The 144,179-nt window shown below is 28.8% G+C and overlaps 10 protein-coding genes and 1 long non-coding RNA gene across 19 annotated transcripts in view; 6 read left to right on the top strand and 5 right to left on the bottom strand.

The window, feature by feature from the left end:
* LOC111036355 (calmodulin-binding transcription activator 1) overlaps positions 1 to 10,801 on the top strand; it is a 114,435-nt gene extending 103,634 nt beyond the window's left edge. For 2 of the 6 annotated variants that reach the window (XM_022318353.1, XM_022318352.1), the window contains exons 24-32: positions 47 to 193; positions 2,434 to 2,501; positions 2,873 to 3,024; positions 6,996 to 7,180; positions 7,259 to 7,392; positions 7,542 to 7,669; positions 7,928 to 8,002; positions 8,190 to 8,208; positions 8,586 to 10,801. In XM_022318353.1, the coding sequence (XP_022174045.1) occupies positions 47 to 193; positions 2,434 to 2,501; positions 2,873 to 3,024; positions 6,996 to 7,180; positions 7,259 to 7,392; positions 7,542 to 7,669; positions 7,928 to 8,002; positions 8,190 to 8,208; positions 8,586 to 8,693 (1,016 nt within the window). In that variant the 3' untranslated portion in view covers positions 8,694 to 10,801. Of the gene's footprint in view, positions 1 to 46; positions 194 to 2,433; positions 2,502 to 2,872; positions 3,025 to 6,995; positions 7,181 to 7,258; positions 7,393 to 7,541; positions 7,674 to 7,927; positions 8,003 to 8,189; positions 8,251 to 8,585 lie in introns of those variants that run through there. The other 4 variants (XM_022318356.1, XM_022318357.1, XM_022318354.1 and 1 more) reach the window with 4 other exon arrangements.
* Positions 6,249 to 8,888, bottom strand: LOC111036357. Its single transcript, XR_002604760.1, has 2 exons — positions 8,777 to 8,888; positions 6,249 to 6,297 (listed from the first exon to the last, which is right to left on the bottom strand). It is a non-coding gene; the product is annotated as an uncharacterized LOC111036357 (long non-coding RNA).
* Positions 10,802 to 15,324: 4,523 nt separating the features above from the next.
* Positions 15,325 to 19,031, top strand: LOC111036349 (sodium-dependent noradrenaline transporter-like). The gene is made up of 4 exons (XM_022318346.1): positions 15,325 to 15,459; positions 16,297 to 16,423; positions 18,543 to 18,674; positions 18,880 to 19,031. The coding sequence occupies exons 1-4, from the start codon at positions 15,325 to 15,327 to the stop codon at positions 19,029 to 19,031; spliced, it is 546 nt and encodes a 181-aa protein (XP_022174038.1).
* Positions 19,032 to 19,795: 764 nt separating this feature from the next.
* Positions 19,796 to 28,049, top strand: LOC111036348 (sodium-dependent proline transporter-like). Its single transcript, XM_022318345.1, has 5 exons — positions 19,796 to 19,918; positions 22,712 to 22,940; positions 24,377 to 24,489; positions 25,485 to 25,616; positions 27,843 to 28,049. Exons 1-5 carry the CDS (start codon positions 19,796 to 19,798, stop codon positions 28,047 to 28,049), a joined length of 804 nt encoding a protein of 267 aa, XP_022174037.1.
* A 6,039-nt stretch (positions 28,050 to 34,088) lies between these two features.
* Positions 34,089 to 41,146, top strand: LOC111036374 (28S ribosomal protein S7, mitochondrial). The gene is made up of 6 exons (XM_022318381.1): positions 34,089 to 34,248; positions 35,201 to 35,392; positions 35,856 to 35,919; positions 39,831 to 40,001; positions 40,706 to 40,843; positions 40,995 to 41,146. The coding sequence occupies exons 1-6, from the start codon at positions 34,199 to 34,201 to the stop codon at positions 41,073 to 41,075; spliced, it is 696 nt and encodes a 231-aa protein (XP_022174073.1). The 5' UTR covers positions 34,089 to 34,198; the 3' UTR covers positions 41,076 to 41,146.
* A 2,267-nt stretch (positions 41,147 to 43,413) lies between these two features.
* On the bottom strand, positions 43,414 to 45,642 carry LOC111036342 (keratin, type I microfibrillar 48 kDa, component 8C-1-like). The gene is made up of 2 exons (XM_022318338.1): positions 45,232 to 45,642; positions 43,414 to 44,454 (listed from the first exon to the last, which is right to left on the bottom strand). The coding sequence occupies exons 1-2, from the start codon at positions 45,640 to 45,642 to the stop codon at positions 43,414 to 43,416; spliced, it is 1,452 nt and encodes a 483-aa protein (XP_022174030.1).
* Positions 45,643 to 51,668: 6,026 nt separating this feature from the next.
* LOC111036382 lies at positions 51,669 to 54,909 on the bottom strand. The gene is made up of 2 exons (XM_022318395.1): positions 54,634 to 54,909; positions 51,669 to 52,439 (listed from the first exon to the last, which is right to left on the bottom strand). Exons 1-2 carry the CDS (start codon positions 54,797 to 54,799, stop codon positions 51,790 to 51,792), a joined length of 816 nt encoding a protein of 271 aa, XP_022174087.1. The 5' UTR covers positions 54,800 to 54,909; the 3' UTR covers positions 51,669 to 51,789.
* A 15,729-nt stretch (positions 54,910 to 70,638) lies between these two features.
* On the top strand, positions 70,639 to 117,240 carry LOC111036379 (papilin). Of its 3 annotated transcripts, XM_022318389.1 has the most exons (41): positions 70,639 to 70,936; positions 86,938 to 86,998; positions 95,007 to 95,209; positions 96,716 to 96,776; positions 97,124 to 97,206; positions 97,273 to 97,423; positions 98,060 to 98,183; positions 98,440 to 98,520; positions 98,603 to 98,775; positions 99,189 to 99,324; positions 100,237 to 100,430; positions 100,762 to 100,908; positions 101,610 to 101,789; positions 101,855 to 102,025; positions 102,119 to 102,301; positions 102,382 to 102,523; positions 102,609 to 102,724; positions 102,838 to 103,711; positions 103,796 to 103,930; positions 104,022 to 104,265; positions 104,383 to 104,558; positions 105,898 to 106,071; positions 106,275 to 106,427; positions 106,655 to 106,879; positions 106,947 to 107,123; positions 107,190 to 107,366; positions 107,442 to 107,618; positions 107,686 to 107,865; positions 108,525 to 108,701; positions 108,783 to 108,995; positions 109,064 to 109,234; positions 109,355 to 109,614; positions 109,690 to 109,825; positions 109,892 to 110,185; positions 110,483 to 110,677; positions 111,043 to 111,170; positions 111,598 to 111,748; positions 112,717 to 113,196; positions 115,029 to 115,184; positions 115,327 to 115,437; positions 116,097 to 117,240. In XM_022318389.1, the coding sequence occupies exons 1-41, from the start codon at positions 70,914 to 70,916 to the stop codon at positions 116,330 to 116,332; spliced, it is 7,629 nt and encodes a 2,542-aa protein (XP_022174081.1). In that variant the 5' UTR covers positions 70,639 to 70,913; the 3' UTR covers positions 116,333 to 117,240. The 3 variants fall into 3 exon arrangements, with proteins under 3 accessions (XP_022174081.1, XP_022174082.1, XP_022174083.1); XM_022318390.1 differs by lacking the exon at positions 108,525 to 108,701; XM_022318391.1 differs by lacking the exon at positions 112,717 to 113,196.
* A 1,098-nt stretch (positions 117,241 to 118,338) lies between these two features.
* LOC111036377 (ethylmalonyl-CoA decarboxylase-like) lies at positions 118,339 to 124,167 on the bottom strand. 2 transcript variants are annotated; one of them, XM_022318386.1, is made up of 4 exons: positions 124,020 to 124,167; positions 120,951 to 121,187; positions 119,398 to 119,631; positions 118,339 to 119,047 (listed from the first exon to the last, which is right to left on the bottom strand). In XM_022318386.1, exons 2-4 carry the CDS (start codon positions 121,150 to 121,152, stop codon positions 118,593 to 118,595), a joined length of 891 nt encoding a protein of 296 aa, XP_022174078.1. In that variant the 5' UTR covers positions 121,153 to 121,187; positions 124,020 to 124,167; the 3' UTR covers positions 118,339 to 118,592. The 2 variants fall into 2 exon arrangements, with proteins under 2 accessions (XP_022174078.1, XP_022174079.1); XM_022318387.1 differs by lacking the exon at positions 124,020 to 124,167 and adding an exon at positions 123,861 to 124,013.
* Positions 124,168 to 128,387: 4,220 nt separating this feature from the next.
* Positions 128,388 to 129,342, top strand: LOC111036378. The gene is made up of 2 exons (XM_022318388.1): positions 128,388 to 128,799; positions 128,972 to 129,342. The coding sequence occupies exons 1-2, from the start codon at positions 128,561 to 128,563 to the stop codon at positions 129,309 to 129,311; spliced, it is 579 nt and encodes a 192-aa protein (XP_022174080.1). The 5' UTR covers positions 128,388 to 128,560; the 3' UTR covers positions 129,312 to 129,342.
* Positions 129,343 to 131,944: 2,602 nt separating this feature from the next.
* Positions 131,945 to 139,923, bottom strand: LOC111036369 (probable Dol-P-Man:Man(7)GlcNAc(2)-PP-Dol alpha-1,6-mannosyltransferase). Its single transcript, XM_022318376.1, has 8 exons — positions 139,605 to 139,923; positions 138,688 to 138,820; positions 138,442 to 138,615; positions 137,420 to 137,573; positions 137,182 to 137,326; positions 133,542 to 133,768; positions 133,218 to 133,475; positions 131,945 to 132,946 (listed from the first exon to the last, which is right to left on the bottom strand). The coding sequence occupies exons 1-8, from the start codon at positions 139,728 to 139,730 to the stop codon at positions 132,580 to 132,582; spliced, it is 1,584 nt and encodes a 527-aa protein (XP_022174068.1). The 5' UTR covers positions 139,731 to 139,923; the 3' UTR covers positions 131,945 to 132,579.
* Between the last annotated feature and the right edge of the window lie 4,256 nt (positions 139,924 to 144,179).

Below are 144,179 nucleotides of genomic sequence, written 5' to 3'. Positions count from 1 at the left end.
ATTTTTATTAGCTTGTTACGGTAGAATTTGATTGGCTGACCGTTAGGCATGGTAACCGCGCTGGCCGATGGACCGGCGGACGGAGCCGTGGGTAGTGAGAACGATGGCAATGGTAACACGCGATCCGACGAACGTCAGAACGATGAACGAATCGAAGACGCTGTTCAAACGCCCAAAGATCCCGCTGAACACGGTATGAACACTATACACTACAGTACATTTTAACACTGTGTTATTACGATTTTAAAATAGATGGTTGTGCACACATTATTATGTAATATGCGTACATATTATCTATGTGTTACGGGTAGATCGCGATGTGCACGTGTGACTTTCCGACAAATTCCAAAGTCATTTCGATTAGGTCAAGTCTTAACCTGTTTTGGTACATGGACCTCTTTAAATACAAACCATGGTCAGACCCCACCAAAAAAATAAATAAATAAATAACAATATGAACTAGACAATTTGGACTAGCAGAGAAATTATGTTTATTGGCGATTGTAACATTAAAAATGTCATCGCCCTACATAAAGATTGCTGATGTCAATTGGACTGCATTTTTAGTTGAAATTCTCGATGTGCCATTTCGTTTGATCTAAAATCAATACTTATAATACCTATATAACCAACAATAGTGTTGAAATCCACAATAAAAGGATAATAATATGCGTATCCAAGTGTCTGTTACTGAATATAGGTAAATTTGTAATATCTAAAAGAAAAAATATTTATTGCCTACTTATTAGGAATAAGTAAAAGAAAAAAAGGATATAATAATTAATAAAAAATTATATGAAATTAAATTGTAATCACAACAATTAAAACTAAGTAGTGGTGAGTCATCGAATAGTATGAACTATTTCAAAAAACTGTTTTTAGGTGATTCAAAAAAATCCCAAAACCTGTGGACCTTCGAGTAGCCCCTTCAGACTCCTAGCGTCCGGACCACCAGTTAAGAAACTCCGGATTAGGTAGTGCGATCTATTGTAAATTTTTGTTGAATTATAGAATTATAGTATAACGATGTGTATATTATGGAAAATAAAATAAATAATGACTTGTTTATACGGAACACTTAAAAAAGATTTTTTAAAAATATTGAAATTCACATTGTCATCAAACATAGATCAGAGTTGGGGGTGGTTAGGTCATTTAAAATGGAAGTAAATAAGAATAATAATATAAATTTAATGCAGCTATCGGTACAAAAAAACCTCGTCGTTGATAAGTATAACTTCGACAACGATAAGAGCGAGGGATAGAGGAACCTTAAGGCTAAAATCCATGATAATTGTAATCCCTATTTATGATCCTTTGCATGTCGAACAAATCTTTGTGACTAGTCACGGTGTTGAATGAAATCTTAGGACATTATCCGGAATCTGTTATCAGATTTACGAAGAACTGTTTTTAAGATAAGTATTAAGTGTGTTATAACTACTTATAACACAGATTTACCGTAATTGAAAATTCCATAAAATCATAATAACTCTTAAAATAATTCTCATTATATAATACCTTATTCTTAACTGTATCCGACATTTTGTTACTTGCCGTGTATGATTCGATCCTTCATTCTGTGACCACAACGTTCAGTGGTTGAAACTAAAATGTCACCAAATATGATGCTTTTTAGACATATTGTTGAAATACAATATAATATGTTCTAAAAATTATAAACTTCTGGGTTTAGTTACCACATTTTACCTCAGTGACGGGTAGAATTACTTGTAAAATAAACCCAACTATTTCGATAGACACATTGATAGGTACTTTAAAGCATTTAAAATAAATTAATTTGCATTTAATTTTAACCAGAATCGATAATAAAAATAAAAACATTAGTAGATTTCTCCAATTAAAATCAATGAGCGTAACCTATCACCGAGTCTGGGCATCGCATGATCTGCCTGTAACATGTAAATAATATCATATTATATGAATGTGTAAAACGTCATAATGAAATATAATTACAACATATGTGCGTATGAAACAAACTTCCACAGCAGTATTTTTACACCGTTCTTTGTAGGCATTAGGCACTAGGCATTATTTTTCGATTTTTTTGGTAGAACGTTTTATTGGAATGCACCATAATATTAGGCTATATTGATACGATTTTATTTCTCGTTGATATAATAATATTATTTTAATATAGCGCTGAAGGTCGTCATGATTTATCATGTTGTATGTGTGTAGACTATAATAATTACTGTTTGTATTGTAATAAAAATATTAATTGCGATTAATTATTATTCTACGATGTACGTGTAAGTATAACAATGTCTCAGTGACCAGGTAAGCATATCAACTACATAATACTATTGAATTATACCTACATCGAAAGCACAACAACATCGATACGTTTTGTTTTATTTCGTATTATTTCAAATATAATGAATCGTTTGTTTTGTTATTTTTTTTTTACAGGGGAACACGATGTTCGTGTTTTGACATTAGCTGAACAATTCATAGCGGCTATGCCCGATCATATTAAGGTAAGTACTTAAACTTAAGACAATATTTACAACACCGTTGTTTTTAATTTAACTTAGGTACCTGATACAATTATTCTTACAAGGCATTATAAAAACTTTAACACAAATATAATATTTACATATATTGTTTTGTGAATAGACTATGTCATTTTTTTAAAAATTTAGAAAAACGACAGAAATAATATTTTATATGTATTATAAGTGCATAGATGATGTATCTAATAGGTACAATACAATGAATTATAAAATATTATAAAAGTCATTTTAATATCTGTACTTTATTTGGAATATGACAATCAATCGAATTAAACTGAATACACATTATCAACAATATTATAATATCCTAAATTAATTACTGTGTTAACGAATAGAATGAAAACGGATCATACGGTAAAATTGTAGAATCATCAATAATTACAATGGAAGTGCTTGACGATCCTCCATCATCTGTGTCGTCGTGCTGTTTTGATACCAACTCTGAAATGAACACGGAATTCAACGAACATATTGTTTATCATTATCGGTAATGTATCATTGAATACATAAATCTTCTTCTTACATAATAAAACGCTGATATCTATATCAACCAACTTAAGTATTGAGTATTAGTTTAGTCTACCAAGTACCCTTACACTTTTACAACGATTTGTACTTTTGTTGGTACCCACGTCTCACTTTAAAACATCATAGGTGTAATATTAAGAGGCTTTGTCTCATCGGTGTTTTAATCAGTATTTTGATTAAAAATATAAAATATCAGGATTTGTGCTGTTGATATAATTCTAGGTGTCGCAACAGTCTGCATAGGATTTGAAATCGCATCGCGTTTATAAATTCCACTGAAAAATAAAATCCGAACAACTTTTACACCAGATAAACACTCCAACACACACACTTTAATAGATATATAGTGCTTTAGCAATAATCTTTCCAATAACTATACACCCCGAGATTGACTGTAATAACTAATACTATAAATATCCAAAATTAGCAAATGATAATACAATATTATTTCAATTTGCAAGTAAATACACGTTTGCTAAACGACTTTGCAACATAATGTATAAGCATACTATAGGCACACCTAACTGGAAATTAGCAATAAAACAATTACCGTAATTAGGTGCACCTAGTCTGATGAATAAAACATGTTTCAATTTAATTATGTTATCCAGGCAAAAAGATCGAGAAATAGAAACTCCCACGTCCAGCACCAGTTTANCTCAATGTAATTTTAAGCCGCGAAGACTATGGGCCCTTTACATACGTGGGCCCCGGGGACGTGGCCCCCCTTGGCCCCCCCCTTAATCCGGGCTTGATTGTAACATTAAAAATGTCATCGCTCTACATAAAGATTGCTGATGTCAATTGGACTGCATTTTTAGTTGAAATTCTCGATGTGCCATTTCGTTTGATCTAAAATCAATACTTATAATACCTATATAACCAACAATAGTGTTGAAATCCACAATAAAAGGATAATAATATGCGTATCCAAGTTTCTGTTACTGAATATAGGTAAATTTGTAATATCTAAAAGAAAAAATATTTATTGCCTACTTATTAGGAATAAGTAAAAGAAAAAAAGGATATAATAATTAATAAAAAATTATATGAAATTAAATTGTAATCACAACAATTAAAACTAAGTAGTGGTGAGTCATCGAATAGTATGAACTATTTCAAAAAACTGTTTTTAGGTGATTCAAAAAAATCCCAAAACCTGTGGACCTTCGAGTAGCCCCTTCAGACTCCTAGCGTCCGGACCACCAGTTAAGAAACTCCGGATTAGGTAGTGCGATCTATTGTAAATTTTTGTTGAATTATAGAATTATAGTATAACGATGTGTATATTATGGAAAATAAAATAAATAATGACTTGTTTATACGGAACACTTAAAAAAGATTTTTTAAAAATATTGAAATTCACATTGTCATCAAACATAGATCAGAGTTGGGGGTGGTTAGGTCATTTAAAATGGAAGTAAATAAGAATAATAATATAAATTTAATGCAGCTATCGGTACAAAAAAACCTCGTCGTTGATAAGTATAACTTCGACAACGATAAGAGCGAGGGATAGAGGAACCTTAAGGCTAAAATCCATGATAATTGTAATCCCTATTTATGATCCTTTGCATGTCGAACAAATCTTTGTGACTAGTCACGGTGTTGAATGAAATCTTAGGACATTATCCGGAATCTGTTATCAGATTTACGAAGAACTGTTTTTAAGATAAGTATTAAGTGTGTTATAACTACTTATAACACAGATTTACCGTAATTGAAAATTCCATAAAATCATAATAACTCTTAAAATAATTCTCATTATATAATACCTTATTCTTAACTGTATCCGACATTTTGTTACTTGCCGTGTATGATTCGATCCTTCATTCTGTGACCACAACGTTCAGTGGTTGAAACTAAAATGTCACCAAATATGATGCTTTTTAGACATATTGTTGAAATACAATATAATATGTTCTAAAAATTATAAACTTCTGGGTTTAGTTACCACATTTTACCTCAGTGACGGGTAGAATTACTTGTAAAATAAACCCAACTATTTCGATAGACACATTGATAGGTACTTTAAAGCATTTAAAATAAATTAATTTGCATTTAATTTTAACCAGAATCGATAATAAAAATAAAAACATTAGTAGATTTCTCCAATTAAAATCAATGAGCGTAACCTATCACCGAGTCTGGGCATCGCATGATCTGCCTGTAACATGTAAATAATATCATATTATATGAATGTGTAAAACGTCATAATGAAATATAATTACAACATATGTGCGTATGAAACAAACTTCCACAGCAGTATTTTTACACCGTTCTTTGTAGGCATTAGGCACTAGGCATTATTTTTCGATTTTTTTGGTAGAACGTTTTATTGGAATGCACCATAATATTAGGCTATATTGATACGATTTTATTTCTCGTTGATATAATAATATTATTTTAATATAGCGCTGAAGGTCGTCATGATTTATCATGTTGTATGTGTGTAGACTATAATAATTACTGTTTGTATTGTAATAAAAATATTAATTGCGATTAATTATTATTCTACGATGTACGTGTAAGTATAACAATGTCTCAGTGACCAGGTAAGCATATCAACTACATAATACTATTGAATTATACCTACATCGAAAGCACAACAACATCGATACGTTTTGTTTTATTTCGTATTATTTCAAATATAATGAATCGTTTGTTTTGTTATTTTTTTTTTACAGGGGAACACGATGTTCGTGTTTTGACATTAGCTGAACAATTCATAGCGGCTATGCCCGATCATATTAAGGTAAGTACTTAAACTTAAGACAATATTTACAACACCGTTGTTTTTAATTTAACTTAGGTACCTGATACAATTATTCTTACAAGGCATTATAAAAACTTTAACACAAATATAATATTTTCATATATTGTTTTGTGAATAGACTATGTCATTTTTTTAAAAATTTAGAAAAACGACAGAAATAATATTTTATATGTATTATAAGTGCATAGATGATGTATCTAATAGGTACAATACAATGAATTATAAAATATTTTAAAAGTCATTTTAATATCTGTACTTTATTTGGAATATGACAATCAATCGAATTAAACTGAATACACATTATCAACAATATTATAATATCCTAAATTAATTACTGTGTTAACGAATAGAATGAAAACGGATCATACGGTAAAATTGTAGAATCATCAATAATTACAATGGAAGTGCTTGACGATCCTCCATCATCTGTGTCGTCGTGCTGTTTTGATACCAACTCTGAAATGAACACGGAATTCAACGAACATATTGTTTATCATTATCGGTAATGTATCATTGAATACATAAATCTTCTTCTTACATAATAAAACGCTGATATCTATATCAACCAACTTAAGTATTGAGTATTAGTTTAGTCTACCAAGTACCCTTACACTTTTACAACGATTTGTACTTTTGTTGGTACCCACGTCTCACTTTAAAACATCATAGGTGTAATATTAAGAGGCTTTGTCTCATCGGTGTTTTAATCAGTATTTTGATTAAAAATATAAAATATCAGGATTTGTGCTGTTGATATAATTCTAGGTGTCGCAACAGTCTGCATAGGATTTGAAATCGCATCGCGTTTATAAATTCCACTGAAAAATAAAATCCGAACAACTTTTACACCAGATAAACACTCCAACACACACACTTTAATAGATATATAGTGCTTTAGCAATAATCTTTCCAATAACTATACACCCCGAGATTGACTGTAATAACTAATACTATAAATATCCAAAATTAGCAAATGATAATACAATATTATTTCAATTTGCAAGTAAATACACGTTTGCTAAACGACTTTGCAACATAATGTATAAGCATACTATAGGCACACCTAACTGGAAATTAGCAATAAAACAATTACCGTAATTAGGTGCACCTAGTCTGATGAATAAAACATGTTTCAATTTAATTATGTTATCCAGGCAAAAAGATCGAGAAATAGAAACTCCCACGTCCAGCACCAGTTTAACCTTAAGTCCAGTGTCGAGTGCATCACAATGTTCGCCAGCATCACCGCCACCGACTGCTGCAGATCTATGCGAATTCCTCCATGCTTCATCAAACAGTCAATATTTCGAAAAGAATTTTTCTAATCTTACACTGTCCGGTAAGGGTTGTTTTAGGATTAAAAATTCAACGAATAAACAAAATCTATTTTTCCTAAAATATTATCCAATACGTATAGATTACGAACAACGGGAGTTATATGAGGCGGCCAAAACTATTCAGAAGGCGTACAGGACGTACAAAAAAAGAGAAGAAGACAAAGAAATTTCAGCTGCTTCGGTCATTCAAAATTATTATCGCCGCTACAAACAGGTTAGTTGATTGATAAAAACAGACTAAATTCAAATATAATCTCTTTCTAGAAGTGTGATATTTTTTAAGTTAAACTAGATTAATTTTTGTACCTAATATTAATGGTTTATTAATTGTTTAGTAATTAAATCGTATGTTTTTCTCACCAGTATGCGTACTACAAGCAGATGACAAAAGCTGCGATTTTAATTCAAAATCAGTATCGTACATACAGAAGACATAAACGGTTTAAGAAAGAAGCTCCTCGTTACACCAATAACACGTTCACTGTCATTAAGTAAGTACGAGTGTATACTTCAATAATTTCAAAAATATAATGCAATGTATTATATGATATTAGTACATTTATGTAATATTCATTATTCATATACTCATCCGACCCATATACTTCCATAATTACTATTGTAACCATCATACAAAATAATTTTATTTCTTTAAGCTGTATTTGAATTAAACAAATTTTTAGAACGAATTAGCTGTATATTAATTATGTTAAATATTTCGTTAACATTTTTTGTTCCACTTTTAATTTTAGAAAAAATCAAAATCAGAAACGCCAAAATCAAGCAGCTCGAAAAATTCAACAATTTATGAGACAATCCAAGAATGGGTAGGTGTTGAATAATTTTTGTTCGTTCAAACTGCTGCTGTATAACAATAGTTGTGTCAAGTGTTAAATTACTTAAATTACCATGAACACAATATTGTTATGATGTAAAGGAAACAATACTTATTTAACTCCTTACCACCAGCATAATTGTTCAATTGAACTAAATGTTTAAATTATTTATTTACAGTACGTCTCCTCCTGCCACTGTAAGTCGAATTATCTAATGCGTTTCGTAATAAACCTACATGGTACATGTATACAACCTAGCATCATGGTGTCCGTGGTGGACTTTGGGTGTAGATAAATTAACTATAGTATTTGTTAGACTTGATGGTTTAATTTTTACTTTGAATTTAAAAAAAACACGATTCTCGTCAGCATTTTATACTCGTATTTTTGTTTTTTTATCATTATTCTTGGAAGTAAAATTAGGTACTTGCAAGTCCACCGGGACATCATGATCCATTTCAAATAATTACCTTCTGGCATTACTTTACAGCGCTTTTCGCGTTTTACATGCCATTATAATTTATGTCGCTTTCAACTCTATTTAATCGCCTATTGTTTTAATGACACGTTTCAGATCAACGAACGCACTTTTGGATCTCGTAAGCGAGAAGCTAACGGCAATCACAATATGAAATATCCGCCGACAAAAGTGGCCCAATACTCGACACTCAATCACAACTGATGTCTGACATTGAGCCACCATATTATATTATTATTATTATTATCTAATTTAATGTTATTGCGTAATTGTAAAATATGATTTACCGTAGAGTCTTAGACTACATCAGCTGTAGTAGTTAGTTTCTTAATGTCAGCGTTTAGATTGTTTAGTACCGACGTAGGTATAACAGATATCTTCCAGACAGTTGTCGTGAAGACAACGCGAGTGACGGGACTCGTCGACGTGTTAAGACTTGTTTAAGCTGAAACAAACACGTACCAATTTACTATTATTTTAGGTATTGGTGTATAGGTACCATACTGAATAGGCACATTAAAGTTATTAAAAATGTACATTATGTTAAAGACGTCCGCGGTCGTTCGTTTTGGAACCAGTGTGGTTCGACCCCCGTAATACGCATACCTAGGTATATAATGTTATACCGCAGTCGTATTTTCGGTACCCATATAATATTATAATACTATACATGCACATAATATTATTCTGTTTGCGTACACCGCCTTATTCGATGTACTTTATCTTACCGTTTGTAATATTATTGTGTTGTCAAATATTATCAACCCGATTTTATTTTAATTGTTCGACATTTACGTCATCATAATATTGTAATATTTATATATTATTATGTAGTTATTTTTATACACACACACACTGATATTTTATGAACATTTAACGAACTCGCGACGGATACAAAATATAGACGTTTCACCGGGGGCATAGATGATTATTGTTATTATTATTATTGTATATTATGATATTATATTATGTATTACTTACACAAATGTACGTACATTTGTCCATAATGTTGTCAATCACTATCATGTATACGAAAATACAGGCTCAAAAATACATCAAACCGTAGCGAATAGGCGTACGGGAACGGTACACATTATATAGAATTATTGTAATATTATTATTGTTTGGTGTCCAACAACCAACTGCAGTGTATGTACATAGCGACGGACGGATTTTTCCGTGTCAGCCAACGCCCAATGACGATAATTATCATATTGAGGTACATTATAGAGGTAGGGGGACCACGTGGTGCACGTACAGATTTGGCTTTCGTTTTGAGATATTAAAAACCATTAAGTTTTAGAGCGATATTGTGTTCGTCTTTTGTGGAAATACAAAATATTGCCTACACTCTCGGCAACAACAACAAAATCCAAAGGGTGTTTAAGTTTTTACTCGGATGTTTACAACTTACAGTGATCAACATGTAGTTTTTCTCTTCATAATTTCTCTGTGTATATTGTGTTATAGTACATCGTATGCGTATTTCTTGTGTACTTTTTTTCGTTTATGACTTATCATATTATTAAATAATTGTTAGCGCGTTCGCTACGATAATAAATTTAAAAATACTATGATACGATGCAATCATAATTCTTCCTAAACATTTATGAACACTATTTTTCTTCAAATTTGGTCAACACGCTGGATTCGTTTGTTTATTCAAAACAATAATATTAATGTCTTATAGAACCGTTGTATGTGCTGATGAATATTGTTAGAGAAAATTGTATCGAAATGAATTGTCACTTTTTCAGTCTCGGACAAGAAACCGACAGTCTAATTCGAGCATAAGTTTTAGCATAAATACTATTTTAACCGGAACGTAATCGAAACTACTCAATCACAACAATCGAACTATTGAATGCCGTTCATAACCACTATATTAATATTATACTTACAATATTTCAGTCGTGATTCCGTAAAAAATTTTCTCTTTCACACTAAAAACTGTTCAGTGCCACCGAATTTTATCCTCGAGACTGTATAGCAGGTGCCGTTAAGAAACCAGATGAATAATAATCGGCCCAAATTGTTGATGTACGTGTGAAATATAACGCTGCGTGACATTTTATAATACGACATTTGCGTTATCTGGTGATAAAATGTCTATTTTTGTTTTTTATAACGAAATTGTTTCTATTAACATCCTGGGAATTGTGGATTCAATTGTTTGACGTGCAACGACGAAAAGCTATAAATGATAACAATAATATCGATTACGTGATTGGTCTACTGGTGGAAGGGTTACATTCCTATTGAGAAAAGTGCACCTTCTTTAAAACCCGATTGAATGCAGATCCCATAAAAAATACAACACGATTGAGCACAAAAATAAGTACCCATAAATTAATATTTTATACGAAATTCTGGCGAATTTATAATTACATTTTTCATTTAACAATTTAAATAGTTTCCAATTTGAAAACTGCATACTAAAATTAAAAATCAAAACTATATCTAGTTTACAATAATTGTATCTAATAATGAAAATAGTGTAAAAATACTTAAAAAGTTAAAAATCCAAATGTTGATTTGGTAATACAAATTTTCTAAGGTAGCAAATTGTTGACAATTTAAATATTTTCTTCTAAATTCTAAATATTTACTGCCCAAAGTGCCAAATATAAATAATTAATTTAGTGCCTATAATAAAACTTTTTTTCAGTATAACTAATTTATTTGAAAATATCTAATGATACAATTGACCATAGATATATTGATCATCGTATTTGCCGGAATTTCTCATAAAACCATTATAATTACCACATTACTTACAACATTTAAAATTGTATAATATAATTCCTATATTTATTGTTTATTATTCCCGTGAATATGGAAGTGTATGCTTGTGAAAATGTGTACCGCGTTCTCCAATGCACTTCTGTAATTAAAAGTCTAAAAAGATTCACCTTGCATGTATATACAGAGAGTCAATTTGGCAACGTTGCTTAAAATAATAAATATAAATACTTGTGCTCCAATCGGGTTGTCGAAAAGGTCACTAAAAAACGATAGTGCTCAATCTGGTATCATACCGCGATGTACATCCTAACGACTGTAACGCGTACAGTATTGACAATTCCGGGGTTTAACATTGATTTAACAACTAACACGTGTTGATAAACGACCTAGAGCAACGGTTAGATAGGTACTGTATCTAAAAAAAAAAGTTTTTTTTCATGATTTAACTTATTAACATAGGAAAGTGTATAATAGTCTTCCTCTTTTTTCTAACTAATCATTGAATCTTCTATCCGTATTATTTTTCTTACTATACTATAAACCACATTGATTCGAATTTAAAAATAATTATATTTTTTCGAAGCACTTACCTACATAATATTAATAGTCTTTATAAATTAAAATTTCAATATTTTATATTAACTCTTACAATTTTAAAGAATATATTATTATTGCCATATTATATGTTTTTGTTCTTTCCTGAACCATATTTCGCTATTTTGTGTTTAATAGACATCATTGGGTAAACTTATTTTTCTATAGTTATATGATTAATGTAACTTAATACGTCCGATAATAATTATTTACGTATTTATACGATTTTTTAGTGCTGCTCAATTTTAATAAAAATAAGATTTTTTTATTATATTCGTGTTTAATATTGTTAAAAATGATTTAATATATTATTATGATAAAGTATTATGATTATTAAAATTATTAATATTACTATAGGTACCTATTATTATTTTATTTTAGCATTAAAAACTTGAATTTAAGCATTTATTTGAAAACTTTTAGAGTTTAATTATATTGGTTCATAAACTATACTACTGTTTTATTTGATTGTGTCTTAATGTTATAAACTTTTTCTCTTGTGTCCAAAATTGTAGTGTTTCAGTATGTTTTATGGCATTTTTTGGTTTAATAAATATTTAAGTTAAAAATTAAATGTGTTGTATATTGGTCCATGAACGAAGAATCCATTGGCTTATAAATTATCATGCGTCTATCATCATTACCTTATATTTTTCAGCTAGTGCAAGTGTTCCTGGACCCAATAAATTGTATTATTTCAAAACAAAAATAATACTAAGATTATTTTATGCACTCAGCAAATATCAACTAGAGATTAAAATAAGAGTGTAGTATATATTACAGCAAAGTGTAAGGTTATTTTCAGTGTGGAGTGCAAAAATAAAGTAATTTTTCACAGTTATAATCAGTGTTAAAATTGTTATAGACAAAAATGAAATGTGCACACATTTTATCACACAGCATTTGTCTAAAATCTTTTGTTGAGTATTTTAATTATTTAACATTTCATGCATAATGCAGGTGATTTGAAATGTAATACTATCATTTTTGTATTACCTACTTAACTTTAAATACGTGTAAATATTTTTTTTCTCTGTTATCGTTTTTAAAATAGTGTGTCCTTCACTCCTTTAAGTTTAAACATTCAACAATATTATATTATAACTGTAAGTACCTATTTCAAATTCATGATGATTTTCATTAAATGATGAATTTAATTGATCAAAATTTAGTTTTCAGTTTTAGATTCTGTGATGAATGCATTGATTTTACAATGATGTGTGTTTTTTTTAAATTCAAAAAATTTATGAACTCAGTTTTTCGTATAGGTATTTTAAGTTCTAGTTTGGACGGAATTACATACTTAAACCAAGAATAACGATTTTAGTTATTTTGTTGTAATTTAAAAATATTATTCGTGGGTACTTGAAACTTTTATAGTAAGTATATTATTATATTTTATACACACACTGACATTTTCAAATGCAATATTTTCGACTGAAATTAATTTAACCTACTGTGGTATTAATGGCTAATAGTAGAATAAATTATTCTAATCACAATCCTCCATATATATGTTACGGGCAAAGTGGAAAATTCGGGCAATGTATGCAATGCCCGGGCATTGTACAAAGGGACCGGGCATTGTATACAATGTCCGAGGTATATTGGGCAATGTAAATTGTGAAGTATTTATACAAATAATCTGCATAATATTATTTTACCTAATCAAGGTTATATTATATATAACCTAATATATATTAGGTATATATATATTATATATATTATATATATTATATACTAATAATTATTATACTCGTTTATATGGTTATTTATATACGAGTATTAGAATTGTTTTTTAATTAATTAAATTTTAAATGTATTTAAAGGAGGTAATGCAATAAAATATTATGTGCATACCTAATGTTCAGTTATATGATATTATACATGAAGTTCATTTGTCAATTGGACATGGAGGTAGAAATAGAATGGTACTTGAGATTAATAAAAAGTACAAAAATATAACTAGAGATGTAATAATGTTATACTTAAATAATTGCGAATCGTGTAAAAAGAAGGGAAGTACAGCTAAAAAAGGGTTGGTTGTAAAACCAATCATATCTTCTGAAATGAATTCTCGCTGTCAAATTGACTTGATCGACATGCAAGCACAATCAGATGTCGATTATAAATTCATATTAGTTTATCATTATCATCTAACAAAATATATTATGCAGATTATTTGTATAAATACTTCACAATTTACATTGCCCAATATACCTCGGACATTGTATACAATGCCCGGTCACTGTGTTCAATGCCCTGGCATTGTATACATTGCCCGAATTTTCCACTTTGCCCGTAACATATATATAAAGGCGAGAGTGTCTTTCTGATTCATAATCATCGCAGAGCTGAACCTATAAGAGTTAACGACTTGACATTTTGAGGATAGTTTAATATTATAATTTCACCGTGCACTAAGAAAGGATATTTTAAAATTATGATCTTAAGTGGTTGTAATCGGCAAGTATACATTTTTTACTTGTAAATTTTATATCGATATACACATTGTACGACGGCACTGCCCGCGGGGTTCCCATGACTACGTGTAACCTGACCTTTTAGGCCGTTTAAATGTCTAACTATGTGTTTGATTGGTGTGTGGAATGAATTTTTCCGAGAAGTAAAATTATGAAATTAATTCATGTTTATCTATATGTATAAAAATGAATCCCTATTTCCCTTGGTCACGGCATCGCGCTTGTCACTTATCACTTATCGTTTAAAACAAATCAATCTATGATATTGATTTTAAATGGTTAATTATTATCACTCCTTAGTGTACAATTTTACGGTCGATACAATCGGAAAATGTATGAAAAAATTTACGGTGAGTTTTTTGATAAGCGTTTGTTCATCAAGGTTAGTTCAAAGCAATTACGCTGAGTATTTTAAATAAACTTAAGTCTCAGAACTCGCAATGCTACATGTCAAAGATATACAAGAGCAAGTCAAACACATTATTTGACGGACAATAAGGTCAAATTGTAGGGAGCTGTAAATCCAAGGTCCGACGTGCCGTACAATATGTGCATAGGTATACAATTTGAATGTTTATTTTAATTTTTCCGCTCTTAATTTTCTTAATTTTTTAGTTGAAATTAGTATTTTTTAATTTTTTGGTTGCCATTGGTTAATCAATCAGATCATGTTAAAGCATACATGAAATGTAATTTTTGCACAATACCTACTAATTTTGACAAAAATTGTAAAACTCACGAAAATTTGCAAATTATCTTAAATTAGAAATTCATAAATATTTTCTTTTTAAATCTAAGATCCTTTTCGTTATTGGAATAATAACTTTTATATTATTATTATTAAAATACTTTTCTCTAGCATATGGCTTATTTTCCTTAGAAACAACTTCTTTAAATTAATGTTATTCTTATATTTTGACAACACCACACGCACATATTCTTATAATATGTTATAACTATTTTCCTCAATTTTACTTTTTGATTTACTTCGAAGTGTTACTGTTCAGAATATAATGGATGCTCATCATGAAAACTATTTACCTAACCATCCTAGATTGTACATGTGGCGACTACAAGACAATATTAATGACTTTGATAAGGGAGGATTTGTGAAATTCAAACTTTACAGAAATTCGAAATCACGACCGGTGGGTATATAGAAATTAATTTAAATCAAAATAAAATAGAATTTCTTCAGAAAAAAAAATCAAATACATTTTTAACGTGCTCAATAATATATGTGAATAAATTATCATGGTATATTATAATATTGTTTATCAATAAAGTTATATGGAGTCGATGTTTATCAAAAAAAAATATTTATTTATTTTATTTATTAATATGTTAAGTTTTTTTATAGAATTATTATCATGTTGCACAGACTAACTTTCTATTAATCTCTTGATCCAAACCAATGTATCCAGGTGCGTTTTTTATTCATACGCTAAAATCCCCAATATTAATGCAAATTAATTCGCTTAAAAACAATTTCAATCTTTTTTAATATTGTGTTCAGTTAAAGATCACTTATCTCTTGTTATTTAACCTACTCGATTAAGAGTATTTTTTCTATATGCAAGTGTCTAGTTTCAAACCATTTTAACCGATGGTACACTACTATAGGTTTGGCTAACTTTACCATTAAACACAACAAAAAATAATACCGACTATATTACGTGCTCTAAGTGCTTAGCACTTAAGTGACAATACAAATATCGAGAAAAATAAAAAAACAATAAAAAGGAAATATTACACATTTCTATTTTGTAAAAAAATATTAACTTGTCCATTTATTGTGAGCTATCGTAAGCAATAATATCCAATTTGCGTAATACTACAGACGTAAATATTTTCAAATCATCTATTTAAAATAATATAAGAAAAATTTCTGTTTTTATTTTATATTTTGTTTTAAAAATGTAACAAATTAGATAATTATTAGAATATTTTTCACAGAATAAATTTAATTTGATTTCCTTCCTTAGCTACCAGAAGAGAAATTACGCAGCAATGTTGATGGCTATGTGGACTATTTACTTTACTGCTTCAGTCTGACTGGAAGTCTCGCCAACTTAACAAGATTCCCGTACTTAGCATACTCAAACAATGGATGTAAGACATTCATAATTTGACGAGTTTATTTGACACGTGTAATAGGGTCAAGGGGACAGCGCATGACAGACTATAATGTCTCTAATAAACATTATTTTATTACAAATAAATAGATAGGTACCTATTTTTCTGATATTTTTGCTTTTAGAATGTGCCTATTTTGTGTACATGACTTTGTCAACTTTCAAGTAACGAATTCTTTTTCGTCACTTAATACACTCTATGTAGGTATACGAAGTACGTTGGTACTCAAATGTAGGTATATTAAACACTACAATGATTTTATAGTAAAAAAATGTAATTATTATAAAAACAATATTATACATTAAAGAGATTGTTGAACTGTTTGATATTATTGCACTTATTAGCTAAATAGAAGTGATTAAATTTCATTCGGGTAAAAAAATTAGAATCATAGTCAATACAATAATTCACGGTCATTGAAAATTCGATTTTTTAAATTTTAAACCTATACCTATGATATAATAATATAAACAATGATTTTCTCATGAAAAATATAGATACCTAATAATGGCATTTAACTAGTTACTAATTGTACAAATTAATAATCGGTATAAATATTAAAAGGTAAAACCATAATAATGATGTCTTGAAAGCTATGAATATAAAATTCATTCACACTCCCATATTATTCCTTGGCTGACACTAATAATCGAATGTAACAAATAAACTTAGGTACACATTATATTATGTACAAAATATTAATGGTCAAATTATTTTGTCATGTTAAGGGGTGAGGCTGATTTTTTAATATAGATAGCTTCGATTATTAAATACATGATTTAAGAATTATAGATTAAATTATTTTATATTTATATTAAAAATATACACTAAAATGTTATTTGATAAGTAACAATATAGTACCTACCTAAATAAGTAAATCTATTTTTGTCAGTTTATCTAACACATCACTATTTACTTGTTGTTTTATATTTTACACACCCGAAATGAACGACATCTGTAGCCATTGAGACGACTTTAGAATAACGCGATAGTTACAGAATTTATAAATAATACAATTTTAAATGGACGTTTTTGATTCAACCATTAAATAAATTAGAAAAACCCTAAAAAATAAACCTAGCTTATACTTTACGATATAAGTGCTATATAATTTTAACTATTAATTCAATACTCATTTTATTTATACAAATCGTTATAAGTAGGTACACTATTGAAAATAGTATTTACCATAATAGATTTATCTTCATTTCTTCATAGTAAAAAAACAATTTGACATCAAAAATTCTGAATAGATATAATATAGATATCTAAAATGATATTCATATTTCAACAGATAGTAAAAAAAAAAATTATTATTCTCATTATTTTTTTTATAAAAATATAAATAGTATACCATATTATTATTATAAATATTGAAAATATGCCATGGGGAATACCAATATCCTTATTGAATCACACCTAAATGTACCTATAACCATTTTCTTTTAATTTACTTGTAACCGTTGAGCTGTAATAATTTTATATTGATAGCTTTATTAAAAAAAAAAAAAATCATTTTCTTAAACTAAATACAACCGTACACTAAACATTGTGTTAAAATTGGACATTGATGTGTAACTTTCAGCTTTTGACCATCAAAGGTGCAATGATGCATTGATATTCATGAAATAAAATAATATGATGAATCTTGATGGGTACCTTCTACCTACCAATAAATAATAATTAAGCATAGTAGGTACAGCCATTATGGACATAGTTCTGTGTAAAATCAGTCTCGGGGTCCCTTTGGCTTATTTTTGTCATACTCAATATATAATAGAACAATGAATGAGTATACAACGTGGTCTGAGAATAGTCCAAAATTCATATCCCCCTTTCAAAAAAGCTGAGAACGCAACAGAGTCCTGTTGAGATACAGTTTATTAGATATTTAATTGATGATACAGATTATAGGTGATAATAGTATTTTTATACAACGAATTGCTATTCGTAAAATTGTATTATTGTTATTATTAGAATAACCCCAAACGAACACGTTCAGTGGGGCCCATTAAATTCTTGATAAATGAATAAAAATAAAAAATAAATAAATATAATCTTTGGTGTATAATAATGTTTATTGAATTCTCCGCAGGCTCGTTTTTGGTCAAATTCTTGATACTGGTCGTGCTGATCGGCATCCCTTGGTGTTTCATGGAAATCGCCGTGGGACAGTATTCTGGCAGAGGTCCGACAGCTATAGGCGACATGGTGCCCATCGGCAAAGGTGCGGAAAGTCCGGCAGTCGGACTTAGTCCGATTTTTCTTTCTTCTCGATTGTTTTTTTTTTTTTTTATGTTTTATCGTTACCTCTTCGCAACAATACGCTGCTGTTTCCATCTCATCGTGTTCACGTTTCTGTCCGTTTCGTTTTATTCAGGCGTAGCGGTGGCCATGGGTTACATCTGTTTTTTAAACGTTATCTGTTATAGCCCCATACAGTCTAGATGTCTATTTTACATGTATTGGTCACTGCCGAAATCCGATCAGCTACCATGGAAGAAGTGCATTTCCGCCAACGACACGTTGTGCTTACAAGACGACAGGAAACTGGGATGCTGCAAGACTGTCGGCATCGATTTAAGCGTGCCCGCCGAGAATTTCTATCTGTGAGTCGCAATAGTATCATATTATGTCGTATAAAATATTATTACATAAGCCTGATAGTGCAATACAATACGATTAGTGTGGTGTGACTTCAGATTTTTGTTCAACTCGTAATCAAAAATATATTAAAATAATAAAATATATAATACATTTATGGATAATTTAATTGCATTAAATTAATGTATAATAGACCTATTGCCACAGTAATTATATCAACTATGCCAATTATGCAAATTAGTTTAAAGTAAGTTCTCCTCTACAAATGTTATGCCTGTATAATATAATCGAATTTACATTATATGAAAGACATTTAAGATGTAGTCGTAAATACATTTTTAATTTTTAATAATAATACTTAATATTTAATTAACTATTGTTATTGATGCACGTTTAAAACTGTTTAAGTAATAGATACTATAATAATTAGCATTTAGTAAATTTAAAAACAAAAACTTAAATCATTAAGAGTAATATTGTTTATAATATTGTATAATGTAATAACTAATAAGGTACATCGGGTATTCCTTAATTTCAACAATGTAATCAAAATCAGTGTTAAGTTACTTATTGATGTAAGATGGAGAAAAAATATATGTCCGACTATTAAACGCGTAAAAAATAATTATGTGTGTACGAAATTCTAATTATTATGTATTAGACTACTTGTGTACTGTGTATCAATGTTTAAGATTTTGTATCGCTAACTGCTGTATTATTTTTACAAGGAATGAAATTGTAAAGATGGACAGAGGCAATCTCTACAATGGAATCGGTAATTTCAACTTGCCATTAGTATATTGTCTTGTAATTTCGTGGACTATCAACTACCTATTACTCATTGCATCCAACGACTTCATGAAATACGTAAGCGAATTTACGTATAATATTTACTATAATAATTTGGAGTGGTTTCATCATGTTTAAAATTGTACATAATATTATAGACTTTGCTTTTGAGACATATTTTTCTTGCACTTATATTTTATAATCATAATATTAAGCATTTAAAAAAATTAAACCTAACACACGGCTGCATGATAATGGAGTAATTTTTATTGGAGTAATTCAATACAGATTATAATATTGTCGAATATGAATAAAACATTTGTTGTTAAATTATAATTGGAAGAGAACTGTATTGTTGCATTGTACTTCTTATAACATTCTTTACACTTTACACCATTTACACATTATATATAGATTATACACTGAACACACACTATATGGGATTAAACAATACAAAGAATACACTCTCAGTACTTCTCGACCTATCCAAATTATTATTATTATTATTAAAGTGACTCCTTAGATCATACACGGTGGACGGAGACACAGCTCAATATTTCGATGTACGTGTTAGTGACAAGTTACCTGCAGTTATGTAGCCTTATTTGAGCAAGCTACTAAAGTCGCATATTTAGATGAAAAAATAAAAATAAATATGCCACTATAAGTATTCTATAAGCCATGGCTCTATCCGTTGTATATGATCTAAAAATTACACACAGCAATTAGTTCGTTAGTAACCATCAACACGAGGGGATTCACCTATACACTTGTTAACAGCCATCTTCCAACAGAGTAAATTACTATTTTTCGAAGTACAATCACCGCAGCGACCGGTCTACGCTTTTACCAACCTCCACCACGAGTTACGACAACGCGATACTGTCGACCCTCCCTCCCCACCGCAAACGCACCAGGAGGGGGGGGGGGAAAGATAAGTCACGCAGGACAAGTACCTTCCACCTATTATACCAAGCAAGCCATCACCCCGCCAACGTGGTCTTTTATTATTTTTTTTGAAACTATTCGTTACCACAATAAAACTAACAAAATCTACCACCATTATATATTTTGTTCGAGTTTCCTTTCTAGTCACCTACCATCACCTCAAATCCGACAGTGACCGGTTCACAGCGACAATCGAAAACCGCCGTAGCCGCGTCAATTTTAAATAAAATAATTACAAACTAAAGAATTTATGTATACCGATGTTCATTTCTCAGATAAGAGGGCCATGCGAAGACTTAAAATATTGTCAAATTTAGAATCGCGTTAGAATTTATACACAGTGGGTAACAATAATATATAAATTATAAATTATCATAAAAATGTGTAGAGTTATACTTAGGTACCTACAATTCCGTTGTATGTTCGATCGCAATAAATTTGAACTACAAACATCGATAATAATAATACAATTATACAATACTTTTGAAGTATACCTACATAATATTATTGAAAAACAATCCCACCAGAGTAAATTTTGTATTATTATAGGTTCAGATATTCGGCTCAATTGCGCCGTTTTCTTTGCTGGCGTTCGTTTTGCTCTTCACAATTACGAAAAATGACGCATGGTGTGGTTTTCATTTGCTGTTTGACACGAGGAAGATCGACTTGCTAAATCTTCAGGTACCTACCCCCAAACCAATGTATTATGTGTGACCTGCCCTTAAGCCCGGGTTAAGATCATTTTGGGCCCGAGCCCAAATAATAATAATTTATCAAATCTTCATTCATATAATAGGAAACGTACGTACTATTCACCGGGAGCCCACAATTGCACGATATCCGTTGTAACTTTTAGGCCAGAGTTCATTCCCCTCTGCACACCCTCTTAATTCAGGCTCGCTTGCCACATAACGTGCATGTTGTTATATGGGTTGTTATATTTTATTATTTATAAATTATATTTTTACCTGCAAATTGCGAGAACGGCTGAGAACACTCACTTGGTTACATCATATTTTTAAAACAATAAAACGTTCGGGTACCAACATTTAGGTACACATTTCTTCTCAGTCTTACATTTTAGTGCCTTCCTAGCATTACCTCGGAGATACCACGAAAAGATTAGTTCTTAATTGCCTTCCATACATTTTTTTTCTAACTAATTTAAAAATATATATCATATACGAGTATACTATTAATACATAAAAAATATAAAATAAATTGTTGTATTGTTAAACAAAACTTTTACAATTTATGTATTTGCACAACACCGTTTTTCCTATGAAATTTCTAACTTTTCATGAAAGCAAAAATTTAAGTTCAATATTATTTATATTGGTTCATGTTGTTCACTGAATATTTAAAATACTTTATAAGATGAACAACTAAAAAAGCACTGGCACCAATACAGGTATAATAAAAGGAAACGCCACACTCTACAATACTATAGATTTTAGTTCAATAAATAGGTAGGTACGTTGTACAAGTGACTTCTCTCATTGATAATAATTTTATCATTTTGTATTGATTATTTAAAATTGAACATTCATATTTTATTTTTATTTTAAATTCAATATTATTAAAATCATTCGTACTATGTAAGCCTTTTGAATTAATATTGACCACACCACTATTAATTAATAAATCGTCAGGCAAAGCGAGACCTACACGGTTTTTTCTTATAGACTGCATAGGCGATACCATTTTAATGGGGAATTTTAAATTCCTACAAAAGTAGTACAATAAATGCTGTACATGGCTACATAGATATAATGGTCGAGCCCACACGAGGTAGCTTAACTCCTATTCAATCTTTCATTAAAAAGTTCGATGAAAAATAATTTCTATAAGACAGTCTGATTATTTTTATAAAAAAATCAGTTCTTTCGTAATTGTGATACATTATTACATATTATTCAGTCATGGCGGAGAGCGGCGGAACAAGTGCTGTACTCGTTGGACGTTGGCACGGGACATTTGATAATTTACGGGGCAAATCGCAGTTTTGGCAACAACATATTAGGTGGAGTGCTGCTGGTAGCTTTTCTGGATATTGTTATTGCCGTGGCCGCCACCATAGTTGTATTTGCTACTGCCAACATCGAAGCTACTAAGTTTCACATCGATTTCAATTTGGTGTTTAAATCCGGTAAGCCCGCTTGATTCGTTCGTTAATACTTAAGTATTTTAACCTACCTCTACCAATGTCTAAGAAATCAATGGTCACCGTTCAATTTATTTTAAAATCGAGTAACAAGTCCATTTGAATAAATCGTTCCACAAAATAATATGAGTCCATAGTAAGCAAAAACTCTGTTTCCTACTTTTTTTTCGAATTGATTCTTTGTCTATATTTGTATCTAGATAGAAGGCGTGTACTTTTTGTGTACAAATATAAAAATCTGTCTGCTAGTGGCTACCATTTTGTTAGTATAAACTCAGCCCCACAATAGCAATCAGTACCTAATACATGTGTTCATGTGTCAATAGTAAATCATTACATACGAAAATCGGTTCTGAAACAGAGACCAATTGTGTATCAGTTTCAATTTATGTAAATATTTTATAATTTATTTTAGATACACATATATTGTACCTTTTCCATGCTTTTAGAGGATTTTTAAATGCTCTGAAAATATTATAAATATAGTTCATTTGAAAAAGTAATGAGAATTTTTTGACCAACCCTAAAAGTTCCAACTAGTTCTAATTTTCTATCAAAGACCATCCTCAAAGTTTAGAATTGAAGCTTTTTTAGTGATCCTAAAGTTGACGTCGGACACACAAAAAAAACACACAGCAGAATGTTAGGATCATCATTCCTTGATCAGAATCTAAAATATGAATAATAAACTAAACTAATTGAATCAGGATCTAGTTTACATATCAAATGTATGATACCCTATCAAAGAAGGCTAAACTTTCAATAACCCAATATAACGTCATGTTATCGAAAATAAGATGGAATTTAAAAAAATATTTATCTAGGCATAAATATAATTCAAACACTTATACAAAATCCTAAACTTGTGATATTTATCAAAAATAAATCGACCTATTTTGGATTTCATATGTTTGAGAAATTTAATATTATTATATTGTTCTATTATCTAATGACAATACTACAAAATACATTTGATGTAAGGCCGGACATGTTGTTATTATATTAGTCTGCAAATTACAATTGCCAATATTATATTTATTGTTTAATGAAACATTATAGACATTTTTATTAACAATTACAGTTTTATGTATTAATATTTAAATAAAAATACAATAACAAACAACAGGTTGCAGCGACTTTTAATATGTGTATCTAAACCTTTGAAGTCAAATGTCAATGACCAAAAAAAGAAACTCCAAAGGTATCTAAATCTAAGGTATGGTTAAATGGTTTATAATAAAATTAGTTGAGATAACAAAAACAGAAATCGTAAAAAATTCAAAACAACTATTTTTGTGTACAATGTTACATTCATGACTTACAACTTTTCACTTTTAGCTTCTTTTAGTCATTGACGTAGGCTGTTGAAGGAATACAATATTATAATATAAATAATTCTATAACTACGTTATATATTACAGGTCCTGGTATGTTTTTCATCGCTATCTCACGTGTCCTCGCCGATCTACCCTTTTCGAGGTTTTTGAGTTTCGTGTCGTTTTTCATTTTGTTCGTCGTCTGCATACTTACTCAGGTTAGTATTAGTTGGCTCAGCGTATCAAACGCTTTACTGCACTTTAATATCATGCATTGCTCCGGAATATGTGTTCGTAAATAGCCGATATAGGTGCCTACAGATTATTACAGTCGAAGAACTTTCATTATTATTGAAGTGAAACTTCTTTACATAAGGGCACATGATTGTTAAATTGTAAAGCAGTGCTTTTCAAACTTTTTTTATGTAGACACCAAAATGGTGACACACTTAAAATAGTAAACGGATTTTTGAAAGAGTGACAATTATAAACGTATATGTAAATTGAAAATGATACTTTTTTCATAGTTGCTTTTCTTATCTGTAGTTTTTACCTCCATGTCATAACTCGATGTTAATTTCATACATATTTTATACTTTGAACACGTACAATATAAAAAAACATTTTTTTTTCATACCGGTTGAGAACCACTGCTATACGGTAACACCTTCATAGTTCATATTAATACTAATTTATAACATTATATAGTACAAACATATCTCCTAATAATAAAACGTATTAGTACATAAATATATATGTTATATTCAAATTTAAAATGTATTATGCCATTGAGGCCAACATTATAAAAAAAAAATAACCAAAATGTCAAACTTAAAACTCTATTTATTGTTATTGATTGTATTTAGAAATTCAGCCCATATAGTGTATTTAGTGTTTACGGTTTTAATTAAAAATAATATAATTAAATAAATTTTAAAATATTCGTACGATTATATTATTATGAAAAAAAAAATTTTTTAAACAAAAGTGTTTTTACGAGGCAAAAGCTATAAAGTTTTAGTAAGTGTGATTAGTCTACCTATAGCATTTACTATAATTATTTAACTACTATCTGCAACATTTACCCAATATTAATATTTTGTATTTGTACATTCAACGAACGTTTTAATTCCTTTAAAATTCCCAATAACGTACGCTTTCTCTTTATTTAAGTGTATAATTTTCTACTAACTATTTCCATGTTTTTCCTCAGTTGTCCTTCTTAAGACCTGTGATTTATTTGTGGAACGCTTATTTTCCAAATCACAGCCAAGAAGAACCCCACCGTCGAGCTCTTATATTGTGTGGCACGATGTTTGTACTGTCGTTAGTAACAGTGACTAAGGTAATTATTATATTATTATATTATATATTAATAATTATTTTATTACATAAACAGTTTATTAGAAAAAAATGTATATGAAATATGGTGAGGGCGGTCGGTGGAGGTAATTCAAATAACTAATAACTAATAACTAATAACTATACCTTTTAAATTTGTAATGCATTTATAACAAAATGCTATACATGAGAGGATCAAAATCAATGTTGGATAGTATAATAATTATCATTTATGACCAATGACTAGGCGTGACAAACACGCGGCCTCGTTTCATTTTTTATGGCCCGTAAATAATATTAATGTACCTACAATAAATTGTAAAAAAAAAAATTATGCAATTTGTATTTTGTGTGTCACAACTATGTTTGTGAGAGGCATAATTATGTTACTTTTCTGTTTTTTTTTTCTGATAAATGTAAATTGTAATTGAATACGTATCGTATAGTATTGAAAGTATTATATAAATATAAAATGTTGTATAAAATGTTTTTTTTGATACATTTTTACGTGTGGCTCGCTTAGTTAATTATTCAATATAATTGGTACAATTAATACTTCGAGTTTGGCATACTTGATTTACGTCATTGACCTCTAAATATAACACCTAATCTCTAAATGTAAACAGTACTCAGAATCGAATAATATGTCATATTATTTTTTTAGAAACTACACGTCATATTCATTAAACGAAATAAAAATATGTACAGTGATTAAAAACCATTTTTAATACTATGATTTTTCTACCATTTAAGAAATAAGAAGTCGTGTCCTGTACAAACTTCTTTTTTAAAATGAAAACCATCTTTTTCAGTGGTCGGCAATCGGCGGACGGTGGAACGTATCAGGCACAAGTGACTATTCCATACGGCCATTATTTTTTTTTTAATAAGACTAAACGATTTAATTATTTATGTCCGACATCGCCTGCGAAACTTTTTACATTATTAAAGGTGCTCCAAAGTCCAAAAATGTTGCTGACCACTGGTCTATTCTTATTGTAATTGTTAAGATGATTTTTTTAAAAATTTTGACAAAAATACAAATGAGAAGTTTCTGATATATTGAAATGTATTACAAAACTATACGAGGGATGTGGCTTATAGACAGACAGTTATAGGAATAATGAAGAGCAAAAGAATTGGATGGGTAGGACATGTCAGGCTTGCAGATAGTAAAATGATTAAATAAAATAACTTCATTGGTACTGGATAAGAAGAGACCCTTGGGACGACCGGGACAACGATGGGTTGATCATGCAAGGCAGGATTTGAGTTTGATAGGAGTAGAGAATCTAGAAGAGATGACTGAGAACGATGGAAAGAAGTGGTAGTTGCGGCAAGGGGCTTAAATGGCTTGTGATAAGCCAAAAAATAAAAAAAATATAAATGTAATACTTGATTTAGTACTTCTATCATATACTTATAAAACTTCACAAGATATGAAATTAGCTAATATCGATCGATATAATTTTAAAACCATTATTAAGGACTCCCTTTCAAACCTTTACTATAGCGTGTCTATTATTCTTGGTAGAATATATACACTCTTAAAACTTTTATTGTTCTAACTTCGACTGGGATAGGTAGATTGATCCTCAATTGAAAAGAGACGTTGATATCACCACACTCTCAAATATTATAAAAAAAATCCAAGTATTTTAAATAAAGTCATACAACATTAATGGAGTAATTATTCGAATATATTCATTATTAAACCAAAAATGGCTGTAAACATCCTTGGTAAATTAACCTGTACACCAATTTAAATTTATATTTTACACTCGAATTTATGCTACCTACTATACGATTTTTTAATCATTTTTGTTCTGGCGATCCGATTGAATGAAATTAATTAATTGGCTGCCACACTATCACATTTTCAAAAAAAACTGATTTACATAATACTCGTGTAAAAGTGTTATGACTGTTTAAGTTTTAATAATTAAAATATGCACGTTCCTGGTATCTCTACTGAAAATATTTAGGTACTATAAGTAATAATGTACTAGAATGACAATATGATTCCTTTATGGGTAAATGATATAACCTATATTATATCACTAAACATAAAATTATAACGATGCATTGAGACCTATCTGTAATTATGCACGTACCTACTTGTCTTGTGCATTGTTTACATTTTGTTTGGTAAAAATATATTATTATTATTATTTACATTATTGTTGTTGTTGTCGCGTAAACTTATTATTCTTACATACACCTATCATAGAGCGGTGAAATGATTATAGCAATATTGGACGATATTGGATCCGCCATGGGAATACTCATGATTACAACTTTCGAATCTATATTGATATTTGGCATTTATGGTGTAAGCGAATTTTGCGTCGATCTAGCGTTCATGTCGAAAAAACCACCTTCTATCATACTGAAGTTACTGTTTATCGGAAGCTCAGTTGTTACGATGGTAAGATGAATCTTAAGACGATTTTAAAATAATATTACGTGGTTAAGGTTTAATTACCTACGCATATTTAAATCAATGCCTAATAACTATTGTTGTCTTGCTTATAGTATTGCTTATATAACTACAAAAAGGTTGAAAAAATTTCAAACGTTTTCTTTTTCTTTTTGATTTAATATGCTACAAAGAATATAATGCTCGCAAGTAGTTTCTCATGGATCTCGCCGAGTTTTCAATATGTAAACTATCCACACACAATGCTTATAATAGCATGGACAGCGGCAATGATTACTCTACTGATTATGATGACCGTAGGTGTATATACAACTATTGAATTCGCAAAAAAAAAGGTAATAAATATTATAAAATATGTTAAACATACAACTATTAATTTAAAAAGGTGTGTAAGTGCTTTGTTGTAAAATGAGTGTCTAGAAGGGCCACTGTAATGAATGTAATAACTTTAATTCAACGATATAAAATCATTGTATTCTTAGCGTAGACTAATAGCGCAGCCTATATTACTAAGTATATTTATTATTTTATGATGTACAATTTATGAAATTCAAATTACTTTTAGACATTAGTACCTAATATGTACAGTATAATACAGGTTGAATAATTTTTTTCCAAAAAAAATACAATTGAAAAATATGTAGTACCTATGTATAATATTTTGAAACTACAACAAAATAGCTTAAACCGTTATTCTTCGATTAAAATTTAAATATCTCATTTCATCCTAATTGGATCTTTGCATCCAAAAAAACTATGATTAAATATTTTTTTGATTTTTTGGTTACATGCAGTATGAATTACTTATGAGAAACATTGTTTTACATGTTCAAACCTTATCCATAAAAATTGTAAAGATTTTGATAAATTTGGTCAAAATTTGAATTTTAAATGCCTAGGTACTTATAAGAATTAACCATTGATGTTTATGCAATAATATTTTTTAACTCCAATTATAACAACTTATGAGTAACTTTGTATTACATTTTTAAGTTTTTTAACCTAACAACATTGTTGGTATCCACAATAATGTTTTTTTTAAAGTTCATCAAATGGGTAACACTCTGCAGCACGGTAGTTGTCGAGAAGGTATTGAGGATACTTGAGGATTCATTTTAATTATTGCATTTTGTTAAGTAGATGACTTTTTGAACATTGTGTTGTACCTTTCTACCTATCCCAGTGTAAGTTAGAACGATTTAAATTTTAGAGTTTAAATATTCTAAAAGAAAATAGACTCATGATAATTTAGGTTTGAAAAGGGGGCTATAATGGTTTCAAAATGACCGTGATTAATATTAACTAATTTATGAATATTTTATATTCCATTTATATATAACTTTCCGAATGTACTAACTAAATTCACTTGAATATTTAAGAATTGTTAATACCTTAAATGTTGATGAAAGACATAAAAAAATATACATCATTGTAAAACCAATACTTTCATTGCTACTCTCAGAATATGAAAATAAATAAAAATTGAAATTATTTTATGCCTTAATTGTTTTCTAATTGCAAAATATTTTTTAAATTGTGTAGCATAGCTATAGACAATTTTAATATAAACATATTTTAAAAATCCATGTATATTGAGTTATATTTTTTTTTGTAGAGTTACACTAAAAAAAGTAAAAACCAAAATTGATTTTTCTCAAAACCTAATTATGCTTAAGAATTCTTCTTTTTCCGGCGTTTTTTAAAACTACTAAAAATCAACTTTAATCTCTGAAATGCACTTATGCACCAACTAGATTTTCTTTTAAACCAGATTTAATTTGACTTCTTGTCGTATACACAGGAACAAAAAAAATCACACACCAATGTAATATCAATGCATATTATTATTATACACTTAAGTACCTAAAAACATTTTAAAAACTTTAAGCTCGGTAGCTAGTTATTCTGCTTACCTATGACATCTTATGCATAATGTATGTCCCGAAAACCAATTGTCTCTGAGGGAAATCAGTCCATGTTCTTTATCATAGTATCATACCATGTTGGTACATAATTTAGATAAATAAAAAAAATTAACATATTCATTTAACAGAATTTTTATGGATCATTTGAACCCACTGATCGATGGGTACCTGATATCAGCTATTTATTGAGGAATAATGAACTGAACGCAATTACGTATGGAGGAGAAAAAATGACTCATGACAGTTTAAACCACTTAGCATTTAGGATTGGAAAACCTAAAATATGTATAAAAATAGATAATGCTACACAAACAGATGAAACAAATACTGAACAGTCAGGTAACTCTTTTAATTTTAATTTATATTTCCAAACAGTTGTGAAAATGCTTAGCATATTATATAGTAAATTCTTTAGATAAAAAATCAATATAATCCGACAGTTAATAAAAATAGTTTAAGTACTCATGTTTTTTATATTTTTTTATTATATACAATTTTACTGAAATACGCCATCTAAACTCATTGTTGACAATTACATTTTGTTTTAACTTATGAAAATAGATAACAATTTGTAATTAGTAAAAATATTAGTAATTAAAGGTGCTAGCAGCTAAAAAAATTAAAATTAAGAGTTTTGGGACTCCGGTTGGAGAAAAAGGTACTCATGTAGATACTATTATTTATTGTATTTATATTTTTAAGAAATACCTTGTTTTTAATGTTCAATATTTAGAGATAAAAACTAAACATTTTATAAGTTTAAAACTACAAAATAATTTCCAAAATGTGGAGATTCTGTTAAAAATTTTGAACTTTATAGGCTTATAAAAAAAAATGGGCTAATGATGTATTTTAAATGATTTTAAATTGTTATTATAACAACTAAGTATAAATGTATTTATCGTCTATAGTAGGTAAAAAAATTAATATTTGGTCAAAATTTCAAGTAACAAAGACTTACGAAGAATCTTCTACTAAATTTTCAATTATTTTGACCGAGCGAAACTTTTTTTTCGACAATAGTTAAATAAAAACTAAAATGTTCTTAGGTCTATAAATAGCACAAAAAGAATCAAAATATTTTGAAAATTTGGCGGTGTATAAAAATGGTAGTAACAATTGAGCCGGTGAACATTTAAAATGTCTAGACGGTTATTATCAAGGCTGTGAATTTACTAGTGTAATAACTTATTACATTTATTAGTTTTTTAATCAAACCAAGTAAACTAAATCGATTTTGTCAAAAACTTGTTTTACCTTAATATGTTTTCCCTACGCTTTTGAAAAATTCTGGAAATTTTCCATTGAAACTTCTCTAAAATACATACTAGATGAATTTTCACATAAAAAAAAACTAATATTGAAAATCAAAACATTAATTCGACTATTGTGTACCTACACATGCACAAAAAAATCTAACATCATATTGAACATTATATTTAAATAGGTACCCACTACCCTAATGCTAAAGTGCATATTCTTATTGTCAGTAAACGTTGCAAATTTAAAAATGTTTTCCTGTGTTTCATAAATAAAACAAATTTATAGTAAAAATGAAAATGTCTACATTTATTTTTTTTAATTTATATAACAGAACATATTGTAATATCAAATCAACGATTACAACATGTATACTTAGAAGTGTTGAAAGTCACTGATTCACCGTTTGAGATTGAAAGAAGGCATAATGAAACCGAAGTTATTGCTTGGAACAACACAAGGTTCCAGGAACATTTAATCGACTCAGGACTATTGGAAAAATATTCTCAAACTGACTAGATACCTATATCTATAATAACTATAATTTATTGTTCAAATACTGTATGTAATATATTCCGTATTTAATATACACATTTGTTTGATTACCTCATTTTTATTATATTAAATACACAAATGAAATTCCGCAGGTCCATATTATTTGTCCAATTCTAGCTTGGTACATATTTGTACAAACTTTAAATTGACAAATAAAAACTTAGCTGGTAGATATGAGTACGTACTTTTTAAAGCGTTAGTAGCTACTTATTTAAAAGTCGTGACTGTTGTCGTTTGTCTTTAGTTACTAACCCATTGTCACTTTATGTAGTCATTTTAACGGCAAATACGTAATATAGGTTTGTAGGTGATAATGTTCTTAATGATTTTCAAAGATTGAAACCGGTTCATGGTTCACGTGTTATAAAGTTAATTTTTTTTTTTGTTTTCAAACTTCTTAATTAGTTTGTTCATTTTTAAATTAACTGTTCTAGTCCAAGTATTCATTTTAATACCTTACATTGGAAAAAAAATGTTTTTATATATCTATAGGTAACATAATATTAGTTAATCAATTATTGTTTTTTTTTATTATAGGTACTGTAAAAATGATTTATAACATTAATAAATATAAATTTCTTGATTTATTTTCTAATTAAGTTGACAGAAAAGTAAAAATGTAACAGAGTGTTACGGTACTACGTATAGTGTGCAATAACAATGAAAAGTTGATGGCCAAGTGATACCTATAATTAAAAGAAATTAACAAACAATTTAACTTATTTTTAACTGAGTTAAGTTAATATTTTTTTGCACATCATACTTAAACTTGAGTAGTTTAATATATTGTTTGTTAATTAAGTACCTACCCATTGTGAAGTACCAACTAGATTCATTTTTTTTATCAGAAAAAAAAACGTTTACAGGCAGAAATAAAAATTAAAAAAGCGGGTAAGTGGATTTCTCTCTGCTGTATAATAATTAATAGGTTACAAGTGGGACACTGTAATGAATAGGGTTAAATTTGAATTTAATGATATAGAATTATTGTTGACGAAAAACGATTCTGAGCGAAGACGGTCTGACAGTCAAAAAGTTACCAACCAGATTACTTTCCTACCAGAAAAGATGCTGCTGACGACAATCGAAGAACTTTTACCATCCCAAAACGTGATTACAGACACAAAAAAAAAATTAAAAAACACACATCATTGTAAAATCAATACATTTTTCGTCTCACTCGGAAATCGAAATATCTACAGTATTAAAACATGAGTATTTAATATAGACTCATAATAACCAATATTTAAAAAAACATAGGTACCACTATGGACCTCATTGATACAATATAAAAGTTACCAAATAATTATTTTTAAATTGTTTAATATTATGTAATTATAGTGTATTGCGCTACATCGAATACGTTTAAAAACAAGGAATTTAGCACACTCGCAGAGTGAGCTTTACTAAATCGTTAATAATGGATAAACATACCTAATAAGTATAATACGTAGGGCTGTGAATTTGATGCAATATAAAGAACCTTAAAAATGCATTAAAAATGTCAAAAAATGCAATAAAATATGCACTTGAAATGCAAAAAATTATAGTATAAAATTAATTTAAAATGGTTTTTTATTTAATTTGTATATTTATATTAATATTAGGTACAGGATATTATACATTAGTACATGACATGCATAAAAAAGTGTTTATTTAATAAGAAAAATAATAATAAAAATGTTGATTGAATTTGGATTGTCTATACTTAATGCTATTCACTTGAAACATTTTTTTAAAAACTATTAAAATAAATAACTTACAAAAAACTTATGTAGTTATCTAGCCATCGCCTTATTTTATCGAAGTATATACTGCCTGTGTACAAAAACAAATTTTTTTTCAAACATTTTACAGTCAATTGGCGGAATTTGATTAAAAATACTGGAAAATGAACTAGGAAAATATGACCTAAAAATGACTTAAAATATTAAAAATGTCAAAAAATCCAAAAAAAAATGCAAAATAAAAGTTGCTAAAATGAATTCGTAATGACAGTCATAATTAAAATTACGTACTAAGTACTTACAAAGCTAAGTTTCACAATCATCAAAAAAAAATTCACTTTCAAACTACAAAATCACAGCCCTAGTCATAAGCAATAATTAAGAAGTCAGATTGAATTTACGTGTCTGATGTTAGCGTTTCGTCGTCGTTTCCTACAGAAAAATAATATATTCATACGGTCGACGGCCACGGGAATATTTTAACCCGGACAGCCCCATCTAGCGGACAAAAAGCACCCACATGTGCCGTTCACATTATCGTCGTGATAACTGATAACGTCGGCGGTCGATAACACTATCGGTACCGACGATTTTGCATTCGGCTTTGGCTAATATTCCTTGCAGCTCCGGAATTCTTCAAATCCTTAAAGTTCTTGGTGCCGCGTACAAAATATTCACCATGGCGTTGTTCGCTAAATACTTGAGGATCGGCAGTACTGTGAAGCACGGGTAAGTGTTCGTTTTTGATTCAACAATATTATATGAAATAATCGACTCGTTTTGGTACCGTTGTTACATATCATAATATTATTCTCGACCGTCGTGTCTGTTGACTGGAGCTGTGAGTGAAATGTATTTGCTCGTTTCACATTGGGTACATTCAATACGCTCATTACGACTTGTATCATAGTACATTCGATTTCCGTTAATAGTTACGGTTTCTCTGCAGTGGCTAGATGTGGTGTGCTGTGAAATAGCATGGCTGCGTCACTACCCGTCTTGATGCCGTGTTCTGAATCAGCAGTTGACGCTAGTTGCCGCTTCATGACTCTGCTGGGAAACCATACTTTTACAAGTCTTTTAATTGTCTTTTGAATTCCAACATTCTCATAATTCCATCTCTTATTGTCATAAAGCTATCTCCACTACCTTTTCCTTAGAATATCAACATGACAACATCTTACTGTGAATAATATTAGATAATCCTTAGAATAAAACTACATAATACATATAATGACTTTTCACGTTCACTGGTTGTGCTTAGGCGTATTTAATTTTGATACTTATGAAACATCAGTATTAGGTTAGAATTTATTAGATGTATAAAATATATTTTTGTACATCATTCATGATGTTCAATCTATATTATTAAATTTTAACATGTTATATATATATTATCATCTTTGATAAACATGATCTATTTAGTATGAATTTTATTTACTTAAATTTGATGTTGGAGATTACACAATAAATATAATATTTAATCTACTTAAAACATGAACTTGATATTCCAACATAAGCTATTTGATGCCGAAAAATTACAATTGAATTTGTTGTGTGAACCAAAGCATGTTATGTTTTATTTTATATTGTGGTGGGCCAATAACAGACCAGATACAATATTTTATTAATATTTACAATTTTTTTCCTGCCTAATTACCATTGTTTTTTTTTTTTTAAGGTTTAAAGTATTTCCACAATTAACAACTGCTAAATATAGTGTATATCCACCTCATTTTGCTGAACCAGTCTACAAAAAACAAGAATTAGATAAACTTTATGAATCTGGAGAGATTGAGAATTACAAACTGATTCCATTTAAAGCTGCTAGAAGTAACGAAACTTGTTCTATATTTCATGATCCTACAGTTACGTGAGTATTAAGTGATAATTGTAGTATATAAAAGACAAGGAACTCTATATAGCTCTATATTCATTCTATAGTTTCTTGCATACAAAAAAGTCAAGGTACAAATTTACCTAAGACTACTTACACTTCTATAATTGTGTTTCAATAATTTTAGTGCTTGAGCACTGCCCTGCAATAGTCAGAATATAAAATAAAATTTGAATCAAAGTTAAAAACTGTTGTCAAATCAATTAAAACCCATGCAGGTACAAAAAATCATGAAAAAGTGTATTAATTTTAAAAATTGAAATTATTAGTGAACAATAATAATTATTAATGCTATATTATCTTCATAATAAATATAAATTTATTTTGAGTTATTTTATTTAACTTATCCAATTACTTACTCTATTAAAGTTGCTCAAAAAATTGTACCAAAAATGTTTATTTATCAATACTTTTTTTAATTGTGTCATTTTTTTTTCAGAAAATTTGTAAACTATATGCTTCTAAAAGGACAAAAAAAATTGGCCCGAGGAGTCTTAGAAAAAGTATGTAATGATTTTGTATTATTTATAAATTATGATAATATAACTAAATAAAACTATTTAATAATTGTGACATCAATTTTAAATGTATCTTTGATAATATAGAGAATAGAAATTAATGGAACCAGATGAATGGTTAATTAAAACTAAGTACACTCTATCTATTTTAATTGTTCAGTGGGCAGTGTCCATTAATTTGTTAGTGTATATGAAAGATGACCAAAACATTCCAAACAGGAATCACTGTCAAATTCTAATAGCCCCTAAGCCTTTGAAGTTAAGTTTAAAAACTAGTCATCAATACTGTCAATATTTCAACTTCAGTTACATATATATATTTTAATGTAATTTAACCTAACCTAACCTAACCATTTTATAATATTTATTAAATATTTAAATAACATTTAACTAAATTTGGGTCTACTGTAATAAAAGACAAGAGTAATACAATTGTAATGATACCCTCTCTTTAATCATATTTCTCCGTTAAAATTATTAAGTATACTTTGGTTTGCGCTGTACGAATTAAAAAATTTTTCAACTGCATTTATTGGATTATTTATCCATCTTTAGAGTGAAAAAGTCTAAAAAAGTAGAGGTTAAGACTCAAAATGTATTGTAGCTAGTTTTTCTGTAGGGCTATATAGTGTGATTCATTTAACATAAAACATTAATTAATGTCTTGCTTTAAATTAATCACCTGTACTTAATAATTACGATAATAATTTAAAAAATACTTTGGACATTTTTTCTGCAGCTAAACCCTTTCATCTTTTTTTGTGGCATACCAACCCACTCAGCTTAATAAGGAACCATGTTTGAATGTCTCATCATTTTTATATCTTAAATTATGTTTTTTTTTTTTAAATTTTTATTATATTATACATACAATTGAATAAAAAAATTATATATCTTCGGTAAGCATAGCTTGTGTTGAAGGTATAAACTATTTTTATATGATATGTAAATTTACAATTTGATTTTAGGTAATTACATACTTATTATGAACAATACAACACAGTAAATTATTTCTTATAGATTAGGTTTTTAAGAGAAAAAAAAACAAAAAAAGAAAACAGATAACAGAGTTTTCATTTACAGATATAAGTAATTATTGATCTAGAGACATAAACAACCATTTTATAACTAATGTTTTGACATTAAAAATTTTACAGACAATGTTTTTTTTGTAGTTATAGACATAGAATTAAAATAGGTTGGACCAAGGTAGTCCACTAATTTTTGACCAAATGATTTTTTAAAATAACTAACTTTTGCATCATAAGCTACTGTTTCTCTTTTATTTAGATTTAACCAGTTATTTGAGTTATTTACTACCCATAATATAGCAGTTTTTTTTGAATAGTAGGTCTACTGGTAATACATTAAATAATTTGAAATTAATAAAAGTTGAACCTTCGAGAGTGGGTTTATGTAAACATATACTAACTATTTGTCTTTTAGGTATTAACAATGGTTTCAGTGCATTAGCTGAGAGACCTCCCCAAATTAGTAGTCCATATTGTATTATTGCTTGGTATAGGGTTAAATAAATTGTACGAATTACATGCATTGGTAAAATCTCGCGTAATTTATAAAAACTATGACTCAAAATACGAAGACGCATTAATAAATTATTAAATTATTATTATTAATACATGCAGATTCCACCTCTTGTGTTTATCAATTGTTAAACCCAAATAACGTATACTTGAGACTCTATATATGATTTTACAAAGCTTATCATTGCACAAATTATGGCTGTCACAAAAGTGTATCTTTAAATTATCAAAATGTTCTTCTTTGTTATTTACCGTGAAATTCACAAACATTGTTTTATTATAATTTATTGATAGCTTTCTATAATTTATGAACTCTACTACTTTTTTAAATTCTTTTGTTGCTTTTGAACGCACTTCATTCCAGGAGTCTCCTGAGAAGAGGAGGCACGTGTCATCGGCATATGTGGCGATAAGTCCCTCAATATCTAGACTACAAATACTGTTAATATATAGGATAAATAGAATTGGGCCCAAAACACTACCTTGAGGAACACCACAGTTTATATACATTTTATCTCCGGTAATACCATTTATTCTAACCATTTGCCTTCTATTTTGCAAGTAACTCCGAAACCAGTCTAAGCTTGATGATACAATACCAAATTTTTTAAAAGTGTTAAATGATCCACCATATCAAATGCTTTGGCCAAATTACGAAAATCGCCAGAGCTTTTTTATTATTGTCCAGAACATAATTTATAAAACGTTTTGCGCTATATAGAGCATTTTCTGTCCCTAGACCTGGTCTAAATCCAAATTGATTTTTAGATAAAAGTTAAAATTTTTCTAAATATTGTATAAGCCTATTTTTGATGATTTTCTCAAATATTTTAGAAAAATTACTTAGCATAGAAATTGGTCTGTAATTATTTAAACACGATTTGTCGCCTTTTTTAAATATAGGTTTAATTATTGCTAACTTGAATTCTTCTGGAAATATACTTTTTTTGATACTTAGATTATATATATGTGTTAAAGAACCTATTATATCATTATTTACATGTTTTAATATTTGAATCGATACTCCATTACATCCTGCTGCAGTTTCGTCTTTAAGATTTATAAGAATATTCTGAACATCTGAATTTTTAATAATTTCAGTGAAACAAGTGTTGAAAGAGACTCCAGAAGTAGTCTCGTTGTATATCAAAGTAGACTTAATAATATCATTTGATAGTGTTTTCCCTAAGTTAGTAAAATAACTGTTAAATGTGTTGGAAACCATGTACGGGTCGTCACAAGTATTTAAAACTTTATTATTCACTTTAACATGACTAATATCCTCCTTATTAGAAATATGCTTTCCTGTAATCTCATTTATTACTTTCCAAGTAAGTTAAGGGCTGAAAAATACTTTGTCAAATTTATTTTTAAAATATGTATCTTTTGCTGCTCTTAATATAATATTGTTGTAAATTTATTTTTATATTTGTGATAATAAGAAACAAGTTTAGCATTATTTGGATGTTTAGTTACTTTTAAGGATAATTCTTGCTTATGGTGTACAGAGCATAGTAGACCTTGTGTCATCCATTCTTTTATCTTTTTATTTTTTGAGTTTTCCAATTTTATTGTTGTTGAAGAATCTACTATTTGAGATACTTTATTTATGAAAATTTTTACACTGTTGCTTACATCACTTGAATTAAACACCTCAGTCCACATTTCATTTTTAAACTTTTCGTTTAATTTTTTATAATTTATTATTTTAACATTTTTATTAGTAACTTCCTTTTTTTTTATTTTTTATTTCAATAGACAGAATTGTGGAAAAATGATCAGTTATATTGGTCTGTATTACTCCAGCTTCTATTTTGAAGTTAGGATTTTTTTCATTTTTAAAAAAATATGTTCTAAACAAGAATGTTTCATTCCTACTGGAGTTCTAGTGTACACATTGATAAATGACTTAAATCCATTTTCTGACATAATATTATATATTCGTTATTTACATTATCCACACCGATTATGTTTAAGTTAACGTCCCCAATAATAATAATATTTTCATTTGAAAAATTCAATGTGATAATTAAAATATTAAAATAGTCAAACATTTGTGCTTGTTACCTGAAGGTGACCTACATATACATAACAAACTTAGGGATAACTTATCAGTTTTTATAGTAACTTTTACATAGTAAAACACTTTTAATGTTTGTTTTAAATTGCCATTTAAATTTAATGGTTAACACTGTTATGTTAATGGCATTACTAAATGCTTTTCCAATTCGTCCATTCTTGTCACTTTAAACATGTAATCGAAATTGATTAATTTTTTATGTAGGTATAGATTGTAATTATTTATTTTATATAATAAAAATAGGTACTTAAACTTTTATTTTTTTTTTAAAGACCTTTGAAAAAATCAAAAAGCTACAGTTAGAGAAGTATAACAGAGAAACAGATCCTGAGAAAAAAGCTTCAATGATTATAGATCCTATAGTCATACTGAAAAAAGCAATTGCTAACTGCAAACCACTTTTAAAATTGACTGCAGTAAAACGAGGAGGATCTTTTTACCAGGTTTGATTTATTTTTATTATATAACAAAACAATTAATAATTATTTTACTAATATTTTACAGTTTCAATCTTTTCCACATATTTTAAGTTATTAAAAATGCTTCTCTTCTGTTGTATTTATTTTATTTTATTCTTAATACTTATAAGTATTTTTTCGTTACATTTTTATCAATGATTTTCAAATCGATAGCAGTTTTAACTTTTTTCCCATTTTTTTTTTTGCTTGTCTGTAAGTGTGACTTACTTATTTTATTGCATTGTTTAAAGCTCATAATATTGCCTAATTATATTGATAAAAATAACTTACAGGTACTATAATATTAAAGCCGGGGGATGAGGTGACCGAGTGGTCTGACGCGTCCGCTGCGACGCAGCCGGTCGCGGTTCGATCCTCGGCTACCGGGCGGCATTTTTCTCCGGTCAAGTCGCGGTGACCGGAGAACAAGTGCTGCCATCACCCACCCCCGGTGCATGGCAGAAACCTACGGGTGCCCCATTCGAAATTCTGCCAAAAACAAACACACACGTGTTCCCCCCTACCGTCCCAAAATATACAATACAAACAAACCTACAATACAAATCCTACTACAGCTAATGGCCTCAGTTGCCGAAGCTTAAGATCAATAAAAAAAAAAAATATTAAAGCCGATATTTTAAATTTCAAAAGTTAATTGTTATTATTATTTTTATGGTTTTTTTTTTAAGGTTCCAGTACCAATTACAGATAAAGAATCAACATTTTATGCAATGAGATGGTTTGTACAGTGTGGACGCGAAAAAGACAAATCCATTAGTTTTGCTGACTTTATGGCCACCGAATTAATCAAAGCCTCTAATAATGATGTAAGAATGTTTTTAAATTTTTAATATCTCTTAATATTTAACTAAAACAATTTTAATAAAACATCGAATTAAGGGGTTTTAATGAAATTATCTTGATACACTTTTGTAAAATATGTCATGTCTGTTTTAATATATTTATTATTCTGTTTAGGGAAAAGTCGTGCAAAAAAAATTGGATCTACATAAACAATGTGAGGCAAACAGAGCATACGCACACTACCGCTGGAGTTAATTCTTACACATGTTATATATAAATTAATTTAAAATAAGTTATGTAATAAATATTTTTCTTAGTCATAATCATTTTTATGTTTATATTTTTTGTTCCATTTTTTTCAAAATATTAAAAAAAATTACCTCTTACTTATGGATGTTTAAATAAAGCTATGCTTTCAACAGCCATTTTATGCATGGATTTTCAGGAAAATATACAATGCAATAAAGATTAGTATACTTCTTTGAACCAAGGTAATTACAAATATTAATTACTTTTTTTAAATGAGTTCTTATGTCATTATAGTATTTTCTTCAAATTAAATTATACAGCACTAATAACATATCTAGAAAATATTCTTGAATGCTAATTTAAATAAATGGATTGTACACAATATTTTTTTTAGTTACTCATATTTTGATATCTTAATGACAAGTCAAAATTAAATTTTAAAATGTTTGATTATATTAAATGTAATATTATATATTATTATTTGTAATCATGGTTGGTCCAGTTATGCCTCGTGTTGCATAATAATAATAAATAAGGATATGAAAAATATATAATTATGAAATTGGTTAATAAGATATGTAAGAAACAGTCTAATATCCAGTTTGACAATACCCAATTTACCAACGAGTACTGCAAAATGTGTATTTTAATACAAAAATGCAAAATATTTAATATATTATTTAATAATTTAATTTATAATTCTACATACATTTTTCTTACAAACATAAAAAAATTTACTAGAAACTGGAAAATATTTGTTGTAAGTAAAATGTTAAGAATTTTGTTTTTGACTGAATTTCCATGCAACAATATTAATTAATGTGTGTTTACAAAATTATAAACTTCCCGATTTTTAAAAATCTGTTTATACTGAGTTAATTTTGATAAAAAAAAAAATCATTCATATGTAATAATTTTGAACTCTGAGTAAACAAGATGTATTTGGTACTTATATTCATCTAGTTGAACTTCTTTTCCCAAAACTAAGTCAATTCAATGCCTGTGTTAGATGGTTATGATTTTTGTAAGGTATAACTCACATTATTTTATTTAACTTTTTTATGATCATCAATGTTAATAATGTTATATGTACATTTATAATGAGTCTTTATTAAAGACTGTCATTGGGTATTATGGTATCTTGTATATAAAATAGGTACCTATTATCAATTGTATTACTACTCTAAATCATCCATAAAATATTTGTTATCGGAAAAGTGTAAGTTTTTATAAAATTTCTTTATTTGCCTGGTACTTAGAGTCTATTAAAATACACTGAGAATTGATTAGGTAGGTAGTTTAAATTCCTAAATTATCCTGGTTGCAACTTGTTTTTATCAACAATTTTGTTTAAAACTATAAATCCACAACTTTTTTCAGGTGTGCTTGCATACTATTTGCGTTCCAAAGCTTACCATAAATACGAAAAAAGTCTAATCCGTTAAAAAGTTCCCCGGTCGATAATAATGACAATCTACAAAAAGTAGAATTATTTACTGACTATCATTATATAAGAAACATACATTTCATAAGACTCTAATTTCCCTCTTTTATTATAGGAAGAAAACTGCCTACTCAGCGACATCCGACTCATTACCTACGTTCGAAATTCAATGCTATGTTGTACAGTTTTCCATAATATATTTCTGTTCATCGATGTTCTGACAATGAATTTAGGAATGTAGAATTTCATATTTCGACATTTTTTTGAGGATAAGTGATCTGTAACATTTGCCTATAACGATGTTACATTTTTCTACAAGATCATGGAAATGAATATCAATGTGATCCATAGATTTGAAAAATTAGAAAAATGGTTTAAAATTGTATTTTGAAAATGTCATTGAATACCTACAGTAATAAAATGTATAAATGCAGTATACCTATCACCTATGTGTCCCTTTAGTGGACAATATGTATTATGTAGACAGCCTGACAGGTATCATTATTATTAATAATTTACAACATGGTAAAACTAAGAATTTGAATGCCGTCCAAACTAAGGAAAAAATCATAGCACGCTATTTACTCAACATTTTTCCTCTTCAAGGAAAGTCAACGAATCACAATTTCTTAAAATATATGTGTTTGTAAATAAGCAGGTTACATGACAACGAAAACCTTACGAAAAATCGGCCAGAAACGAAAAACGCTTATCCAGCACAAAAAAACATAATATTTATGTTAAAATAAATAATATACAACTTTTACAGGGTTAAAATAAATTTTGATTTATTTATAGCCATTTTTTCTTCTATATAATACATAATAATATATAGAATCTATTTTAATGACACGCATATTTTTTTACTTGAATCAGTAGGTAGTTAAAAGTTATTTATTTTTAGATGTTGCCAATACTCTGTTGTAAATCTTCTAGATCACATTTCAATTGTTTTAGTTCCGTTTTATACATATCGTTATTCGTTTTTGAGGCATATTTTTGGATCACAGCTTTTGTGCTGTTGGATAGACCGCATGGAGGCTCTGTCATGGAACATGTTGGTTTACAACACGGATCTGGTTTTTTTTTTGGACAACAAGGTGTTGGTTCACAACAAGGTTCGGGTTTCTTTTTCGGGCAACAAGGAGTTGGTTCACAACAAGGTTCGGGTTTCTTTTTTGGACAACAGGGACTTGGTTCACATTTCTTTTTTGGACAACAAGGACTTGGTTCGCATTTCTTTTTTGGACAACAAGGACTTGGTTCACATTTCTTTTTTGGACAACAACAAGGACTTGGTTCGCATTTCTTTTTGGGACAACAACAAGTTTCGACGAAACACTTGATTTGCTCAATTTTTTCCGACAATAGACACATTTGTTTTAGTTGACATTCCCTCTCGTAAACTTTATTTTTCAGTGCGTTTATTTCCGTACACTTACAGTCAATGTCTTGCTGCAACTCAGCCATTCTTCTCTTCAAGCAACATATTTCATTATTCTTTGCACAAATTTCATCTTGTAATTTCTGTACCCGGTTTTTCATTTCTAAGTGATTCTTTGCACTCAATTTATTCAATTCTATTAATTTTGAAGAAAACTTTTTGGATTTACATCTCTCGTCGTTTAGTTTACACATTGCATCGTCGTATTTCATTTCTAAGTCATTGATTTTTTTGCAACTTGCTTTCAACTCGTTTGTTAAGGCTTCACGTTCTTGTAGAAACCTTTCTTCCATACGGGCAGCAGCCATTTTCGCCTCACATAGGCTCTTTTTTGTGCAGTTTAACTCCGTATTCAAACCCGCGATCGTTTCGTTTAGTTTATTGCATTCAGTTTTGCAATCCTCAAGTTCTTTTCGAACTTTACACAGCTCTTGTTCATTGCATTTCAAATTTGTCTTCAATTTATTAACGCAACTGTTCTTTTCTTCCAATTCCGCCTAAAAATATAAAACCAACTGTATTAATATATTTTCAACAAAATATTGTAAAGTATTATTATTTAAAATTTGGTATGTGGAATGTTGGTCGATCAGTGACTGTGGAATAAATCTAATAGGTAGGTGCATAAAGTAAAAAAACTCAAAATTCAATGAGCTTACACCTCATAGCTTACCTATATTATATATTATTATGTGACTGCATGGTTTGTGGTTAATCTAACCTTAGGCAGTACAAGTAGAGATAACCTAGGTTAAATGTAACGTGTAAACCATAATAATTTGGCAACTTTTTTCTTAATTGTTGTATTATTTGACTGGTGATAGTGAATAAGTCTTCAAAATTGCTGTCTGGGAATACAGCGAAAATATCAAACTAAACACGCGGCCATACCAAATTTAACAAAATTAGTTAAATTAAATTGTGCGTGAAAACAAGATTGGAAAATTAATTATAACAAATAATGTTCTACCTACTTTTTGAAAAATATAAACCTAAGTACCATCATTAGTAGACAGTAAAATACAATTCACTGTTCCAGGAGTAGGTAGGTACCTAACTTTGTGTGATATGTGAAAGAATTTGAAATTAGTATAATATAATATTATTTTATTTTAAGTTATTTAATTCGGTGTTTCATAAATTTAGATTTATTCGATTAAAATGTTTAAATGATCTATAATTACTTTTTAAGTGTATAATAACGGTCGGCAATTTTTTTTAGTAGGTACCTACTTAATTGTATCGTTCTAAAATTATGAAAAGAAATTATTTACTTTAGTGGTACATAATTCTTTCTGAACACATTTCAAAGTTGTCTCAGTCTCTGCTAACTGTGATTGTAATTTACTTTCATTACATTTTAGAACTTTTATTTGACGACTTATACAGTTGTTGGTGTCTTCTAGTTTCCCGTACTTGAGCTCCCATTGGTATTCTGAATTTGCAATTTTCTTAAGCTTTTCGGTTTGTTGGTCACACTTATCTGATAATTCAGCAAACGCTTTCTTATGATCTTTCATATTTTTTTCGTTACTTTCTTCAAATTGTTTGTAAAGTTCTCGTAAGTTATTTCTGTCAGAAACAACTGAATCAAACTCTTCTAGTTTTTTATTCAACTTACAAATTTTTTCCTTTTGACAGGATATAATCTCTTTCAACTCTTCCATTGTGTCGTCTGGGTACATCTAGATAAATACAATTTTCGATTATGTACTGTGTATAATACTCTGTAGTCTATAACTTACTTTGTATCGATTTATTATACTTTGTATGAATTTAGAATAAAATTTAAATGTAACTGATGTTATGACCTACTAATTTGTTGTAAGTTATTGTAGTTAATTTACTGTTTGTTTAATATCAAACGAAATGTCCGTTGCTATACTTATAATATTAAAATCAAAATTACCTGAAATTCAATAATAGTATAGATGCCAAGATAATATTTATTTTATTACATATTCAATTTTTTAACATGAAATTATATTTGTCTTTCTTTGAACCAGGATAAATTCTATACTTATATAATGTTCAAATATAAACTCACTATTATTATCTAATTATTGGCTATTGTACTATTTTATATAAGTTATACATTTTATATTAACCGTATATTTACAGTACCCAAAAGCTTACAAATACATTTTTTAGATAAAAACAAAAATTTAATTTTTTACAACATATAGGTGCTATTTACTATAAAAATATTTAGATTAAATAATATTTATGCGCATAATTAACCTAGATTTAGCCTGTTTAGCTACGACGAGACTCGAATTATAATATAATAGTTAAATTTATTTAAGTATAGTTTACTTTAACTTTATAGTATCTAGATACCAATGATCTGAATTAATCTGGTAAACTAAGTCCCAATAGTAACAATACACTATAAATGCTATGGGTACTACCTATTGTATACCTATATATATTTAAATAATTATTCAATTAATAGCCTTTTTATTTGGGCACCCATTTTTTAATAATGGCTATTATGCACCTAAATTAAATACTATTTTTGTTATGATATTTTTTAATACTGGCTACCTATGATGCGAGTTTACTTTGAATATAACCGTTATAGAATTATTAGTTTATTCAACTGTAGTATTATAATATTACATTCATTAATAAGTATCTTGTTAAATTTATTTCTATTTTTTTGTTTTAAATTTTGAATAAGTACAAATATTAAAATGGAAAAATTAACATTGACAATCGTAACTTTAAATTCGTAGGTATCTAACTGCCCAACAGACGAACGGACACAACGAAGGGGGTGGGGGGGAGCATAAGGTGTTCTAAACAAATGCTAGAAACTTATAATTAAATGTTACTAACTGTACTTATTATAATAATCTACTAACTAAAAATTCTAATGATTTTAGAGATGATTAGTATGTTAGAAAGGTACCTAGCTACTAGAATATTGAATGCCATTTTTTAAATTTAAATTTTTCATGTTCTAGTTTAGATATTTCACGGTAAGTATATGGTCATATCCGATCTCAAACCACATGTGACATGTCGAAATACGGGTTTTGGGATTTTAGATTTGAAAAAATATGCACAAACATAATTTTAAGATAGGTAATTAAAGTAATTTTTTTCCAAATATATAAATAATGCTAAAATAAGCATTTAAAATTTTATTTTATAGTTTATGTTTATGTTTATAGCTATTGACATGTAAGGGAGGGATGACCAAAAAAACCCTAGTGACTATAATAGGTGTGTTAAAATTGAATTCGGTGACAAATTATTGCATATTTGCATACGAATATGATTCAGAATGGAGACAAAGTCGTACCAGTCTACAAATATTTTTTAATATAGGTACGTTATTATTATTAATACTGTAGATTGAACTAATTTTTGCCAAAAATAAATAAATAATTATTATAGTATGCATGCACTGAATTTAAAGATACGAATAACAGTGAGCATTAGAGTTAAAAATTCACCCCAAAGACCTATGTAACACAGTAATGTCTTTTTTCTTACATTTCGGCAACACCGAGCACCAGTATGTCAGTGTGGTTGCAGTGTGTTGCAGAAATCCCTAACAGTGTTTATACTGAGAACGAAAGCCGGATTCGCAGATTCGACGAGTATTACGAGGGCGTGGTAACTACGGTTACAACCGGTAACCATATTGGTGTAAAAGTTAAGCTGTAGTCTATTTTCGGTGTACTTGGTTGCAACTTCGTAGGTAATTACATGATACCAAATTACCAAAAAAGTAACTTTCAAAGACAACGCGGTTTGATAAGCACCACTTGACACATGACGTAGCTGTGAATGCGTTTTAAACGTTTAAGAGGTTTACTGCTCTAAGCCAATTCAGTATACCACTTACCCCGGCACATATACCATAAGGAGAATACAAATTTTGAAATAGTCCACATAATATGATGCTATAAATACTATAATCGTATTATTTTGTTTTTTGTGTCTTGTTAACATATTAAACCACGCATCTCTGGGGTGCCATTAAGTCCTAACCTAGGGAGTGCTAAAATATTTACCCTAAAGTGACTAGTGGGGGGTCGATCCCTAGCCCCCTATACGGCTATAAGGTTATTCACACCAGGCATAAATTAATTTCATTTCAAATAAAATTATAAATAACCATATACGTTAAAAAAAACGATGAAGTGAACCTGATTTTCAATAAAGAACCATTATAGTACCTAGTACCGATATATTACAATTAATTATTACGACTATTATATTCTCCAATAAACAAGGGATGCAATCAGGGTCATGCAAATTTTCACTACTTCACCTTTTTTGTTTTTATATTTGTTTTGTTCAATTTAAATATACTAAACATATTTAAACAAAAATATATGCTCGTGGCATTAGTGCATTACCAATATAACCTGGAATAAACTCTTTCTTATTAACACAAAACTACACTTTAAACAATATTTTTAACTCCAAATAATCTGGGAATGTTAATTAAGGACTTGAGGGCGTAAAGCAACCCCTGGCACCCCCGCATGTGCGCCTAGGCATCTAACCACCACTTTAAAACAATAAACGATCAAGATAATGATAACAATTAACAATGTTGTTGTCGCCACAAGTAGACATAGGGATAGGCGCCGCCGTAGAACATAAAAAAATGTGTGTGACACATGTGGTTTTAGTCACTAGGAAAGCTTAGGTACGTTGGAGAGAGGTATAATTAGTTTTCCATCATATAATTATCTGCTTATTACAAAAAGTTAAAATGCGTATAAAAATCCACATTTTCAAATATCAGAAAATAAAAAACTTTTATTACTGTCCTTTTTGTTTTCTATAGGTATCTAATGCCTATATGAATTAAAAATATTTTTTGTGGTACAGGTACATAATATGTACATAATATTATTCATTATTTTTACCAGCCTAATACGAAATAAAGAAAACCACCTCACACTCTCGTCCATGTACATACGAAAATATTAATATTATGTATATTCAACTTGTAGGTATTAGGTAACGTGTTAACGACATTTTGTTACCAACGTCTTAAATATACGGATAACCTGAATGCGACACGTAGACACCGCACAGTGTGAATCCGGCTTAACATTAATCGCGGGTGGGTAATCACGATATCTTCCGTTGGTCAGACTCAAAACTCAAATTAAAATTGTTGCTGTTCAAACGATTCCCAGCTGTTTTTCTTTACCAAACCGTCTTCACGTGCAAAGTGTGTTGAGTGTTGTGTAATGAGAAGAATTCTGTAAAGATAAGCCTTGTTATGCGTATTTAGTACTTGTGAGTCTTGTCTCGTCACCTGACACCTGTCTACCGATGATTGCCAGTCGAGGGCGGAGGAACGCGTCATAGGTACACACAGAACACAATGATAGACGCATATTAGTCAACTGCGTACAATTTCCACAGGCTCTTCGTATAGGATTCCCTTACGACCATCATTCGCAATTCAATTATTAATATTAAATTAAATCAATATTAATACTTAAGTGTATATTAGGTTTATTTAATCTTTGTGATTTGACAATAGGTGCCTACTTATCGTGAGTACTTTAATCGACTGTCACATGAGTACTTTATTCATTCATAAAAATGAGTACATATTTTTATTTTTATTTTAACCACCAGAAAAATAATATTTTGTGTAGATCTTGGTACAGTTAATTATTTCATTTTTAATTGAGATTATTCATTTAGTAGTTTATCGGTATTTAGTGGGAACTCCCGATTATAGCATTGCGCGTGTACAAATTTCTCTGAAATAATTTAGCGTAAATAACATGAATAATTATAATATGTATAAGATAATCCACATTAATATAGGTACATGACCCCGTGGGTATACAGCCATATTATATCATAGCATGTAAAATTATTATTCATTTTTTATCTATATTTTTTTTTATCGAGTGCAGCTCGTACCGGATACAGTGACTATAACACAATTGTTTAAAATATACTTTAAGTTTGACACTTTGATCTCTTTGGTGCGGAAATATTATTAATGTATTATTTACTATACTATTTGAAAATTAAAATTAAAAATTAATTTCCAGCTTTTAAAAGAAGAATCTAAGTGAGCTCTTCAGGGGCTTAGTGAATTCATTACAAAAATGTTGTTATGTTGTACTCGTAGCATGTAGAGTTATCATTTTAGGTTTCTGCTATAGTTTTTTTTTTTTACATATTTAAGAAGCTAATTAGTTTCGTTATTTTTTGACGAAAAAATATATATACAATGTTTATTATACATATATTATACTCTGTATTATTATGTATAATGTATTTTGGTATTTTGTTGTCTTAATTTTTGTAGCTGTACACAATAATTATAAACACATAAAAATAATTAAGTTGAAAAATAAAAATAGTCTAACTATTTTTTATTCAATAAAATTAAAAATTAATAAATAGTATTTTACTTTGTATTATGGTGTATGTATACAAATTAACTTACCTTCGTTTACATTTTAAATTTTTAATAATAATTTTAAAATAGTTAAAAGTATATTGTGTATGCATTGTTAATATTTCTACAAGCTGATGATTCGAGATAATGATGTTATAATACTGTCAACGTCTTAAAATAATATATACAGAAAAATTGCGAATTGAACAATATAGTTGTGTTGATAATGATTATGATGCATATTGTGTATAATGTACAGAAATATAAGAAAATGTCTAAATGTCTTCTTTATTTAATATAACATTTTACCTTAATAAGTATTAAACTCGTGTGCCGTTACCAGTTTATTTAGATAATTAATACAATATTATTTTTTATATGACAGCCAAACGAATATTTTTGCTTTTAATGATTTTTTGTGTTAAATATACGTATGTGTATATTTCACAAGGCAAAACATGGCATCCTGAATCAAAAATTACGACTTACCATGATACTAGGAAATGTATAATGTAGGTACAACACTACCAAGTTGTAATAGTTTGTAAATTAAATCCTACAGATGCCATTTCATTTTTTTTATCTCCAACATGTTGTCGGGACATTGAAGTTTTTCGGACTCACATTACCAGTAAACAATATTCACTCAATTATTTGAAACTCAGATGCCTGTATTAACTACTTTGCAGATCATATTATAATAGTGTGTGTAGGTACCTACAAATGTATAATAGGTATCAGACCCAGATCTATTTTATTATAATCAGTAAAATGATATAATTGAATATAATATGTATAAATGTATAGTTATACTTAATAACTATCTACAGGGCTGGGATTCATATGCATTATTATCTTTTTGTTGCAGTATCCTTTTAGAAATCTGATTAGTTATATACACGAATCGGCTCATATACACATGACCTATAATTTTTAATAATATAATTTCTATTGTTGAAAATTTTAATTATCGACACGATAATGTGTGTTTTAATATTTAAAGTAACGCAGCGTAAGAAACTAGATGCCGCGTCCTGTTACGTCCCTAATTTGAATTTCATAAAATCAGTGATTTTGTCTTTGACGAAAAAAAATGTGAAAACGTACAAAAAATGTTATGCGTTTGGATAAAAGTAAGACGTTAGACGAAAATGATATAGCTCACATATGGTAAGTACATTTATTAAAAGTGTTTTAATATTGAAAGAAGCTTCTCTTTCACGATACTTTGGTAAATTTGCTGTAGGTATATCAATTGATTTTAATATTTTATTGTTTTATTATATTGATTATCATAAATCATAGCCCTACTGATAATCTACAATAATATTAATATGATTGCAATCGCATGTCGCAGGCCTCGGACACCCGTGGAGTGTCTGCCGGAATGCACGAAACGGTGCGGGTGTCGAGACACCTGCAGCAGTGGTCAGTCGCGGTCAGCTGAGCTACAAGCGGCTGCTACGCTATTGGCGCATCGCCGCCAGACGGACAGAAAATCGACCACTGCCGCCGGCTCGTTTCGCGGATAAGCGGCGTGGACAGTCGTCATGGCTGTCGACCCACCGCCGCCCATCGCTGTCGCCGTGTACTGGAACCAACACTTGATCCTCTGGTGGGTGTGTCGGCGCCGCCTGACCGCCGTGGCCGTGGACGGGCTGTGCCGCTGCTGCTCGTCCGACTGCCGGTGCAGGGCCATCAGCTTGGCCTTGAGGCGTTCCAGAAATCCGGGTGGCGGAAATTCCGACTGCCTGTCCGCGCCCGACTTGTGCAACATGCACCACGGGTGAATGACAAACAACAGGTTCCGCTCCGGATTTCCCATCCAATCGCCGCCGTGCTTCATTACGGACACGGTGGACGTGTACGCTGCACTGATCGAGGAATTCCTGCCACTTGGGACGGCCACCCCTTGGGCTGGCCTGCGGTTCGACCGTTCAAAACCGTCCGCCGACGACGCATCGGCTGCTCCCGGTTCGTCCGCCTCGTCCACTCCATCAGCTCGCTCAGCTTTTTTAGCGTCCCCTGGCTGCACTACCTCCTCCACCGTCGTTGCCGTCAGCCGTCTCTGCGACAGAGCTAAATTCGCGTGGACATGAGTGTCACGCTAAAAGTAATCGCCTTAATATTATGCTATAATATTTAGTTATAGTCATATCATACACTACGAGCATAATGATTATACAGGGTGTTCAATAATAGAGAATTTTCCTGGTTTCGAAAAATCATAGCTCCCCAGGATTTCGTCCTAGCCCGATCAATCAGACTTTCAGTCGTTAAGTGAACCAGATAAGTTTCTGTAGTTTATCCACTTCTAAAAACAACCCCCGAAGAACTCTGCGAAAGAATTTAATACTTTAGTTAACACATAGCTTTGAAACTGGGACATTCCTTGTGTAAAACGCTGAGCCCCCTGTATTATATCGTCATCATCATCATAGTGAATTTTCCGTCGCAATAATTAAATAATATATATAAATGTATAATTATGCTGTCATTAGGTGCTAACTGTTTATATAACTCCATTACCGTATATATATTTTTTTTCGTGAAAAACTAATAATACAAAATATTTGAGATGGAGATTTTTTATTTATTAGATTATTTAATTTTCACTTGTAGCAATTTTCAAAATTTAATTTTCGAAGCTGGATTCGATTTTAAATGCTCATTAAAATAATTTATTTGAGTATAGAGATTTACAAAATGCAATGATTATAGAAGTCATTTATTGTATTTTTAGTACGCGATAATTAGAAATGTTAAATTATGAAATATACATTTCTTATTTTATGTTTACACTTTTCTAAACCCAAAACGACAAAAATTGCAGAATCCTAACCCACATTTTTGGTCTAAAAATCTGTTGCTCGACACGACATGCATATGATACTCTAGCGTACAACACTGTTTACTGTATCAGGCATATATCACTATACTTTAATTGTATATTCTGAAATCTCAATAATCATGAAAATCCATAGTTATTTGAATCCGATTTCCCTTTACATCAAGAGCAACCAATTTAGTTGTTGTGTACTTTAAAATCCTTCAGTGGCCACCGATCGTTGTGTTAACAGTAATTCAATATTTGATTACACTAAGTAGGTGATTAATATAATAATAATCATTTTATGTCCGCGCAGTACACGCAAATATTACGGGAAACGTTTCCGGCCACAACAGTACGAGAGTTTTATCTATCCAGTGTACATATATAATAATATTGTTTATCAATACCGTCGTTATAGTTTTGCAGTCAGAAATATTTTAACTGTAGTCCGAATCACATCAAAGCGATATTACGATGCTCGTAAAGTATAATATAATGAGCATTATATAATAATATGGTAGTTGACTATAGTCCTATTGTTGGTAAATTAGGTACAATTTATATATATATTAATACGCCTATGATTACCTATACCGGTCATACCGACGTACGTATATTACATAAAAACTTGTAATATATATATAGTTGACCTCCAAAGAACGATAAAAGTTATAATACACGTCCGTCGGTCAATATTGTCAATTATTTTTTTTCTCGTGTTGAAAAATGTATATTTATTACTATTTTGAAAACGTAAAAAACCGCGTGGGAAATTTACATTGTTTTTAATAATATATTTAGGTAGATCACTGTTTTACTATTTTACTATTTCACTAAGTTTGATAGGAGTTATGACATGAAATTTAGAATGTACCTACTTAAAATACCTGTATGCGTAATTATCAATCTTACATCCTCCGGTAAATTCAATTTGGAGTTTTCATCGTCTAATTGAATACATTTTTAAAACGTTTTTATAGGTAGGTACTTTTAATATTTTTTAATAACCATTCTATGTATCTACAAGTTATAGTATGTATCTGAAATATTAAACAATGTAACATATTTTGTAATTATTTATGTTGTAAGTTATTTAATTATAGCTATAATAATAAACTTTCAAAATATGTATTAATATTTAATTAATTATTATTAGGGTATATGACGTACGTATTAAATAGTGTTAAATATCGGTTGATAAACTGTAGATATATTAAATGAACAATTATTTGTTTCAATTATATTTACTTCATCTATTTAATTAAGTACAAAATGAATACATTTCTGAAATTTAAATCATAATTTTTATTATCTAACTTATGTATTAAAGAGGAAAATAAATAAATAATAGTTGTGATCTCTATGTATTACGATTTTTGTCGCATAAAGGTACTAATTTAATAACTGCCAATAAATTATATGAACATTTTTAATACTTACGTTTAAATTTTGTTTCTGATTCTTCGTTTTCAAAAATAGAGACTAGTTGTTGAAACTTTAAAGACGATTCGCTAACTGTGAATTTATGTTCTTTGGTTAATTTTTCGTTGAGTTCTCTTTCATTTAAATTTGAACTTTCATTGTCATCACTGTTGTTATCGGACATTGTTTATCTTGAAGTCAATTTCAAAAAGGCAGACTACCTACTTCTGAGTTAGAACATTGAATGAACTCCAATTAATCTTTTTAACTACCTTATTACTTCCACCTTTTATTGCGGTAAGTGCAAACCATTAACTAGCTGTAATAATAATCGGTACACTTATACCTGCCTTCAATCATGCCCTAGGTATGTTTCTGATTCAATAGTTTATGTTTTTTAATTGTTTTGCAATTACGCACGCTACTATTCATACATAATACATAGGTACGACTAGTGTTACCTATTCATAATGCATTATTAGTGTATTTTATAGTAAATTATATATTATATTTATTAATAGCTAGAACTTATATAATGATGTCATGTTGATATCAAAACATATATAGAATATAGAATGTTTTTAAATTATATGTTCGTAATTTGATATAGGTATATATGAGTTAAGATAAACTTAAATATCGTTAACGAAGTCTTATTTTGAAGTAGGTATTGGACGTTATATTACTTTTTTAATTTTTAATTTTATTTACAATAAATATCTGAAACTTTCATTTAATTGGTATACATAAAAAATAAGGATCTATATCATTATTATAAATATATTAAGGATATTAATACCTAATAATATTACCAAATTAATAATTTGAAATCACATTATTCATAGGTAGGTAAGTAAGCCTAAGTAGCATAATATTACTTAAACTAATTTATAAATTCAAAAAAAAAAGGAACTTGTTTTTAATCAGTAATCACTCTGGATTTGAAAATTAAATATAAATGACACTTTAAAGTTATCAATAATCGCTAGTATTTTTGAAATAATTATAAAAACATTTTCACAATTCTCATTTCATTTAGATTTTGTGAAATCTTAACTACAGGAATTTTGTTTTTTTAAATTTAATGAAAACACAAAGATGTCACTATAGGCACTATTATAAAATATAAATACTACACCTACAATGTTCACAAAGTTCTCCTCAGAATCGTTTTATGAGTGTTATTATATATATATATACGTTTGAAAATAATAATAATTACACGACACTGACTTGTTCGAGTGCCTATTTAATACTCAGGGTTTGTATCCTGTATTCCTGTCCGTTTTTTATTATTCAACAGCTGTGATAGTATTTTACTTGTATATTGTACATAATATATTAAACAATTGTAACCATAATCATGACTGTGGTAATTATCTTTATTTATTAGTTATTAGGTACTCTAACTGGTATCCCACAGTTATAAATGTTTTTAAGTGTTATGGATTATGTATAGGTAGGTATCTATTATCTTAGCATCAAGAAAATTCAATAACTTTTAAGCACCATAATATTTTAAGCACTATATTTAAAATATTTATCTACATACATGTTTTTATTATAATAAATTAATCATTTTAGTGTGGTGACTAAAAATAGACTCAACCTTCTGCTTATTGTTAACAATCATTTAATTTAATGATTATGTTTATTTAGTGTTAAACGCTACAACACATTTGATGACAATTTTGGAATTCCTTCAAAGGTTCTGCCCGTGTATGTCAAAGGTGAAGATAACGTAAGTAATCTTTTAAAACATTTTACGCATACAATAAACATGTTTGTCTTAATTAGATATTTCCTTCTCGCCAAAAAAAAAATGTGTCTGGAACATATACTATTTATATTTAGTTGGTAGTCACCAGTATTTATTTTAATAGGTACAGTGATATTAAAAAAAATATCATAAACTTATGAATAATTAATTACACTCTAGTTAGGTTTTTTCTTAATGCATTTCTATAACTTAAATATTCTGTCCACATTATAAATTACATATTGCTATATTAAATTTTTATTAGAGAATTAAGAAAGTCTACGGATAGCTAAAATAATGAACTAAATTGACCGCAGAAGAAGTTGGCATGAGCTCTAAATGTCAGGATGAAGGCTCTTTTTTAGGTTTATGGTTTGTATGTTAAATAGGTATTTACATTTTTTTATTGAGACACCTATAACATTTTATTATGTACTACCTACTAAAAGTTATAACATATTTTGATTTTAAATCGTTTTTTATATCTCAGTTTACGATTAATGATAGTTTTAAATTGTTTTTTTTTAATTTAAAGCAGGTTAACCCAGTCCCTATTTTAGCGGCCATACAATGTGCAGTACGAAAATGTAAATGTACAATACGAAAAGTGTGTTCTGACATTGTATAGTATACGTCATGTAGTGATGAATGAATTTCAACAGTTCCAGGTTTCTTTTACATACTACAGCTATGTACTCGTAGGTACTTAAACCTTTACAATTTTATCTTCTTTATTATTGTGAATTGTAAACGTAATAGCATTTTTGTTTTTTTCTTAAAAATAATTATTATTATTGTGTGCTATACGAAAGATTTTGTAAAACAGCAACTGGGATAACCTACTGTAATTAAAATGGCTTTATGAGTACCTATACTACTGACACCAACCCACAAGTTTCAATTTTCCGTGATGTAAATTTGCTTGTAATGATATATTATGATGTTTTTTAGTGAGCAGCAACATTTCCTCAAAACATGTCTAGTACAATACATTTATCCCATATTTTATTAGAATATTATAAACTGATGTCATGAGTCAAAAAAAAAAAAAAAATGACAACCGGAAGAAAAATATTGAATGAACACGGGGCGTGCAAATTTTCAACGGTAAAATGGTTCATCGACATCAGCGTTTGTAGAACACATCCGTTGTGCGATAACAACGGCCATGGTGTCCTGCGATAAACGATTTCCTGGTTAATATTTCAACTCGTAGGCTTTAATACTGGTCTATTATATAATACGCATGTGATCATTGAAGATAAATGCTAATATACTTGACGCATTAACTGCATAAAAAATGACAGAAGTATTTTATGTTTGAGACCTAGATAAAATGTTAAAAACCATCTTATTAGTATACCTATTTCGTTAAAACGTGTTACAATGTTTCTGATCAAATGGCAGGTTGTATTATATAGCTAAGCAATCAATTATAATAAATATTGCATACTAACGAACAATGTTGTAGATTTGTAAAGTATTACCTTCCACATAAATCACATCTACGAACATTTGAATACAGTTATATTGCTATTTTTAATCATAATTTCTTATCAAGTTATCCCCGTAATCAGAATAATATAGGTAGGCAGGTAGTCATAATAATTTTTATACGTCCAATTCAAATAATTTTTTCCACATTTTTAATCAACTGTTATTAATATTTTATTATTTGTAGAAAAAGTGAGTAGTATGTATATATTAGACCTTAAATACCAGGTAGGTATGTAATAATTACTCATTCGGCAATCAAACGTTTCGTAAGGAAGTTGTGAGCACGTACGTAGACTTTATTGTAGCTACTACTAGACTTAGAATTTTTCATCTATTTTTTTTTTTAATATTGTATTTATTCTGTAAAATATTAAGTCAATAGTAAGTATTATAAACATTGAAGAAGCTGTGCATCTCAAATAGACTGAGATTACTCCCCGTTAAGACTACCTACAGCTCCATATTCGAAACTACTCTGGATATTCAAAATATAATCCCTAGACCAATATCAATGGTGAGAGACTCCACATGATACAGGCACATATATAAGTAATATTATTTATATTAGTTGTTAAAAAAACAAATTATGGAAGGAATACATCACCTCCTCCAACCTGCTAAGCATACTCTAGGATGTGATATTATATAGTAATATTGTGGCAGACCATTCGCTATAAATACCAAAAACTATAGTTTCTGAGGCGAAAAAAATTCATAAAAAAAAAAATTCATTTTCTATATTACATACGTCATGTATAATATGGAGTACAAAATATTTTAATATTTACAGTCGTCATTTTTTCTTTGACATCGAGTGTACGAGTCTTTTTCAATTACCTAGTCTTTAAATTCAAATTATAGCAATGTATTCAGAATAAATTATTGTAATAAAAATAGCTACAGTGAAACCTGTCTTATACTTGAACCCTTGATAAGACGAAATCTTTTTCTTTGAGGAAATTTACTATGGTTAAGGCAGATTTCTATAATTGAACACAGAATTAAACCCTTGATTAAACGGAACCTGTCAAACGTAAGATGAAAAGCTATTTATTGGTCCCGCAGATCATAATATACACCTCATATACACGGAAAAACACATCATAAAATGAACAAAAATAATTTTGATACCCACATTTATTTTTCTACTAAAGAATTATTAAGACCAGCGATTAATACGTATCGACAGATAAGTACATTTTATCTTGAATCTAAACATCAGTGCTAATTATTGTAACCGTAGTCGTAGTTTACCTGTCGTTTCGTAAAGTTGTATTTGCTCTCATAATTTCTTCAAAGATTTGTTTAAGTTTAGGCCTATGATATGCAGCCCATGATATTTATTATTATTGGCCGGAAAATGTTACAAAATTAATTGTGCAGAATATTATAACTCTATATTACGAAATTTTCCTTTTTATTCAGTTGTATGGAAACCTGCCTAAAACGGAAATTTTTTTTTGGTCCCGTGCAATTCCGCACAAGACAGGTTTTATTGTATTTTAAAAATGCAATATAAAAATACAAATATGGGCTATTTTATTGTGACAGGATACTATAATGCTCGTAATTAATATGCATAAATATAATATACCACGATATAACATGGAATGGTATAAATAACTCAAAATTATTAGCCTAAATATTTCGAGAATTTCATTGTGTATATGAAATAATAATATGGGTACTCAATGGAGAAAAGTTTTTGGTTTCTTTTTAGCTATTTATTTTTTTTTCCCAAATTGCAATAAAATAACTAAAACCTTTTTTATAGGTAGATAAGTATAAAATTACATAAACATTTGATTTTCTAAAACACGAAACAAATTAATGTGAGTTTAAATGCTTTATTTTTTTAATTTCAGCAAGGAAAACTTATAAGAAATATTGTATTGTATTTTTTAAAACTATATTATATTATATAAAAATTAAACTTTTTATAATATTACAAATACAAATTAATTTGAGAATTTTGTTGATTTTTACAAACTGTTAATTGAATTTGAAGAACTAATGATTATAAGAAAAAAAGACCATGAATTACGAATTATTATTGAACAATTTTAACTGCTAAATAAAATATTATGACTTATGAAGAACCAACTTTGCACCTATTACGTTTTTAAGCTTCTTGACTCAGAATTAAAACAGTTCTACCAACATCAATCGGAAAATAACTAAGTCAAGCATTTCAAATGTCTATAAATTGCTCAAAAAGAACCAAAATATTTTGAAAATTATATCTATTCTCGAAAACGGTGAGCATTAATTTAAATATCAATTCTTATTTATTTTTGATGAAAACCGGTGTTAAATATTTTAGTTTTCCCTTTAACTTACCTTAAGTACTACAAATTGTTTGCCCCCCCCCCCCAAGGCCATCAGCACCAACTCGGTCCGATCCACTAATCAAAACCACCTTCAATATTGAAGATATTTTCTGTTGCAAAAAGTGTCTTGAAAAAAACACACAAGAATAAAACATCATTATTCATTGTAAAATCAATGCGTTTATCGCTCCACTCGGATTGTAAAATAAACGTTTTCAGTACCTGCACGCATACCGCGTAGTAGTTGGCCATATCATTAAAACAATACTTTTCTTATTTGTACTTATGTATACATTTTTATAGGTATGTATATTATTGTAGCGTGAATATAACTATTTTTTGTTATTAAACATTATGTATTAGGTATTTACGTAGTCTAATGTACAGTTATAAATTTTAATTTAATTCAATCGGTAAAAGGTGCTGTTCAAAATTTGAGGTTCGTTTAAAAATACTTTCAATTTGGGCCACACTACTATAATATAACATAATATTGTTATACAACTAGAATTGTGGGTTAACGTGTTGAGTAAGATGGTTGGTAATATTTAATATTTATACATACTATTACTTTACTTAATACCGTAAAAACCACGGAAACAAAAATGCATTAGTTGCAAATTTGTTAAGAGTAGGCATAAAAAAGTTTGCGGTTAAATAAATTATACGCTGATGATAAACTATCTCACTTACTGACCTTGGTACGGTAAAATGATTTACTCTGGTCTCTGAATATCGACCAATATTTATAAGTTGTCAATCGGTCAAAATGTGATTTATAAGTACTAAATACAATGAACCTTTTTATTATATGTATACCGCCTCCGAAATATGGTAATATCATAATATGTCATTGTTAATGATTATTGTCATACTCGTCAACATTTCTATTTTTGGTCATAATCAACTGTTTTGGTTCGGGAGTGCAATGACAATAAGGACGAATAGATGGATTCAAATGGTAACATCATCAAGCTCGCCACCTGGACGGCGACAGAAGCTGAAAGTGATGATTATAATAATAATCAATCAACTACATACCTTCGTTGTGGGTGGAGAGAAGTAAAGTGTGATACTGTGGTAGTATTGCATCTTTAATCAATCAACTATAATAATCAGGAGAAAAACGAATTAAGAAAACCGTTTTCGAATGATATATAATACCTACTATTTTACAATTCAAATCAATCACAGCTTTTCAAATCTGTCTACGCTGTCTCAGTTTTCAAAAATAATTATTGTAACTATTACTTACCTAGATGCAGAAATATTATTTACACAAAAAGTTATTTATTATAATGTATACATTTATTTTTGCAATTGAATTTAGTGGCTGAATTATTTGAATATGATAATGCTGTTTCTTTTGTAATGTAATATTTCGTATTTTTATTATAATATACAGTAACTACCTACTATAATATATTATGTTAAAAGACAAACCAATTTTTAACTTTTCATTTTTTATTTGTTATTCTCTATTAGAGTCCTGTATTCAAGTAATCAGATTTGTTTAGTACTTTAAAAGATATCAGGTATCATACAGTTAATATTTAAATGTATTAATTTTAAGTTATAAATAAAAATCAGATACTAATTAAATATTAATATATATTTAAACAGAAGCTAACTATCGAATATTATAAACTATAATTAGGTAGGTACATATGAGGTATAATATGTATACTCTGTCTTAAAAATATTGTTTTTATTTTTTACTAGACGGCCAGTCTTTTTTTTATAGTTCAATTTTGTTTAATTTTTACTCAGTATGACAATAATTAATGATCTTTGATTTTTTTTTTAAATTAAATTAATATTTTTAATAAAATAAGCTTATTTAATTCTTATACATATTTCCTGTTTCCCAAATTTAATTTACTAGCTATAAATTATTATTATTTTTAAATAAAAATGTTGTTTTTAATCGCCAATCAAAAACATAAGAAAAAAACGAATCCTAAACTAATGAACATTTTATAATTATTATTCATGTAATAATTTATTATAGGTACACAATGCTATTTTAAAAATATTTATAGCAGTCATAACTATTTATAGGCATTTAAGATTTTCAACTTTTTTTTTGATTTATGTTGAAAAAATTATTAGTTGAACATATAATTCAAGATTCCTCTTAAGTTGTTCTTACTTTTATTGGCATACCCATACAGTTAAACTCGTTAATTAAACATCTTACAAATAATATGATTGAGATATGCATATAATTATAAATTACTAAAAATGTAATTATTAGGTGAACGTAATTTAATTATTATTATAAAAATGTAATGGTTCAATAAATGTCTTTTTAATATATATTTTTTATTCATAGTTTCATAGTGAATTGGAATTTTGTTTTTTATAGTAATTTAACTACATTATATTGTTCTAAATGCCATAGTCTATAATGTTAAAAGAAACTTTTGGCGAGAACTGCAAATTACACATTTATTGAATATTTGATTTATTACAGAAACCTTATAAACTGAATGAAAAAGAGGCCAACGGAACATGGAGGCGTCCGTAGCACTTCCGTCTGGTCCATATCTCTTTTCCTCAACGATAACACAATTCATCGGACCGTAGTTTTCGGTTGGATTTTTTTTCATTTTATTTATAAATGAAAGAAATTAACTTTATCAAAGATTTTTAAGTAAATAAATGTAGAAAAATAGATTTGTTTGATTAAAAAAAAATATATTTTTTTTTTTTTCATAGTTAATATATACATCCGGTCACAAGTTCTATAGCTTAGGACCCTCAAAAACATAATTTACAACCTCGAGTTTATTTATATTGAAATAAAACAGACAAAAAATGACTTTATTGAAAAAGTAATTTTCAAATTAATATAAAGTAGGTACCTATTTTAAATTATGTAATACGTAACATGTGAGAATCAGAATTCCGATTTTTTGATAAGTATAGGTTTTGTTTTTTGTCAATGAAGCATTGATGATCTTAGATCATCGTACAAACATAATATAATTGACTATCAATATTCACGGAGATTTATGAAGTTTAGTTTTTTCGATTTTAGTCTTCAAATTAAATTATTAAAATAAGGGTGAAAACGTTTAAACTACATATTTAGGAACTTTAGATTTATGTTAATTGAAATTTTAAGCAAATAAATACATTGAGAATTAAAAATAATATACTTAGGGTTGTTACAATTGGTATAGTTAAAATAAGGAATAGTATTATGGCCAAACCCCAAACGAGAAGATTTTGATAAGAAAATATTATTTGTAATAAATGATTAAGACCGAGAGTATTTACTTTGAATAATTGTATACGTAACCTAACCTATTATATTTAACAAAAATAAGTACCTATGATACGTTTTGATTAAGATCAAAACTCAAAAGAAAATAATTATTTGACGTGTAATACTATGTACTTACAATATTTATGAATATAATACCAAAGCTTAGTAAGTCGGAAATGTACCCATTTTATAAGTGCAATTAAATTGAATACAATCTTTAACGATGCATCATAATGAGTGTAAATACGTAATCCAAGTTACAACTCATAAAAAAATAAATATAGGTTTAATAGGCATAATAGAGTTGATAATATTAATTAGTCTATTTATTATTTACCTATATAAAAATAACGCTTAATAATAAATTTGTAGACCATTCGTTTTTGTTTTCATTCAAATATTTTGGCTTGAGGACATCTCTAAGCATTCGAGTCTTCTATAGACGAAAATAGGTTTGAGGAAACATATAAGTTTCGGGCGTATTTGTAGTCATGATTTTAAATCAATTTAAATAGAAATACCTAACATAATATTTTTTGTCGCATATTTTTTTCACGTTAATATATATTATCCAACAGTTTAAAATAAATCTATATGCATATATAATATTAAACTGACAGCAAATATTTCTTCTTCAAGTACTCGTTTTGGTTAGGACATCATATTCCCACACAAATGCGACAATAAATTAATGACATTCTAAGTTTATGATAGCTAAACACCTAGTTTATATTATGATTTTATTGTTTGAGTCTATTCTATATTTAAATTTACTATGGCTATTTCTTGAAGTGGTCTCAGTAATCGTTAATTTAAAGCTCTCGTAATAAGATAATAAAACAAATTAGATCCAACAAATCAATAACAATTAAATACTTAAAATCGATTTCTGTGCCATCAAGTCTTCATTATTGCTGTAACTGGTATGGCTATAACGCTCTTTTTGTCTATACATACAACTATTTAATTTTTTTTTAAGAGTACCTAATTGATAGGATTATTATTTATTAGTATACTACAATTAATATATTTGAAATAGATTGTATCCATTTATTTTTGTAGTACCTATTTTAAATATAAATAAGTGAAATATTTTTGTTTTAAAAAAAGTTAATTATTTACGTGATAATAATTTTTATAATGCAACTTATAGTCACCACTGATACTGTATAATAATAAATCTCCGCCCCATTTTACTTTGTAATCGTAATTACATTTTTATTAGTTATTGGTTCTTTTTCTATGCTACATACAATCAATTAAAACACTGCGCACATATAGATATGTATAAAAAAAAAAACAATATCAGATGCATCGGTGCACCTGATGGCCATCGTATGAATGGTATAGGCGTATATAGCGTACTATGAATAGTATAGCAGGTATTATACATATTATATTATTAAATATATAAATTTAAAATGCATTGACGTTTTTCCAAACCATAATCATTTTTAATTAGTTTGTGTGTTATTTCTGATTTAATTTTTAACTGAATATGAGGTCGCACAAATGACAACAGTCAACAGCCAACGGCCAACAAAAGATTAAAACGAGTGGAATAGCAATTTGTTCGGAGAAGTGAAATGGATGTAAATTTTAACGACTTTCTTCTGTTGAATAATTATTGGCCGTATTTCTTTATGGTCACCATAGTTTATAGCTAGGCCATATAAAATGCATAGTTAGAATAAGAGACTTAAGGTCGTATTTTTAGCTGCATATGTGTATTGATTACTGTGTATGCACAATTTCTAAAATAGCAATATTTTTTCATTAATAATTTGTAATAATTATCAGCTCAAAATGAAATTGTTATCGAAAGCTTAAAATAATTTAATATTTAAATTAATTTAATTTATGTATTCTTTTCTTTTATAGCCCAGTAATTTTATTTTGGAATCAACGAATGATAAATTTAATTAAATTAAAAAAATAATAAGCTAAAATACCACTTTTATTAAAACAAATATACATGTATAATGTATATATTCTAATTTAAATATTCTAATATTATATTATATTATGGACACTGTTGATAATATTATTACATTTTTTTTTATGAATTTAGGCTTCGACATCTGAGGTCATTACATACATTTTACATAAATAAGATTAATAACCTGAGTTATTTAGTAGTTTTATTACTGTGGGGATGGTACGGATGGCTAGAGTATGCGTTTATGTGGCGAATGATTTTTTTAAAATACCAAAATGTAAAAGTTTGATCAAACTGTATGCCAATCAACTATTCTTAAGCAACCATTTTAAAAATGTAGGTACTCCTTATTTATTTTATTTGAATAAAATTAAGAAATACATAATATTTTTAAATTTAAGTCATTGGAGAAATATTGTTTTTTTTAATTTTTCAAGTACAACTATTGTAGAGGCTTAAACATCATAAATAATTTATTCCGTTTATTCTAGTAATAATTTTTAATTATAGACATTTTAATTACTACATGATTATTTACATTTTATATGAATACAAATTAGAATTCATCATAAAAATTAATTGTTTGAAATGTTTCAATTATGATTTGACAAACATGATTTTTCTGATTTAAACTTTTTTTTATGTACATACATACATAATATATGTTTGCATGTTTGATGATGAAAGTTTAAACTAAAATCATGACGAAGATTTTACTGATGTTATAAGAATTTACTTATACTGGTAGAGGTATTAAATATATACTTTAAAGAAATACATATTATTACGATTTTTCAATTAAAACTTCTTTTAAGTTATTATTTTGTATACTATACCTAAGGTAATTTTTGTTATAAACGGGGTTTCCTGTTTTAAGAGTTTCGTGTTCTTTTATTCTTATAAATTATTAACTCAACTCAATTTTCTCATTTTTGTACGATTATTCCTGTTTTGTTTTAATTCTATTTTTATTTTTTTTTAAGGTAATTTTATTTATTTTAAATTGCATAATGAATTATGTATACGTATATTTTCATAAACTAGAGTAATTTATACTTTATATAATTATATGGTTGTTTGACACAATGCGTGATATAGAAATATTTGTTCGTCAAAAATAACTGCATTTGTAATGTTTTGTGGTCCATCGTTAGACAACAAAGTCGATAGTCGGAATAGCCTAGGGAAGAGCAGCTATAAGTCCCACCAAAAAGTCGGTTCAACGAGAGTGAGGAGAGAGGGGAGACCCATCTTCAGATGATTTTCGTTATGCCGAATTAATCTTGGCTGAAATAAGTAAGTACCTACTACCTAGGTACCTATAGGCAAGAAAAATTAATAATTATACATTATGCTGTGTATGTTTGTTTAAAACCCCCCAAACTAGATGGAAAAAAATGGTTCTAAAAATTAATTTTCATGATTGTTTCCATTAGATTTTGAATAAGGTTTACTATTAGGTGTACCGTTATAGGCGGAGTACCCTAAGTACCCATATATTGTGTAAGATATGGTTTGTAAGGAGATAGCCATAAAACGTTGAATTTATAAGGTACTAATATTATAGACTGATCATGTTCTAATTTCAAATGTATGATAATTATAGCAACCCACGAGAAATGTATCGTATGGTAATGGTTTGCTATCACCTTAACACTATAATATAATAGAACTACACTTCTTAATTTTCTTTTTCATTGCAAATCTGAGCTTCTTATTATATTTTACTACTAAACCATCAAATTTATAAACATATATTTTAAATTTCAGACTTCTTAGTTGTTTCTCGCTAGAATATTTATTTTATAATTAAATTATCTGTCTCATAATCAGTAATGTCTAGAACTTTTTTATTACTAATTTTTTTTTATGAAATATTTTTACTTGAATTTTAGTGATTTTTTTAATAATTCTTCGAAAATTTAATTGATTTTAACTAACTCGGTTAGTTTAGGAAAAATTTTTTATTATAATTAAGTTTAACTACTTATAAATGCAATAATGTGTTTATTTTCTTCAGTGGATTTCTTTACAGAAAATAATAATTTGTCGTCAGTGAAATGTGTCAAATGACTTTTATGATTTATAGCTTTTTTCAATCGTGATCAACAGACGTATATCATGTCAATAGGTACATCATTACTATAAAATTAACGCCAAGTAACATTTCATATAAAAATGAGTATAATGTTGACATATGAAAAAATGTATGGAAATTAAATGAACAAAAAAATATACTAGTTAATTTAATATCAACAACATTAATAATTTGTCTGCTTCACAATGCATATTTATTATTAGCACAGACTGTACAGACTACAGACATACAATACCTATTGTTTGGTGTTTACTGATTATAATTACATTTAATTTAACTCTATATGCATATTATACCTACGTACTTATAAGTACTCGTTTACTAATCTCTATATATATACATTAATATTTACTACTAAAAACCCTTTTTTATGATAGGTACCTACTAAAACGTATAAAGTAACAATAACTCCAATATTAATAAACTGAATTAAAGTTTAAATTTAAAGCTGCTGCAGCTTACATGTAAGCAATCCTATAAGTATTAAATTGCAATATTGGCTAATTTTTTCCTCTACTTTATAAGATAAACGAAAATTATTTAATGCCTATACACAATAGTTAAAATATAATATATTAGGACATATTAGGACGTTTCGTTCCAACCGTTTTTCCTCGTAAAAATTGAGTTCACTGACGTTTTGACCCCGGAAACTATTAAGACGGGACATTAACTGGCCCTCTGGAGTTATTAGCCGCATGTAGAACGTTTAGTCCTCGGCGTATTTTAACCATATTTAGGACGTTTGTCCCTCGGTTAAGTTATTATTTAAATTAATTTCTTTAGTAACGTTTAAATAGTAAGAAAATAAAATAAATTTCGGGGATTAAATTCGATGTTAGTGCTTTATTTCATTGATGCAAAAAAAAAAATGAAATAAAAACCACGCAAATAACAATTATTAATTTAAAAAAAAAGAAGATACAATTATATCTGTACAAAATTTAAACATAATAATGATAAATATAATATATTTTATTATTTAAAATATTCATGAGTAAATTGGTGCTAAAAGTAAGAGTACATTAATTTATGAGACGCGAGTTACCTATTTTAATTTGATATTACAGTAATTTTACCTATTTTTATTGGTAATATTTTCGAGAAAAAAAATACATTCTTTTTATTGAATTGATATCCATGATTTATAATATTATATTATATTTTATTCATATTACTCTTGTATTTAAGAAATCAATGGACGGGGAATAAATATCCAATCTTAATATTTTTCATCATACAATATAAATTCATAATATAAGCTTGCCCGATGGCCTTTGGTTTTATGACTGTATGTGGGCAAGTACAGTAGAACTTCGATTAACCGTCACTGTCGGGACCGGGGCTATGCCGGTTAATCGAATAGACGGTTAACAGAAATTTTGCAAAAAAAAACGTGTGCATACATATATGTACACACATTTATCATATTTTTTACGTGTGTGTACTTTAAAAAAAAAATTACTTACATATAACATATAAATTAATTATTATAACACATATAAATTATAAACATACATACCACACATATTATAAAAAAAATCTGTAATTTTAGTTTGGTTTTTTGATTCTCTAGCTTTTTTAGCAGCAATATTACGTATTTGACGTAGAAGTAAGACTTGCGTAGCATTTGACAATCGTCTAATCGCCTAATTATTTATTTTTTTGGGCGATGACCGATGACGGATAACAGAGAGTGACGGTTAATCGAGTGGCGGTTAATCGAAGTTCTACTGTAATTGATATTTTTTAACTCAGTTGAGATAAGTTTCTTATAGAACCTAAGAATTAACTTACTATTTTGAGTTAAGTTAATTTTTTTTAATACCTACTCATGGAAATAGCCAATAGATACACCTAGTTAAATGTATTAAGTATAAGTTAATTTTGTCGGAGAATTCAGACGTAGGCACTGCAACATGACGTAAATTTAAGAATAATATTTTTGTTTCCTATTATTGGACATAATATATTATGTATCATAAATAACGATTTCGTTATGAGTTTATAATATTTATGTATCTACTACTCAATTATTCACAAACAAACGTAACTCGGATTCGATTGAAACCAATAATTCTATAAAATAGTACCTACCTATATAGGTATAGTTACTAATGTTTTATCGAGATTATTATATCACTAAAAATCAATAAATGTGATCAAATCAATACAAACAAAGTGAAAAAAGTTATAATCGACTTAACTCGTCGACCCGTTTGTATTCTGCACTGTGACAACAACGATGCAGAGGACGCCCTCAAATGATTTTTTCGTTTTAATGTCTTATTGCACAGGTGAAGCGTATAATGACATCGTATACAATGCACATTTTGTGCATTTTTTTTTCCTCAGTTCGTCCACGACAGTCGATAATAATAATAATAATATCATAACGATGACCATTATATAGGTACCAAACCATTATATTATTAATATAATAAAATAAAATATAATGCGTATACGTGGCGAGAGAGAGATTCCCGGAATCGCCTTGGAATGTCCAACGCCGGCTATTATATTATTTTAGTTACCATATAACACGAAATGTTTTATTTTTTATAATATATAATATAATAACATTATACGTTGTGTTGTATTGTGTAATATCAATGCATTATAATATATTTTAATATTATTTTCTCGGTCTAGAGCGTTCGTCGTTATTCCACCCCGTCCGACTGTAGTTATGGACGCCGAACCATATGTGTGTCGGTTTCTCGGATCTAATTAATACATTTGGACATTATAATACCGCGGGTGGGGCAAAGACCACCATTTATAATATTATTATATCATGTACGTAGCACACGATCACGTACACGCACGCACACGTACACGCACGCACACGTACACACACGCACCGCGTATATTAATAGGAGCGCGATTCGGGTGCGTGTGTGCGTGGTGCACGCCGCGCCGCCGGGGCGGCCACGTTTGTGCGTGTGAGTGATCTCGCTATCCGCTCCCGTCTCTCTCGCTCGCTCCGTGCGTTCCTCTCCTTCGGCGGCGGCGGCGGCAGAAGAGCGGTAATCCTCCGGCACCACCACCGGAGGCGGCGTCGGCCGGCGCGGAGAGCACCCGCAGCATCGCGGCATCCCGCCGTCCCGGGGACCCCCCGACAGAAAATTCAGTCGCTTTTTCGCCGCGAGTCAGTGACGACCCACCAACACACCGTCTCGCAAGACACACTGTCCGCCGCGGTCCTTACACATACTATAACCACTTATGCGCACGTCGGCGATGTGAGCGTGTGTCTTATGCGTATACCTCCTCTGTATAGCATACAATAATTCATAATATTGTATTATTATATGCCAGCTAGGCAATACACACGCAGACGCACATCTCTGCGCACTTGTCAGGCAGACGCCGCGATCGCAGTCCGACGTGCCTTCTAAATGGACGTACTCAGACACGAGAAGTAAGATACATTTTTTTTTTTTTTTTTTTTTATTATTATTTTTTTTTTTTTTTTTTTTTTGTTTTTGTTTTATTTTATTTTTTTTTTTTTATTTTCTTTTTTTTTTTTTTTTTTTTTTTTTTCTTTTATGGCAATCTCGTAAAATTAGTATTAAGTATATTATTATCGATTTTTGGGATTTTTCGCGATTAACGCATTTCCATTCTATTTAAAAATAGAATTAAAAAAAAAAATGTTGGCTTATATTTTTTTTGATTGTTCACTTAGTGCCCCTGAATATTAGGTGTCGTTATTTAATAAAAAATTAATTTCACTGAGAATATACATTTATAAAAAAGAACAATAATGTTCTTATAATATATACGTTATGGTACACGGCTCAAAATAGTCACACTTTTTTTACATTTTCAGCATATACTTTTATTTCTCATTTATTTTGATTTTGTATTTTCTAATCACAATATCTATGTAAAGTTAATAAATTGAACTATGGTCGAATCGAATAAAACCATAATACAACTCCATTGATATAAAACATATTTTAGGTTGTGTGAGACACATTTTTTTTTTTATAAAATTGCATTAAAAAATGTTTATTTGTATTTAAAATCAATATAATCATGTTATCTTCATTTTATTTGGAATAAAATTAAACGTATTATTAGGAAAAAATATTGTGAGAAGTACAACCGGAGGCTTCACCAAACAATCCAATTATAATTATTAAATTTTTACATATGATTTCACAACGTAATTTAAATATTTAAGTTAAGTAAACAATTAAAACAAATAAATAAATGAAAATGATTATGAATCTTAAAGGGGAATAAACGTATCATTTGTTTATTCATTTGCTTGAATTTCTAAATTTATTTTTTCAACTTCATTTTAAACACCATATTCTTAAAAAGAAACTTGTTATGTTAATATTGTGCCATCAAAAATTTCATGTGACCCATCACGGTGTTAAATACTAAAACCGATCGTTTCCCCCTAAAGATACAATCTCAAATCAAAAAATACACTAAACGAATGACTACTTTTACGATAAGTTTCTGATTGTTGCCGAGTAATTATTGTTTTTATATTTTTACATGTTTAGTTTCTTTGTAAGACGTAAAATCGAAGTTTTAATGTACTTTAAGTTTTTGTAAGAATTATAAAAATAAATGAAGAATAAATACATATTTAAATTATCATATTTTATGCATACAAATAAATGTAATTATATTCAATATATTATATTATTATAAACTGTATTTGTTGATACCATATAATTTAGAACACACATTGAAGATAAATTGTTGTGTGCAGCACAAGTAATATATTATTATATAATATATGTATATTTCCCACGCAATTTTGGCGTGTGTAATGTGTATTGATAACGTTGATATTAATAATAATTATCTGACTTTTTCATGCGATTACAGTTTATCTTCTCCTCAACTATAATACAGCCAATATAGATCGTTTTTTACCCAAATACACACGTGTTTCGAAAAAATATAATCATACAACAATGAAATGAATATATTATGTATGTATACAATATACATATACTATATATATTATCTATACATTATAAATGACTTACGGAAAATACTAATAAGATACACATGTTTACAATAATTGAAAATTTTACGAACTATCCCTAAAAATAAACTCATTTTTATAATCAGATATAATTTTGTTAAAAAATTTAACAACATCGTAATAATAATGTTAACATTGCACGTGTGAGTTGTTAAGTTTAAACGAAAAAAACTGTTGAACATTATTTAGGTACCTACATTCCATTCATAAAATTACGTCTTGCTCGAATCATTCGCCGTATTTTAATATTTTGTTGGGAGACTTTAATGCTCCATTCGAATGCTGAAATTTATTTTCGTTTTCTATGAATCTTTTTTTTTAAAGTTTTAAAAATCTAAACAATTTCAAATCAACCTCAGGATCATTGATTAAAAACAAAAATCATAATACCTTATATACTTAATACATCAATACTTTATTTGGCATTTATTAAAACATAAAAAATACTATTATTACAACAATTCATACTTCCAATATAAAAATAAAATAATATGATTTATTTGAGGTATTGCGCTAATATTTAAAACAAGCTTCTAAATAAATTGTAAAAACTATTTTTAAATATTCATTTTTCAACTCACATTTAAATATTTAATATTCAAATATATGATCATATTCAATATTTTAAGTTAAGACATATGTATGTTCATCTATATTATTTGTTATATTTTGTTAGTACGATTTAAAATTATGTTGAATCGTTTAATGATAGGTACATTTTAAATAAAAGAAACGAGTAAACGAACAAAATATTGTTATATAAATTTACTAAAACGCATATAATATGGTATAAAATATTATTATTATTGTAATTTTTTAAAACCAGCTACGATAATAATTGAACCTTGTTCGAAAATTAAGAATTAGAATACTAAATTACTGAGTACTATTTACTGAATGTATTTTTTACACGGAAATAAAAAGAATGTAAAAAGTTTGACTAATTGGGTATGTGTACGTTCATTGTGTACCTTAGGATTTTCAGTCTAGAAATTCATTAGTATTTAAAGTATTCATTTGTCTGGTATATTGGTGAGACTATAATAGGCATGTCGTTATTTATTTATTTTTTTTTTTTTTAATTTTGTTGTTTTGTCGATATACAATGCATTCATTTTATTTTTTTTCACAGAGAAAAATTGTATTGTAGAGTTATCAAATAATTGAATAATTGAAACGATTTCAATATATATTTACCATTTTTGTGACTAGCAACTTGTCTCGTCTGTATAGTAATTATTTCTATTCCGGAAAGCCATAAAACCGTTGGTATAATGCAAATATTGGTTTTTAAAAAGTAAATACTAAATAATAATGTATTAACTCATAAGATCTAATAGTCCTCTTAAGTACTTATATAAGTATGAATTAGACAAAATTGATATTTGCGGAATAATAATAATATTATCAACTTAATATTTGCTAATACAAAGTATGACATAAGTGAATGACTATAACTTTTTGAAAATTAATGTTTGCCGTGTTATTTTTTTATGAATTAACCGAATCCAGCTAAGTATTCCTTATAAAACAATGGCATCAGTTTGATACATAAGTAATTTTGTTGTATATTATTTTTATAATAATTGTTATATTACAATTTGTACCTAATAATAAATCGCTATTAATATATGTATTTGTCTTGATTTAAAAAAATGTATATTTTATTTAGTGCATTGTGTATGTACCAAATTAACAATATTTCAGTACAATATTTGAAGTGAGTCGTCAGGGCACTCGTTAGTAGTCATAACCAACTCTTACCTATCTCAGTTTTTCGTACATATTTTTTTAAGGAGGGTACAGATGGGTACAAATCGTTTACAAAAAACTGAGATAGGTAAGGGGGAGTTATGATGACTTACGGTTGTCCCGACGACGCACCTCAATATTTGTAACTTTTATTTTTACATAATGCCATAGCTGACAGTAATGTATGAGTATGAGTAGTCAATAACTTCTTTAGCATTATTTTGATGAAAAGATAAACGAGATAAAATAAATTATAAATGAAGAAAAAATCAAAACTATTGTAAAGGAGTTGTATTACATACATTTTTCAGTTTCTCTTGATTGGTGATTATGAAAATGAGTTGAAATTTTACAAGATCATTAACGACTAGTATTATAATATTAAAAATATGAACTTGTTTCTATTATTTTATTTCTTAAACAGTTTTATTGTTGAGATGGCAAAATTACATAATTCGTCATTTGAGCAATTATTATTTTGCATGAAAAGCTTTTGCAATTGAGAATCTTTATCAATCTGAGCTAAATACTTAAACGTTGGTATGTTGAAATATGCAAAGAAAACTGTCACTTTAATATTACAATATGGTATACTATAATCATAGCCTTACCTATGTACGTCAGAACTTTCATATACTTGTATCTAATCTTTGAAATCTTATTCCTGATTAATAATTATTACAGCTGTACGCAAGACAAAGTAATCCGCTTGCTTCTTAATGTCACTTTATACATAAAAACAGTTAGGTAAATTTAATATGTATTTGAACAATAATGATAATCAAGCAGTAGTAAATAATATATCAGTAATTATATATATATGATGAAATAAATGACGATTATTTTTTTTTTTCTTGAAGGGTTATGTGCTGTGTTATTGGCTTAGTAGGCTCGTATAATCTTATAAGAACGATGCTGATGGTGTAATATAATATGATTGTTATATTAATGCTAAATGTACGTTATTACTTGGACATTCACGCTATTAAATGGAATAAAACACGTGTCATACAATAAACGAACAGTTAAAATTCTACAAGAATGTTTTAAATAGATAAACAATAAAAGTGTATAGTAAATATGATATTTTTAATTAACATTTTTGTGTGCCAATAGAATCAATTTATACGCTCCTATATTTATTATGATTAAATTAAAAAACAAGAAGGTAACCTAGACAATATTACGCTTTGGTGATTTTATGTTGTAAAAACATACGATTCAAATAGAAACTTAAATGTTTAAATATATTAAAGAACACAAATAACTATGCAAATTTTAAACCTCACACGTGGTTCTATCATGTATTTTTATTTTTATATATTAAAATCGAGGAAGGATAATCTATACGGACAAAAAATAAAAACAAAATGAAAATAGTCTCGGGAATAAACACGATCAAATCTATATAGGTAGGCCTGCCTATAGTATAATATTATTTAGATGTTTTCTTGGATATCGGTTTTGTGGGAAAAATATAATCGAAAATAACAGTGATAGGTGCCTGTCAAAAAAAAAAAAAAAGTATAGGCCTAGTATCGTGCCTATGGGTTAACACTGTAACCACTTACCCATGGTATAGATATTGTTTTAAACAATGCACATTTCGAGTAACGGAACGCATAACATTATATAATACACCACTACGCGAGTGCATCCCCGGGCGCATTTCTCCGTCTTTTTTTAGCGCCAAAACTACCGCCGCCGATTAAAGAATATCCAGGATACGGTTTTTTGCCCGGTGAAAATATATTTATGTATATCGATCGGATCGACGTTTTTACGCCCACGGGCGAACGGCCAAAATTGCCGTGTGCATATAATTATATTGACTCGGTAACGTCTTGCAACTGTATTGTACAACGTGTGTGTGTGCTGGTGCAGCAGTGACGGTTTTGCTATTAGTATACCTACTTATAATTAGTGTTGTCCAGCGATTTTATCAATCCCCTTAGCCAACTGAACTGCGGTTTAAAAAAGAGGCATATAAACAAAACGGGAATAATCGCAGCGATGAAGGCTTGGGCCGGGGCATCTGGTATGAGGAGGTACTTTGGCAATATAACGACCGCTGGAAAAACAATCGAAACACTGTAGTCAGCATACTCCTCGATTATTTATAAAATCATTTGTTGTATAATTACTTTTTAAAATAAATATCTTCTCGGTCTGTTTATTGTCTAAAGGCTCAATAGATATTTTTACCCAAATTCCAGAATCTATAGCCAAAAATTAAAACAAAATAAAATCCGCACAAAGTTTAGATTATCTGACCTCAATTAAAATATTTCATCTAAATAGTGTAATCCTATCTGGAATAGCTATATTTATGTTTCGCATACGAATTTAAGATAAAACAATATCACTGCAGAGTTTTTAAACAAACCGTTTGTTTTTATTTAGTGTATAAACCAGACCAAGATTTTTAAACAATTTGAAATGTATTTTGAAATCGTACGTGCTTAAATCTCCAAAATTATGTAAATATTTAAACATCAATATGATTATTCTATTATTGTTTAAAAGCGTTTTTAGAATTAAAAAAAATATCAATGCGTCTTATAAAAACTATTTGAATACTAATATTTGTATAATATTTTATGTAACATGTGATGCAATATGTTGCATTGTAAAAAATTAATTTTTTTTGAAATTATTTGTTTGGTTTAATTTTCATAAACATCATACACATTGGATAACTATATTATGTCAATATAGGAAAAATCAATTAAAAGTTTATTTTATGTTATGCGTATGTTCTATTGATTGTTATACAGATATATAATAGTGAACACATATTTCAATTCTATACCTGATATATTTTTAATATATTATCGATGATGACTGTTTTAAAAAACAACCAAGTACTTTTATGAACGAGATTGATATGATGGACCTTCCTCAAAATCTGGAGTGGTAAAAAAAATCAACAATACATCGGATCGCTTTAATATTTACCGATGAATCGAATCAGAATAATAGCTCCATGACTGAGACGGGCCTGTATTACCCTTCACTATTATTGAAATCTTTTCACATCTGGTGGGTTTGAGTTGTCCGAATTCTGAGATTTCGTTCAAAGTGTTCAAAAATGATTTAACGATACAAAATGTTTCTACGGTGGAATGTTTGTCATTGCGATTTCCTGTTTTATTTACGACACGAGAATTCATTTGTAACTTGTTAGTGCCCATTTAAAAACTTGTCATAAAATATATTATGCTTAACATGTTTGATACCAAAAGACTTTATGTAGGTAACGCAATAGTTTATTTTGTTATAATATCGACAGTAATATTCAAACATATTTAACGAACACAAATTAAGTCACCTAAATGACCGAAAATATTTCAAATTTAACTGTTTTATATTATGCTTTCTAATTTAAGTTCATATGATACTATGATTAAATGCCTAACATCTAAGTTCTTAAATAAATTATGGTTCAAACATTTTAAAACACTTCACCTACGTGTAAGTATTATAGTATTATAGTATTTACTATTTTTAACTGTAGTGATAACTTTGAAATTAAATTAATTAAATTTTTTATTTCTTCGTCATTATAAATTATAATACCTAGATAATAACAAATTTTGTGTCTGTTGAACAATGGTATTAATAATTGTTGAATTTAATGAAATCATTCTATTTGTATATTCCATTAATTCAAAACTGACGTTTATATGTAAATTAAATGGCTTGTCAGTGGCTATTTCTCAGTTATTATATTGCTCACAGACGTCCTAATGAGCTACCGCCGTAAAAAAAACACATCCATATGTGATCGTAACCGAGTGACGTGGAGATGAAAACTACTGTTTTTCTCTGGTCAGGCTATTAATGTGCGTTTAACTGCGGTGACCATTCATTTCAAAAAATTCAATAGGAACTCGATCATAAGATCCTGTATGTGAATACAAATAGAGTCGTTGTAGGGAAAAAAATCTAGTCACGATGATTAGTATTTTTGAGAAATTAAAACGAAATTCATTATGAAAACCACTTTTTAATTTTTATTTATCTAACATTCGTATAAATCAAATGGACAAAAATATATTTATTTCGATGACAAACTGTACTATTGAATAATGCCGTTTGGGGGTCTGAAATACCGTATAAAATATTTTATTATACTTAGGATTTCCTGGTATATCCATCCCATTTTTGATCAAAGTAAATCAAAATCACATATTATTAGATTTAATGAATTCTCTTCGAAATTCGTCCGGCTCAAATATTTTTGTCAGCAAAGCAGTTTTTCTCATACGTTCCAGTAATCTTTTTTGACTCCTTAAGTATAGAGGTAGTATACTTTGTTCATATTTTACGTTCGTTAGGATTATACACTAGCTATGCACTATACATAGCTATATGGGCTTATGAATTGAAAAAAAAAACATTCAACATGGTAATCATTTTAAGGAGCCGGTTTCAGCCATAGGATAATGTACCTGTCTACCCACCCCATCCCTTTTGTAACTATATACTTGGTTATAAAAGGAGCGGTGCCAATAAAATGGTATCACATTACCCGGTCTCTGATATTTTAATGATTGGTCTCGTGCACGTCTGTCTGCCAACCCTTCTCGTTCATATTGTTGCGGTTAATATTATTATGCCTAAATGTAAATAGCTCCTCTTTGTAAGAATTACTAAAAATTATATAATGTGTACCTCTGTATTATTGTTGTTTCTGAGGATCTTCGAAAATATTTGACTTTGGAGTAATCACATGTTATTTTTCATAAGCCATATACCTGACTCATATGACCGTCCCAGGTCCCAGACTGTATAATTTGAATGGAACATTATGTTTTTTTTTATTGAGGTTTAATTTTTATTTGGTTTTCGTGATATATAGTAAACAATTACCCAATTTGAATAACTCGACTTTCATAAACACACTTACACACGTATAACTCGGGAGAAAGACATATGTGCGTGTAATGCTACTTATATTCTGGAACGTCCCTATAGCTATTGCGTGTATAGTATACAGATATTTATTTTATTCATAGAAATGGAGTATAAGAATATATTAAGTAGGGTCGACGTTATTTTAAGAGCCTGTGTATGGTAAAAACAAAAATGTATAGTACAACAAAAATGTGTCATAGCTGAGGATAATAATCGTATGTCTAACACATTTTAACATTTGTTTTTACATATAAAATCAACTCTCTGCAACACGCTGGCGTATACAGTTTTTAATATTATCGTTGTTTGTTCATCATTTATAACTTAATATGAGACTTGGTTAACCTAACTTGTTAGACCAACATCGACATAAAATATTAATGGAACACTATTTAGCTGACCAATGTGATTTTTGAATTTCCATGTAGATTTATGTGGGTAAATATTTTTGTCGTTAATGTCATATTTAATCTCTGTAACTTCGTACCCAAATCAACTTACCCCACTCATTTAGAAAAATTCACATATATTTCTAAGAAATGAGTGACATACGTCTAAATGTGTGAGACGCGTGTTTCCAACAGTAGTCTTCGTGGGTGGTTCAAAACTATCAACTGCCACCGCCTGCAGTAAAGCTATTCTAAGGGATGAATCGATGAATGACATTCACGTGGCCTTATTTCTTGCTTATCGAATGAAGTATCACATTAATGTCATAGAAATGTAGTATAAAATATCTTGAGTACATAATTTAAAACAAAACGGTTTGTAAATTATAAGCATTCGTGTGATCACTTACAGAATTGCTTGAACCGATAATAATAATTATGTAGTTTTCTATGTATGAAAAACAATTTGAATTACGAATTTCTATAAATGCGCAGTACCTACCGTGGTTAATCGAAACAATACGTTTGGGAAATGTTTAATAGTTTATAATCCTCACGCGTACAGTTTTATATAGTCGAACACCAGCATATTTTATATTTTTTTAGGCTGACCCTTCCAAAACAAACAAAACAGTAAAACACTTAACACTCAAAATATTTACAACTAAAATAATAAAATACATTATAGCATAAAGGTTAATAACTTAGCCAAAACCAATTGTAATAAATACCTACTTGCGACCTACTATTACTATACCACTCGAAAATAATACCACGATGGTTCTTTCTTTTATAGCCTATATTTAATTATTAACCCTTTAAAAGACTAATTATTTTAAGAACTTTAAGTAATATATATCAAAGTATAAATTAGCATAGATTAATTTTGACTTTTATAGTGTAATTATATAACAAGTCTTCCTTATTAAATTCCTTTAATGACGATGACGACGTATTTTTGACGAAGCCTTAGCCTCAGACACTATTATAAATATAAAAAGTTTACTGTCACATTCAGAGACGTGTTTACGGATGTAAGACCGGAGATATAATGTAAATTATTGTTCTAAATTTAAAATCAGATTATAAGGAATATGGGGTTGACGGTTGAATCTTAAACACAGCCGTCCGCCGTGAAACAATAATGTCAAACCGTACGAAAAGGGGGAAGGGATTAGACGGCATGCGTAGACTACGAACCCATTGTACATTATAAATAGTAATTAAAAACTCCAGATAAAGTTCAACAGGACAACGTACCTTCCTCCCGTGCAATCTAATTTTATAGCAATAAAATAAGTGGAAAATAAAACGTGATCATAATGTCTGGAGAGTATTAGTTCTACGGGGCAATCAGTTACGGTACGGTGCGGTGTTTAAAATTTATATATCCCGAGTGCTGTTCTTCTGGATGGAATGCGTGCATTTTTTTACTGGTCATTAAATGAACAACACATTTATGAAAACTAGTTGCATACCGCATAAAATGGTTGCCAATAACGGTTACGGAACTATTAATTATTATTGTCGTAATTGGTAAGATTAATGGTAAAATTAAGGGACATTAACATTTTCAATTGACTCGTCTAATATCAATGTACATATGACCTACTTTATACTATAATATAATAATGTGTTAATGTCACAAGCGCGAAATTACATAAATCAGTTTTCGAAATTGAGTTTTTCTTTTTCGTGTAATATTTTACTAAAAAATCTATCTGATTTTAAATTATAGGATAAAAAAAAATAATAGGTAGAGTATCTATTGTACTAGTGTCTAGGTCTGAAATAATTGATATTTTTTAAATGAGAAATCCTTTTTCAAATGTTTTTAAAAGTAAGAAAAAATAATTTTTGACCAAATGAAATCAAATGAAAAACAAAAGTACTTACACCGCCTTCTTTTTAATACATTTGTATAAAATAATATTTATATAGTATTAAAATATTTGTTGTTCTTAATAACTTACAACCATAGTGAAAAATGACGTTTATATACTACTTGTGTAAGTATGCTGGGTAGTGGGTACGTACCTACACACCATTTCAAAAAAAAAAAACATTAGCTTACATGGTATAACTTGAATTATTTGTACGAGATTAAAAATAATATGTTTTAGATAGCGTTTTATGGTCAGTAAAAACAGTAAATTAAACACAAATGTTAAATTCAATTTGGGGGTTTGTAATTCTTTTCATTTAATGTTTTAACCTGATGCATTAAATAAAAAAAAAACAGTTTTCTATGTTCATATTATTTACATCAGATACCCATTACAGTACAATTAATATCACAGCCGCATAAATATTAGACTTATATTATAAACAATACACTTAAATAACCTCAAATACCTTTTGATCTTAAGTAATATTTTAACTGACCTGGGACAAGACAATGTATATTATATATGTTAGGTAGTTAAAATGCATTTTATATAACTATTGTTCATGATATTTACTATTTAGTGTTATTACGTTTGTCATTTACATATTTAAATTATTTCATAAGTTACATTAGGATTTTAACCAACTGTGTGATCTTTTTACTTAAACCACTATATACTTACCAATTTTATAACCTTAATTATCTTTTAACAGAAGTATACGATTTAATTTAATGTTATTGTTTTTTTTAATTTTAATTATAAAATATTACCTATTATAAAAACAATTCCTTATCATTATTATTATTATTTACATAGGGTGTTAGCTTATAACAATATTTGTATAATTGTATACACTAATGAATCGATTTTTTAATAGTTCTTATACAAAGAAAATGTGTACATAGGTTAACTTATACACTTATATATCTTTCACAAAAATTATAAATTAATAAATTAAATGTATAAAGGGGCCTACAATGATTTTAAAAAAATAGATACACCTATATGTATATTCCATAATATTCATTAATATCAATATTTTAAAGAGTTGAATACACAATAATTACCCAATTACTTTATTTGTACTTATATGATTTTAATTTCGTTAAATCAATAATTGATTTTCCTAGTTAATTATGTTTCAAATAGTCATACTTAGAATTGGAATATTATTTATTATGGACTGCGTATAAAAATTCCGTCTAACTTACATTCATCCACAAAACAGATACAATACATTAATAAATTGAGTCATGCAAGATATTATTATAATATATGTAAAGCATTTATATGTATAGTAATATAATATTTATCCTTTTGATGTGGTGTAAAGCTGCAGTGTACCTACATTATGATATTTTGATATGCAGTAAACTGACAGACTTCTACATAAATATACCAGATAATATTATACAGTGGTGACGGCGTGGTGTTGATGATGGCGGCGGCAGTGGTAGTGGTAACCACGGGACGATTAATAACGTGAAGAACCATCACCGAAATTTTATTGTCTGAGTTATTATTACATCCGAAGTCGCGTTCAAGTCTCTTGCGCGCGGGTGGTCGCCGCCATCGTATATCTATACCAATAACTACACAACACACAAAAAACATCACGCGGACGGTCACTTTAAGCTCTTCTCTGTCAATGACTTTCACAATTCATCTAGCCGTGGTCTTATCACCGGTGTTCATCGGGGAAGACAAAACAGGGTCTGTCCGTTCGTTATTGTTATTGTTACGTGCTCGAGCTCCCCAAACGTGTATCATCCAGCCAGTGTTTATATTTCGGGTGTTTTAGATTATTTATTTATAATAATAACAATATGGTTATTCGCGTATGAGTGTAAAAACACTAATTTAAAGGTGAGATAATGGAAACAGCGGGCCGTCGTACCTCGTTAAAATAAAATAAAAACCATTCGATATATTATATGATTATAGAACCCCTGTCTCTCTACTTCTTTATGTTGCATTCCGCGGAGTTATACCATCGGGTTACAATAAAAACGTCCGAGTTGTAAATAACATTTTAACCGAATTCGAAATGTAAACATGTTGTAGACGAAGGGCAATGATTATTATTAATCGACCGCTCTTCGTCTTGTAGACTGGGATTGCTCATTTGAAGGTAGAATATCGAAAACGGTCTCCCGCCGGTAATCGAAAACATGAACTAGGGACACGTCGAGATAATACATTTTTTTCTCCAAATAAAGTAGTAGTTGTGAATGACGAGACGTGTCCAACAACGACGGTCGTCATAAAAATCGTTTATCACAATGTATAATATCCATTGCGTGTTTATAGCCGTTCAAACACGGAAAACAAATCGTAAGACTACAAACCATAATCCCCATAAATTTCACAGCAATTTAAATAGATTAATTTCTGTCTGTATGTACATGTATGCTTATTATTATTATCTTCGGTGCAAAAAGATTATAAGATTATACACAATTATAAACGGTAGTCGGTCAATAGATAAATGTGTAATGATTAAACTTCCAATCTTGAATACAAATTTCAAAAGATAAACATATAAACTAATGATAATAAATATTCCTGTAGCGGAAGTGGTTATGATGTTTAAATTATTTTTAATATTAAAATGAAATGTCATCTTAATTATAATTTGAGTAATTGTTACATGGTAATATTATGTACCTATTTTCATATTTTCAATTTCATGCAAGTGTTTGGACATATCGTATAATTACATAATGTAGGTAATGCTGTTTTTTCTTTGTAACAATTATATTAGAACCCATAGTAATTTGTCTGGAAAAGGGATAATAATATATAGGTAGGTGCCTACAGTGGTGTACGGTATCATTGTTTTCCATTATTCTGCCCCCTTTCGGTCAATGTTGTCGGTTACTTTTGATGCCTTCTTTACGTCTACCGGTCCACAATAATCGGTCGGAGGAATGCGTGTCCCTTGATATTCGATTAAATCGTTAAAACTGTTCTCCTACTACGTAATTTTTTTTCTCTTTTACTTTTTGGTGAGTTATTTTTTATACACTCATTCCGATTACATTAAGATTTATTTGTCTGCTCATCTGTCAACGCGTATATAACTACGTTATTTTACACCTTTACAGAGACCTAAAGCGTCTCTGAAAGATGGGAAAAAAATCATCGTGTTGTGAATTTCGTAGAAACTTTTATTTACAAAAATCATAAGAATTTAAACGAAATGAATTTCTCATTGTTTTTTTCCATCAATCATATTAATATATATAATTGAAACGTTAAAATAACCTTAAAGTATTATATAATATTTAATGATATTTTCAGAACAACGCTTACTTTTATGTATGCTTAAATATTATTAAATAAAAAAGAAAATAACTTAAACTCTACTATTATATTAAAATAAATGAAAAATGTTGAATATATGTTGATAAAATTACTGGTACAATAGTATAATCCTTAGCAGCTAGTATGCATTAAAAGGTTCAGATAGTAATATTATGATATATTTATACTAGGTACCAATGAATAAGAAAATTAATAATTTTTTTTTTTAAACAAAAAAAAATGAATACAATTTCATTCCCTTTTTTCTTGAATACCAATGTTCTCACTTTATACATACTCCATTTTATCGTTAACATTGAAATACTCCTTTGATGATACGCGGTATCTGTTCAAAATTAATTTATAATGAGTTGATAACAGTTCAGTTTTTTGAGAATGTCTTAAGATATTGACATTTGTTAATAATATTTGGTTAATAATAATCATATTTTAATTTATTTAAAATCTAATATTTTTGATACATATTTGTATTGTTGTATAATTATAAGATAATTATTATAACTATTAGGTACTTGCCTAAATTCAAATTATGAGAACAATTATAATATAACAATACAAAACGTTAAAAATATGCTTCTACTCATAAACTAAATTCTACATCTGTTTTTAATTGTCGAATCGTTATGCTTTTTTATCCGGTTTCATCCGGATGCTCTAAAATATATTTTATTTATATATAAATCAAGAAAGTTTTTTATTTTTAAAAATGTTCTTCCCTAATAGTTTTAAATTTTAACATATCCGTTTTCTTCATTTAAAAATAAATTATAAATTAGATTTGTTAGAAACTCATGATGTTTGAATAAACGTGCAGCGTAGGTATATATTGAGATGTATTCTTCGTTAACTTATACGTAAGTATGTAAGGTGATAAAAAAAATTTGTAAGGTGTATGAAAATTCAAAATATAAATATTACTAAATATTTTTTTGTATTTGTTGTCCTTACCATTCGGAGATGCTCATGTTACAAATCACAATAACCATAATAATATTAATAGTTATGTAATAATAACGATATATATTGTCATATTGATATATTGTAAACATAATTAAACCCATCGTCTGGTTAGGAGGAAAAATTGTTTGAGTAATTTCCAATTAAAATATTTGTTGTCAATCATTGTAAAGAAAGTGTAAGCCTCGGTTAAGTTATATAAATCTCAAATAAAACTGTACACGATATGCCGATCAATGTTGTACAAATATTATAAGTGGTGTGATATTATATGTTGTCAGATAAAATAATTGATGAATATTTTAAATTTAGTAATGGAACATAAATTAAATCGGGATATTAACGCACATTATACCTAATAATATTTACTGTCCATGTAACATTTGCAGTTTTATATGATGATTATAAATCATATGACTTTTGTTTATCTTGTCATAATGCACATATGAAATATTAAGACAAGATACTATACTATACGGAACAATAAATTATTGTTAAAAATAAATTATACCGTTGAAAAAATCAATTGTATCCACATATTTTTTTTTAGAACAACTCAAAAATGATTAAATAGCGATATAATAAAAACGATGGGAATTTTTAAAGCTGGCCAAGACTGTTAATCGAGATTCGAGATTGTTTGTGACCGACCGACGATTGGATTTTTTTTTTCTTTATATAATAAAATAAAATAATATTGTCTTACATATTTTGCCATTGTAAGTATTTTATTAAAAATTTGAGGGTGCAGAATGGCTTACCAATTATTATACATATTTTAACTTTGTGTGAATGTCGACGTGTGAGGTTTACCACACAGTGAGACGGGTTCCGATATATAAATATATAGTATAATTGCGGACGCTTCATTTTTTTAACTCGACATGAAAAATATAATTAATGCTATACTACCTAACATCTAAATGATTATATGGACAAGTATCGTATCGTATGTAAATGGATATTACAGCCCATAGGTATCAATATTGGTTTTCAATTTAAATCACGTGAACACGTTTTAAATAGTAATACGATTATTTTCGATTATTATTTGATAATTAATGGGCAATCGTTATGAATCTTGAACTGTTTGGGCACAAAAAAAATGCACAAGTTATATAATCGAAAAAAACATATTGTTATTAAACCTTTTCTTTTTTATCGTTTTCAGGTACCTGGCACTATTGATACTAATTATATCATTTAACATCTCAGTATCATTGACCAAGCAGGTAAGCTTTTTATAGTTACAAAAAATACATTTACGTGACCATGCATTTTGTTATATCGTAAAAAAACTATTATTATTATTTAGTCGTATAATATAATATACCTACTGTGTGTAGTTTTAATGCACACGCTGCATAATATGATTTTTTTTTTCGTGAGATGTATTGTACGTAAACGTTACACTTGTTGTCCATCGCCAACCCCCCATTCATCAAAACCATACACGTGCTAGCCATGTGCGTGCGGTGTGCGTGTGTAATATTGTACAACTGTATATAATATAGAAATATATCGTATTATATTGTGTGCAATGCAAACATCAAACAGCTTCGCCGCTAATCGGGTGCCTGGCGCGTTTATTAAAATGTGCAACACACTCCTCACCGGCATTCGGTGGTGCGTTTCAGCCCGGTAGTTATATGCACCTACACTGTGCAGACGCGCACACACACACACACACACACACACACACACACATTATACGTGCACAGTGACTCATCCGCCAGATTTTCATTAGAGTGGCCAAACGCCGATGGAAACATACGAAAGGACTTGTCAACGAATACGAGATATGATGTATTATCGTGTTCCCGGATGACTGATGATCACGTAAAAATTTAAAATATATTCATTCGGCGTAAAAATCTAGTATGTTAGTTAGCCCCGTCTTGTCACGGGTTTTTTTACGTGTGTTAGGCCATGCAGTTAGTGACGGTGATAATAATAATTTAATGTTGCTCGCCCATAACAGAGGGCTTATAGGAAACATAATAATATATGTAATTATTTGATATAATATTATATAATTTATTTATTAACTACCAATTTAAAATTTGTTAAATAAAAATTATGTGGTGGGACTAAAGTCTCTTTAAATCGTTACACCATAACTATGCCGTGCCTACTATTAATATACCTTCCTAATATTGCATTATATATATTTTTAATGCAGTTTAATAGTTCCAACTACATTAATCGAATATTAGTGTACGCTAATAAATCTGGTGCTAAGACCAGTTTTCTAACTTAAGAACCTAATATCAATAAAAGAAAACTATATGAAAACAGAGTAATAAAAAAATTCAGCGATTCTTGAACTCATATTGAGCATTAAAGTCATCGACCCATAATATTTAGATATTATATTTTACCACTTCACTTTATATTCTATATTTGTTTCAGAACTCGTTAGAGGCATTATATTATCCATCATCTAACTTGATTTACATTATATGTTCTTTTATTTATTTTTGAGTTGTTTCAATATTATACTTAGCTTAACTACTATTACTGTAAAATTCTTACACGTCGATGCATAGTATGGGTCTTGAATCTGTTAGTATTTTTTTTTGTAACTAGAGTAAGGTACGCGATGCGATAGGGTCCTGATATTATTTTTTAAGGATTAATAACTACGACCGACAATAAATTACCGTTTAAAAGTATAAATTTACTTCTCACTTTATTTTTAAAAAAAGAACTTGCCTCATCGTTTTATATTCTGTTCAACGTTCACCATATATAATTGTTTGTTATTTGTACCTACACAATCCTCAGACATTATTTTATTTAAACTTAAGCCCTTATACGTTCATTATTAAATATAATATAATCCAGGGACTAAACGTTATGGAGTATATTCACGAAAGTAAAATAATCTAAGGAATAAAAAAAATATATCTTAAGATTTGATCCTTATTCCTTTTGCCACCTGTTCTTCAAGCGATTAAAATAATTGTATTTCAAATATACAAATAAATTATTATTCCACTTTTTTTTTCTATCACGGATTTGTTATGGTCATAAATCATGTGTGCGGCTTTTTGGTTGTACACACATACCCATCTTTTTGTCCGGCAAAACGGAAACATAATGGTCACTGAAAGCTATTTATCAACACGTCTTAATGGCGATTTAAAGTCAAGTTTGTTATGTGACACAATAGACACGAAAATATGACAAATATCTCTTTGCTTTGTTATGAATTAAATTATAATTATTCAAAAAAAAAAAAACCCTGTGAAGATTAAACAGGAAATCTTCTGGACAGCGGGCTTCTCCATAATATTATTTACTCATACAGTCATATTATTATGTGTGCCTATATACCTACCATGTTAGTGGTAGCAGCTATAATGGATATATCATTTAACTTAATCGTGCGCATGGTTAGTTTCAACTTAATGCCGTGTTTAATGTTTATCTCGTGGTTAGTTTCAACTTAATGCTATGTTTACCGCACGAGTTATAAATCAAATAACAATGTAGGTACCTATACATTATAATATCATTATTGAATTAAATATTAATTCACCTATACCTAGACGGGCTAGACGTAGGTGCCTATATATTTTTGTTTGAAGTTTTTTTTATTTGTATTTGTATTTGTACTTACCTATGTGTACCTATATAATGTTCGGGAATACCTATAATAGTTTTGTTCGGTATTAAATATTAGTCACCCACATTAATTGATTTTCTAGATAGTATAAGGACCTAATATAGTACATATAGTAAGTACTTTTTTTTCAAGTATTAGTTTGAAAATATTTTGGTGAACGTTGTCATACAGACTTAATAACCAACGTCGACTACATAATATATTATAATAGATTATTATTATCATTTTTATTTTTACATTTATATTTTGATTTTAATCGACGAGATCATAATGAAGTCTCTTTATATAAGAATTATTACAGTAAACCATTATAACTACTGGTGAAGATTAAAAAAATATACATTTTTATGACTTTTATTTTTTTTATTTAGTCGGAAATACGTGCCCGTTGTTCCAATTGACGTTGTTATAAATACCTAAAAGAAATAGGATTTTAAAATTCCACTGTTAAACAATAATAAACTTCTACTATATAACATTTATATTATACACTGCACATAATATATATATTAGGTATCCTGTTGCAGTTATTTATGTTAAGTGTAGGTTTTAGGTACCTATATAGTTATGTGTGCCGATGGTGCAAAGACGGTAGTTTGAAAAAGAAACAGACAAACAATAGATGGACATTTCAAATTCTTTAGTCGACAGCCGTCCGTGATTATAATATTATTTTCATCAAATCGATGAAATGTTAGATTGAAATAGATAGTTAGTGAATTCGTACCTATAGTGACTTACGTAAACATACGTGCACTATATGCGATCCTTGATAGAATATTTAACCTTACCATTTTCTAACATAACCCCTTTTGATAATGTTGATGTATAAGACAGTGTATATAATGAATCGTATATAATAAATTGTACTTTTGGGTGCAGTTTTGAAATATCTGCTTGAATTGCATTCATCTTAATCTACTTAAAATGTATTTTAATAAGGAATTACCAAGTATAGACAATTTAGGCATAGGTATAACTTTGATATTTTTACTAGATACCAAAATATTTTTGATCGTAAATGAGTGAGTATTACACATATAATACAGATTTTATATACCATGATATATATCATATAGTTATTTGTTTCTATAAATATATAACTTTTATTTTTCATTGATTCTAATACAGCACTGGACAACTACCTAAATTGTATATTATACTAAATTGTGTATCACCTAAATAATATCACCATGATTAATACAGTGCGAATTTGTGAACGATATATTGTATCATATTATATGAAGTTGTAACTAATACTTGTATTTAAAGTTCAAAAACACGCATGGAGCATCTTCTCTAGTTCATCTACATTACTAAAACATAGATGATTTAAATATTGTTAAATACTTCGATAGTTTTCTAGAAAACCACTATAAACGCTAAAAAAAATTCAAAACAAATGTACATGATTTTTTTTTTTTTACCAACACTTGACAATTTTCAGATGAACCACTTAGAAATTAAAAATAATGAATAGGTTTATCTTATATCCTCATATAGTTATTTCATAAAATTATAATTTATATCATAAATAATATAATGATTTTCACCATAGTACTTATATCATTAATAATTGCTTAGTTTTGGACATATAACTTATTATACTTAACGTTGAACGAAATAAATGGATAATTTTGGTAATGGGAGTGTTAACATGTACCTATGCATTAGGTGAGTAATTCGTATACGTGCCTACTGCCTATGCGTGTTGTACTTTTCAACAGAGTAAATTTAGCTACTTATCTGTAGTTTGACATGAAACATAATTGGTCATGTATTATTTAGAATAACTTTGTTATATATTTTATTTTTTATTTGTATATTTCATATCTAATATGGGATTACCGAGTGATTTTACGTAATTAGTAGTCAAAAACTTGTTTCAAGTAGTGTAGCTTAGTAATTTATCGTCAGTAAGAAACCAACAGGTAATATTAAGCAAACTATATTATAGTTATTTCAAAACATGTTTATCATTCTACAGTCCACACATTTAACGACTCAATTTTGATAAGTGTCTAGATACTATAGTAGGTAACTGGTACCTAACTATACTGTAATATAATTATAAAGGAACATATTATACATCTTTTTTAAATTAACAATTTGTTTAATATCACAGCCAAAATATTTATAAATAGAAATAGAAATCGATTTTTTTTTCATATTGCTAATTAGTGGTAATTAGGTGTAGGTACCTAATACGTTACCCCTCTATATAATTAACAATTTTGATTCAAATGTTCGTAATTTATGAATTTATATGATATGAATATGTTATAGGTAGATTGTAGGTACTATATATTTTAAAATAATAATAGATATAGTAATTATAACTTATAAATAAATAGATGATTAAATTGTATCAAACAAGTTTATCTCAACAATTACTTTTTATGTGCAATTAATTGAACTTCGACAAATTATAAACGTAATCTTATTAAAATGTCTTTTAAAAGAGACGAACACTAAAAAGATATTATTCAAATGATAGAAATCGAAAATTGACTAGTCATAGTTTAATATTACGTTGTATTTGTTGACTAGCAGGTATACCATATAATATTGGATAGTGGATACTGTTAAGTAAAATATTATACAGTTAGACACTGAAAATATTTGTAGTTTTTCCTATTTAAATTAGATAACCTAATACCTACTAATGAGTTTTACTTAGATAAATCATCTATAATGTAACAAGTAGCATGTTTATATTATATAAATGTAAATTTATCGATACTAACATAAATTACACTTGCGACTTACACTATATAAATCACGAAATACTGTACCTCTTTTAATAGGTTGTTGTACTGATTTTATTGAATTTGAGTTTCTTATACAGTTTAACGCACTCGAGTAAAGGAAAATTACAATGCTCTTACACGAGGGGTGTCCTTGGTTCGACAACATGAAAACCCTATGAATAGTGTGTTTTGGGAAATAATAATAATAACATATAATGTTCATGTGACAATGCTATTTGATGGCTTGGTGCGTAGAAAATCCAACTATTTAATCTGTTTCATGGTCGGTATTGTGATTGAAAACTACAGCAGCGTAGATCACAATATTTTGGTATTATTATGTCATAATGTACACTCGTTCACATTTTAAACAAGACACCCGATATACTGTAGTTAATGTGGGTAGGTACCAGTACTCAAAAATTATAGTAGGCAACAGTTTTATTTACTTATATGGAATATACGTATATTAAAAAAAATAGGTAATAATCACACATATCATAATAAAAATGAGTAATAAATTTTAAAAATAAAATCTAAAGAATCCAATGAGATGTATCTTATGAAAAATGTCGTTTTACAAACAATGTCAACTGATTGTCCGGTTAGGTAGGTCAGAAATGTATAGTAATATATTTCGATTATGAGAGGCAGCTATTCATCAGTGACGTATATCGTAAAACAATATAACAATAAGAAGTCTTACATTTTTAATTAATTGCCAAAATCGATCCAGTAAACTAAGTGCATCGTCAGTTATAGAATACCATCGAACGTTAAACTGTTTTACGACCAATGAATATAATATTTTTATACGACTTATGGCTTTGAGGCTCTTTGTTGGATCAAAGTCGTTTCTAGAGAGAAAATAATATGTTTTAACAAAACACGCGGGGCCTTATGATAAATCATTCTAATAGTAAATCTTGAATATAATTATTATTTAAATCGAGTACCTGACGTATCGAGTATCTCGTTTTCTCGGTATTTCGGTGGTGTTTAACAAAATACCTACGTAATTCGAGACAAACGGTCCACAATATAATGTTAAAGACGATGAGTTACGTGCACGGTAAATCCGAATCGGTCGTCCTTTCCAGATGAGTATCTTATATTTTTTATAACGCGCACCGCGCACGTATAAAAATAATAATAATATGTACCGGTATACATATATGAGTATATTACACTACATTATACAGTACCACAAAAAATACACACCATACACTGCATATCGTTTGTGTGTACGTACATATCATGTAGAGTGTGCTGAGACTCGTGATTTCATAGCTCGACGCCTTAATACACGTGTCCCGGCGTAGGAAATAATTTATATTATTTTATATTATTATCTTCCATACGTTATTATAATAATATATTCTCTTCTTTTGTAATCGATACGTAATCATCAGCGTTTCGATGTTGTTTCCTTTATTTTGCACCATTTTTTTTTCTTTTCTTTTCACGACCGCGATGATTAGGAAATCGTGAGAATCGCCCAAGCCGTGACAGGGTGTCGTGGCGTTATTTTTAACACTCCATTAATCACCTTTAACGAACTCCCGATCTCATAATATACGTCTAGTCTTTAAAATACGTGTCCAGTCACCGCCACCCGTGCCTACACCTTTTTCCTCGAGTCTTTATTTTTATTAGATATTATTAACAGGTTTGTTATGATACAATTAAGGCAGATTTGATGAGTAAAAAAAAAAAATAATGGTAAAATAATAAGATAATAATTTAATACGTAGTCGTGAATACCATTATTTATAAATTATAATATTATAATATAATATAGGTTATAAGTTATGACTATTTTAATATATAGGCAATAGGTATATCGCATTGGTGAGTGAATTAAACTAAATATTTTGATTATTACGGGGTTTTTATTGGTCTCGGTTCATCGATTTTTCAGCATAATAAACTAATTACTTATGAATTGATAATTATGATCATATAGCTTTCTATATTTTTCCCTTTTTATTATATTACTTCAACCTTAAATAACTGAAGCCTAAAGGTTAAGTTAAGAATACTAATACTTATGAGTACACATTAAATCGAAAGTAAAAATCTGATATTAACTACATAACACATTACACACGCAAATAAAAAATAAAACAAATACAATATAATAGAAAGAAATAAAACGAGCATAGAACATTTCGAAATTACATAGGTAGGTACTTAATGTTGAAATATTAATGAAAATCTATAAAAACTAACTATTTTTTTGCATGTAGAATTTAAGATAGGATTATAAAAAGCAAATGATTTTTTTATGTATATTAATTTGTAATAATTGTCACTATTGAGCTAAAAAACCTACAACATATTAAGATCTAATAATTTGATTTAAAAAAAAAATAGTTACGTTGCTTCAGATATACCTTTTATTACGGGTTAAACTGTTTATTATGAGAATAAATTGCTTGTTAAAATAATTGGGTTAATATGAATTTAAATATTTAACTGAACTGCGTTTGTGTTATACACTTATACTTAGTACAAAATCTTGTATCCAGTAATGTGTACATTATTTTCCCTCAAGCTACGTCAAAATAAATATTGCAAATTTTATTTATATTAAATTACTGATAGTTGAGAAATACAATACTATTTACACGAAAAAATACAAAATAAGTAAATACTCTAAACAACACGTGCATAATATGAATCGTATGTTGTGCTAAAATGTCAGATCATTCAAATGGAAATGAAAAAAATATATATTATCAGTGCTTGCATCCTACGCATCACGGATTTCGACTGATTGATGTTTATCGTTGTCCATTAGATACATCTGATATATTATCTAATACTAATTGTATCATATATGGTTTGAATTCTTAGCATCACCTCCGACATGGTCGACACAAAAGACAACAATGGAACAATACATTTAGCAGCTCCGGATTCGTACCAGAATATCATGTTTATCTGGACGGCAGTACCTCGGAGAGTGGTGAATGGAGTCCGTGGTCAGATGATAGCCAATGTTCCCGCAGTTGTGGAGGAGGAGTCGCGTTTCAAACCAGGAGATGTCTGACATCCAGGTATTATGACACTTGCCTATACCTATTACAAGCATGGTAAACCGTTTGAAGTTTATTATTTTTTTAGATAATATAACTAAGAATAAATATGAATTTCCATATTTCACCTATGGCCACTCTGCATGTGGCAAAGGGTTGCATTCAATCAGCCTTTAAAGTTGATTATGATCATCATACAAAGAATGGATAATAATTTATTGTGTAATCGCCCGTGTTAGCTATGTTTGATGAACGTCGCTGCACAGTGAAATAAATAAAATATTTTTATTTTTATTACCATCTTATAGAGTGGGTCTATAAAATCTTATCAATTGTAGATAAATACCAATGTAGTTCCACTAATAGTTGTTGGTAAACCAATGTAAGTTAGTACTTGACTTAGAAATGTGCAGCGAAATCGACCCATTAGTTTGAACCAATCTAAATACTTTTAAAGATTATAAAATATAAAAACAAATTAAATAACAACGAAAAAAAATAATAAATAATACAATATTTATCGAATTAATGTTCTGTAAAAAATTTTTACTGGTACGTGGGTACGTGGAAAAGGAAGAATAAGTCAATTTGGCTATTTTTCGATTAATATACAAAACAATACATTATAATATAATATCTACCGAGGGAAAAATTAAAAAATTAAAGCAATCATTAACGAAAAATGTAAATAGAAAAAGCATAATGACTATCTAATACAGAAATGAGACAAATTTTCGTTTCCCAAAAAGTAAATAGGTAGATAGAGATTTTGACTTATAAGGGAATTTTATCCCACTCACCGTTTATTCGTTAAGATTTCTATAATTGTTTCCCTAAGGCAGACAAACTCGAAAAAAAATAGCTGATCATCCACTCAGATAGGTTATACCTCCTAATAACATAAAAATAACCTAATTGGTAATATTACATAGCGATAATATTATTATGATGATAGACCACGCCTCAAATCGGCCATCAACATATTATTCGTTTGTATTATAATACATGCTAATTACTTAATGATTACTCATTTGTATTTTAGAAATGCAAATTTCCTACCTGGATTTATTTATGAAAAATAAAAACATTATTGTTAAATAGATATATCCATAGGTAAGATAGGTACACTGAATAACACACATATCAGGATTTTTACTGAAAATAATGAAACTATACTGATACGGTTATTTGACGTGATTATCGATCATTGATATTTTAATGCAATACTCTAAAGTTGTAATTTATAATAACTTTGAATTATTAATAAACTCTGTGAGAGTTTCAATGCGAACTTCTATGAAATCAAGTCATTGTAGGTACAGTGTCCTTAAAAATGCGTTAGTCAAAAATGTTTTTATTTAATTAGTGGGTTTTGTTATTTTATTTGGCAAATATCAACAAACAATATCCGGTGTCCATTAAATAATTTTTCGCATGAAATGTATTGACTCATGTATTTCTAATATACATAATATGATATTAGGTACTTTCACACTACTACTTACTAATACTCATTTTTGTTTATAGACGAGACGGTTCCGAAGATTGCACAGGATCATCGAAAAGATATTATTCCTGTAATATTCAAGTGAGTATACACTCGTTACAAATATAGAAGTGGAAAATGGTTTTTAATATAAAATCGGAAATTATCCTTTATAAGGTTTATAACCATAGCCATATTTTTTAAACTACTTGATTAGTTTGTTATAATATGCAGTAATAGATCTCACACTTGAAAAAGTTTATAAAATGAGCACATTATATATTCATGTACCTAATGTTAACAAAATCAAACCTTATAATAATAGAATTATGGAACCTTAGTTTTAAGTTTATGCTTTTATAATTTAATAACAATTATTCTTAACTAACGTATCGTAATAATGAACATTATAAAACAAACGCGTTTGAAATATTCATCGATTTTTATAGGAATGTCCCAGAAAAAGTCTGGATTTCCGACTGGAACAATGCGCTGCATTTGACCGAGTACCATTTGAAGGATTGACATACGAGTAAGTGAATACGAAAAAAAAAACTTTTTAGTGTCATACGTAATAAAATATAAACTATTTACACAGATGGGTTCCCTACACCAAAGCTCCAAACAAATGTGAACTGAATTGTATGCCGAAAGGGGAACGATTTTATTACAGACATAGAAATAAAGTAATTGACGGTACAACGTGTGATGAAGAAAAATTGGACGTTTGTGTCGATGGAAAATGTTTGGTAATTCCCATTGTTTAATACTAAAAGTCATTATTGTTTGTTTAAGTTTAAAAAAAAAACCATACTCGTTTTGAAGTATTTTATTTATCTAGTGCCTACCTATTCAGGCGTTATTCAAATTATTATTATTTGTTAGAAGTGCTGTTTATTTTCAGTACATATAAAAATATGTTTTATACAATAAGTAAGTTTGAGATATTTGAGATGGTACCTCATTATCGGAATTTGGGAATAGCCTCATTTGAAAATATATATTATTCATTATCAGTATTTATCACTCTATCAATTAAATTTAAAATTTTAATTCATTTTCATATTTTTGTAGTATTGCTTATCAAATATTTTCATTTGATATTTGAAGATATTAGACACTGTTGTATATCTAATTTAATTGTCAGATGTCATCTTTAATGAAATTTGTTTGTATTTCAATATTATTTCAATCTCAAAGTTCCAGGTATTTGAACTAACTAGGTATAACGGTGTTTTAGTTAAAATGTTAGATACACTTACACGTATTACGCTTATACACTATAGTAAATTATATTGATATACTTTTTAAACTGCTAAGGAATTAATAATTTAAATATTAATGTAAAATAAATACAATGTGGATTGAATAAATCTAATTTTCAGTCGGTGGGATGTGATAATCTATTGGGTTCGCCGGTAAGAGAAGATCGTTGTCGTAACTGTGGAGGAGATGGATCCAACTGCAACACTGTCCAAGGAATTTTGGACATGAACGATTTACAGTATGGTACGTAGTTATATAAATTATATTTGACAGCAGCGTTATAATATTACAATATTTATAATTTTTGATCAAACTTATAAAACTAATAATACTACTTGATAATACTGTTGTAGAGTATTTTGAGTATGAAATTTAAAGTTATTATACCTACACGAACTTAAAATATGATTGTCATAAAATTATTTGTATCAATTATGTTATTTTTCGTGAATATATTATTATTTTAATTTTTAAATAATTATTTATGTTTGTTTTTTAGGGTATACCGATATACTTCTGATTCCGGCAGGTGCTACTAACATAAGAGTAAGGGAAATTCAGCCATCTAATAATTATTTAGGTAACTTAAAGTTTTGTAACATTTGTAACATTTATGCTTATTGTTTACATAATATTTTATAACATGAATATAACATTTAAAGCAATTAGAAACATTTCTGGACACTACTACCTGAACGGTAATTGGAAGATCGACTATCCTAGAAGTCTGAAAATCTGCAATTCCGTTTTCCATTATGAGAGGAAAAAGCGAGCACTTTACACACCAGAAATAATTACAGCTTTAGGACCAATTTCAGAAGCCATTTATATCGTGGTAAGTTGAGTTTACATTTATTTCTCAATTTTATATTTACTAACTAAAAGTTATAACAATGAATCAAAATAATTATGAATGCTTCTTGTATTCGTTCAAAATATTTTAATTGTTAATTAAATTTCAAATCGCGCTAAAGTTTATATTTCTCTATAGTCATGATTTATGAATCTAGTTTCCACTAATTAAGTAGTAAATATTTATTTTTTTTTATCTACTAACTATGTGATGAATAATGATTTATCGTGAGCCTTTACTCCAGTATGGGCGCAAACTTGACACCAATTAGTTTTAATTAACTTTTTACTCGATAAAAATAAAACCATTCTATTAATCAAAAATTAGTATATGGTACCTAGTTTATTTTTAGTTAAAAACATTCTTAACGTTATTTGTATTACATATTACACTAGTTACTGTATCAAGAAGCTAACCCAGGAATCGAATACGAATATAGCATTCCAACCAGTGCTGCAAAACTCACATTATCCAAAGGATACGGTTGGATATATAATGAGTTCACCGAATGCAATACGACTTGTGGCGGAGGTAATAACAGTGAACATTTTTTTTTTTTTGCTTTATAGATTATAATTAGATATAAGAATTTCAGTTACTTCTTACGTAAATAACATGTTATACAATACATATATATAATATTTAATAATATATTTATTCATTTTACTTGACAATATATTTTATTACGTGTAATATTAATTGAGGACAATTTATTTTTTTTAACTATAAATTCTACAAATTATAATCTAGATATTAGTTTAAGACAAACAATAATCATTATACCTAATCAGTTTTTGTATAGGTACTTCACTTAGGTCTGTTCATTTTTAAGAATATGAAAGGAACTATATTAAATGGATTTGTTTTATTTTATTTCTTTCTTTTGTTTGTGAATCACAATCAGATTTTTCGTGTTAGAAAAATAGAATGGGTTTTTTATTATTATTTTAAAAACAAATATCCCGACTTGTGTTTTTAGTGGTAAAATTTTAAACTGGTACCTCAATTGATTTTGTGTCATATCTAGGCACCTATTGTTATTTCAAAAATTTAAAATGATTTTATTAGAGTTATATAAATATTAGGAATAATATTTTTAATTTTGGTTACATTTAATCGTTCACTATTCTATTATTATATAAAAAAAAATCATTAAATCTTTTATTTCGATATTTTTTCAAGTCTTGTAAATTACCTATTGGTAATGGTGTAATAGGCTTATTTAACAAATATATTAATATTTATAACAGAAATTTGTTAAATAATCTTGTTATAATCTTATATAGCGAAAACATAAATTGAATAACTGAATGATAATATTATATTAGTTATTAATAGTGTATTACAAGTGTAATTTATTATTAAATTACCAAAAGGTTAATATTTATAAGAAATAATCTGCACATAAAACAATTATATTTTGTTAACATTTTTGTCTTAAAGGTACAAGAACTCGAAACGTTTGGTGTGCTCAAAAGAATGACTCAATGCCTGTACCCACAGAACTTTGTGATCCGGGTTTGGAACCATTAAAATCACAATCGTGCTCAATGGAACCATGTCCACCTAAATGGGCCCCAGCTAATTGGACATTATGTACACACAAATGTGGAACAAACGGAACACAGACTAGAGAAGTAATAAATTTAAATTGAACAAAAACAGTTTGACAAAATAATAATTTTTTTTTTTTATTATTATTACTATAAAATAACTTAAAAACGTTTCAATAGTTTAAAATGATTCAGTTTTTATACAGTTCATTATTGCTTAACCTTAATTCATTAAAAACACGAACTTTTGCTTAAAGATTTAAATAAAGAATTATACTTAGAACAACCATTTTTTAACAACAGTTTGCTTTACCATACTGGTAAAATTGTGATTTAAAAACACTGTGCATTGTTTTAAAATCAATCGATATTTATATTTTAAGTGCATTATAGAAAGTAATTATTATGGTTTTAGGTTGGATGTGTGAGAAGAATCAATGGTGTTGATGTTCCCGCAGATGGTAACTACTGTGAACAGTATGATGGGACCAAGCCAGCTACTGTACAACCTTGCAATGTGGGGCTAGAATGCCCATTGTGGCACACTGATCCTTGGAAACCTGTAAGCAAATGATTTCTTTAAAAAATTATTAAATAGTTATATTATTTAAAAACTACATTTTTTTATGTATTTTACATATTATTTTTGTTTAACATAATGAGTAATAATATAGTAAATTTTAATTTTAATTTATGACATGTTACTTTTGTATATATTGTATTGTAAATAATTGTATAACATTGGTAAAGTGGATTTTTATTTGTTATGGAAAAAAAAAATAGAAAGTTTAAGTGATCTAAATGTTTTTCATTGCATGATTTTCATAAGTATAATGCATCTTTATGTTTTTGTATGGTAATTGGAGCTTAACGGTAGACAATTTCGCCATATCTTAAATAATATGCTACCACTAGAATACAAAATATTAATTTTGATGTTTCTTATTCGCTTTGGGAAGTCAAATATTTCATGAAAATAAAATAATAATTAACATAAAATATAGGTATTTATTTCTTATGCAACATGTTACTTGTATTATGTTATGTATTATAAATTATAATTATCATAATTTTAAATACAGTTTGAATAATATTAATAGTTATTTTTAAATTCAGAATATAATAAACTAAATCTTGTAACATGTCAATAAAATATAACGATAATCTCATACTATAACCCACATTAAAAAAATTCATTTTAATTTTTAGTACAAACATTTGGTTTAGGCATAAAATTCTATAATTCGATTTTTTTGTTGTCAGTGCAATCAACTATGCGGACCTGGTAAACAAACCAGAAAAGTTAGTTGTTATAGAAAAGTGGGTAAGAAAATTATCGTTTTAAGCGATGACGATTGTGATACTAAAAAACCAGACACAGAAAAAAAATGCCAGCTGCGTCCATGCGAGGGCGTCGATTGGGTGACGTCTGCGTGGTCAGGAGTAAGAAATCAAATAATTGTTCGTATTCATCAATGATAATTTAATATTTTATTACTTGTAATTAGTGTGGCGATTGTAATTTGGATTTCGAAACTAGACAAGTAATTTGTGCGAATGCTAAAGGAAAATTATATGATACTAAATTTTGTAAGAAATCAAAATATCCAGAAATCTTGAGAAATTGTACCCCTTCAGATGCATGCGAGTATCAGTGGTACGCCACTCAGTGGAGTGAGGTATATTGCAATGTCCATTATATTATTATCATTATTATTATTTTGTTTGATACGACATATTTTTATGATAATATGATGTAAAAATATGTTTAGTGTTCATCAAAATGCAGTACTGGAAAACAAATCAGAAAAGTTTTTTGCGGATCCCTAGTCGGTGAATCTATCAAAAAAGTTGATAATATAAAATGTGATCCAAGCAAAAAATACGAAGATACTAAAAACTGTACTGGAAAAGAAACATGCAAAGGAGAATGGTTTTCAGGCCCTTGGACTGCAGTATGTTTAGACAATGAATATTTTGGAGTTTGTTTAATTATTTGTGTTATTAATGTATAAATTAATTGAATATATTATAGTGTTCAAAACCTTGCGGCTCTGGAGAAAAGAGTAGGAAAGTATTTTGTATGGTTGGAAACTCCACTGTGGACGCTAGTCAGTGTAAACCTGAAACACTTTTATACTCTAGTGATGAATGTAATAAACAGCCTTGTGGCGAAGGTAAAGAAATTTCTTTCACACATCACTTTGCTCACTTATTATTATCTTTTATACAGAAGTACTAATTTTTGCTTTTTTTACATAGATCAAATTATGCCTGTCGAGTCTAAGAAACCAATTACGGAAGAAGACACACTCGAAGAAGAATGTGAAGATGAAATGATAACTGTTACTCCATTTGCAATTGAACCTGATTATGAAGTAAATTTGTTTTTATTTTAATAGTATAACTGTGAATTATAATATTTATTAGTGAAAGGATTTAAGTTTCAAACCGTAGTACTTTCATGTTTTAATCATTTATTTTATTATAGGCTTCAACATCGCCCTATACACAATCGCCCGATGATAATATGACTGATACAGAATCAAAAAATACAATGAAATCTGAAGAACCTAATATTTTTACTACAGATTCAATGAATACTGAAAAAGAAAGCACTCCTCCTTCAGAAATAGAAGTAACATCTACAGAAAAAAAAACAACCTCCATTACTACTACTTCCCCAACTAAACGCAAAAAGAGACAAGCCATCCCAGATGCCCAACTTAAATTTTCTAATGCTAAATCGACTGATGTCCCTAACACTTCAAATGATTTATCGACTTTTGAGTCCTCCACCATTATTTCAACAACGGATATGTCAACTACTGATATATCAACCACAGATATTTCAACAACGGATGCAACAACTTTTGATTCTTCAACAACTATTGATGTTTCCTCGACAGTGGACATTGTAACACCAATTTCTTCATCGTCGCCACCGACATCATCTGAACCAACAACAATTACATCTCAAACTGAAACACTTCAAACTGAAACAATGACGAGTAATGAAAATATATCATCTTCGGCGGATATTTCATCATCTACAGCTGATTCTAGTACCGAAAACAGTGATAAGACTACTCCCATGGAGTTAACAACTGTGTCAATGTCTTCCACTGATACAGAAAGCACAGTAGTATCTGATTCAATTACTGAAACAAGTACGGATGCAATGTCTAGTACAGATATTACATCAACCATTAACTTATCATCAAGCACCGAACCATCTACATCTCTTTCATCGTCAGAAACAATCGCATCATCAACCGAGATATCAGTTAGCACTTCTGACTATACTAGCGAAACATCTGTCGTTATGTCAACATTAACTGCAGTGACTAATACAACTAAAAAAAGTATAGTGTTTAATTAATTCATAGGTTTTGGGACCAAAAAAAAATGTAATAATTTATTAAATATATTTCATATTTTTTTGATAGCGAACCCGTTGATTGAGGCTTCAAAGAAGGGCAAACGTATTTGTAAGAAGAAAAAGAAATTGGTTGGTTGTCAGACATCAGAATTTGGATGCTGTTTTGATGACAAAACGCCTGCTAAAGGACCGTTTAGTGCTGGTACAACTAAAAAAGAAGACTATTTAATACACTTTTCAAAATAAATTGAGTCTGAAATTTCAATTATTTTTTTTATTACAAATATTTTTAGGTTGTCCAGATGTACATACTTGTAAAGACACAGAACATAACTGTTGTTCGGATGGTGTAACTCCGGCAACTGGACCGAAGAACGAAGGGTGTCCTCCTTCAGTGTGCAACGCTACTTTTTACGGCTGCTGTTCAGATGGCTATAGTATTTCACTAGGAAATGATTTCGAAGGATGTCCTGTTGAGGTGACCTTACCTGTCTCAACAACGACAATGGCACCTGATCTCGGATGCAAGAATACACAGTAATATTAATATATTTAATAATAGTAATTAGTACTTAGTAGTAATAACACTAAAAATTATTATAATTCATTATTATTAATAAACAATCATTTTTATTTTGTATATTTGAATGTCAGATTTGGTTGTTGTCCAAATGGAATAACTCCTGCTACAGGACCTAGTTTCCAAGGATGTTATGAATGCGTTGAAGGGTCAGGAGAATGCGATTCGTGTTTGGAAACGGCATATGGTTGTTGTGCAGATAACGTTACTGCAGCTACAGGACCAAACATGGCTGGTTGCCAAGATAATTGTAAGTTTTTATATTGATGGTCTGACAATTTGTGGATAAAACGTGATAGAAATAGATTTGAAAGGATTTATAGGATCAATCACTAACAAAGTACAAACTCAATTTCTGTTGTAAAAAAAAATAATTTTTCTATTGGATTGTGTATTATTTTTGTGTTTATACTTAGGACAACCTAATACTGAAACTTACAAAAATTAAAATTAAAAATCAGCTTTCATCCACTTTTTTATGGTGTTGAAAGTGCGTATATACTGATTTATACTCAAACGTTTTACATTATGCTATTATATACCAATCAATGAAATATTCATCTTAGAATCTTAAAATATTCCACTTTAATTTAAAAATTATCATTTTTTGTAAACAGAATGTTTGAAATATTTAAATCAATTTTAAGATATTTATAGAAATTTAAAAACTGTAGATTTTATTTTTACAGATATTGATAAAACAATTTTTTTTTGTCAAAAAGCTTGAAAATAAAATACAGAGTATTCTATTAGTTGTTATTATAAAAATTAAAAAAACTAAAACTACATCATTTGTTTTTTTTATATATATATAAGCGGTTGTAGTTCAAAATTTCAAATTATGACAAAATTCGTCAAAATCACGAAAATGTACAAAATATTTTGTTGTTAAAAATGGTTTTAATTTTTAAATTCAACATCTAAGGTATAAAAATATAATACAGTGTTCTTCATAAGTTATTCTCATAGATGTCTATTAAAAATGTTGAAAGTACATAATATGCATTTTTATTTTATAGATATTTGACATGTGTGACAAAACTGAAAATGTAGTTTCATTTTTTTTCTTATAATTCAAAAAAATAGTAATTGAAAGACTTGAAACTTCTCACCATAACGTATTCTATTATTTTCTATATGAAATTAATTTTTAAACTATTTAGAATAATATTTTTGATTTTTTTATTGGAATAATTCTTTTAAAATCAACAGATCTGTAAATATATCTGCATTTTCGTAATCTGTTTACTATTCATAATATATTATCACATATAAAGATTAATTTAACTAATGTTACTATATATTATAAAACAATATCGATATTAGATATAGGCTACTGGCGTCTAGAACCTGCTTAATCATTCTAAGTTTTGAATTTATAATTTTTATGAAAAAACGAGTTAAAACTAAAGGCCATTAAAATGCAATCCAGTCCATAGAGTGCTTAAGTTTTGATTTTGACTCTTTTGAAGATTTATTTGCCCATCCTTGTATTATAAAATGAATATAAAATATTCATATTACCTATCATTCATAATAATATAACAATTATTTAAAAATTATTCAAACTACCATTACATATATTCTAGTAACGACAGATGGTTTCATTTCTGTAACATCTACTTCAGAACAACCGACAGACTCGTGTCAACTATCAGAATTTGGATGCTGTCCTGATGGAGTAACATCAGCATCAGGGTATAATCTTGAAGGGTGTATGGGAGTTGACTTCGATAATTGTACTTATAATGAAAACGACACAGGTAAATCTGACAGTAAAAATTAAAATTAATACTATAAATTATAATGTTCTGCATTCTTAGTTGATACATTATGATTAAAATTTTTAAAATGTTAAAATATTAAAATTAAGTTCAAAACTATTGTACTTTGATATAATAATTAAATGGTTGAACAAAATAAAAACTAAGCACATATTTGACATTAATATCTGATATATTTCTAGAATGTTTATCTGCATGTGCTAAAGAACAATTTGGATGTTGTGATGATAATACTACTGCTGCACATGGGCCAAATAAAGAAGGATGTTGCTTATATTCCCAATATGGCTGTTGCCCAGACAATATAGTACCAGCTAATGGACCTAGTCTGCAAGGTATATTTAAAATTACTCACACTTGTTTTTTCTTGAATTATATGATGTATGTCAAATACTTTATTTCACATAGATACCTATATATTATAATCTATCAATCAGTAAATGCATTATTTAACATTTAAAATAAGCATATCATTTTATGCAGTTATAATGTGATATGACTTAATATACATGAAAAGAAAGTGGCCACCCACCGATCGTTTTGAAAACATTTTTTATTTTAGGTTGTGGATGTATTTATACGCCATTTGGATGTTGCCCGGATAATACAACAACTGCTAGAGGACCAAATAACGCTGGCTGTAGTTGCCAATACACTGAACATAAATGCTGTCCAGATAATTTCACACCAGCTTCAGGACCACAGTACCAAGGTTGTGGATGCCATACATACCAGTTTGGTTGCTGTCCCGATGGTATTACAAAAGCAATTGGTCCAAATTCACAAGGTACAATGCTGAAAGTTAATATTTTAATAATATTTTGAATGAACATTTTGTTATTTTTCTGTCTTAGGGTGTGGTTGTGAATATACTCAATATGGATGTTGTAGTGATAAAAATACACCAGCTCCAGATGAAACGAAAAATTGTAGTTGCGAGGCATCTAAGTATGGATGTTGTTTAGATGGTATAACTGAGTCTAAAGGGGAAAATTTCGAAGGATGTCAATCTAAACCTATTCTACCTGGAGGTAACTATACAACCATAAATTATTGATAGATATTTGAAATAATCATATTAATCATAAACCTTTTAGATAGATGCAAAGAACCCAAAGACCGCGGAAGCTGTTCAGATTTCACTGTTAAATGGTTCTTTGATACGGAATATGGTGGTTGTTCAAGATTTTGGTATGGTGGATGTAATGGAAATAATAACCGTTTCAAAACGCAGGAAGAATGTAAAGATGTATGTGTTGAGCCATCTGGTCGAGGTACATAAATATATAACTACATAATTCACAAATTTATTTATTAAACTACTCAATTGGAAACATTTAATTGTATAGATGTATGTTACTTACCAAAAAGCGTGGGACCGTGTGAAGGATATTACCCTACTTGGTACTATGACCAAGACCGAAAACAATGTGCTCAATTTGTTTATGGTGGATGCCTTGGTAATAATAACAAATTCCAAACACGTGAAGAATGTGAACACCTTTGTGTTATTCCTGATACTTTGGGTATACAAATTAATAACTGAATAAGTTAACTATATATTTATTAATATGTATTCCAAACTGTAAACAGATCCTTGTGAGCAACCACTTGCACCTGGGCCGTGTAAAGGTAACTTCTCACGTTGGTATTATGATAAATCAACACGTTCCTGTTCGCAATTTAACTATGGTGGCTGTAAAGGAACACAGAATAATTTCTTGAATAAAGAGTCATGCAGTCATAAATGCATAAACCCACTCAAAACACAAGGTGAGATTGATATATTTTAAATTTCAAATAGTAGTTAGTTTTTAATCCAATAATTTTTTAGTAGAAATTATTAGTTTGATTTTAAAGTGCATGAGAGTAGATAAGCTTAATCAATAATGCTATAGATACCACATGTTATAACGGTATTAATTAATTTACGAAGAAAAGAAGAAACGAATGAAAAATTTTCAGTGATTTATTCTTATAAATAAATGCATCTAATTGTTTTCTAGAAGGACTAAATGAAGATGTTTGCAAACTACCAAAGGACTCAGGTCCGTGTGAGGGTACTAAAGTCTATTGGTATTATAACCATGAAAAGATGAAATGTAGGAAATTCGTGTATGGAGGTTGTGGTGGAAACAAAAATAGGTTTCATTTACAATCAGACTGTATAGCGAATTGTTATTCAGAGTTATTAATTAAAGGTACATAAAAACCTGTAGTCTGTAAATTACGAATGGACTTGGGGTGTATACTTTTTCTCAACTTATGAAGTCTGTAGTGTTGTTGACTTTTTCTAACAATGTTGGTTTTAATAGTATAATATATTAATATATAGTAATACTGTGTTTAAATTGAATGTACTAATCAATATTTAATTATTTAAACTTTGTTTGCTACTAACATAAATGCATGTGGGTTTGGTAAATATTTAGAAGAATGTTTGATGACTCTTGCTCGGGGTGATAAAAATTGTGATAAGAAGATCCCACGGTGGTATTTTGATAATAACGAAAACGCATGTAAACCTTTCTATTATACTGGTTGTGGTGCCAATGCTAACAATTATGAGACGCAAGAATCTTGTGAAAGCAAATGTCCATCGAAGAGAAGTAAGCCATTTTAATGGTTAAATGTATAGTATAAGTAATATTTTTTAGGAAGAGAAATTAAAATATTTATTAATATTTCAGAACTTGATACATGTAAATTACCAGCTCTTGTTGGTGAATGTCATGACTACGTAAATCGTTGGTACTTTAACTCTTTGGATGGTCGTTGTAGACAATTTTATTATGGTGGTTGTGGAGGAAATGAAAATAATTTTGAAACAGAATATAGTTGTGAAAATAAATGTATCGATTCTGGTCGTATTACAACCTTAGCACCTCCTCAATTTTCAAAAGGTATGTTATGAATGTGAAAAAAAGGGAAAATACCTTAAATAATGATTATTTTTTAATACGGTATATAGACAAATGCTTCTTGTACCAAGACCGTGGTAACTGTAGCAATATGTCTTCCAAATATTTCTATGACAGACAAGACGGTGTTTGCAAACAATTCATGTACGGTGGTTGTGGAGGTAATGACAACCGCTTTGATTCTAAACAAGAATGTGATCAACAGTGTTCCGATGCACAAGGTAATGCAAATACATAACATTGTAGCTGGTAGCAATAGTTTTATAAAAAATGTTTTTCTTAATAAAGTAATAGGTATAGGTTTGAAAAATTAAAACATCATAGCTAATTTTATTTTTTAGATCAATGTCAGTTGCCAAGAGTAGAAGGACCATGTAGAGGAGATTTCAGACAGTGGTATTATGATAAAAATAGTGATAGATGTTTCCAATTCCGATATGGTGGGTGTCAAGGAAACACCAACCGCTTTAATGACCGACAATCGTGTGAAACACGTTGTGTACAAAATTCCGTAACAACAGTTGCTTCGCCAATAATACCTGCAACACGGCCAAGCGACGTTTGTTTAATTGCGCTTGATCCTGGTCCTTGCCTTCAAACTGTAATATGAACTTATCAATTTAATTACCTACTTAAAATATTTATATTTATGTATTTTTTTATATTATTATTATAGATCGATATGTGGTATTTCAAAACATCCTCGAGACGATGTGAACCTTTTGCGTATAGTGGCTGTGAAGGAAATGCTAATAAATTCCAATCGGTAGAAGAATGCGAAAGAATCTGCTACCCTTATATTGATCCAAATGGTAAGTAAAAATTTATATCAGCTTTCATTTTCAACGAAACTTGATGAAACTTGTTATGTTTGACAGCGAATACAGTTGTACAGGAAACACGAATTTCAAAACCAGATGAACCTCAAATATCCTCAGACATCTGTGAAGCAGGGAAATTACGTTGTAAACAACTTTCTGAAGAAGCAACAAGATGTCCGTATGGACTTGAACAATGGGTTAATGCTGCTGGTTGTGAAGACTGCCGATGTTTTAATCCTTGCTTGCCAGGACCAGATCAGAAATCAGTTTGCCCAGCAGATTATCAGTGTATAGTGGACGTAATTACGTCAGACAACGGAGACTCAAAATACAAGGCCACGTGTAGACCAGGTAATAATATTTATAAAAATTAACGACATTTTAGTATCTATAGTCAATTTATTGATCTCAAATTAAATTAGCTGCCTTTAAAATACTTAACACAAATGCATAACTTGCAAGTAACACCTTCAGATCTAGTCTTAAATCAATATTTTTGCTGAAAATCATTAATTGCGATAATATTTATAGTTAGAGACAAATAGAATAGTAAAATATAAAGTCAAGTTTTATCCATTATATTTGCAGTATTTAAATTCTTGTTAATTATTTTTAATTTTACTTAATGCCTATATATTTTGTTTGAAGTATTCAAGCCTGGAGAATGTCCTCAAGTTGCCGTTTACCAAAGCGACTGTGCTGAACAGTGTAGAACAGATGCTGATTGTGTGGGAGACGACAAATGTTGTTACAATGGATGTGGTACTTTCTGCTTACGTCCACAGCAATCCACCTCAACAACGACAACGCCGTCATCGACCACTGTGGTTACTCAAGAAAAGGGTAAAATATAGTTACTTACTTACCAAACGTGTAAAGTAGTTACGAGAAATTTAGTAATTTTTATATGTTTATCAAACATGGTATGGGTGGTGAACCCAATGGGACCCTTAAATATTAAGCTCACTCTTAAAGTTAGTTTTTTTTAAACTTTGATGGCTAAGAATTAATGTTAAAAATATTATTCTTTGGGAATAACAAAACATTGTAAAAGGAAGGAGAATAAAAAATATGTTGAACTTGCACAAAAAAAAATGAGTGAGTGAAGCCTAACTACGAGTCACAAATATAATGAGCTCTAAAATATATTATATATATTATCTCTAATAAATTATTATTATTTGTCCTTGTTTTTTGCGTGCCAACAGAATCGCCTCCGCAAATCGTCACGGTCGATTCAAACGTAGAGGCTGATGAAGGTAACTTTGCCACTCTCAGGTGCATAGTCATCGGTACACCTACGCCGACGATCGTTTGGCAGAAGAACACCACACTGGTAATAATACTTTAAAAGTTAGTCCTCAATGTGAATCGAAAATCTGTCTTACTGCAGCCGAATGATAAGCCCTTATGGATATGATCATTCGTTAATGTCTAAAACGCCACTCGCTTGCCTATACACTGTATAGTATACAGTTTACGAGCACCAGCGAATAGAAATTCAAACATTTTCGAACACAATTTCTCCATATTTTGTAAATCTGAAAACAAAATACTTCATACGCCTTCCCAAACTCTTTAAAAAACAACTTGTCTTATGTGGGTACTCGTGATGCGGTGGTGGTGGTAGGTACTTGCACACCAAAAAAATATTAACCGACCAATTTTCGATTGCTTTGAGAATACTGACAAAAAGAAAAACCATTACAGTCGACAATCGGATACTAGCTGTTATTGAGTGTGTATGTGTACTCATATTTTAGATTGATGGATCAGGCGGTCATTACAAGTTGTTTGCCGACGGTACGTTACAGATCATTGGACTATACAAATATGATTCTGGAGTATACATTTGTATGGCAAGCAACGGTATCGGTGAGCCGATCAGAAAAGAGGTTTACTTGACGGTCAAAGGTACAGAATTTTCATATTTAGTAGCTACGCTTTACATTTTGGAATATTACAGTACTCGTGTGCATTGGTAGACTATCGTTACTCGTATATAATACCCAGCTATTATATTAATAATATTATATAGACAAGTTTTTTTCTACAACAGTGCCATGTCCTTTAGGTTAAAGCCGGTGAGGTATATATGTATAAACCGGCTTGACGAAACCTAGCGTTTGCCGTCAGCTACAGGTACATGTCACAAGTTTACGTCATTCTATTTGTATCCCACAGTGGAATCATACTGTTTTTTTTTTGTAATTCGTATTAAACACTTGTTTCCTACACTACTCTAACTTGTAAGAAACAATTTTAAGATAGAAACTTTTTAAAAAATATTAACGCACTTACGTAGTTACAAACTTTTTAGAGGACGCCTCACTGACATTTATTGTCTCTGTTGGTTAGGTGTACATAGAAAATTTACTTTCAGCTGTTTTTAGCAGTTCAAATTTCGCTCCAATGGTTTTTAAATTGAATAAATCTATATGAATATTATATTATTTAGAGGTGACAATACATTATCTGTGTTGTCGCAGATTTTTCTTTCAATATTTTAATTTTATACGAGTTATGACATTTACCTACATTTAAAGAATTCTCATAACTCGGTTGAAAGCCGGATACAACAAATATGCTAATATGGCGTCTTCTTAAATTCGCAATTCACTTGAAAAAAATGATGGTCAAACGTTTTATATAATAATATTATTATTATATTGCCACAAATTTAACGCTTTCGTGTTCTGCGCATAACGCACACTGGCTAATAATATAATATAATCATCACAATACTACTACGCTTACTTTAACTTACACTCGATGTTTGCATGTGTTTTCACACCTTTGGCTGGTGTTCTTCTTCGTCTTCGTGTTCTTCTTGTTCTTCTACTTCTCGTACCCGTGTACTCGTCATCCCCGTCGTCGTCCAGACCCATCCCCTAGACCCGCGAACGTTATCGGCGAGGAGAGCACGGCCGTCATCGTCGCCCTCAACAGCCCCACTGTGCTGCAATGTTACGCTGTCGGATGGCCGCGGCCGATCGTCACTTGGTGGAGGGCTGACCGGATGTTGCCAATGACATCCGAGACGTTCGAACAGCGGAATGACCATTCGCTGTATATCCGGATGGTGACGATCAACGTTCTTGGCCCTTACACTTGCCAGGTGTACAACGGCATTGGACGGGCGTCGTCGTGGAGCGTCACCCTCCAAGCACACGGCAATGCCGTCAATCAGCCGTACAACCCATACCTGGTACCACCACCTAGGCACCCAGGCACTGGTGACGTGATCCGACTCAAGCCAATCGTCGTCAGGCTCACCAGACCGCCACCCATCTACAGGACGGTCACCTCGCAACGCACTGACATCGAGACCACGCAGGCGACGCAGCAAAAGGTCTTCACCGGTAAGTGCCCCCCACCCATGTCACAATTGCTGCCACAGTTTAAATTCCCTGCCATATTATATCTGTCTGTTTATTTCGACCTACGAAACTACAGTAATGTATTTGCAACAACATTTTTGATCCAGAAACGAAACTGGTGGGCAAACCAAGCGATCTGTATATATACAGTGCACCACGGTTTTCACTTAATAGTAGATAACACTGGATTTCAGCCGGATGACTTAAAAATTTAGATTAAAATGGGAAGTTTTGTGAAAGAAAGGCTATACTAAAATACATATTCTGTGCCATAATGCGCAATAAGACTATATGTGTTAATAACTAATATCACTTTTTATTACTATTACCAAATTAAAAAATTCCTATTTTTTTCAAGCAACTATATAACTTTGATGAATAAACTTTCTTCTACTACACAAATTGACTGACTTACAGAAATATTTAAAATACAGACGAAAACAGTTTTTAAAAAAAAATTATTTTAAAATACGTCATTAAATTGTCAGTTGATAGATATTATTTAATGTCACGCGCTCTTATCACCTGACTCTTTTATTTTTTAATATTTTATTATTTTTAGTAATAATTTTTTTTACATAAAACAAATTTCAAATTTCTCTATATATTAATATAAAATATTCCTACCTTTTAAAGAAAACTTTAAGCTGCTTTAAATCAGTTAATTGTTGAGATAGGAAAAAAGTATATCCTAATTTGAATTTGTTAAATAATTTGTGTTGCCATAAAAACATGTAATATTGCGTATGGGCTTGTCGAAAGAGTGAAAATGCGATTCTGTCTTTCTCAAAAATCCTCATTTTATAATCGATGATCATCTGGCTGAAATATTTTGTGTTACTTACTTACTATTTAAGTGAAACACACTTTATAGAATCATCGGTGCCCAGATATAGTTATATATTTGTTTTTGAACCAGATCAATGTTGTGGTAAATACCTCTATCATTTTTGGTACAGATGGTCATCACATAGGTAAAACGGTAAATTTGTATCAAGGTTTTATTCAATGGAGTTTTGGCACCATATAAAAATAAAACGAAATACACGAAAAACGTCCTCTGTATAATTCTGTACCTACTACAGTATTAGATATACTTACATAAGTAATATGAAATCACTACTATTGCATTTGGTTTCCTGTTACTAATAACACTGTGTTATTTATTGGTGTAATGGTGTTATCTAATATGATTGATTTAAAAATACTAAAATGTTGCTTTTAGATAACTAATATTAATTTTCTATTGTAGTATTAGTCTAACAGATCGATACTTTGTGTACCTACCAAATGAGTAATACATTTGGGTATTATAGATACCTAGTTGAAATTAATGTTATAAAATTATGTATTCGATGGGTGTAGAAACACACTACACCTAACACAATTAATTTTCTTTGCTTTTGGTTGTGGAAATTATTACATATTGTGCACATAATACCACTCAATATTATTTATCATAACTAATGAATTGTTAGTTTCGGGAATGTTAATAATTTGTTTTGTTATTATACACTATATTTTACGGGATTTCTGCACTCTGCAGTATTTTAATATAATAGTTATAATTTGTTTTATTACACTTGGTATGCGTATTCATTATTATGCAGAGTAGTATGGGACATCATACAATTGATAACCTTTTAAATATCGATCTCGATACTGACAATCAGTAAATTAAGTGTACTAAACATTTTAAAAAAATCAAAAATAATGTTAGTACGAATATTTCAGTTTTTATTATTATTTTTTTTTATTGGCTTAAAACTGATACCGTGTCGCAATGATTTTAATTGAATATTTTTCTGGCCCAGTCCCCGTACGAGTTAATATATCCATGCCTACCACAATGATCGCCGTCGGTTCGGACCTGACGATTCCTTGTTCGGTGGACGGTTATCCGATACCCACTGTGACCTGGTACAAAGACGGGCAAGTACTTCGGAACAATGAACGGACTCAAGCGACCGGTAAGCGTGCGTACCTACCACAAACGGCGCCATGACGATTGTTTTAAATTATGCAAATCGGCATAATGAGTATGCCTACCTATATGGTTGTAGGTAGGTTCATAATATTACGCTTGAACATGATTTTTTTTTCTTCTCTTAGAAAACAAGTTGGTCGTCGTCCGTACAAATGCTTCGGATTCGGGTTCTTATAAATGTGAAGCGTACAACTCGTACAGCTCCGACGAGAAAACCATAAACATTACAATAGAAGGTACGTACAGTATAATAATATATGGCTGCAAGCAGCATAGCACACATCGTCATTTAATAATAAGAAGAAACATAATAATATATATTTGCAAGGTTTAAAAAAAAATGCTTAATAGGAGATCTCTGTAAGATTAGGTAGGTTAGTGTAATTAGCTCTGTTAATTGTAATAAATGGAGTGATGTAATGAGATGTACATAGGTAAATATTTTTTTCTCGAATTATGAATTTATCACGATATACAAGAAAAAAAGTCATTTTTACACTCAGTTTACACAGTTAGTTTTGAACTTCACTGAAAAATGAATAACAATTGACACATAGGTAATGATAGTTATATTAATATTATCATTAGAGACAGTAATTGTGTGGTCGATATTTGTTGCTTAATTGTGTTTCGACGGCATAGTTATTGTAGTTTTTAATTGAATTAACGTTTTTATTATATTTAGGGAAAATTATAAAGTATTTACATAATTTATTAACCACATGTATTATATATAAGAAATGATAATCAATTTGTTGTTTTATTTTTATCACGAAATCATATGACATCGAGGGGAATGAGGCTTTAGAACAACATAATATTATTATGCACCAAACAATTAGAAAGAACAGTGCTTTTTTTTTAAACCTTCGTTTTTCTTTGTGCTCATATGCAGGCTTGTACATTAATCCAAACTGCACGGACAGCCGATTCTTCGCCAATTGTTCTCTGATCGTGAAAGGATCCTACTGTAATCATCCGTACTACAAGAAATTCTGCTGCGAGTCGTGCACGCGGGCTGGTCAGTTGCCGACCAACGATTATCAGTCCAACTTCCCGTACATCAGCAATACAATCAGACGGTTCAGAAGAGATCTAGTCAACAAACTCCAGAGTTTGAACTTATTCTGAGTGGAGCTCAACGGCTGATCACGTTGCATTTTAGTCATAAATACAAAATTTTAAATATTATTATACATTATAAGATTAAAAAAACAGAATAATACAAATTTGGATAATATCGCTACACTTTATGCCTAATATATTATTATTTGTTCTTGTCACATAATAATTGTATTATTATTATCATCATCATCTTATTATTATTATTATTATTATTATTATAACTATCATCATTATTATACTATTACTATTATTATTATTATTATTATTATTATCATAATTATAATTATCACAAACCGGAATTTTATTCGTTCCAAACGACAAATGCCCCTAAAGGTTTTGTCGTAGGTAATCAAATAATTTTCAAAAATTATGCACAGTCATTCCACGTAATGTTTTATTATATTATTATATTACCTACATCATATATATTATAGATTTTATAGACCATATTTCAACTTAAACACATTCATTTTTAAATATTTTTTTTTTTTGTTTAACCAGTAACTAATAATCAGTTATATATATATTTAATCAGTTCCTAATAATAGTTACTCGTTATTGGGAAGAGTAGTTAAATCTTACTTTATGTACTTTAGATAGTTGGATTATCGATTTATTATAATAAAGTATATAATATGTTCACTTAAACGTATAACATTTACTTTTCGATACTGTATTAAATATTATTTATCTGTATGTTGGTTATAATTATAAATAATATTATTACCTATTTTAAGTTTACTGCATTATTAAAATTTAAGGGAATAATATCATTTTATTTTCCAATTATAACGCGTATATTAACATTTAAGTTTTTGTGTTCAGGTTTATATAAGTTACCTTTAAGAGATACTAATTGTATATTTTGTGGCCATTTAACTGTGCTTTAAAATACAAAAAATGATGGACTTTCACATATCCTTGTATTTTTTTCATTATGTGATTTATTTATCTTATAGGTTATAAAGACAACGATTGTTACAACTTTAACATTCACAGTATACAGGAATGGGTAAAAAATGAAAATAAAAATGGTGACAAGTGGGTATCAATCTGCTGTACAATTATTGCAGGTGGCGAGACTAGTCAGTAGGATGTGTTCAATTTAAATTCAATACATCATATTTTTGTATTAAAAATTATTATGATCAGAGATGGTCTGTCAGCCTTGGGTATTTGATATTAAATTAATTTCATTGATCACACAAATTAACACAACACCCAAGGTCATTCAAAAACCGATTATATTATAAATTATTATTTTATAACACATATTATTATTATTATTAATTATGATAACTTTAAAAAGTAAATTGATATTACTTTACTCACGTATAGTGTATTTCCTGCTATTATTCAAGTTAATTGTACTATAATTTGTACCTTATATATTTCTCCCAATGGCCACTGATCCCGCTGATTTAATTCGAAAATCAATTAAATTAAAATTAAAAAATAAATTAAAATATTAAATAATAAAATACTAAACTATAATATTATAGATTTACGAACGACGTGAAATCAGCTTAAAATGAGTTATTTTATTTTGAAAATACTCCGTTTAAATATCCAATATCATCAAAATCTTAGATTCGTGTTTATAAGCAAAAATATGATAGTATGTAATCATATGTTATCTGTATTTTTCTAAGGTAATAATAACTACTTAAGAGTAACCTAGTACGTTTTCAAGCCTTAGCAACAACAATTTAAAATCTTATCAATTTTAACTACATAATGATTTGAGAATGTTAAACAATTTTTAAAATTTTATCTTTAAACCATTATACGAAAAAAATCGTATCCTTGTATTTTTAATAATCTTAAAATTATAAAAGGATGATTTGGGATTTTTTATTCAATTTTTATAGTTTTTTATTGAGCCTAAAAATGTTTGTTAACAATAACAAAAGTTTTATAATTTTAAATGCCTGTAAATAGTTTAAAAATTGTCTAATTATTTTAAAAATTGAATTGTGCATAGAAAATAATAATTTAAAAAAACAGTAGAATGTGTCAATATCTTATACTTTCTATATTTATTGAAATAATACAAAAAAACTAAAATTATTTAATGAAAAAATAAATCGTTATTTTAAGTACTAATGACAACAGAGTATAAATTTAGTATTAATTCGCATTTTGGTATTTACTATACAACTGCAGGCAGGTATAGTTAAAAATATGACAGAAAATGCTTCAATCTGGTTTTGAGTGGGTGGAATATTAGACTATCTTCTGATGTCAAGTTCTCCTCGCACTGGTTTCATCTATTGTGCTTTAGTTTCAGTTTGAGTGCCGCCTGGTTGGCGATGCCACCCCAAAGTGGCGCGAAAATCTTGCGCTCCAGCTCTCGCGCTTTCGCCTTCGAATCGTCGTCATCATCGTAGCTCAGCACGGTGCGCTTGATAGCCCGGATCACGTTTACGTCCTGCCTGACCTTGTTGGACAGCCACGTTCCAGCGTCCTCTAAAGAGGCCACGGTGCCATCCACCAGTCCCAGGTCCATCGCCTCGACGGCGTTCAGCGTCCGGCCCTCCAGCAACAGATCCAGTGTCTTCTTGGCGCTCCCTGTGATGGAAACCAACCGGCCGGTGGCGCCCCATGCTGGCACTATGCCCATTTTCGAGTGAACGAACCCTATGCCTGTGGTATCGGTAACGTTGCACATCAGCCTATAGTCGCACATCGTAGTCACTTCCGCGCCTCCGCCAAGCGCACCTGTAGACAAAAAAATTAATATTAAATCATACATTTTAGTATGTGATATTTAAATAATATCCCTATAAGTCTTTGTTTTAAACTAAAATGGTTTTTCAAAAACGTTTTAACCTTTAATACAAAAAAAAAAAATGTTGGCTTATAATTGAACGAAAAAACTTCAAACAACAAAAATCGACAATGTTGTTGAAGATAACAAATTAGTATCATTAATTTACGAAATAAGTTGATTTTTGAAAAAGAAAAACTGTATAGGTACTTATTATACCAATCATCCCATACCTCAAAAGAAAAAAATTTTATTTTCAAGCGATTTCGTAAAAGTAAGTGTAATAATATGATAATATTACCCGTTCCATCGATATATGCGACTGAAATAATGGGCAGTTTTTTGAATTTATCGAGAATATGACCCATATAAACAGACATTGCATATCCATTCTTCTCGTTGTTCATTTTTTTCGCCATTTTCAAATCTCCTCCGGAACAGAAATTCCCACCAGTGCCATACACAATTGCTCCCTTGCACTCGGTCCACTGGTACAATTTGTCTGTGATCTCGTCTAGGTCCGACATCATTTTTACTGTAACAAAAGAGAAAAGTCAAAAGTTACACACAAAAACAATCAGATAATTTAATGCATATTAATCATATACAGTAGAGCATATTATACTGCATACGTCATGTAGTCGTGGCTCATGACAAAATATGTAGTTTATTTATTTATTTAATTATTTAATAAATAATAATAGGAGAATTAAAAATAAACTACAGTGCTCATTTTTCTGACACATCTGCACATAGTAGTATTGTGATTCCAAACATTATTAGTGATGAGAAACGGAGTTTATAAAAGTATGTCATACAGTTATACCAAGTTTGTTGTTTTCAATTTTAGGTCTTCCTTATACTTAAATAGTTAAAATTGTAAATTATATTTTAAAAATTAATGATCTAAATTTTGAAAAACTTTCATAAATTAGTCCTATGTGAATTGGCTAAATTTTTTTTGAGTAACACGCAAATAAACATTTAATTGTCTTTTTTATTTATAATTATAGTAAATTAGTAACATTGTTAATTCAATAATAGTTTTTAATACTTTCAAGTTTCAATTAAATAAAAACTCATAATAATAGTGTAGGTATAACTTAAAGCGAGAGAAAAGTAATAGTATTATGTTATTTATATGATATAAATAGCCAGGTGGTCATACCGTATATCGTATTTGGGTAGCACTGTCGAGTATCAACAATTATTAATTCGTCTGCTACGTACGTTGTATAAGTGATGTACTCACGAAGTAAACTAAATTTTTTTATCAATGATTAGGTACGCCAATTGATAAGTGATAATATTCCGGTAGCCTGCCGGCTTCGAGGGACAAACTCGTGATAAACGTTGAGCTCAAGCTTAAAAAACGCAAAATTGCTAACTTCCAAAACAAAAGCTATAAATTCGAAACTAAGACCAACCTACAAATTCTAATTGCAGCATTGTACTTAAGTAGTTGATATATGTAAATTCCAAAAAAAAAAAATTGAAAAATTTGCATGGATTGGTAAAGTGCATTTGTTCGGTGTGGGTTGTAACCCGGGAAACCAAATTGTGTCCCAGGTATAAAAATTGCAAATAATTGACAAATACAAACTATGTTTAGGTTTTTATATTTGACTACACTAATTGCGTCCCAATTATCTGATTAGGTTAAAATTACACTCTCATCAATCCTTCATCGATATGAGTATTATAAGTCTGTAGTTGTCGTATACATGCCGCGCGCTTCACTTAAAATAAGGCTCAAAATTCATCACACCTCATAATGTAACCTGTATTTATACACAATTGTGGACATTGCTCTTGACGTATAGAATATTTTATAATTACACATTATATTATTACCACTTATTGCGTTCTTGAGCCGAGGATTGTTTATGCAGATTTTGGCGATGCCATTATCGTCCTTTTCTAGGTCCACAGATCCGCTGCCGTCAAAATACGGCGATAAGACCTCTTTTGCTTCGCTGAACGAAAATTCCTTTCCATGGTACGTAAAATCGTGCAGATACTTTTCATTGGGAGATCGCCCGTTTTCCATCTGCATTAGTTTTGAAGCACGATTTAAACGCAGTGACTTGCCTGAAATATGATAACAGAACAATGTAATATAGGTAGGTGTTGTAAAAGATAAATATTATGTGACGAGTATGACCTTAGACCTTTTGATAACCGTTTGAGACTTTAACATCTCAGATGACGCAGTACATCACTAAAACATTATTGGACGACTAGACACTAATGTTATAAATTGTGACCTTCGTATATAGCTGCAGCAATTTATTTAAATTAATTTAAACTGCTTATATTATTGGTGACTAAACAACACCAGCCTCGACATTAATATATATATTTACATTATTATAGACAAATGTGTATCATGTTTACCTAAAATATTCAAATATGGGCAATGATGGGCATAACTAGTTAAAATGTTTTTTTTTTCAACTTTTTAACTTAACTAATTTTATTTTTGAATCAACTTTTTAACTTAACTAGTTAAATTAGCAATTAAAATAACTTAGCTTTTCACAGTTGATTTAAAAATGATCTTTCTAATCTAAAGATGATTTTTCGTTTTTACGTAAATATAAAAAAAAAATCATCCAATATTATCATGACACAAACTTTTGTATATGGATATACTTTAGTAGATTAGATAGGCATAAAGCCACAAAACATACACAGTATTATTATATTGTTATGTTTCCAGTATAAATGACAATTATTATCGATAAAAAAAATACAGACAGCAACCAGATTTTGGAAATTGGAAAAACACTGATAAAAAAAAAAGCGGGTAAGTGGATGTCACTCTGCTGTACAGTAGGTTACAAGTGGGTCACTGTATAACGGATGGAATTAAATTTGAATTCAATGATACAATATCATTGTATAAGAAAAACGATTCTGAGTGGAGACGGTATGTCAGTCTTAGTTTAAGACATATTAATACCAATATATCTGAGTCAAAATTCGAATTTTAAATGCTTATAAAAAAAAATTGTGCCTATGTATTTTAAATATTTTACAATTGCTATTGTAAAAATATATCAAGAGCCTTGTATTAAATTTTCAAGCTTTTTCGCCCAACAAATAAAATTTAATTAGTATTTATAGAAAAAAAAACTAAGAAAATTGACAATTGACAATGTCCGTAAACATCTCAAAAAGAGTCAAATTATTTTCAAAATTTTATCGTGTTTAGAAAATGCTAATATCAACATTCAGTGAAATTTTCAAGTATCTACAGCCATTCGTTTTTTAATTACAACAAAAACAGAAAATCGTTACATGAGAAATCGAGTGAATATCAAATGTTGTAAAAATATGAATTTCAAACGCTCATAAAAATTTAATTTGACTTTCTTCTAAAAATTTTTTTTTTTTTGATAAAGGTAGACAAACTTATGAGGAATCTTGTATTAAATTTTAAAATCTTAGATTTAAGAACAAAATTTTTTATGAATTTCTAACTTAAAATAATTTCCAAATTTTCGTCGTCTTTACGTATTTTGTCAATATTTGAACTTTAAATGGTTATAAAAAAAAACTGTGACTAAGGATTTTTAATTTTTTTCATCTGCCTTTGAAACAATATACTAGGAGCCTTGTATTAAATTTTCAAGTTTTTTTAACCTACAAATAAAATTTTATTGATATTTATAGAAAAAAAACTAAAAAAATTGAAAACTGACAATGTCCGTAAACAGTTCAAAAAGAGTCAAATTATTTTCAAAATTTTACCGTGTATAGCAAATGCAAATATAAACAACCTGTGTAAATTTCATATATCTACGGCCATTTGTTTTAGATTTACACCAAAAACCAAAATCGATTTTGTTAAAAATCGATTTTGCGTAAAAATTCCCGTTTTTCCTTAATTTTTTTTTTGTTTTTCACGTCGGTTTTGAAAACTACTGGAAATTTTTACTTTTGACCCCCCAAAGTACCAACTAGATTCAATTTCCAATCAGAAAAGTTGCTGTTTAAGAAAATCGAAGCAGTTTTACTGTCTTAAAAGGTGATGACAGACACAAAAATAAATAAATAAATAAATAAATAAATTTAAATTTTAAAATTTTAAAAAAATAAAAAAAAAATAAAAAAAATAAAAAAATAAATAAAAAAACACAGATCATTGTAAAATCAATACATTCATCGTTCCACTCAGAATCTAAAATAACTTGAAAATAAAATTATCGTATACATATACATAGTTGTATATATACGTCAAATATTAAGATATGCTGTTTATACTTGTAGACAATATTATGAATTATTATAGAGCACTTGCATTAACCAGGACATTTTTTTAATAAAACTATTCATATATATCAGCTATGTATATACAGAATGTTATGTATAAAGAATTTTAACTATAAAGATAAAAAAATACGATTGTGAGTGGCCCACTGATGTACAAAGTCGTAATGACATTGTCATAGTATTTTTCAAACACTTTGGCGCCACTGCTGACATTATGATAAAAAATTCAATAAAATAGATTAATTTAATAATTTAGGAAAATAGATCTTTCTCAAGATCATCTTGCTACTCTTTATCTGATCTACATCCTCATTAAATAAAGGAGATGAACTTTTTTTAAACTGAGTTAAGTTAATTTATTTTTCCGTATTAATACTTTTAACTTATCGAGTTAAATTAATGATTTGTTAGCTGTTAACTTTTAAATTATCGATCTAGTGTTCTCTTAACTTAACTTGAGTTAATTATTTTCATTCACTCGCCTACCTTTGAAAATATGTGTCTTTTAAATGGCAGTTTATATTTTTTCTAGCATTTGACTTTTGACCATGTCTCGTTTTTTAAATAATAAATAAGATATATTGATTACACAAACGTAATATAAAAATAAATGTTTAGCTTAGCACAGAAAATTAGAGTACTTACTTATAACAACTATAAATATATACAATGTTATGTTGTATTTGTAATGTTTTGTAAATCGATTTGAAATGTACCTATCTACTGAATTCGTAATTTTAACTAGGTAGGTATGAAAAAAAAACAATGAATAATAGCATGACCGTAATTTTCAAAATGAATAAATTATAAATGTAAACACTGAGTTAAATATTAATTTTGCTCAGAGTGAACTCTTACCTACATTAATATGTATATATTTCACCCGGGATGTCATTCACTGAAGTATTATATACTTGTTTTTAGTTCCAATATAATGGGAACCATTATTAAATATGACAATTGATAACCTTGATATAATAATAATTAGTCATGTAAATATGGTAAAGTATAATAATGTATGGTACATTTTATAATATAACAATATGGATTTCTTGAAATCGATGTGAAGTGTTCGACTCGAAGATGGATAATATTAGTTGTAATTATTGTACTGTTTGAATTTATACGTTAGATAATAAGTGATTTTTTTTTTATTTGCTCGAAGTGCTCAATTCATATAGGATTCATTTAAGAGCATGCTGAATAATAATTACTAATTCAGATTACTTTTAGATTTCACAGCTATTTTTTATGTATACCAAATAAACAATATATATTATATAATATTATGTACCTGCAGGCTGCAGATAATGATATTAATTAATTAATTAACTACGTGATACTCATACGTACAACTGATGCACGTCCATCCGCGTGACACCAATTTTAATTATTCATGCGATTGATTATGTATTAAATAATATTAATGAGTAAACTAATAAACTCACAATTTAAGCATAATTTAATAAAGCAACAAATTTCTTTAGACCCTGGCAAAATTATAAAAATGTTATTAAATACAAGTCCTCCGTGCTTCAGACGTTAAAGAGTTAACAGTTTCACACGTATGAATTTAATAATAATAACTTTTTTTGATTTTTATAATTTATAGTATTGTGCACAGTATATATTTCAATTGATTAACAATTTCCATCATAAATGTTTTTTTTTAATATTATTATGTAATAAGTAAGGCTGTGAATTTAATGCACTAAAGAACCTTAAAAAATGCATTAAAAATGTCAACAAAATGCAATTTAAAATGCCAAAAATTATAGTATAAAATTCATTTAAAGTGGTTTTTAATTTAATTTTTATATTTATACTAGCTGGTCCAGTGCACTTTGTTTCCCGTTAAGAATGCCAACTCTATATGAGACCCGATAGCGATAATTCGAGCAGTATATATTATGCCTACCTGCTGTGGATTGTGGACCCCGCTTGATGAGTACTTTATATAAATACAGTAAAACCTCATTAATCCGGACCTCATTAGTCCGGACATCGTTTAATCCGGATAGCCGTTTATAATACGTAAATTAAGCTAGTTCATGCCGTAGATCAGCGTTTCCCAAACTCTTATTTGGGCTGGCCCGGTAATTTATATTTTTCACCTTCGTGACCCACCAAAATATTTTACATTTATCATTATGTAATAAAAACAAAATAAAACACATTTAAATCATCTCTCCCATCTATTTGACTTCTTATTCGTACTTAACAGTTTAAATTATCAAACGAAAATGATAAATAACAAATTTAATATGAGAATTTCATTCAATTCTGCGACCCGGTATTAAATGTTGACTGTCGTGACCCACTATTTGGGAAACGCTGCAGTAGATTAAAATCAACACGAAAACGAAGTATAAAAAGATGATGTAAGAAAATTTGTTTTGAAATTTAATGTAGAAAAAGAAACAAGTGTTGTTAAAAGAATGCAGTTGCCATAAGATCAATCCCTTGATAATGCATTTTATCCAATAAAATGTTTTTTGAATTTATAATTTACAATTTTTGATTATTTTACTTAATCTGGACTTTCATTATTTCGAACAACCTAGAGCCCCAATTAATCCGAATTAATGAGGTTCTAGTGGTTCTACTGTAATATGTTTTATTTTGATTGCGGACACGCCGATGAGTGGCCATAAGTGTAACTCAACCACCTTGGTAGGCAATGTGCGAAAATTCAATTGTGTGCAATTTTATACCTGATCTGCCCGATGAACCACTGCGGACAACCAATATAGCAACCGTATATAAACAAATATTTCCTTCGTAAATCTTAAAATCCCTATTTGAGCAACTCCCCGGGTCGGACGTTGCACAATCAGCGATAAAAAATTCACTTTGCTACAAATTCAGAGCTTTAGTAATAAGTATGATGCATTCCAATCAAATAGCTCTTCGACTTGTCACTTCTGCAGCCTGGTAATATCCAACAAGACACTGCATAACAATCCAAACATCAAAACAGTTAGACAATTAAGTTCTAATCACTACTCTAGATTTCATTCTAAATTATTTACACACCCAAACCCAAAAATGTCCTCACTCTCGTGCAAAACGCTTCCTATGGAAACCCAATGCGGCGTTTAAAACGACAATGGGTGCAGAGACTTACTCAAATAATATTGCGTTGGATACTTTCAATGGATGGCCTCCTTCCTCATAAAATTCATGTCTCGCCTGTAAAAAATAATAATAATAAGTATAATGAATACTTTATATAGCTGTAATATATTCATTTAGACAGTAACATAATTTAATAAATTATAATATAATTATGTTGTAAGTTGATATAAGTACTTACTGAACACAATGTTGAATAATAATTTGAATGATTGATGTTGAGTAATATTATTTAATTTTAATTGTAAGTACTCAAGTCGTCAGATATAATATGGTAAACGTTTTTGAAAATGATCATTGTGTATGTGTTTAAGAATTACGACTTCTGACAAAGTAGGCGAAAGGGCTTATTCTGGCTTTTATTCAACAAATTAGTTTATGTGTTATTATGCTGGATTTATCATTGCATTAAAGTGCATTAGGTACCTGAATACACAAAGAATAATAAATTAATACATATATTTTCTGTTATACACGTTTGTTTCAAATAGAATAATAATTATTTTGGAATTCTTTATAATTTGGAATAACTATCAATAAAGTCAATTTAGTGGTAGGTACATTATTAATTATTTTCTAGAATATGAAACGATATGCACAATCACTCTTATCCTTAAATAGTGGCTATCCTACCCAAAAACACAGAAGTAATTAATTAGGTTAACCACACTAATTATACCTACATAATTAACTATTTTCGAAACTTTGCCTGTTGAAATATACAAAATATTATAATACTTAAAATTACCATTATTTTGTTCACCTTTATGTTTATTGATATAACCGGTAAAGCAATAACCACGATACAATTAATGCCTGATTAACACATCATTTTTTTTTATAAAATATGTTAAATAATTGTAATAGGTAACCAAAAATAGTAGGTAGGTATACCTAATATAATAAGTTGAAAGGTACCTATGACAATGTTATTAAGTTAATAATAACATAAATACATGATATAGGTAGGTAGTTATCTTATCGACAATACGTTGTGATGGTTTCGATAAATACAACAATTTTAGAAGAAAAAAAATTATAATTCCATTTGGGAAGGAATACTGGTTAATTTAATTTCAATTTCAAATACATGCAGGGTTTACAATTAAAACGAATAGGTTATAGGTACATACAAATTTTGAATAGTTTAAAAAAATAATTGTAAAAAGATGTACCTAGGTAGCATTGTTCAAGATTTACATAAAAGAAAAACATTACACCATAATTTATCATCCACATGAAATAAAACAAATTGTGATCACATAAAACAATGAATGAATAATACGAGTATAAATTAGTATTATGTAGGGTTACCATAATGTTTTTAAACCAAATCCGGACATCAGTTCCGTTTCAAGGTGGGGGGGGGGGAATTGAAAATATTTATTATATTATTTATTTTATGAACATGAACAAAAATAGAAATTACATATTGTGCATTTATACAGAGTGAACACGAAAATCTGTTACCTGATATAACATTTTGAATCAATTTAACCATGTTAAACGATTATCTTTGTAAAATCCGAACATTTTGCAAATCCGGACGTATGGTAACCCTAGTATTAGGTATGGTAGTCTACATCGACTTGTTATATTAAATGTATACAAAATGCTATAATGCATGTTGAAGTGATTTCATTATTTTTCTTCCGATATATTCTTTACTCGGCAGAATCTTATTAAAATATATTTTCTTCTGTACGATCAAGTATATAATGATATAGTATCTTTCGCAGTTATTATATCACCCTTTCTAGCTGTTTGTACCTAATACCTATTACCTACAATTAAAAATAGATAATTGGCTCAACAAACGAAAACAATTCAGACGCGTATCCATGACACCATAACGTACCTATACGTACCATGCATGCATATTCACTCCTACTAAACAATTCGTTGATGCCAAGTTTCAACCGTTTGAAAGTTTTTTATCTTGTGACCCCGACCGGTGCTGTTCGAAAACCTAACTAATCGTCGTCTTTTAATAATATTAGTGAGCCCATACAAGAAATCAAAATTGCTGTAATCAAAAGTTTACGGGTCAAATGTCCTCCGAAAACGAAGAACAAGCGGTGTCCACCGTTGAAGCTCCTCCTGCAGAAGACACGACTCCCAAAGAATCACCTCCGACCGTCGAGGAGGCAGTAGAAAAGAAACCTGTGGAGGTCGAACCGCTGACTGTTTTCTCGGACGAATCGTACGTGTGTGACCGGCAATACGCGATTGTGCTCGCGCAACTTATGTCGGTCAAAGAACGCGTTAAAGTGTACACGTGGATTCAAAGGTAGGTTTATTTTATTTTTCCGGGCATTTTATCTCCCCTACGAGAATTGCTTGACCCCCCTCCCCCTCCCTACTCAACCTATGTGTGCGCCATTAAGTACCTATATAGGTATCAATATATAATGTTTAACGTACAATTCATGATGAGACTGGGGGCCACATGTTTTTCACAGGATGGACACTATGAAGGACACCGACGATATGCGTGAAGAACGTGACCTATACCTGAAATTTTTAACCGTGTCGCTGAATAACGGCAAACTGGTGCCGCCGTTCACCAAGGATCCGCCTGCGGGACTGCGACCGCTCAGCACCATCGTACCGAGGTCCGTTTACAATTTTATCTTCAAGGGAAAATACACAAATGCCGAAAGCGCCTCCAGCCCCGAGGAGAAAGCCAACTACAAGTTCGGTCCACCCGACCGCATCGAGCCCAGTCAGTTTTTTGCCCGGCAGCCGGTGCCGCACAATGGTGACTTCGTCTACGCCGCAGCGTTCAGCACCAAAAAATGAGACGAAACGAAAACATTAACCATACTCTCATATTCTCGCCGTGTGTCTCATAACAATATCGTGGATAGAATATATACTTGTTTCGATGTGATAAATGGATGAATCATTTTTCTGTGGGGGGGGGGTGGTGAACACAATGTGAAGGTGTTCTAAGAGTTTTGATGTCAAATTCCCACATCAACCAACGCCCATTTTTTTTCACTCAATTTCAAATCTTATTTCGTGATTTCATTAAACATAGGTACGTGGGTACCTACTATTTTCTAAAGGAGATTTATTCCGCGACAAGCTTTACCTCACTCTTTTCCCCGCTGTATACATAATATAGTCATGTGGCTATACTCTGTAGATATATGTATAGAGTATTATTTTTACTGACATCCTGCTTCCCTGTCAGTTTATTCATAAAAAATCATCAAGGCGATATCATGTTATGGTTCGTTGAGACCATTTAAAACTTACAACTCACTCTTATCTTTAGGATTATTACCTATTTATAATTAAACTGTATTTTTGGCTAATCTATGCGGCGATATATTTTAGCAAGGCTAGGCAAGTTAGTAATTTTTTTAACTCATAAAGTTTAGTCAGAAAAGTTACAATTAAAGTTAAAAGTTACAAGTTAACTAGAAAATAAAAGTAACTTAACTTAGTTAAAAATTAGTTACTTTTTTCAAATAAAATTAAAAATTATACCTTTTTTAAAAATCCAACAAATAACATACCTATCTACCTAGTAATTTAATTGAAAATATTACAGTTATAACTTATAACTAATAAGTGTATATACCTACTAAAATTAATTTCTGTAAGTACTTATACCTAATATACTTTAGTACTTACCACTTTGATCAGTAGTTCTCAATCTTTTTGGGACCGTGACCCCCAAATTTATACCCGAAAATCTGTCTCGACCCACATGGTTTATTTACAAGATTAAAAATAATAAGTTATAAAAACAAATTTTGATTATCGATTTTGACTAAACGGTTTCATCAATAACGAAATCCAACACAACATTTTTATTTTTTTTTACCTAATGGTCGACAACTATACTAAGTTATACCTAATTGATTTTAGAATATAATTAATTACCTACCTTCACACATTAATTAATATAATACCAGAGGAGTAGTAGTGTTCAAACAGATCCTCCTCTGCTGTCGGTTTAAACAAAAAAAAAAAATATATATTATAATATCAAATATTATTCAATTTATTTATCAGTTTATCAGTTGTAATTCTAAGAATGAATACAAGTATAATATCCAATTAGTAATTTCTAATTAGTCATGTAGATAATCATTAATCATTAATAACTAATGAGTATACAAAATAGGTACATGGTATACTGTGCAAATAGTTATATTTTTATCTTCCTAATGATGCTGTTACCCTCGACGCTTTTCTGTTTATAGTATACATATTCTGTGGATATGCAATATTATAGCCATTAATATAAATTATTTTATTTATTAATAATATTTTATACTTACTTCTGGTAATTTTTTTTTTCTTACGAAATTAAATACATTTTAAATTTGAGGTCTTAGAAAAAATATAATTTAACATGACAATAGAATTAATTTGTTTCGTTAAATTTAAAAAAAATTAATCCTTGAAGTTTGGAGTAATTTCTAAAAAAAAAAATTATGGAACTTAGTTAAAAATAACTTAAATAACACTTAAACGCTCAGCCTTGCATTTTAGTAGGTGCAACTACCTAGTTTGTAAGCTATAGGTAATAGTGTATCGCAAATATTGAAACACAAGTAACATATATAAGTGATCACTGTTTAATAACAGACACTACTTAAGATAAGATCTTATCTTTAATCATGCTTACAGATAAAATCAGCTTCCTACTGGTAAACATCGTAAACTATAAAGCACAAGTCTTCTTGCTCACTGTTTATCTCCAACTATTGAAATTAAATATTTCAACCATGGTTGTACGTATACTAGTTAGTGGTTACACAACTCCTATATTAAATTGCTTATAAGACATGGACCAGTCAATATATCATGTAATAAGACAGAAAGGAATACAATAAGGCTGCAGTAGAACCAAATTATGGTAAACCCTAGCAGCAAATAGTTGTACAGACTATGGTTGCTTAAGTTAATGTTTCAAAAATATCACACAAGAAGAACTCAGTAGTTTTACATTCTTACGACAATGCAATTATGAGTGGGTCCATTTATTCCATAAATTGAACAATCATACATGAGTAAATCAAATGAAATAAATTTAATTGTCGCAACAACTATACATTTTAAATTCAAATATAAAACTAAATTAAACAAAAAGAACAAAAGTTCAAAACCAAAACGATGATATCAGTTTTACTTTTGAATACAGAGCATTAATTAGAAGTATATATTAACTTAACTTATAATAAGCTATTTATTTTATTAACAGACAAGTTTAAATATTTAATTAAATATCAATTCATTACAAAAATAAAATATACGCCTCAATGATTAATTAATAGATTAAAATAATAAATACAACACAATTAATTTAAGCAAGTGTTAACATAAAATCATCATTTTAAATTACAAAAACAACAGGAGTCTTTAAAGTATTCAAGTTTTAAAAATTGATAGTAGAACAATTTTTAATTGTAATATGTACAACGTTTATTAATAAATACAATAATATTATATATAATAGTTACGTGAAATATTTAACAATAATAATGATGAATATGTTTAGTAATCATTGATATTTTGTCTTATTTGATGTAACCAAATTTAATTTAATCTCATGTTTTAAATAAAATCTGTATGTATTTCAAATTTAAATAAATTACCTAGTCATTATATATAACTTAAACCATCAATTTAAGTCTGAAGCTTGGAACCAAAAAAAAATCAATCTTAATTTACAACTCAATTCAAATGAAAAAACTTAACGTACTGCAACATATACATTATTCTAGTGCTAGACAAAAAAATTAAGGAAGAATAGTGGATTAAATGCTCTTCATACAATTAATGTATAAACATATTATAGGTAATTTTACTTCAGTCAATTCTGATATTATATTAAAATTAAGCCATAGAAAAAATGATGCTACTTTCACGTTGGAAAGAACAAAATCTAAAGAAAACAAAACAATTTGAATTGATACAGCTTTAGTGGGACAGATAAAATTTATTTTTATATTTTTTATTAAATTAACTTATACATATGGTACAGGTGTATAATTGTCTAAAATTCACTAAAAATGTACTTGTATTATATCAAAAGCTTAATTTGAATTTATTTTTGTTTATTTTTATTTTTTTTAGTGCTTTTATCTAACAAATCTAAGTTTAAATCAATTTTTTTCGCAAAATCTTGTTCATTTTTGAATTCTTCAACAATTTTCTTTATGTTTTGCTTAACACCAGACTTAATGTTTTTTTTTTTCAACAAAAATATTTGTGTTTTAGTTTTTATTTTGAGAGGTGGAAAAGTGTTATAATTAAACGAAATATGTGAAAATCCTGGAACAGTAGACATAACACCATGAGTATTTACATAATGCAACATTTCTTCATTATCTCGGCTACTTGATCCAACAATTAAATGTGTGAACGACATAAGCTCTTCACATCCTGGTTTCAGATTTTCTGTTTTACTATACCTATTTATAAAGTTAAAACAAATTAGTTTAAAACTATTTTTTTACATTATTGTTTAGTTTTTAAATACTTGTGCCGTACATTTCAATGAACATGATAAATTAAAATTTTTTGATATTATTAATGAATAAAATCAATCAAGACCTTTAGAGTTAAAGAAATTAAAAAGAAATAAGGAATAGAAATTGATTGAAATGTTTGTAGTAATAAAGTTATTGAGTTCTTACGGTTTCAATAAATCAAGATAATATTACTTTGTATTGAATTACTTACGTCCAATGATCACTGAGTTGTGTAAATCGAGTTACTCCAGTTTGTGCAGCAAGATTGTCAATGTGTATTGTATAATTAGCATTTAGATGATTATATTCAAATGTATGCAATAGTGTCATTGCATGGCCACCTGGATAATTTTTAATTGCAGCACTCAATAGAATTACTGTAAAAGCCAAATTTCCAATAATATGACCAACACAGAATAGAAGAGCAAATAGATTCTTGAATCCTTTTGGTCTAAATCTAGTTCGCCATCTGTAAATGGTAAATAAGTTAAACTTACTGACTGAAAAATTATATAACAATAACATTCGAGCATACATTCTGTTGCAATAGGTAGCAGCAGATACGTTTAAAACTGGAAATACATAAATAATAAACCGAAGTTCCTTGTGTGGCAGTATTGAATAAATCAATACGAACATCAATGTTGGAATGAGAAGTCTTGTTACTCGAACATCGTATACCACACCAAAGGGTATTAAGAATATAGAAAATGCAACGCCCCGTGGTATTGCGGAATAGAAGTACCATAAAAACGGTGTAGTCTAATTTTGTGTAATTAAGAAAAATACACATGAATTATAAAATATAACTAAGCATAAACAATATTAATATAACATTTTCATAAAATTGACTATCATCAAAAACTAAAACATAAATGCATATTTTTATTAGAACAAGATATTTAAGATCTGGTAAGAAATGTTCACAATTTAAATTATTCTTATTAAAATGACAATAATTTTACTTTACATATTTTTAAATATTTTACTAATTTGTAAATACTTTTAAAAATATTTTATCAATTCATCATTCATAAGTTTTGTTGCAGTGAACCAGTTACCAGTATACTGAAGTACAATAAAAAATATGTCCTTAAATGATGATATGCAAATTGTCGAATCAGAGATGAGAAAAATTAAGACTCGTAAGTGAACAAATAGAAGATGTAAAAAATAAAATTTATGCTGTTACAGAAAACAATCTGAGATATATTGATTTTAAAGCAATCAATGAAATAATTAGTGGCAGACACCCTTCAACAATTTTGGAATTATTGTCTTCAGATATTCTGCTCCTTAAATATGTTCCAATCACATCGGTTGATGTGGAGCGATCGTTTTAAAAATATTTTGAGACCTAACAGGCAACATTTAATATTCAATAATTTAAAAGAAATTGTAATTCTGAATGCAACACGTAATTCTATAATATTTTCTATATGCATGTGTTCTATGTATGTAGAAAAATATATGTCTTATATAATATATTCTATAATATTCAATATTTCTGATCAACTTCAGTCTGATATTAATAGTTGTGATTTCTTCTCGATTTGTTTGGACGAAACAACAGATATAAAGTCATCTGCTAGATTAGCAATTTTTGCACGTTTTTCAAATGAGAATGAAATGCGTGAGGAACTTTTAAAATTAGCTAATATACCAGAAAGAACAAGAGGTACAGATGTTTGTGATATTGTTGTCTATGAATTAAAAAAACTTAACTTAAATTTAAAAAAAATTATTTCTGTTATGACGGATGGAGCACCCAATATGACTGGAGCATTAATAGGTTTTGTTAAGTTATTTGAAAAGCATGTTTGACATCCAATAATTGGATTTCACTGCATCATACACCAGCAAATGTTGTGTTCCAAAGTCGTCACAAGTGATTTAAAAGAATTGTCAGAACAAGTTAATAAAATTATTAATTTTATAGTTGCTCGTGATATGCATAAAAGACAATTTAAAAAAATTTTAAATGATGTTAACTGTGAATATGATACTCTTTTATTGTGCAATAATGTACGCTGGCTAAGCCGGGCTATATCATTAGAACGATTTGTAAATTGTTTGGACGAAATTCGCCTATTTTTACATGATAATAAGACTGAATTTAAAGAACTTTATAATACAGAGTGGCTAGCAAAATTGATGTTTTTCACAGATCTAACATTACATTTGAACACTTTGAATAAAAAGTTACAAGGCCGAGGGAAAACAATTGAAGTCATGTATGGATTAATAAAAGGTTTTGAAATTAAAATAAATATGTTTATTAAAGATGTCAAATCTGGAAAATTTCTATACTTCCCAAAAGTCAAAAAAATGTTAGGTGAAGTGGACATTTTTGAACAAACCAATTGGGATTTTACCAATGAATTTTCAAATATTGTTGGTTTGATTAAAATACAGTTTTCACAAAGATTTCATGATTTTAAAAAAATTAAAAAATTAATAAAAATTATTAATTATCCCGATTTATTCGATGTGCAAGATTTTAATGATTACTATCTTAATTGGATGGAATTAGAAAATTTAGAAATGCAGTTAATCGATTTGCAAACTAATCCAATTTGGACAAATAAATTTGTGAATGTGCGAGAGCGTAACGAAGAATTGGAACGTCATCGAATACATAAAAAAGAAACAGATTGCGGTGTTGACAACATAATATTAGAAGTATGAAATAATATTCCAGAAAATTTTTCTTCTGTCAAAAAATTAGCAATTTCATTGTTAACAATTTTTTCTTCAACATATGCTTGCAAAAGTCTTTTTTCAGTATTAAATCATACACATTCAAAGGCTAGGAACAGATTAACGGAGGAAGATTCGGCAGCATGTATTGCCTTGCAATCAACATCATATCAACCAGATATAAAAAACCTTTCAACCAATATGAAGCAAACGATTTCTAACAAACAATAATAATTTAATATCTTTTTCACATTATTTCCATTTTTACATAATTTTCTACATTATAATCATTAATTTTTCATTTATATTTTGTATTTGTATTTTGCTGTGTTAATAAAAATAATTTAGGCACGGCTGAAATTTTTTTTTTGATTTATGTCATAAATTGGCACGTAGAAAAAATCCTATTTGCCATCCCTGTTCTATATAATAATATATATCTGATATTTTTATAATTAAATATAATGTATTTTTTCCATATAAGCATTGAACTTATACAAAAATAAAAATGTTTTTGATGTTTTTAGCACATATTTTATAAATTATACTTTCATATTTTAAATATTTTTTTATTTTTATTACATATAAATCTGTTCCCTAATAATAACTAACTTTTAAGAGAATGCCACCCCCACATGTGTTGCCTCCGTCTTACAAACATACATCACACCAAAAACTGTTTTGGATGAAATAGAACCACTCAAGCTGTAATCCAAGCTAAGCAACCAAATTTTCACGCTATAAACAAGAGAACATTTACTGTGCAACATCTTTTTCATTTTTTCAATATCACAAACACAAGAAAAGTTCTTATTGTTTAAAAATTCATTATTTCAAACTTGAATAACTTTTTTTGTTATGGTGATATTGAAAAAATAAACAAACGATTTTGCTTGGTAAATGTTTTCCTTTTAATGGCATGAAAATATGATTGCTTAGCTTTGACTACAGCTTGGGTGGTTCTATTTCATGCGAAACAATTTTTGCTATGCTGTACGTTTGTAAAACTGAGACATGCATGCAGGTGTGGCATTCTCTTAAGATACTATTAACATTGATTTTTACTCAATTAAAATTAATAACTTAGCGTTAATTTTTATAGAATTTGATACAAGTACCTACTATAGTTAGTAATTATTATTCATATTTGGCCGTTATGATCAACTAATGATAAATTTCAAAAGTACTTTAATTAATTAAATATATTTGTGTATGAGCAGTTTTAATTTTTTTTCTTACAAAAATTGTTTGAATAACATTATTTATTCATAGATATGAACCATCATAATATTTATCATGACATCTGAAAGTTGGCTGTTTTTGTACAAAATTATGAACTTAACTAATTTATTCTACCTACTGTTTTCAATATTTGCATGGTAACATTTTAAAGATATTTATTATTAAAAATCGTTACTTTTGTCTATTAGTAAATTTTTTGGGTATTTTTTCATCAAATATGTTGAAAAGGATACACCCCATTCACTGCTTCTATTGAGTACTGTATTAAACCACAAAACTTCTCCTTCTGGCCATACTGGGCGACCCCAAAATATAGAGTCAATGACAATACTTGAAGTCAAAACAGTCAATGCAGCCCAAATTCCAATTTTTAGTCCCCTAAAAAATAACAATTTAAAATGCATATAATTATACAAACATAAATCTAGTGAAATCATATAACAACTTTGAAATAATAACTATAAGACATACCTAAATAATTTAAGACGCTTATATAACAACTCCATCAGTATAATAATACCTAGATAAATAACCAATTCTGAACGGAATATTAAAACAGCAATCGCTGAACTCCATATTAATAAGGTATGTTTTCCTCTAATCCAAGAACTCAGTGCTACCATTACTGTAGCCCTAACAAAAAAACTAGTATAATTTAAAAATGCTCAACTAATGTAGCATTAACCTATAGTGACACATATTATAGTGTAAATTATTATTTTAAAAATACCTTAACACTCTACAGTCTACAGTATTGTAAAGTAAAAACATTAAAGTTCGTTATAATTATTTACATTTACTGCTTCAAACTAGATAGTTTTATAAGCATCTTTTAGATAATAAGGAAGGCTCAAAACTTGCAGCACCATGGAAGTTATTATTTATGACTTAAATATACACCAAAAACATCAAAATATGAATAATAAATGGCATTAACAATTAGGAAACAAGTAAAATAACATTTAAATTTTTAAAAAAACATTACTGGTCAGGAATCAAGTACCTGATCTCTTACTACAGAAATAACTATCTTCAGTATACAGGTATTTCCAATAATATCAACTTATATATTATTGTAGACATTCTGGATAAGCAAATATTGTAAAATTTCAACAGAATGTGTTTGAATCAATTCATATATGAGAATACAGCTAAAATTAGCACTAAAGATTCAAATTAGAAAAAATAGTACTGTAAAGCATAAATATACAAAAATGTTGTAAAGAAACCTATCTTACTTTGGATGTTCTAAGAATTATTGAAAAAAATATATACATTTGCAAGGACTTCCAGAGCCTTGATAATAAGTCATTTTAAGTTATAATACAATTTATAATTCTTGGAACATTTGATATTACAAACATTCTTACATAATAGGTATTATTTACATTTAAAATATATTTTTTAGACTGTAGTACTGTATTATGTGAGTCTTTACAATACTGTGTATAGATATTATAGAGAAACTTAACTTTTATAGATTAAATACTGACCTAAAGGAAATGCCATAATGTTAGGGAGTGGACGACTTGAATAAAACATTAAATGATATTGTGATGCTGTTAGGATGATAAACCAGTTTCCAACACCATTTCCGAATACCTTTGCAATACTCTTAATAAAGTATTTAATACTTGTAACTACTACAATACTTAATACTGCGCGAACTGTAAATTAAAATATTAATTAATTTAAAAATATATATAAATAGTGATTAATATTATAGTATTTAATATTACCTAATAATTGGCTAAACATTTTGTTGAACTGAAGATACTGAAGAACAAAGTTAAATGGAAATGACAACGCTGATATGAACAGTGGACCCAAAAATGTCCTTGGTACAACACCAGGAAATTCTAAATGATCATACTGAAAAAATAAATTATGTATTAAGTACTAATATAAATAATATTCTAACTGTATAATAACTTAAGTTTACTAAAATATTTATGAATATATACAATAAACAATAAGTATACAAAAAATGTTATTATAATACAAAACTAAAATGAACGCTTAATAAAAAAATTAATTTTAGATTCATACTGGAAAAGTATTAACTTCAAGTTAAAATGTTGATCAAATTTATCTTGGAGAAAATTAATTAACACACAGTAATATTGCATATTAAAGAAATTGAATTTATTCCTCAATAACCAAGAATATTATTAACAACACTAATAACATCACTTTACCAACGTAAAATTGTAAATATGATTTCTTTTCAAATTAGGTAATAATAATAATTTATACAATAAGTTGTGGAAATCTTGTACCTATAGCTGGACGAAAATATTTTTAATTAAATCTGCCTTCAAGATTTAAATTGGATTGTTTTTATTTTAAGAAAAATATTCAATATATTATGCAAAAATATTAACAATTTTAAAATGTTTTAGGTACTTAACTTGCTATTTTAATTTACAAAAGAAGTACATAAAAGATTGAAAAGATAATTTCAATTAATATACAAAGAACATAGATACTTCTAATTGTATGATACGTTTTAGCCAAAATAATAAAATATAAAATAAATAACTAAAAAAATGGTTCTTGGCTTGGCAACTTGACGCCTAATTAAATACGGAAATCTAAATATTCGCACTGGCGAAAGCAACAGTTTATTCGTCAATGAAACTTTGTCTACACACACCTGTGATAAATTATTTTTTAAGTACAAAATGTCGTGCATCGCTTGAATGTTGAAACTCTCCTCGACTTTGGTGAACGGGCAGAGAACCAAATGTGTCGCCGATACAATGTACAATATTTTGTCCATGATGATTTATATTTATGTCGTGTTTACAACGAGCGCACAACGTTCAATTGAACGTGAACAGCAACTCGAGCAGCAAAGTGATAACGAGCTCGAACGCAAAACAGTGCAATAATGAAATTTAATAGACATATGAAATAAGAAAATAAATATTAAAAATTAAAATATCATAACTTGAAATTTTTTTTTATCAATATTTTGATAATATTCAGAATCAAAAGTTCGGAACTCGTGTTATCAGATTGTCGGCGAGCTTGTACTATCGGAAAAGAAATGTCAAGGGGATTCTAAAATGTTGACGCTTATTTCAAAAAAGGTGGGTAATGAGTAATGAATAATCTACCAAAACTACACGTCGTCTTTTGGCGTAATTTTTAAAAGTCTCAGCTAGCCAAGTTAATGGTAAATTTTATTGTGTTGAGTTAAGTTGATAAAAAACGTTTGAAAAGTTTAAAGTGAATAGTTTTCTTAATTGTTTTTTTTAGCTCAAGTAGTCCGCAGGTAAGTTGAAAGTCACATCGAACGTACAATTAACTTATGAACTTAAATTAAGTTATTATTATTTATTATTTAATATATAAATAGTCAGTAATGTTTTTAAAATAATAAAAAATAAATTTTTATGCAATATGTACCATCTATCATAATACTTTATTATTTGTATTACTTAATTATTTATAAATTAATGTAGGTAACTCGTATTTGATTAAAATTAACTCGTTATTTATTAAGTTTATATCAATAAAAATAAATTAAGTTAAAAATTAAGTTAATGAAAAGTTTAATTTAAAAATGGTAAGTTAAAAAGTAAAAAGAAACATAAAGTTATAATATAGGTACTATACAGATTTCGCATTATCGATTTTAGGCAGTTTAAACTAAGATGATCTACTGCAGTACCCCGGACGTCCAAACGAGGTTTAATATAAATTAAAAAGATCATCATCCAGGATATATTATAATATAAATATATTATTGACAATCGAATGTAGAGATCATAAAAGTCGATAACCTAACCCATAACGAGCATAAATTAGATTTCATGACTTATGATTAGTAGGTACTTTTTGTTGTGAAAAAATACATTTTGAAATATAAAATTGTCATCAAAATACGATAGGTTTAGACAGTTGATAAAATACAATCATAAATTATCAAAATTGTGAAAATGTGTGGGTAGGGAATAATTGAATAATTATAGAGAAATATTTAAAAATATGTTTTTATGTCGAGAATATGAAATATGTATATCAAGTACCTACCTACGCGGGAGCGTCATTTGACTATTTGAGGTGTTGCATGGTATATTGGTATGCTTAATGCTTGTGCATGAGTACCTACAACAGTTTAATTCATCAAGATTATATTTAGGCCTGACTATTATAAATGATAATTTTTCTGCTCCAGGCAAATGATATTTATTTTTAATTGGACTTAAGTATCGGCAACTATGGCTATGGGATATTAATGATATTATTATTAATTTATTATTAAATAATTTAAATGAAATATAAAAATGTTTGGTTTGTATTAAATATTTTATGTGTGATTAAAGAGTTCAGGATTTGTTTTATAAACATTATTCTTACACGTTACACTTATACTTAATGTAGGTAATTTAAAACTCCTAGGCTTCCATACGAGTTCTCTTAGTGAGGCCTAGTATTTTGAAGAAAAAAAATAATGTTTTCACTTTTTCAAGCAAAATAGGTAAAGTGTGTATAAATATTTAAATTTAAGTTTAAAAATCTTGAGTTTTAAAATTACAAAAGTAATAATTTAAGAACAATAACTATTAGTATATTATTAGGTATACAATATTCATAATATACCTATTAGATTATTACATGGAATATAAAAAGAATCTTATTTTCAAGGGTAGGTAACGATAAAAATTGTTTTTCTTATAACTATATAGCAGGTATGCATTATAATATATTAGCCTGTTGAAATTTTTTTTGTCCTTTCTAGTTGTTAGCATAGATGGACCTTTCAACATTTTGAAATGACGCCCCTATAAGTATGGCCCATTTCATTACAAATCATTCAAAACAAATTAAATTATTTAATCACAGTGAAAATACCTATATGTATTTACATAATATAAATCCGAGCCCTACTTATCACCTATCTACTTTACGCCCAGCCGTTTAGTAATTAATAACCAATAGCGGCAATAGGCCTATAGTACCTATAGGGCTATAGCTAAAAACTTGTATAGATACTAGCCGCGTATTCAAAACTTGCTAGGGGGCTTTCTTATACTTTCTGACGAGTGAATTCGACCAATGTGATCGAGGCTAAAAGGCCATGCCAAATGTTATCGTCACACATTCACATCACTACTATCTATACGATTTGTACTACGCAGTATTACATTAAATAATAATATAATATATAGATAAGTCATACGTAGATAGTCCAAAAACGCGTTTTATTTATTATCCACATAAATTTAAGTATAAAAAAAAATTGATCGCTCATGTGAGGTATAAGTGTATAACTTAATTATAAATAGACCATCTGTAGAGATTAGGTAGGTAGTATATGGCAAATGAAAAATGTCATGAAGATAAGTCTAGTTTTTTGTTTAAGAGGTAGTATAGGTCAGTAGTAGTAGTAGGTTTCTACTCAAATCGTCTCAAAATGATAAATTTCTTGAAACTTTAAATATTATTAATTGTATTTAAAAAATCATAAAATGTTAAATTAATGTACCTACTTGAACTCATGGTACAATCATTGGCACAACTAGGGGGGTGCAAAGGGTCTTTAGCACCTTCAAATTGTTATTTAGCACTTGTTTCTTCAAGTATAACTATTATTATAGTAAGATACCATCAATTTTATGTTGGTAAAATATGAAATAATTAGGTAGGTACCTGAAATCAAATGGATGATAAATATTACGATACCTACATAATATATTATGAAAAAAAAATTAATTGCTTAAGAGCAATTTTTAGAAAATAGATCTCACCAAAAAGCTCTAAGTAGTAAATAGATCTATATTATAATTGATTGTGTATTACTGGAATCATCGCATAAGTTATATTATCCTATTAAATTAATAAAAAGAGTAGTTACCTATTAAATACATGTAGTATGTACCTATATATTGTTTCTATCATTTATATGAAGTGTGTTAAAATGTGTATAAAAAGTTTTAAGTGTTGATTATTGTAGATTTTTACATTGTAAGACGATGTACCTAATTTTGTTACTAAGAGGTGTGAGGGGGGCTAAGTCCTCCACGGTTATATGAGGCGTTTACAATATTATAGTACCCCATTTAGAGGTCTAGTTGAGCATACATAGGTACAACTCAATACTCGTGGATTAAAAATGTGTACGCAATGACCCTCATAAGTCGTAAAAACGATTGTTCTTACAGCAATTATAAAAAATACCTATAAGTAGGGTTACCATAATGTTTTTAGACCAAATCCGGACATTAGTTCCGTTTCAAGGGGGAGGGGGGGGGGTAAAATAAGTTTAATAAATAAAATATTTATTTTATTTTTTAATAGGTATGTATATTGAAAAAATACGAACAAAAATATAAATTACATACTGTGCATTTATATAGAGTGAACACGAAAATCTGTCACCTGATATAACATATTGTATCAATTTAACCATGTTAAACGATTATCTTTGTAAAATCCGGAATTCCGGACATTTTTCAAATCCGGACAGATGTTTGACATCTGGACTGTCCAGACGAAATCCAGACGTATAGTAACCCTACCTCTAAGGGATAAAACACAATCGTATTTAATATTTTTATAGGCATTGAAGACTTTTAAATACTGCCCTTCTCCTTTGTTCAGAATAGTAGAATTGCAGAATGTTTCGTAGGTATACAATCAGTGGGTCGGAGTAACTAAACAATTTTGTCTAACCACTCACCCACCCAGAGCAACTTCCCAGGCATTTAAATTTAATAAGTGAAGTCATCGTTCCACATGATATTTGTGTTCGGCGCAACTGTATGCAATGGCCAATGATTTAATAAAGTAAAGATTTAAATTTTGGTTTGTATCTTTGGGGATCATTGACAGTTTGACATACAGAGGTGTCCCGTACTACCTATAGGTACTTAATTGAAAAAAAACCATCATAAATATACGAAATACTCAAATACCTATCCATGCAGGTCACTGACTGTCTAGCCAGACACCATTTGAAAAAAATTTCTCAATTATAGACGGCAATACATTTTAACAATATTCAATTGACATCGACCGACGATTGTAGAATATTCTATTATAATACACATTTAAATAATATATATATATGCATATATATATATATAATACATTGCATATTACGGCATATCGATCGTGGACATATACTTAAGAGCCGCGCCCGTTATTTAGTTTCATAGATATAATGTTAAGAAACGAGCACGCCCGATGATAAAAACGTAATCACTGTCACTGTTGATAA

This window comes from Myzus persicae, unplaced genomic scaffold, assembly GCF_001856785.1.
Source record: "Myzus persicae strain clone G006 unplaced genomic scaffold, MPER_G0061.0, whole genome shotgun sequence".
NCBI classification, from domain to species: Eukaryota; Metazoa; Arthropoda; class Insecta; order Hemiptera; family Aphididae; genus Myzus; species Myzus persicae.
Note: the sequence above shows the minus strand (reverse complement) of the source record. Positions and strands in the feature narration are given on the sequence as shown.

Bases quoted from the DNA above. Each gene is read 5' to 3' on its own strand.
- LOC111036369 (XM_022318376.1), bottom strand. From the start codon at position 139,730: ATGGACAAAATATTGTACATTGTATCGGCGACACATTTGGTTCTCTGC. The intron at 138,616-138,687 runs GTAATATTAAAT...TTTAATTTACAG, and splicing joins AATGTTTAGCCAATTATTAG to TTCGCGCAGTATTAAGTATT. The intron at 137,574-138,441 runs GTCAGTATTTAA...TTAGGGCTACAG, and splicing joins CATTATGGCATTTCCTTTAG to TAATGGTAGCACTGAGTTCT.
- LOC111036349 (XM_022318346.1), top strand. From the start codon at position 15,325: ATGGATGCTCATCATGAAAACTATTTACCTAACCATCCTAGATTGTAC. The intron at 15,460-16,296 runs GTGGGTATATAG...TTCCTTCCTTAG, and splicing joins GAAATTCGAAATCACGACCG to CTACCAGAAGAGAAATTACG. The intron at 16,424-18,542 runs GTAAGACATTCA...AATTCTCCGCAG, and splicing joins AGCATACTCAAACAATGGAT to GCTCGTTTTTGGTCAAATTC.
- LOC111036374 (XM_022318381.1), top strand. From the start codon at position 34,199: ATGGCGTTGTTCGCTAAATACTTGAGGATCGGCAGTACTGTGAAGCAC. The intron at 40,002-40,705 runs GTTTGATTTATT...TTTTTTTTTAAG, and splicing joins GAGGAGGATCTTTTTACCAG to GTTCCAGTACCAATTACAGA. The intron at 40,844-40,994 runs GTAAGAATGTTT...TATTCTGTTTAG, and splicing joins TCAAAGCCTCTAATAATGAT to GGAAAAGTCGTGCAAAAAAA.
- LOC111036348 (XM_022318345.1), top strand. From the start codon at position 19,796: ATGGACAGAGGCAATCTCTACAATGGAATCGGTAATTTCAACTTGCCA. The intron at 19,919-22,711 runs GTAAGCGAATTT...CATATTATTCAG, and splicing joins CCAACGACTTCATGAAATAC to TCATGGCGGAGAGCGGCGGA. The intron at 24,490-25,484 runs GTTAGTATTAGT...GTTTTTCCTCAG, and splicing joins TCGTCTGCATACTTACTCAG to TTGTCCTTCTTAAGACCTGT.
- LOC111036379 (XM_022318389.1), top strand. From the start codon at position 70,914: ATGGACGTACTCAGACACGAGAA. The intron at 108,996-109,063 runs GTATGTTATGAA...TACGGTATATAG, and splicing joins ACCTCCTCAATTTTCAAAAG to ACAAATGCTTCTTGTACCAA. The intron at 113,197-115,028 runs GTAAGTGCCCCC...TTTCTGGCCCAG, and splicing joins GCAGCAAAAGGTCTTCACCG to TCCCCGTACGAGTTAATATA.
- LOC111036382 (XM_022318395.1), bottom strand. From the start codon at position 54,799: ATGTCCGATAACAACAGTGATGACAATGAAAGTTCAAATTTAAATGAA. The intron at 52,440-54,633 runs GTAAGTATTAAA...ACGCGAATTTAG, and splicing joins ATCAGAAACAAAATTTAAAC to CTCTGTCGCAGAGACGGCTG.
- LOC111036342 (XM_022318338.1), bottom strand. From the start codon at position 45,642: ATGTACCCAGACGACACAATGGAAGAGTTGAAAGAGATTATATCCTGT. The intron at 44,455-45,231 runs GTAAATAATTTC...TTATATTTTTAG, and splicing joins AAGAATTATGTACCACTAAA to GCGGAATTGGAAGAAAAGAA.
- LOC111036377 (XM_022318386.1), bottom strand. From the start codon at position 121,152: ATGCAGATGGAAAACGGGCGATCTCCCAATGAAAAGTATCTGCACGAT. The intron at 119,632-120,950 runs GTAATAATATAA...CTTTTGTTACAG, and splicing joins GCTCAAGAACGCAATAAGTG to TAAAAATGATGTCGGACCTA. The intron at 119,048-119,397 runs GTAATATTATCA...TTTTGTCTACAG, and splicing joins CGCATATATCGATGGAACGG to GTGCGCTTGGCGGAGGCGCG.
- LOC111036378 (XM_022318388.1), top strand. From the start codon at position 128,561: ATGTCCTCCGAAAACGAAGAACAAGCGGTGTCCACCGTTGAAGCTCCT. The intron at 128,800-128,971 runs GTAGGTTTATTT...TGTTTTTCACAG, and splicing joins GTGTACACGTGGATTCAAAG to GATGGACACTATGAAGGACA.